We start from the raw sequence: 116415 nt of genomic DNA on the forward strand, positions 1-116415 counted from the left end.
ATATATATATATATATATATATATATATATACTATATATATAGCACGGTCGTCCAGCCTCAGGTTCTGGCATGCTAAAGCAGGCCACACCGCTTGCCTCTCTAGAAGGCACAGAAAAGCTTGGCCTAGTGGGGTTCCCCCCAGTAGACTCCATCATTGCTGCCCTGATTAAGGCCCCACTGGTGGGTAGGTTGTCTGGAGACCTGGCATGCCTGAACCCTCAATACAAGGTGACGGAAATGCATCTCAAGCTGGCGTAGGGAACTCGCCTGTCAAACACGGCGAGCGTGCTCTTGGCCTATATGGACAATGCACCGCTCCCTGAGACGTGCCTATATCCCCAGGACATACCTTTGGGCCGGCCATGGAGGAGATCTTTCAGAGATCCCACCGGGAAGGTAAGGCATCCCGGCAGGTGGCCGCGTTGCTGCCTCTCCGCGCTTCCGTGTGGGGCAGGTCGAAACGCTGGCAAGCTCCTCAGACATGAACTTCTCACCAGGACAGTCCCAGTTGCCACGGCTCTGCTGGGTGACCTAAGGCATCGCATACAGGGCACACCAGCAGCAAACAACTGGGCCCACAGAAGGCAGGATGTGGCCAGCCTACACACCAGCGTCCCAGGAGGCGTTTCCAGGGCTAGCGCCCTAAACAGCCACCCCAAACTGCCCCGCCGCAGCCACAGCCACCCGAGCAGGGCCCCTGGAGGCTGGCAGCCTCAGACCCCCTTTTTGGCACAACAACAGCAGTACTGGCATGCTTGCACCTCAGAGGGGTACTACTCAAGATATTTTCTGGTACCTATCCTAGACCTGAGGATCCTCAACGGGTTCTTGAGAGGAGGTTCCAGATGCTGACTCACCGTCACATTCTCCAGTCCGTCCGGCCGGGCGACTGATTCACCACCGTGAACTTACAGGACGCATACTTTCATGATCCCATTCATCCAAAGCACAGGAAATATCTCCACTTCACTTTTCAAGGTAGCGTTTACGAGTTTGCTGTGCTGCCATTCGGCCTCTCCCTAGCTCCTCCTACGTTTTCAAAGTGCGTGGACGCTATCCTGCCCCCCCTGTGGCTTCAGGGGATCACAGTAATAAATCTCGACAACTGGTTGATTTGTTCCCAGTCGCGAGAGGGAGCAGTGGCCCACACAGAGGTTGTGAGAGAGCATCTGGCGAGGCTGGGCCTCACCATCAACGATGCAAAGAGTCGGCTTACACCGATACAGGTCACGACGTAACTGGGGCCCCGGCTGAACTCCAGCACGATGCACGTATACCTGTCAGATGACAGATATACAGCTGTACAGCTATACAGGGTTGTCTCTCCCTGTTTCTACAGGGATCGCAGGTCACCCTCCTAGTGCCAGAAACTATTGGGTCTGATGGCTGCAGCCATATCTATCGGCCATTCAGCTGGGTCTGCTTCGCATGCGCCTGCTACAAACGTGGTTCAATGTGTTGCACCTTAACACCAAACGCAACAGACATCATCTCACATGTGCTCGGCAGCCCTACGCTGGTTGAGGACGACCTCTCATCTGCACGAAAGTGTGTGAATGGGAGTAGTGTTAAACCGCAAAATATCAGACCAGAAGAAACACATAGTACTGCGAGATGGAATGATAAATGGATGCGCTGCTGTGCGGTTTATTATTATAAAATAAAACAGTACAAAAAAACAGGACACGGCACTGGCAGCCAAAACAAACAGACAAACAAAAAACGAACTACACAGACAAACACGGTGAGCTGATACTTTAACTTTAACTATTCTTATTATCGTCATGTCCCTTACAGGTCAGTGCGTTACTGGAACAGAGTCTCGCCCCCTTCCAGGGAACTCTGTTCTTGATGTTGATCTCGCCATCAAGCTCCTCTCTCCCATGTTCCTCACCCTTGCTGTGTTCTACCGTCCATCTAAGAACAACTATACTTTGATTGCCGAGTTTTCAGAATTCCTCTCCCTTGTCTGTACTTCTACTGACAAAACCCTTTCCTACGTGACTTCAACATTCATGTTGACCTGCCTTCCTCCCCCCTAGTGACCAACTTCAACACTCTTCTGGACTGTCATGGACTTTCTCAATCTGTCAATGTCAAAGCTCACACCTGAGGACACACCCTGGACCTGCTCATCACCAGGGGTCTTTATATCTTCAATCTCTCTGCCACCTGTAAAGTTCAGGATTACTTTCAAAACTCTCCTGCTCACCTACAATGCCCTTCATCACACAGGTCCAGAGTACCTCCTCAACCTGCTGACCCGCTATGTCCCTGCCCGCAAGCTGAGGTCCTCCTACTCTGGCCTGCTTGTTATCCCTAAACAAAAGTGCACCACCCTTGGAGAACGCTTGTTTAGCTTCATAGCTCCGACTCTTTGGAACTCTCTCCCAACTTTGGCGCATGATGCTCCCACTGTTGCTCGCTTTAAATCAACTCTCAAGATTCACCTGTTTTCTCTAGCTTTCCATGCTCTTTAAGCCTGATATCTGCTATTAGCTGCTGTGTTGTTGTTACTATTTCATGTATTATGCTATTATCATTTATTATGCACTTTAAGCTGTATTTAATGTATTATGCTCTTTTTTTTTTTTTTTTTTTACTATTTATTGTATATCACGTATTATGCATTTCTCTGTATTTAAAGTATTATGGAATTTTCTTGTAAAGCGCTTTGTGATGGTGGTCCACTATGAAAGGTGCTATATAAAATAAGATTGATTGCAGCTTTTTTTTTTTTTTTTTTTTTTTATTTACAGTAAGCCCAATATCAGCCTATGGCAGAGCAAAGCTCTGCCCTTTTTAAATTGGCAGGGATGGGGTTAATTTCCCCTGCCTGCCTGGGTTTATTATGTTCAGGTGGCTGGGGTTGATTAGTTCATTAGGTTAATTAACGATCAATCAGCGCCCAGCCACCTGACATAAAAGGAGGCCTCTGCTTCTCATTTGGGAGGAGGGAGCTGAGGAAGTAGGTTGGTGGTTTTTGGTGTGTGATTTTTTAATTTTGATAAATCCAGTGAAGGCATTGCCCAGCCTGGAAATTGTTATTTTTGTTAGTTTTGCTTTTTTGTCTTTCTTTTTGTGACTAAATTGCTTTGTTTTGGCCCTTTTGCCCTTTTATTTTTGTGTATTTATAATAAAATTATTTTTTTGAACTACAGACTGTCTCTGGGCCTCTATCCACTCGCCAGCCTGCCACACAGCCCTATAGTCATTATATGCTATTTATGCAGATTTGCACCTACAGCAGTACAAAAACCTTGCATTGGACCTAACTTCACTGCAGATGTGTTGTACACATGCCCCACTCTCATATATCAAAGTATGAAGTTGTTTGCTGTTGCTTCTTAAAATTAAATAAACACAAAATAATAATTTGCTCAAAAAAGCGAACTTCCCTATATATGCACTGCTGTGCAAAAAATCTACAAAAGATTTTTTCCTATAATTATTTGTTTGAGACATTTCTAGAAATTATAAATTTCCATTGGAGTATGTAAAGTTTTGAGTACAACTGTATACACATGTATATATACACTGCTATGCATTTTTTTTCTTTTTTTTTTTTGGTTATACTACCATAGAATCAATCTGCTTTAATACTACCATAGAATCAGCCTGCACCATCTACAGATCCTCATGTCACATGCTCATTTAAAATAAAATAAAAATGTTGTATTTTTTAATATTTTTTTTTTTATTGGATGTTTCTTGCGCCCCCCTGTTGAGAACCACTGGGTAAATGTGATGGATTAGTTAATACAGTGCTTCAAATTAGCTGCTCATATATAGTTTACTTTGAGTTGTTGTGATCACAAGTTTTTGAAGATTCTGATCAATGTGCATTAAAGATTGCTAAATGACAAGCTTGGTTCTTCTCACTAGTTGAGGCTTTGAGTAAATTGTTGATGCTCCTAACATCGATATATTGTAACTCCTGAACTCCTGAACTTTTGCACAGCAGTGTATATATAGGGAAGTTCGCGCTTTTGAGCAAATTATTACTGTTTTTATTTATTTTCAAGAAGCAATTACAAATAACTTCATACTGTGATATATTGAAGAGGGACATGTGTACAACACATCTGCAGTGAAATTAGGGCGGTCCAGTAGAAGGCTTTTTTATTACTGTATGCACAAATCTGCATAAGTGGCATATGATGATTATAGGTCTGATATTTGGCTTACTATAAGTAAAAAGAAGCTATAATAAATGTAAGTCATATTTCTAAATATGAGAGGTGCATGTGTACAACACATCTGCAGTGAAATTAGGGAGGTCCAATGGAAGTTTTTTTTTTTTTTTTTAATACTGTAGGTGGCAATCTCCATAAATAGCATTTAATAGCTAGAGGAATTTTCACCTGCGGCATTTTCAACAGCTGTGATATGATAATGTACCCTCCGTCATTAATAGTTGCCGGTGATGAACTGCTTGCGATGAACTGCTGGCGATAAATTGTTGGTGATAAATGATCATAGACCCCTGTACAACACATCTGCAGTGAAATATACACACACATACACATTTTTGGTCAAATACATTTTAATAGTAAGCAGCAAAAATGTCTGTTTTCAATAATTTAAACATAGAATCGTCCTTTGACTGTTACAATACGCTATTAGTGAGATTTCTTTCATACTAATAAGTATTACATTTTTGATTATTTTTGAAAATGTATGAAAGTGTATTTCATCGCTTGTTTTATTCCAGTGCAGTTCTAAATCTCTGGGTAAAAAATTTCACTGCTTGAACAGGGAAGCTATCTGTACAAGTTAAGCTTCTGATTGTGAGATAAGTGTCTGACAGCTTGACTGGCATTTCAAAACTGGCTGATAGATTGGCAGCAGTAATAAAAGGGGATAGTATTTTGCTTTCATTTGGCAAATTTGTCAACACCAGCCTGTAGCGTAAGCAGGGCCATATTATGGGATGGGCATACGGGTCCCATGGCCCCCAGAATACTAGGGGCCTCATAATTATGACCTTACATATTTCATCTTTCATTTGTTTTATTTACAGAGCCTTAGAAAGTATTTGTATTATGTGTATATCACTATAAGAGCAGCAAATACTGTTCACAATTTTACATTTTTACTTAAAAACACCTGACACGCCCTTTCTTAGAAATGGTTTGAGTATTTTTGACACGCGACCTGCCTGTTTTTAGTGGAATGCCAATGAGCCTGAATCACAGTATGATTATGTAAATTAATGTACTATCACTGTATGCTTGTGCACGCTAGCGTTAAAGATGTATTTTAATTGCCGCTGATGTGCTAATAAGTAAACAACTAAAAAAAAAAGCAGCTTTAGTCCGAAAAATTCCAAAGCTTAGTTTAAAAAAAAAAAAAAAAAAAAAAAAAAAAAAAAAACATACAAGCCCCTAGAAGACAGCTGTGAAGTGGCTGAAACAACGACGAGAAGCAAGACGGCCCTTCTGGCGCTGGTAATGTTAAGAAATTGCAGGCAGAAGAAAATGCGATACAAATACAACAGCCTCTTACTACATTCAAAGCTGCTAATCAAAATGTACATTTATCTACCACTGACCAAGTTTCTACAGATCCTGCACTGTGGAGAGAATTTCATAAACATAACAGGCTGTTTTGGTTGCTAAAGGTTGGGCTGTGTGTAAAAACGCTGATGTAGAAAACTTCCTGACTTCTGAGCGGGTGATTGCAGGGAAGAGAAGTTTTTTTTAATGATCTTTGAAAGAACGGGGAAGTTGTTGCACAAGATTTGTTTATTTTACTCTCCATCTACTGGCAATGTGTACTGCTTTGCATGTAAGCTTTTCTCCAGTAGATCACAGATTTTTTTTCGCAGGGGGTGGGGCTCAGGATATTCTGGCCTAAGGCCAGTGAGTTCTTAATCCTGCCCTGAGTGTAAGTCTAATGTTTTGTCAGGTTAGCTCACAATAACGATCCACAGCATACTGCATGCAGGTATGTTTTGACTCTTTTCATGCACGAAAATAACCTTTAATTTGCCGAACTAATACACATTTGCAAAATGTTAAAAAAGAAATCCCTTCATTTTCATGTTAGCATTGCCTAATCATTTCTTTCTGTATAAATGCATATTTAAGCAATGCAACACTTTGAAGCAGTAATAACAACACATTTCAACCAAAATGTATCTAATTCTCTAGTGTATCACCTTAAATAAAATGTTCTGCTGATCCACTGTGAAGAGTTGATAGAGCAGTTATGCATTCTGGAGTCAGGAGAAATAAGTTAGCATTTGCCTTTTTGAGCCTTTCGCGCGTCTGCTTAATTAGTAGATACACCTAAAATATTCTATCTGATCACCTTGAATAATGGTTCCAGTTAGCATTTAATTTTTGAGCCTTTGCGCAATATTATATATCTATTATATATATCTATATATTATATATAATAATTGATATATATATATATTATATATCTATATACATAACGTGTGCATACGGCACATACTTTTGGTATCGCTTCCCCCCATTAAAGAACTGCAGCTTCCAGGGCACCCCTCTGTCGTTTATAATGTTAAAGTGTGAAAAAACTTGCAAGTATCAGGTTAGAGAAATAGGACAGCAAATGAATATGTAGCATCAAATGACAAAACATGATTAGGGTACTATATGTTTAAAATTTTTATACAAAACAAGAATGGGGAGAACAAGAACAAGAACAACAAGAAAAGCATCATCATCAACAACAATAACAACAATACTACAACTACGACTACTATTATTATTATTATTATTTATATTATTATTATTATTATTATTATAATAATAATAATAATAATAATAATAATAATAAATAATAATAATAATAATGCTAGGTTTTGCTTTGAAACGTGATGATTTTCCTATAACTAAACAAACAAAACGTTTTCTAAAATGTACAGAATTTAAAGGCATGTTTGTTGATGCCCAGATATGTTGCATATACAGTCTTAATACAATGCTTGAGAAATTAATGTAAACAAAAAGAAATATACGAGCTATTAACCATTATATGACGTACAATGTAAAGTGAATATGTACGCTTATTTTCCATGTTCATAACTAAAGATTGCTAAATCGCAAATTAATAACACTTGGCTTAAATTACTCCTTAGCATGACATCTTTCATGAGGTGAAATAACAGTTATTTGCAAGTGTAGGAGCTGTGTACCATTATATGATGTAACCTACTGTACAATGTAAAGTGAATATGAATGCATATTTTTTCATGTTCACAACTAGAGATTGCTTACTCGCAAATCAATGAGACATGGCTTAAATTACTCCTTAGCATAACATCTTTCAATGGGTGAAATATTAGTGTTTTGAACGAATATGGAATATCCACCCGAATATCCAATATCAACCTAACTTCACCGAGGTTAAAAAAAAAACATTTATGTACAATGTATTGTAGTCAAATAAACATGTTTTTGATAAACATAAATATAATACATTGTTTACGTGTGTAATTATTTTCCTTTTTTACAGCAGTATTCATTGTATTGGGAACTTGTAAGTAAATGGAGTTTGATGAATTTGAAATGCTTTATATGGTAAAAATAAACATTACAGAGCTGTCCAATATAATATTTTAAAAAATATAAGAAAATAGAGTGATGCAACAAGTTTTCCAAGCATATGCAACCATTATTATTTGCACATCAGTGGTAGTGGGTGGAATATGTGTTGCACTCAATTTCTCAGACATTCTCACAATAACAAAAGGGATAATTAAGATTCTCTGTAACAGTGGTCTCTCTGTAAGTCTCACCCTTGCTGTCTCTTTGCAAACTCACAGACAACCCTCTCTAGTACAGCTGTTACACCCATCTCTAAGGTAACTGCACCATTTTTGGAACAAGTACAGGAAGTACAGAAAAACTCTGTCTTTGAAGCTATGGCAAAAAACATTTGCTTCTCTAACTGTGATGCTATCAAAGTCTCCTAAATCGCTGATTGTTTGAAAACACTCGAGCAGATGTTCACGCTGTTTAAACACTGTTCTTACTGCTCGACTACGAAAATTCCACAAGGAGCAGTTGGAAGCCTTTCTTTACGACTTCATCCAAAACAGCAGTTTTCTTTGGAGAGCGAGTGAAAAATGTTGAAAAACCAGAGCTGGTCTGAAAAAAATTTGAGCCTCTGAAACTTGACTTGCTGCTTGACCCATTATTAGATTTAGTTGATGGGCTAGCAATGGACATAATGTGCATTTGTCCCTGTAACAGGGGAGACCTGTGCTGACTCTCTGGGCGAATTCGTAGTGCTGCAGGAAGAGGGCAGCAGCCCTGCAATATCCGCCTGTCAGTCACAGCACTGACACAGAGGTGGGAAAGAGGGTATGTGGATTTTCCCCCTCTCTGAGTGGCTGAGGGGCTGGCTTTGGAGGGTTGCTGCACTAATAAAATGACGATCTGGGGTTCCCTCGGGTCAGCCCCCTTGGAGACTAAACTAGCCAGCCAGCCGGCAGAAACTCTGCCGCCGGACCAAGCACGGCCGGATGAAAGAAATCAAACAAAAAAGATCATTAATTAAAAAGTGGAAGGAAAAAAACAAACAACCAAAAGAAAAGACTGTAGAGATTGGGGAATCCCTGGTCAGACCCTGAGTGTGTATAGGTGGAGGAAACACAGCAGTGTAGGATGGAGACCCGGACCGTGCGGTTAGCGATGGTCAGGGTAACGCTGCCGATTGCAGCACCTTTATTTTGCAGTTTTGCTACTGTGTTTTATTTTGCCTTTTTCTTTCGTCTTTGGTTCTCATTATTTTGATCACTTGTATGTGTACGTGAATTGGTAACCCTGTGGTCCTGTTTACTGTTGGCAGTATCCAGGCCACAGACAGCAGTGCCTTTTGTGGGTTAAAATAACTTGTTATGAACAAAAAATAAAACCGGACACCTGTGCGGTGTTTCCAAATACACCTTTCTGTCTCCCGTGTGTCAAGTGAATTACCCACCACCCTTCCACATGTGGTGTTAGAGTGGGATTCACTGGCACTGCCCAAATACAGCAGTGCAGAATCTGGGAGCAGAATGGATCCCCAGCAATTTACCGCTTTTATGGATCTCTTGCGGGAAACCCTTGTTGCAGCAGTTAAAGGGAATGCAAGAGCTGCAGGGCCAGACCCGCGGCTACAGCGGCCAACCAAAATGACGGCAGAGGATTGGCCAGAAGTATACTTGGAGGTATTTGAAGCCCTAGCGACCTCTGCCGGGTGGGCTCAAGAACAGTGGGCTAGCTGCCTCCTACCGCAGCTGAGGGGGGAGGCGCAGGCAGCAGCAAGGACCCTGGCCTACCCCACACTGAAAGCTGCCATCCTCAACCGCGTGGGGGTGACTCCGGAGGGCTACTGTCGCAAATTCCGGGAGGAGAGCTTCACTGCAGAGGAGCATCCCAGGGCTATCACTCACCGCCTGCAGGATTACGCCAGGGGATGGCTAAACCCAGGGGCGACCACCACTGCCAGGCTAGTGGATGTGATCATCCTGGAGAGGTTCCTGGAGTGCTTGGCTCCAGGACCGCACTTGCGGGTGCAGCGACAAGCACTAGCCACCCTGGATTGGGTGATCAGGCTCGCAGAGCAGTATCAGGCAGCAGAGAATGGTGGTGGGAGTATAAAGTGTATTCATGGGGATGTGCGCTCTTATCCCAAGATCAGTATAAATATAGGAATTGGCCAGCAGGTGACATGAGTACAAGTGGGGTTGTGTCCTCGATTGCTAGTACCGCTAGTTCTGGGACGGGACTGTGAGCCGTTTAAAGATTGGTTGGCTGCCCTGACAGCCCCGTCCTCCCCATTGGCTAAGAAAGAGGAATAGGAGAGATTTTCCCCCTTCGTGATCCAGAATGGTTTTATCACAAATTTAAAACCTGTAAAACTAAATGGGAGCGTCGGATCGCTAAGAATGAGGGCTGACAATGGAGGGGGTTTGAGAAGTTTCAGGTGGGGGCGGTTGGTGAACAGTCTGGGGGTGAGGCCGCTGAGCCAGCGCAGGGGTCTGACTCAGCTGCCTCTGCTCGGGACCGACCTGACCCCGAGTTGGAAGCCATGGGAGCTGATTTCTTAGCTCGCTCCCGTGACTTCCAACTCGAGCAAGGGCGCGACGACGTGCTGGGCAGGCTCTTTGACCAAGCAGCTGTGGTTAATGGTTGGGTGGTCGAGCCCAGACGCAATCGCCGGGTACCCTCACTTTGAAATTAATCGAGATCTCTTGTACCGTATTGATAAATTACCACAAACCGGGGAAGTGCGTCACAAATTGCTCATCCTTCAGCCATTTAAAGAGGATTTGTTGCAACTGGCTCACGCTATTCACCTGTCTGGACATCTGGGGAGAGACAAGACCAGAGCTAGGCTTGTGTCATGGTTCTTTTGGCTGGGTCTGGATGGTGACATCAAGCATTTTTGTGAATGTTGTGGGGAGTGTCAGAAGGCTAGCCCTAGAGCCATCCCACGAAACCCATTGGTGCCCTTGCCACTTGTGGAAGCTCCGTTTGAGCGTATTGGAATGGATATAGTTGGACCGCTACAGCGCATTGCTGCAGGATACACTCACTTATTGGTCATCTTGGATTATGCTACGTGTTATCCAGAGGCCATTCCCCTCCGCTCTGCCTCTGGTAAATCTGTTGCCAACGAGCTAGTGAAGGTTTTTCTCTCGGGTAGGGATCCCCAAGGAAATACTGACTGACCAAGGCACGAACTTTATGTCCTGGCTAGTCCGTGGAACATGTAAACTTTTGGCGATTAAGACCATTAGGATTTCGGTTTTTCACCCCCAGACCGATGGTCTTGTGGAGTGTTTTAATAAGACCCTCAAAAACATGTTGTGCAGATTCATTGACAGTGACGTGCGCTACTGTGACCAGTTGATTCCGCCCCTTCCCTTTGCCATCAGAGAGGTACCTCAGGCTTCTACGGGGTTTTCACCATTCAAGCTGCTGTATGGGCAGAGACCCTGGGGTATACTCGATCTGGTCAGAGAAATATGGAAGCAACAGCAGGAGAATTCGACCAATACCGTCTGGACTGGGAAGGTGAACTATGAGATCTGCCAGCCGGAGCGACGGAGAGAAAAGCACATTTACCATGTAAACCTCTTGAAGCCCTGGTTGCAAAAGGAGGCTTTGTTAGTGGCACAAGCAGATGATGCCACAGACCTGGGACCTGAACTTTCTGTGTTGGCGGAAAAGGGGTCAGTACAGATTACAGACAATCTAACACCAACACAGAAATGTCAGGCTCGGGCGCTGGTGGCGGAATTTCCTGATGTGTTTTCTCCCGTCCCAGGGCAGACTCGAGAAGCGCACCATCACACTGAAGTTGAGCCAGAGGCACCAGTTTGCCAGAGGCCATACCCTACACCTGAGCGTAAAAGGCAGGTAATAAAGACAGAAATTGATGAGATGCTCAGGCTGGGTGTAACAGAGGAGTCCCAAAGTGACTGGAACAGTCTGATTGTGTTAGTGAATAAGCTGGATGGATCAACTCGATTTTGCATTGACTTAAGGCGAGTTAATGAGAAATCGAAGTTTGATGCTTATCCTATGCCCCGGGTAGATAAGTTGCTGGAGCATCTGGGCACGGCTCATTTTATGACGACACTGGATTTAACGAAAGGGTACTGGCAGATACCCCTGACCCCAGAATCAGAGATACGACGGCGTTTTAGACTCCCTTCGGGTTGTACCAATTTAGGACCATGTCTTTTGGGTTGCATGGAGCACCAGCCACTTTCCAGCAGATGATGGATCGCATTTTGCAGCCCCATCAGCAGTATGCCACTGCTTACATAGATGACAAGGTTATCCACAGTCAGGATTGGCCGAGTCATCTGTGTAAGTTAGCAGCAGTACTACAATTCTTGCGGGAGGCTGGGCTCACTGCTAACCCAAAGAGTCTGAGTATTTGGGGTATCAAGTAGGGAGTGGCCAGATCAGACCGCTGGTTGCTGAAAGCCTTGACTGACTGACCGGTCCCTACGACCAAAATCCAGATGCGCTCTTCTTGGCACTAGCGGGCTATTATTGGAAGTTCATCCCAAGCTTCACCACGCTCGCTGTTCCCTTGACAGACCTCACCTGGAAGGCTGCCCCAAATATGGTTCAGTGGACAGAGCCGTGCCAGAGAGCCTTTCTCGCTTTGAAGCAAAGGCTGTGTAGCAAGCCAGTGCTATGCAGTCTTGATTTCACTAGGAGGTTTACCCTGCAGTTGGATAAGTCAGTAACAGGTCTTGAGGCAGTGTTGTCTCAGGAGGTGCGGGGAAGCGAGCACCCGGTCCTGTATATCAGCAGGAAGTTCCTTCCTCAAGAGAAAAACTACAGTACCATAGAGAAGGAGTGTCTCGCTGTAAAATGGGCAGTCAAATCACTCCGGTACTACCTCCTGGGGCGACACTTCACCCTGATTACAGATCATGCCCCCTTAGTATGGCTTCACCAGATGAAGGATAACAACGCCAGGATCACGCGGTGGTACCTCGCCCTGCAGCCCTATGCTTTCAGGGTAGCCCACCGAGCAGGGAAACTGCATCAAAACGCAGTTTTTCTCAGGAAGGCATGGGGGTGAAGGATTTTCGAATGGACCGGTGGTGCCATTCTGTGGAGGAGGATATGTAACAGAGGAGACCTGCACTGACTCTCTGGGCGCATTCGTAGTGCTGCGGGAAGAGGCCTGTCAGTCACAGCATTGACACTGAGAGGTGGGAAAGAGGGTGTGTGGATTTTCCCCCTCTGAGTGGCGGGCTTTGGGGGGTTGCTGCACTAATAAAATGACGCTCTGGGGTTCCCTCGAGTCTGCTCCCTTGGAGAAAAAATGAGCCAGCCAGCTGGCGAAAGCTCTGCCACCAGATCGAGCATGGCCAGATGAAAGAAATAAAACAAAACAGATCATTAATTAAAAAGTGGAAGGAAAAAACAACCAACCAAAAGAAAAGAGAAAGAATGTAGAGATTGGGGAATCAATGGGTAGATCCTGAGTGTGTATAGGTGGAGGGAACACAGCAGTGTAGGACGGAGACCCGGACCATGCGGTTAGCGATGGTCAGGGTAACGCTGCCGATTGCAGCACCTTTATTTTGCAGTTTTGCTACTGTGTTTTATTTTGCCTTTTTCTTTCGTCTTTGGTTCTCATTATTATTTTGTTCACTTGCATATGCACTGGACTCGTACCTGAATTGGTAAACCTGTGGTCCTGTTTACTGTTGGCAGTATCCAGGCCACAGACAGCAGTGCCCTCTGTGGGTTAAAATAACTTGTTACAAACAGAAAATAAAACCAGACACCTGTGCGGTGTTTCCAAATACACCTTTCTGTCTCCCATGTGTCAAGTGAATTACCCACCACCCTTCCACAGTCCCTTAGAAGCTTGTGGATCCCACCACTCTCACCAAGCATTACACTAGCTCCATCACAGCTCTGAGCAATTATTTTAGCCTTTTCACTTTCTTCTGTGAATATAGCATCTAGCTGTTACATAATGGCTGTGGAAATAGCTTCAGCATTTCCATGTTTCAACTCAATGAACCAAATAAAACACTCAACAACACGTCCAGTTTTGGGAACAATGTACCTAAAAACTAGTACACTTTGGGAAAACATGGATCGAGAATTGGTTAGCAGTTTGCTACACATGTGGACTGGCAGAGCTATACTGGTGTTCTTTTCTGAAAGGAGACTAATATTGCAGATAGCAGACTGTTTGGTTCAAATTGCATGTACTGCTAACAATTGATAGAGACATTGCATCTACAAGCTTCTTGCCCAACATTGACTGCAAGCTAACAAGATAACAAAAGGCAGATTTATGGACATTTTGTCTCCAGGAGTGTGAAGAATGCACTGAGCTCAGAGGTTGTCACACACTAGACTACACACACACACACACACACAATAAATTAAATGACCTTTGCAATTGGTTAAAGTCAGAGAAAGAGGAGGTGGACCGTCTATACAGAAGGGTATTTAATGTCATGCAAACATTGTAATGAAGAGTATTCTGTTTGTCCTGTACCTGGGACCAGGCTCCCTGCATATTTCAATAAACCTAACAACTGATTGAAGGACTCTGCATTTTCTTGAATCTACTTAATCACCATCATCTATTTTGTTAAGTTACTTCATTGGCGAGCCACCTGTGGACTGTTTCCTGATACTTTTTTTTTCCAAATACCGGGGGGTTGATACTTGACTACGGAGAAACCTTTTTGCCATGCAGAGGACCAGGACAAAGCAGGCAGAAGGAGACTGTTTCTACTTTCAGCTCAGACGGTGTGGAGAATCTTTGAATCAGGACTTCAGATCGAACATATAACCACGTACATTGGTGAGTAGTTACTGGTTTTTTGTTTTATATGCAGTTTTTAGAATGTAGTGAGAATCAAGGGTAAAGTATGAAAGAGGACTTTTGACTACTTGATAATTCATGTACATTGAGGACACAATTAGTTAAGACTGCTTAACTAAAAGTGTATTGACTATTAGGACTTTATGTATGAAAGAGGACCTCTGGAATCCTAAAAAAAGTCAATCGAGTAAATCGTGTAGTGCTTTGACGTGCCAGGGAAGCTATGTACAGAACAGTAATGTACATGTTCATGTAACAGATCAGGAGTGTGTGTCTCGTAAGAAGAAAAAGACAAAGGCAATTCAAGACTGGTAGCCCACAAAAAACAGAACAAAAAAAAAAACTGTAATGCTAAAGATTCTATATCAACTTTGAGGAATGCATGTTGTAAAAATTAAATTAAAAGGTCACATTAAAATGTAATTAAGAAGTTGTTTATTAATGATTGTTTGAGCAATTCTGATTTTGCTCAAGCGTGGAGATAAAGTAACTTCTTAGTAAAACTACGTACTAAGAACCAGCACGAATACTTATTGTCTTGCCCCGATCATAAGAGGGTTTGATAAGGGAAAGAGACCCAGGTTAATGGATGAATTGTTTGACTGCAAAAGAATGGCCAACCTTTGGACTGAAACAGTAACACAAATATACAAAGGAACAATGTAAAAGTTTGTGTTGGATTATATTGATATACACAGAGCTTTTTGTTTTTCTAAGGGTTAACTAGAAAAGAAAGTGCAGAGAGGGAGAGAGAGAGAGATAATGTAGAGATTGCTGCTACATTGACTGCTTGAAAAAACACTTAGGAAGAAAACAAATGTTTCTGGAGATCAATAAATCTGAAACTAATTAAGTAAATCAACCTTGAAATATTTTATTACAAATATTTTCATGAAGCAAAGTTAAGTGTTTGTCTGTTTGTTTGTGAATTTTATGAATCACCTATGAATACATATTTGAAACCACGGATCACATGAGAATGAAATAGGAATGTTGGCGCAAGGGATTTTACAGTGCAGTATAGGACTGTAGGCTTGGTGGATAGTGGTACTGGATAATCAGCAGTACTGATTATGGAAAGTGTTTAGAAACTTATTTTTCAAGAATTAACAGATTTATTTGTAAATTCTTGAAAATGCATGGCGTGATATTAATCAAACTGACACGTTTTTGAAAAGGGTTTTATAACTTGATTTAAAAAACAATAAAAACAGAGAAAGCAATCTGTTTGCTACAGGCACATAAACTAACACAGAGAGACTAAATAACTTACCTAATAGGCTACTGTTTTATCAGCTGCAAGAGGGTGGGTTATTGAATTGAAAATTGTTGGAAAACATGGATTGAGAATTGATTAGGGGTTTGCTACATGTGGACTGGCAGAGCTATACTGGTGTTCTTTTCTGAAAAGAGACTAATATTGCAGATAGCAGACTGTTTGGTTCAAATTGCATGTACTGCTAACCACTGATAGAGACGATGCGTCTACAAACTGCCCAACAATGACTGCAAGCTAACGAGATAATAATGCTGTGGACTAGAAGGGAACAGGCGCTAGACTTCAGAGAAATCAAAAGAGATAATCCCACTGGCATCAAAGGGGGTCGCAAGGAGATAACAAAAGGCAGATGTATGGACCTTTTGTCTCCAGGAGTGTGAAGAATGCACTGAGTTCAGAGGTTGTCACACTAGACCACACACACAGACACACACACATTAACACTCACACAATAAATTAAATTACCTTGACCATTGGTTAATGTCAGAGAAAGGGGAGGTGGACCATCTATACAGAAGGGTATTTAATGTCACGCAAGCATTGTAATTTTGAGTTCTGTATGTCCTGTACCTGGGACCTGGGACCAGACTCCCTGCATATTTCAATAAACCTGGCAACTGATTGAAGAAACGGACTCTGTGCATTTTCTTGAATCTACTTACTCACCATCTATTTTTTAAGTACTTCAAAAATTGAATAAGGAATATTACATATACAAGATATCACTGAGGGATAATGTATACTAAATGGACCAGCAACTAAGTGTAAAATCTTTGGTTGACATTAGGCTGTCTGTGTTAGTATACTATCACCCTACAGGGGTTTCTTTGTCAATTATAAGCACAAATCGAAGTAGTGCACAATTAGCATAGGACTAAGCCCCTACCTAAAGGGTTACAATTTCAAATTGGGGAACAAATGTTGGTTATGAAAAACAAAAAAACAAAAAAATGGGGGATGGCTAGGGTGCCAATTGGGAAAGTTCCATATGAAACTATGGACAAACTTGTGCAAATCAATAAAGATTGTATAAAAGATATTAACTTGAAGTTTTTTTCGATTCTGGGTGATGCGCTCAGAAATAGCTGTTTTGTGATAAGACAAAAATAAAAAGACTTTGCACTTAAACACCAGTAGAGATCTTGTAAATAAATAAGCTTACAAAGGCTTAAACAGATCACTGGATTTAAGAAGCGAGTATTATATTTCTCTGTTACAAACTGCTTTAATAGCCTATACATTCCCAGATGAAATAAAGAAAATTCAAGGAGAGAATAACCCCATTGAAGGTTTAAATGAAATCAGATGTTATCAAAAGAATTAATATTGCACTTGATTTTTCTAGCTTTGGAAAATAAATAATTCTGATGGAGATTCAAGCATTGGGACACAGGTGGAGACAACGGTGAAACAACTGATCGTACAGCAGGGGCTGTGAATGGGACGAGACCATTGAAAACTGCTGTGCTACTGAAGAATATTGTCAGCTATACTGGACATTCATTTTCAAAAGAACGTGACATTTGAATGATTCAGTGTTGTATATGTCTAAAATGAATGAAGGGAAATTCATGTTAACATTATTTGTAATAGGTTAGCAGTAGAAGTGCTGTGCAAAATTATTAAATTTGTGGGGGTATTGTATAGAGAATATCACGAGATATAATTAAGGTTTTTTATGACTGTATAAGAAACACTTACATACTAATGTGTTACTGTGACAGGGTCTTCCTCGAGTCACGCGTGTGGGTAGCCGCTGTTCAAGCATACAGAGAGACTGAGGTGGTGTTGAAACGCCGGCACAGGCGCGCAGGATTTATTAACAAAAACAGAAAACGAAAGTAAAATAAAGGCGGTCATGTGACGTTACCAGCGATGGTAACGCACAGAGGACAAATACAGTAAACCGTACAAAAAGTGCAAAATAAAACACAATACCCCAAACTATAACTCAAAAAGGTGCCGTGAAAACGGCAGGCCTTGCAGCAGCCCCGAGCAATCTCCCGCGGATGTTTTTAAACTGACGGACACTCGGTCGAGACCCGCCCACGTGCTGATTGAGGACCAGCACAGCCAATCACTTGCTGCCCTTCCTCAACCAAGCATAGGAGGCAGCAAGTCTCAATCGAGCGCCCGTCTGTAAACAATAATACAATCAAACTAAGCAAGTCCCAAAACGTCACAAAATAAACCCACTCCCACATATAAACCACACAAACACTAGTTTACCACTGTGCAGGGCAATCGCACTGCCACAGTTACATATAGATAGTTAAGCATTCACACGCTATTTTAGTACTTGTTCAATGTATAGTGATCATTTTTAAGTCATAGTTTTAGTTTGTAATCAATCTTACGTGCATTTTAAGATTGAGATGGTCGAGCTAGAATATTGGATTATAGAATGATGGAATTTGACATATGCAAGTTAAAAATAACAATGATTCACCTAAATTTGTAAGGTCAGAGCAACATACCAATATCCAGAATTGGCTTCAAAGGGAAATAGGTAGTACAATAAAAGATCACAAACAGCGAATAGCCGAACAAATGTATGAAGGTAATGAGAAACGTAGGAAGAGGGGGCTTTTTGATGAAATAGCAGGCTGGTTTGGTGCAGGAAATTCGGTTGCAAATAGCTGGGATATTTATCAAATGTCAAGAGGGCAAACTTGGATAGCAAGTACTGTTGGAGAAGGAATGGAAAGATTGGGGAATGGACAAATGTATGTAAATCAAGGGATTACACTCCAGGGTACAGCTATATATGAGCTAATAGATGAAACAGAGGGAGCCTTGCGCAATTTGACCAAAGCGATAGATTGTAGAATATTTGCGGGTGACCTTTTAAAAACAATGAAGGAAGAAATAATGGACATTAGGCTAGGAGTGGTACCTAGACATGCACAGGAGGAACTCAGGTTGAGGTTGGCAATGTTCCATCCTGATCAGACTGACCTCCTGGGAGCTAGTTTAGTGTGGCCAAAGGAGAACGGCAAGGAACCACCTGGTCATATAGGGTTCTATCTCTCAATACCATACATGGATCCTAATAACAAAGTTCAACGAGGGAACTGGAGTGGTGTGGTGCGTAAAGCATGCTGTTATGAAACAAACAGTCAAGTAGTTTGCCGGTGTCCTGCAATCACCGGAATCAACAGAAATATAAGCACTGAATTAGAGGTACATCCACTAGAGGGGTGGAAAAAAGCAGTGCAGGTTGGGAAATATCAATGGTGTGTGTTGAGTAACCATACCAATTTTAAGTATGGAGATTTAATTTGTCAGGCTTCTCCAGGATTTTGTTTTACTCCAACACATGCAGTTCAGATTGGAGATCTATATATACCTGAAACTGAAGCAGACGAGTTCCAAATTACAGCTTGGTGGGATGACACGTTTCTAGATTCATATTCGGTCATTTTTTCTCAAATGCACAAATTGGTTAAAATAGCCCAACAAAGAGCGGAAGAGAAGCTGCTCAAAGCTAAGGTCAAAGTTGATTTGGCACAATCAAAAGCCACTGTATTGAAACAATATGGATGGGTATGGCAGGCCTTAGGGAACACTTTTTGGGATTATATTGTTTTAACAATACTGTTATTAGTAATAGTATTGATCCTGTGGAATAGCATTCAGTGTTTCTGGTGGAAAAAACAACAGCGACAGTTACAAAGGACCATTGACAGATGGGAAACTGTAAACTTACTGGGAGCCACCATGAATAAGAAATAACACCTGTGTACAGTGATATTAACTGTATTTACTGTATTTTTCTATGTTTATTTTTCATTTTTTTGTATTATTTGTACGTATCTTTGTTTTGTTTTTGCTTATAGCAAACTTACCTATAGAAACAGCGAAAACAAGGTAGATACCTACACATAATGGAGAGACTTAGAATGAGAGGAACATGATTAACTATAATATATTATACAAACACATTACTTGATGTGACTACTCAGAACCAGCGAAGAGGACATCTGAGGGCTCGGGATCACGTGAGCAACTTGGTTGTAGCAGGTCACCCCCCTCCATCTTATATTCTAAAAGTAGGGTATGGTAGAAAAAATGGATTGAGAATTGATTAGCAGTTTGCTACGCATGTGGACTGGCAGAGCTATACTGGTGTTTTTTTCTGAAAGGAGACTAATATTGCAGATAGCAGACTGTTTGGTTCAAATTGCATGTACTGCTAATAATTGATAGAGACGTTGAGTCTACAAGCTTCTTGCCCAACACTGACTGCAAGCTAACAAGATAACAAAAGGCAGATTTATGGACCTTTTGTCTCCAGGAGTGTGAAGAATGCACTGAGTTCAGAGGCTGGCGCACTAGACTACACATACAGACACACACAGACACACAATAAATTAAATGACCTTTGCAATTGGTTAATGTCAGAGAAAGAGGAGGTGGACCATCTATACAGAAGGGTATTTAATGTCAAGCAAACATTGTAATGAAGAGTATTCTGTTTGTCCTGTACCTGGGACCAGACTCCCTGCATATTTCAATAAACCTAACATTTATTAACCGTTTTCTTAAACAGCCAGTAGTGGCAGAAAAGACTGATCTAATATTTAAAAACGTTTAGAATTTTAAAAAAAAAAAAATTAAGAAAAAAGACCTGACTGATCGACAGGATTTAAAAAAATATATAAAATATTATAAAAATACACAAATATTGTATGCTATATTTAATAATTGATTATCCTAAACAGGTAGTGGTGGGTACTCTGTAAATTAACAACAAAACTGCCATTAACGGCAAGAAGCACTGCTTAAGAGAAGCAGCCTCAAAGGAAAACGGGATAAATGGCGCGAAATATAGGCAAATTAAATCTATGAAAACAACAATATATGAGGAATGTGAAATCATATGTGAAAATAAAGATAGATGAAGTAGACAATAATTCGACTTTAGATACTTTTAGAATAATTAGAATACCAATATGGAAACAGCTTAAACGTGTTCTGTCGTTTTGCAAAGTAGCACTCTGCAAGACTGAGAGACAAAGTTTTGTGCAGTTTGTATTTAGCCTTGGTTATACCGACACATGCTTACTGATCCCCTGATCACCGTGTTCGCTACCAGGCTGCGCTCCATCCAGACCTTTTTAAACCAATCATAACCAGTCCTGGCTGACGGCTGGTTGCTACTGTGCATTGGCACGCCGGGTTTAGGTGCTCGCTTTTCTGAGCGAACAGAGCCCGTCTTCAGTCTATTAAACAGACGGGATGAGCTGCATTGTTCATGTGCCAGTGTCACGTGAGTGAGGGAAATGAAACGCACGTCACCCAGACGATGGGAAGCACAATTCATTTACAAAAATGCTGGGGGTTCGGCGAACATGCGAACGCTGTTAACCAACCAACACTGCTGCAACCAGATTATCTGATTCTGACTACATACTGTGTTGTAAATTTAACAAACAATAAGCATAAAATACACATTTGTGCATTTTACTGAATTTACTGTTATTTTTATGTAATAAGTACACTTTCCCTAATAAATGTGCTGTGTTTTGTTTTAGTATGTAATTGTTGCAATCAACCTGTTGTAAATAACATCTTGTTATTCCTTTGCAGAAACTTCAATCTGGACTGTTGGGCAGTTTTGTGCACTGGGGGGAACGCCATGCCAGACAAACGCTCCGGCTGGACCTGCAGCTGCCAAACTCCTCTGTCCACTGGTTCAACATTGAGACGTGAAAATAAGTCCCGCAAGTCCACCGTGGTAAACCAGTCGCCCAGCCAGAAAGACTAGAGTATGTGATGAGTCAGCATTTGGAACCGCCTCTGTTTAAAAAATCAGTTGAGGAACCGCAGATTCAAGATGGGGCGAACGCCGCCGTCCTCTTCGGTACCAGAAAGTAACTCGAGTAGAACCCCTCCCCGTGAGAGGTTGAATGTACGAGACGAATGGCGCACTTGCCCAATAAGGCTGCCACTGTGTGGAGCACTAAGGCCTGAATCTGGTCCGTCACAAACGTAGCTGTGACGCCACGAAAAGGAGGAGGTCCCAAGCAAAACTGAAGCGCTTAAGTGTCCTGTGCAGTCGCGAGCACCCAAGTGTCTGAGGTGCAAGCGTGCCAGTAGTGCAGCTGTTGTGCCGTGAACTGGGTTCGAGGCCGCAAGCCTGGAGGCCCTGCTGGGGCTGCTGAGGCTGAGGCGGGGATGACTGAGGCGGCTGCCTAGGGCGATTGCCAGCGGCTCGACCTACCCCGTGTCGGAGTGGGGGGAGGGAGCAACGTGGCCACCTGCCGAGACGCCTCGCGTTCGCAGTGAGACCGCTACAGGATCTCCTCCGCTGCTGGACCAAAGGTGTGGCCTGGTGATATAGGCGCGTCTAAAAGTGCAGCCTTGTCTACATCAGGCACCCGCCACAGCCACAGCCACAGCCGACTACGCGCAACCACCAGGCTAGCCAGGTTCCAGCCCAGGGTCTGCCCCTGCAGGCTGGAGATCTGTAGCAACGTGTTAGACAGCAGGCGCAACTCAGTGCCCCCCGGCTCTGGGAGCGGGGTGTCACATAGAATGACGTCCATGTATGCCACCAGCATACCAATGTGTTTGTAAGGCGGCTACTCTGAGCCCCTGCTACACAAGCCCTATGGATATGTGTCTCCGTTATCTTGCATTGCGGGTTCAGGCACATAGGGTCCTTGGGAAGACCTCACACCGGTGGAGCCTTCACCAAGGCCGCAATGGTGGAGTCTACAGGGGAAAACCTCGCCAGGCCCAGCTTCTCCACACCTTCCAGTGAGGCCAGTTGAGCATGCCTCAACTGACTAGGCGCTGTGGCTGGGTGATCCCAAGAGGAGCGGACCGCCTCCATAAAGTCAGGAAAGGCGGGGAAGGGCTGTGGCCGAGGAGCCACGTCATGCAGCCGAAAAACAGAGAAACGTGGCTCTGCCGCTGTTGCCCAGGGGACCCGCAGGTATGTTGCGGCGTGCCTCATGAGCGCGGACAATGACCCTTACAGTGGTGGCACACTAGTGCCCGAGGACACCTCAGAACTAGGGACCGCTTTGGTCGGGAACTTGGGGTTTGCCTCGACATCCATTTCCGCCGGGAAGATGGACTCCCCCCACAAGGCGGTGACAGAAAGCGCATTCTCGTCGGAGAACAGCGCCTGTTCTTCCTGCTCGCCCTGTTATCCCACTGGGAGGCCAGGGGGCGGTACAGCGACCCTCAGTGGTACTGGAGGGTGCGTGCGGCACCTCAAGCGGGCCTGCTGCCTCTCCAGAAGCTCCATAATGCGAGCAATCTGGGCCTTCATGTCCATAATGTCCGGCGCCTGCCGATGTTTCTTCACCCATTTCGCCTTAGGCGACAGGGAGTGGCTGTGGGTGGATACGGACGCCTGTGCACAAGGAACCCCCCCCCCCCCCCCCACCCAGGGGAGCCCTGTGACAGCGTCAAGGGCGTGGCTGGGAAGGACCTGCTACGGGGGAAGCAGAACGCCCTCTGCAACTCTCTCCAGGTGACTGGCAAGCACCAGGGGCTGAAAAGCCAAGCAGATGCTGCAGGAGACCCGTCCTTGTAAGGCTGAATTGGTGTGCTCAGCACCGAGCACACAGGGTATGCCTGTCTTCCTGCAGGATGTTATTCCCACAGACCTCGCAAGCATGGAACCCAGCCCTGCCCATCATTGCTGGGTCATACAGCATGCTTAGGGCGACGTGTAGTACTCATAGCGGAAGTGCGTAACACAGGGGGCCATGCGCCATACGCACGGGTGTAGAACACTGCGCATACAATGTATTGGTTACACCACGTAGCATGTGCACCAGTTAATCCTCTGCGCATTCAAGCAAGCTGGGTTGTGCAATCTAATACAGAGCGAGGACACGCAGCAACAATCCAAACACCGAGGCCCCGACCGCAGCACAGGCGGCGGCTGGTGGGCTGACTTGACAATGGGGACAAGGCAAGCCTAACCCCGGTAGAGTAACAGCGCTCTCCCAAGCAAAAAAGGTGAAAAAACACACTTACTCCTTTAAAATCAACACTGCATAGGCAGTCAACTCACAGACGACAGACAGTAAAGACAAAGCAGCCTGCAATGCAAGTGAGCAGGCTGCTGAAAGGAGACAGTTTCAGGAGACTCAGGAGACTACTGATTCCGTGAAAGCAGCAAGTCACCTTTCAGCACAAAGTACAAGGGAACTAGCAGCAGCCTCAGCACAGCGGTTTTTAAGTAATAAAAGAGGGCTCAACAGATGGTCTTACCTTACCAACTTGAGAAGCGAAAAGAGATCAGAGCCCCTTGGTAGGCGGGGCCAAGGAGGTCACCGGGGGAAGGGGGCCTATCGGCATCTTTGATAGTAATAGCTCAGTGACACCCATAAACAATGTTTTGGTGGCCATCTTCGAATTGAAAGGGAACACCATCTTCCACTAAAAACGTGTATGTTTTCTACATATATTAACAGGTTTATATATCCCACGTAGACTTGATTAAAACGTCAAAAACAGTAGTCCCTACAAGAAGAAAAGTGTTTGTACCCACTTTCCCACTGAATTTATTGAAAAGGTTCAAAATCATCAAGCAACTTACCGTGAAAATAATATAACTGTAAAGTGAGCCTACAGAAACATTTGCTTACACCACAGTATGTCCACGAATGACATTTTATAAAGGAAATACACAATTGGCAAGTATGATTGTAACTATGCATAGAAATAATTTTCCAACATAAATTTTACAAACATTACCACAAGTTTAGAATTGTATTTATATTATTTTTTGACAACTGAGGTGACACTTTTTTTGGCCAAATCGTAATGTGTCCAATAATTAATGAGGAAGAGTTGCTGTTTATATTTTTTCAACTGTTGTTATTTTAAATGCCTTAGACCCAATTCCCACTTGTGGTTTAGGTCGGGTGAAATTTAGACCAGCTTTTTTATGCAGCCTAAAGTAGGCAATGCTGCCTCAGGGCTGGCCTATTTGTATATGTGAACCCAACACAGGCTCTGGGCCAGCCTTAACGCGTCAATGCGGTGACGTACCTCAAACTAGGTCGAGCGTAGTAGATCAAATAATATCGGTTTTAAGAGGTAGCAGCTGGGGACGATGCAGAAATTAACCCTTAGCAATCTATTTAATAATTAATCTATTGTTAATTTTCACAAAAGCTGTTTTAATTTTTTTTTTTTTTCCCCCAGAGTAAACAAGGTTTAAAAGGTATTGAATCTCAAAAGGTCAGTCCTGCACCTCCAGCCAAGCCCCATCACCTGTTTGCTGTACTTTTCACATACCTCTTATAGACATAGATACTGATAAATCCTCTCCTGATCACTCGTTTTATAACCAAACTCCTCAATAATGCTATCCAAGTCATTATTTTATTACTATAACATCAAAAAGCTCTGCAAATGTCCACGATATTCTTTGAGCGCTGTATGCAGAAGCAGCTATCTCCTTCATGTCCGTGTTATCTCTGTGGTGCAAGGGACCATCAGATACGCCCTTTTGAGTGGAGTTCAGACAAAAAACTGCAGGTTTTTCCGAGAACTCTTGGAAATACTGAGCAGCAGGCCAGAGATACACCCACCACGGATCTTGGATTTTATGGGACCTACGGCGATCTCCAGCCCGGAAAATAGCAATGGGGAATGCACTGAATACACCAACACTTTTGACGATGATGGGTCAGTATTGAATGGTAAGTATTTCTTGATCGTACAGCTTTCATTAAAATGATAAAACTCTCTCTCTCTCTCTCTCTCTCTCTCTCTCTCTCTCTCTCTCTCTCTCTCTCTCTCTCTCTCTCTCTCTCTCTCTCTCAGACTTTTCCACATTTTATTGTGTTACAACATTGGATCAAAATAGATTTAAATTAGGAGTTTTTGCCACTGATCAACATAAAAAAGTCCATAATGTCAAAGTGAAAAATAAAATCTACAAATTGTTCTAAATTAATTACAAATATATTATAAATATATTATAATAATCAATTGCATAAGTATTCACCCCCTTTGCTATGACACACCTAAATAAGCTCTGGTGCAACCAATTGTCTTTAGAAGTCACATAATTAGTTGGAGTCCACCTGTGCGCAATTAAGGTGTTTCACATGATTTCAGGTTAAATACACCTGTCTCTGGGAGGTCCCACTGTTGGTTAGTACATTTCCTAACAAAAACTACATCATGAAGAAGGACTATTCAAAGCAAATTCGGAATAAGGTTCTTCAAAAGCACCAGTCAGGGGTAGGATATAAGAACATTTCCAAGGCATGGAATATCCCCTGGAGCACAGTAAAGTCTATTATTAAGAAATGGAGAGAATATGGCACAACTGTGAATCTGTCTAGAATAGGCCGTCCTCAAAAATCTAATATCCAGATGAGAAGGGCACTAGTCAGGGAGGCCACCAAGAGGCCTATGGCAACTCTACAGGCACTCAAGTGTGGACCCAGTCACAAAACTGGCCTTTATGGGACAGTGACAAAAAGAAAGCCATTGTTGAAAAAAACTCAGATCAAATCTCGGCTAGAGTTTGCCAGAAGGCATGTGGGAGACTCTGAGACCAAGTGGAAGAAGAGTCTATGGTCTAATGGGACCAAAATAGAGCTTTTTGGCGCAAGCCTAACACCGCACATCATCCTGAGAATACCATCCCTAACGTGAAGCATGGAGGTGGCAGCATCATGCTATGGGGATGCTTCTCTGCGTCAGAGCCTGGAAAGCTTGTGAAGATAGAGGGCAAAATGGAAGCAGCAAAGTAAAGAGAAATCCTGGAGGAAAACTTTCTGAAGTCACTAAGAGACCTGGGACTTGGGAGAAGATTCATCTTCCAGCAGGAAAAGGACCCAAAACATACAGCGAACGCCACACTAGAGTGGCTTAAAAACAAAAAGGTCAATGCCCTGGAGTGGTGCAGTCAAAGTCCGGACCTCAATCCAATTGAGAATATGTGGAGTTGAAAATTGCCATTCACCAAAGGTCCCCATCCAACTTAACGGAGCTTGAGCAATTTTGCAAAGAAGAATGGGCAAAAATTGCAGTGTCCAGATGTGCAAAGCTGGTAGAGACTTATCCAAATAGACTCATGGCTGTAATTGCTGCACATGTGCCTCTACCAAATATTGACTCAAGGGAGTGAATACTTATGCAATAATTTTCTGGTTTGTACTTGTAATTACACTGAACAAATATATAAGCGCAACATGCAACAATTTCAAAGATTTTACTGAGTTAGTTCATATAAGGAGATCAGTCAATTTAAATAAATTTATTAGGCCCTAATCTATGGATTTCACATGACTGGGAATACAGATATGCATCTGTTGGTCACAGATACCTTAAAAAAAAAAAAAAAAAAAAAAAAAAGGTTGGGGCATGGATCAGAAAACCAGTCAGTATCTGGAGTGACCACCATTTGCCTCATGCATCGCAATACATCTCCTTTGCATAGAGCTGATCAGGCTGTTGATTGTGGCCTGTGGAATGTTGTCCCACTCCTCTTCAATGGCTCTGCGGATACTGGCGGGAACTGGAACACGCTGTCGTACACGTCGATCCAAAGCATCCCAAACATGCTCAATGGGTGACATGTCTGGTGAGTATGTAGGCCATGGAAGAACTGGGACATTTTCAGCTTCCAGGAATTGTGTACAGATCCTTGCAACATGGGGCCGTGCATTATCATGCTGAAACATGACTTGATGGCGGCGGATGAATGACACGACAATGGGCCTCAGGATCTCGTCACGGTATCTCTGTGCATTCAAACTGAGATCGATAAAATGCTATTGCGTCGTTGTCCATAGCTTATGCCTGCCCATACCACAACCCCACCGCCACCATGGGGCACTCTGTTCACAAAGTTGACATCAGCAAACCGCTCGCCCACACCACGCCATACACGCTGTCTGCCATCTGCCCAGTACAGTTGAAACCGGGATTCATCCATGAAGAGCACACTTCTCCAGGGTGCCAGTGGCCATCGAAGGTGAGCATTTGCCCACTGAAGTCGTTTACAGTCAGGTCAAGATCCTGGTGAGGATGACAAGCACGAAGATGAGCTTCCCTGAGACGGTTTCTGACAGTTTGTGCAAACCCAGTTTCATCACCTGTCCGAGTGGCTGGTCTCAGACGATCCCGCAGGTGAAGCCGGATGTGGAGGTCCTGGGCTGGCGTGGTTACACGTGGTCTGCGGTTATGAGGCTGGTTGGACGTACTTCCAAATTCTCTAAAACGACGTTGGAGGCGGCTTATGGTAGAGAAATGAACATTCAATTCTCTGGCAATATTCCTGCAGTCAGCATGCCATTGCACACTCCCTCAAAACTTAAGACATCTGTGGCATTGTGTTGTGTGACAAAACTGCACATTTTAGAGTGGCTTTTTATTGTCCCAGCACAAGCCACTGTAATTAGTCTGTTTTGCAGCCAGGCTTTAACCACTGACAGGCACACTATTTAAACCTATTTTTCTGGGCTGAAATCTATCTGGCATCATGGAGGCGTTACTTGCATTAAAGTTTCATATAGCCCAATACAAATTACCTGTAAATAACAGGTTATAATAAGTGTCAATAACTTGAATTAATGTAATAATTTCTTAGATTCTGTTTTATAGTTCAATACATTGGAAAAAATAATAAAGTGGTTAAATAAGACAGCAGACCAAACAAGGTATTATCATTTAAAACAACCTCCACTAGAATTTTTAACTCTTCTGCATGCAGTTTTAGTTTGCGTTGCCTCTGCCTGTGCCCTGCTGAGTGCTGTGTCTGTTGATCACTCATCTTCGGTCAATGTAAGCCACCTCCACCTTCCACAATCAGCCACTGATCAAAAGATACAACTGGACTGCTGGAGCTTTTTATATCACGGTGGTCACGGCTAAGTCTTGGACATTATCGTGCAACTTAAATTACAGCTCATAATAAATGTAGTGTACACTCTACGGTATGCAAATTAGCCAAATAAATGTGCATATAAATCAATGCGTTCTCTGTTAGTAAATAGGACACTAAATTTAGATTCATGGTGCATGTTAGGCTCGCTATTTAATGTGCACGCTACAGCTACCCCTGCCCCATAGCAAACGACGCCCCTGAAAATACGCAATACAACTAGCTAAACCAATTAATCCATAATCTGTTCATGATAGTAATTCTTCAAACATGTTTGATATTATTTAAAGACAATAAAACAGTTAAATAAAAGTAATTCCCAGTATTGTTTTATTGTATTTGTCATTGTTTGTAATCATTAGTAATTATTAGTTCACATACTTTCAAATAACTATTTTATTACTGTTCTTTTGTATGCAAAAAGATAATATAATATTATTATGCATTTTAATAAATATTGAATGTAAGCAATCAGGAAAACTTTAGGCATTTGTCAAATATTCTGAAATGCAATATTTGATTAAAACACCAACATCCAAGGCATGTTGTTACCTATAGCTACAGGTGGTTTACCTTTATAAGACTACAACAAGTATATAGGTTATGTACTATATATACATATTATATATATATATATATATATATATATATATATATATATATATATATATATATATATATATATATAATAGAATATTATTCTATATAGGTTGTCGGCTCAGCAAGTTGTTTTAAAAATAAAGAATAACAGCCGAGTTACTGACCTATTCTGTTCATGTAGTCCTGCAATTCTAATGCACTCCTTGAAATTCTCTTTGAGTAGTGTAAGAGTAAACTCAAGCAAACATCACAATAGGTATTGTGGTTTTATATATCATTGTTATTATTAATGTGGGAGTGAACAATCCTGTGGCCAACCAGCCCCTCCCACCAACTAGGTAACACACATAATCTTCTAAATTGAACACGTAAACAGGTTTGTACAGTATTTGTTAAAATGTATAACCTAAACTAAAAATAAATAAGTAAATAAAACTAAAACTGAAACTTGTTGCAAAGGTGAAAAATATTATTTTCTTAAGAGTTTTGGTGTGACAAAAAATAATTTTGGATTCTTGAAAGTTGGTGTTTATTTTTTAACAGTCAATTCAATAAACAGTACCAACTCTTCAATTTATTTTATTTTTTAGCATTTACCAGTAAGCTGAAGTGTAATAATTATTTTGCATTAAGCATTGTTTAAAAAAAAACACTTGCATCCTTTGTTTTCTGTGGCATATATAACTTGCTATTCCAGTTAGAAATGTTTAAAAATCTTAAGAACTCTTAAGGGTCCTTTTAATGTAAAATGCTTAAGCCTGTTTTTTCTTAAGCAAAGTTAAATACTAACCAACTGGTTTCTTAAGGATGTGGAAGTGTTTTGTATTTAACTGCGACTGCAATGTATGGAAATATGGACCAATTCACCATTTCAGCAACATGGAAGATTTCTATAGTAAAGTTATCTTCATTATAAAAAAAAATAATTAGTGTCATTAGTGTCAGAGGCAATGTGATCAGGTACTGTAATGCCATGTTGTAACTTGCATCTTAGCTGAACTCAGACTATAACCAAGGTTGAGTACTAGGAATACTGAAATATTATTGCTTAATAGTGAGGAAAATGTAACAACTATTCCAATACATGGAATAAACCAGCTTGGGATGTGAAAAGCTGGAACTATTGCTTAATTGGTAGAGTCCTGGCTTCAGCGTTACAGTCGTTAACCTGAAATACAGTGTCAGTTTAATTGGTTTTGGAAAGTTGGTTCTCTCTTTAGAATGAGGATATTCCATGGTCTTATTCAGTCTCCTAGAATCATGACCAAGCCCTAATTTTAAATGTTGCCAACTGTTAGTCAATGTTGCCTGTAACAATCATTAATGATGCAGTCTTTAAAAATAAATAAATAAAAATACGTTAAATTCTAGGTGATTCTAAACTTTTGGCCATAGCCATCGTTGTACAGTTTGCCGAGGCATAAAGCTAGTTTTGAAGTGTTAATGTCTCTTTTCTGAATAAAAATAAATTTTGCTAATGATATCATGTGTTTTTACACAGGGGAATTAGGACAGCAGCTGTGTGAGCAGGGTTTCTTATTTTAATTGAGTGTGTTTGTGTGTTTAATACTGTTAATACAGCTACACTGACTGGACAAAAAAGAATGACCTGATCCCAGTGTCTTGATTATATAGAAACATTTGTGTTCTGTCCATTGATGTATTTTTATTAAGTATTTTTATTTTTAAATAAGTATTTTATAAGAAATGTAGAAATGTCTGGGTCCTGCCTCTTAGGGTGTAGCTGATTAATATGTTCCTGCCCAACCCCTTAAATATTCTACATCTGTTTAACTCTGCTGGTATTATTATCTCCTGTCATCTCGATCTGAGTAGGAGCTTTGTATTTTTTAATTTGAAGCACACCCTGAGCACATTTTGAAATTGCAAAAATACTTGTCACCAGCATATTTAATTGACATTATCACAGTCTACATTTGATATTTTCAAGTCATCCAAATATCACTGTTAACTCTGCTGCACTGATTGATCTTACCAAGGCTCTGTATTTTCTGTTCTCGCAAAATGTCTTTATGGATCACTTGCTTTTAGAGTAATGATAACTTTCAATTAGTTTTATATGCCTGAATCTGCTTGAAAAACCTTTATTTGCACTACCTTTATAATGAACAACAATCAGGTTTTCAAAAACGCACTTGTCATACAGAACTAGAATAAAAAATGTGGTGAGTACTGCAGCAGCTTTAGCCATTGCCGATACATCAATGTCTTGTTCACCTCAGGTTATAATTCAGCCTAATAAAAGGAAGCTACAGCTAATGCTTCCAAATACCCATGCGTCCGATCCATACTCCGTACTCACCCAGTTCTCGGTTCATTTGGAAATCTAACTTCCAACTGCTCTGCCACTCATAGAAATACCTACTGTTATTACAAATAGCAAAGTAAAAATAACAATTCTCACTGTAATCCACGATGATTCCGTATGCAAAACACGTTTCACTATAGCTCTTGTTAAATAAATAAGCACTGGTATCAATCATTAAAGTTTCTGTTGTGTGTGTAAATTAAATCTGGTTTTACAACATTTATAAGTGCATCATGAGATTTGTGGTTGGTGATAAGGCTTTTTGTGATTAAGAGATAATTTGTTTCTAATTAAATGGTTTATTTTTACAGAGCAATTTGCATGGATGGAATGTCAATTCAACTGTTACCGAAACCACTTCATGTCATTTTGTATCAAATGACAAGACAGTAATTCCATTATAAGTGCAGAGCTATTTTTAGCTCTCTCCACAGTTCTTGTTTCAAAAGTTTATTTCTTAATGAATACAAACTGTAAGAGGATCAGAAACAAAGATTAGTTAGGTATTATCAGTCCTGCAAAAATCATTAATCCGAGCAGCAGTCCCAACTTGATTAGATGAGCAAGAGTCTAATGCACCAAAATCAGTGTTAAAAAAAGTTTAAAATGACACAAACCAACCTGCTGAATACCATTTGTGAGATTCATGTGAACATTAGTCACCTATATGAACAGTACCTACGCTTGACCTAACCTTGGCAAAATGTTTCAACATTGGGCCATAGAAGGATTCCCCAGAAGCAATCACACTGATGTGATTGACAACAGACAAGACTGACAACATTGCAGAGTGCAAAAGGTATCTGCTTCAACATTGTAAAAGCTGGGAGGGTCACAACAGAGGAGCACCCTTTACTTTCGTTATCGCCCTCACCTACGGCTCGGGAAACATAACTCCAGTCGCGGTCATCTACCACACCGCATCGACGGGCTCTATCGTTTAAATAAATTATAATTACACACACACACACACACACACACACACACACCAGTGTACAAAACATTAGGAACACCTGCCTAATATTGAGTGGCATGGACTCTACAAGGTGTCGAAAGCGTTCCACAGAGATGCTAGCCCATGTTGACTCCAATGCTTCCCACAGCTGTGTCAAGTTGGCTGGTGGTGGATCTCTACTCCGAATAGCTCATTCCATCTCATCCCACATATGCTCAATTGGATAGAGATCTGGTCACTAGGCAGGCCACTACAGTAAGCTGAATTCACTGTCATGTTCATGGAACCATTCCTGGACAATCCTATTCTTGAGGCATAGGGCATTATCCTGCTGAAAAAAATCCATTAGCAGATGGATACACTGCTGCCATGAAGGGATGCACCTGTTCAGATATCCTGTGGTATGCAAACATTGCTCCACTTTTACCAAGATGCCCAATGAGTGCCATGAAAACACACCCCACATCATCACACCACCACCTCCAGCCTGCAATGTTGAAACGTGGCATGATGGATGCATGTACTCATGTGGTTTTCTCCATACCCTGGTCCTCCCATCAGCGTGAGACAGCAGGAACCAGGATTCATCAGACCAGACAATGTTTTTCCAATCCTCCAGTGTCCAGTGTTTTTGTTCCTTAGCCCACTGGAACCACAGTTTCTTGTGTTTTGCTGAAAGAAGTGGAACTCTGTTAGGTCGTCGACTGCCATGTCCCATTCGTGTCAAGGTACGACGAACTGTGCATTCTTTTATGGGTCTTTCAGCACCAATGTTGTACTGGACTGTCAGCTGACTAATTGTACCCCGTCTGTTGCTCTGCATAATTCGTGTCAGCCTCCTTTGGCCTCTTTGATCAGTGAGCTGTTTTCGGCCACTGGCCTGCCGTTGGCTGGATGTCCATTGGGTGGTGGACCATCCTTGATACAAACGGGAAACTTTTGAGCGTGAAAAATTCAGCAGCGTTGCAGTTCTTGACACACTCAAACCAGCGTGCCTGGCACCTCCTACCATACCACTTTCAAAAGGCAATTAAATCTTTTCTCTTGCTCATTTACCCTCTGAATGGCACACATACACAATCCATGTCTCAATTGTGTCAAGGCTTAAAACTACTTCTTTAACCTGTCTCCCCTTCATCTACACTGATTGAAGTGGATTTAACAGGTTACATCAATAAGGGATCAAAGCTTTCACCTTGATTCACCTCGTCAGTCTATTTCATGGAAAGAGCAGGTGTTCCTAATGTTTTGTACGCTCAGTGTGTGTGTGTGTGTGTGTGTGTGTGTGTGTGTGTGTATATATATATATATATATATATATATACACATATATAAATGTAACTTTCATTCAGGCAATACAGCAGGGGATCAGGTTGTGCTGTGTGTACTACCCTGGCCTTGATTTAGAAACACTACCGTCAGATCTGGCTGCAATTGTACTTGGTCAGTTCTGAGACAGCAACAACTTGTTAGATGTTGTTGCTGTTTTGGACGAATGAGCTGGCTCATGGCATCCAGTTCACCAACTATAATTACTAACGTGCGGAGCAGACACGTGTTGTCTTTAGACATAGCTGGGATCAAAAAAAGATGGGAATTAATTCAATTAGACATTTAAGCAGCAAAGGTATTCTTAAACAGTTGCATTAATACTTTAACAAGCGCATAACACAATTAATGATAAGTGATTTTATAAAGAACTGTAAAACCACAAGAAATATACAACATCACAGACCATACACAGCAAAAAACTATATTAAAAAAAGCCGCCCACATTACCATTAAGGTGAACTACACTACTGCTAACCATAAAATTGTCCATCAGCCACTACTTTCTGCCATCTTGGAATCCACAGTAACAACTGACCTGCTCCCTTGCAGTATTTGTAGTTAAGAATAAACACTCTCATTAACATTTACTTGTGAAATGCGGGTTTCCATGCGAAACCGGGCATGGATTTTCCCGTGTCTTTCGTCATTTACACAAGTAAATGAGATTTACCCTATCTCTCTCTTAGGCTGTTTTTTTTCGGCCACAAACCTGATATACCGGAGTAATTCTACCAAACATGCACGCACATCACCCATTTCAGATGTAAACTGACCTGCATGGAAAACCCATAAATGATGGCCACCTGACTATTCAAACAAATGGACACACAAATCCACATTTATACAAATGTATCTTCACCAATCTTTAGACATATTTTCTGCTAAGACTTCCAGAGAATCTTGAGACAACACTATGTAACACAATTTTTGTTCCTGGGTAGTAAGTGTTATTTCCTAATTGCTTATGCCTCAAAAGTATAGAAAATGGCTATTATTCCCCACAAACTTTGCTTTTGTGACCAGGACAGTGATATTTCAAAATATCACTATTTCCAATGGGCAATCGGGCAAATGTGTCTTTTCGTTCACATAAAGTCAGTAAAAAGCAACATATGAATCCAAATTAACATGTATTTATACTAAAGTAATACAAAGATGACTACAAAAGATTTAGAAGTGAGTAGTTTTTCGAGATTTACAATTATACTCAGAGTGGAGCCGAAGGAACACTCGGCTAAATCTACCTTCCCCATTACTCCCCCCTCCCGGGAAAAATAATCCGAATTTTGGTGGTCTTTCCCCGCACGGTGTACCATATGGTACATGAAGGGCTGCAATGCCAGATACCACCGAGTTATCCGGGCATTGCTGTTCTTCATTGTGCTTAACCACGTGAGTGGGGCGTGGTCTGTGACCAGATCAAATGAGTGTCCCAGCAGGAAGTATCATAAAGAGTGAGTAGCCCATTTAATGGCCAAACACTCTTTTTCGACTACGGAGTAGTTGCGTTCCCGAGGTAACATTTTTTTACTCAGGTAGAATATCGGGTGCTCTACTCCAGCTACTTTTTGGGACAAGACTGCACCCCAACCTACATCCGATGCGTCAGTGTGGAGGATGAATCTCTTGGTGAAATCCGGTGTGATAAGAGTGGGGGTCTGGCAAAGTGTACGCTTAATAGTCTCAAACGCCCCCTGACACTCAGCTGACCATTTAATTAAATTTGGAGCACTCTTTTTGGTGAGGTCGACTAACAGGTTAACCACTGTGGCGTACTCGGGGATGAAGTGGCAGTAATAAACGGCTAAGTCCAGTAGTGACCTCACCTGAGTCTTGGTTTTGGGGATCACTGCATCAACCAAAGCCTGTATTTTGGTGACTACAGGTCTCACCCTTCCATTCCCCATTAAAAATCCCAAATATTGAGTCTCTGTTCTGGCAAACGCACATTTCCTCAAGTTAGCTGTCAGCCGGGCTGCCCTTAGAGACTGAAGAACGGCTGCAACCCTAGCCAAACGCTCTCGCCAGGTGGAGCTGTAAATCACCACGTCATCAATATACGCTGCTGCATATTCATGATGTGGGCGTAAAACCTGGTCCATCAGTCTCTGAAAGGCAGCAGGCGCACCATGTAGCCCAAACGGCATGGTTTTAAAGTGGAACAGCCCTTCTGGTGTTGAAAATGCGGTTTTCTCTCTGGAGCTGCGGGTTAAAGGGATTTGCCGGTATCCCTTCGTCAGGTCCAGAGTGGAAATAAACCTCGCTTTTCCCAGTCTGTCTAAAAGTTCGTCGACACGAGGCATGGGATATGCATCGAACTTAGCAATAGCGTTCACCTTTCTGAAATCCACGCAGAAGCGGTTGGTGCCGTCTTTCCTACCCACTATGACGATCGGACTGCACCACTCGCTCCTGGAAGGTTCAATCACCCCAAGCTCGAGCATATCCCATACCTCTTTACGAACGCCACTTCGTCGACTTTCCGGGATCCGGTACGGTCTCTCTCGCACGGTGACACCTGGTGGAGAGATAATGTCATATTCAACTAAATTTGTTCTGCCAGGCACGTCAGAATAAATACCGCTGAACTCCTCAATAAGCTTACGCAGCTCTCTTTGCTTATCCGGAACCAATTGTTCCCCCATAGAAATCGCTCTTGTGCTCTGGGTCTCTGGACAGGGACCTAAATCATCCTCCATATTGCCTGTGGCTATAAATAAGACCTCCCTTGCCTGCCAGGGCTTTAACAAATTGACATGATAAATTTCACGTTCACTTCGGCGATTGAGCTGTCTAATTTCATAATTTACTTTCCCTATAGCCCGAATCACCTCATATGGCCCCTGCCATTTAGCACACAGTTTCAATTCAGATGAGGGAAGTAGCAGCATTACCTTGTCCCCTGGTCGAAAGGTTCGAATCCGTGCATTTTTGTTGTAATGCTGCTGTTGTCGGTCATGAGCTGATCTGAGGTTGTCTTGGGTCAAGCGACCGACCAAATCCAGGCGATCTCGTAGTAGGAGCACATACTTCACTACATTTTTAGACGAGCCTTTGTGCCCCTCCCACCCCTCTCTCAGCAGGTCAAGAATGCCGCGAGGCTGCCGGCCGTACAGATGCTCAAAGGGGGAGAACCCCGTTGAACTCTGTGGCACTTCTCTCACCGCAAAAAGGAGGTAGGGAAGAAGCAATGCCCAATGTTTCTGCTCCTGTGTTACGAATCGCCTCAGCATCGACTTTAAGGTCTGATTAAAGCGTTCAATCAAACCGTACGATTGTAGATGATAAACAGTCGTCCTGATGGGACATATTTTTAATATTCTGTACACCTGCTGTAACATCTTGGACAGAAAATTGGTCCCGTGATCGGTCAAAATCTCCTTGGGGATCCCTACTCTAGCCATAATCTGCGCTAACTTGGTGGCTATTGCAGCTGCACTAGTGGACCTCAACGGACTGCCTCCGGGTATCGCGTTGCATAATCCACCACTACTAATATATGTGTGTACCCGGAGTCAGAAGGTAGCAAAGGGCCCATTATGTCCATTGCAATGCGCTCGAAAGGAGTGGAAATAATCGGCAGTGGGACCAAAGGGGCGGTACGCACTCGACCCTGCACTACTCGCTGGCAGTCTGGGCATGTGGCTACGCATTTCGACACATCAGTATGAAGACCGAGCCAATAGAATCGAGCCAATATTCGTTCCCTCGTCTTCTCGGCTCCGAGGTGCCCCGCAAAAGGGATATCATGCGCCAGCCTCAAGACCTTGGTCCGACAAGACGGGGGAACCAACAATTGTGTTACAGGCTACCCTGTGCCCGCGGCTAGGTTTACTCTATACAGCAATTGCCCCTTTATACTGAAATGTGGATATACTAGCGCCCCAGAGCCATCAACATCCTTACCTTCAATGGACCGGACCTGCCCCCTCAAGACTCTCTCCCACAAGACCCCAGCCTTGTTTCAAAGATGCTCCCTCCCATTTCGTGGTCTGTCTCTCCTTATCTGTTTTTCTAGGATGGAAAAGAGGGGAAAACATTTCAGGGTCAAAAGGAAACACATCACCAATCCGTTCCTTTTTTTTTGCCTGCCATGTTTACGTGTGTGGCTGAGACTGACATTATTTGCATTAATTCTTTGAATTTTGGCTAGTCTCGGCCCAGAATAACTGGGTGTGTCAACCTTTCCGCCACCCCGACTACAAGGTGACGTTTTATTGGTCCTACCGATAAGTACACTTTTAATGTAGGGTATGCCGCCGTGTCTCCATGGATACAGGAGATTGCCACCTGACCTTGTGGCCGCCACGACACACCGCCCAGGAGAGCTGTCCTAATCAAGGTTTGCTCACACCCTGTGTCCACTAATGCGTGGGTTTTCACGTTCCCAAAAACAACATTAATCAGACAAGGTCCCTCCCGACCATTTTCCCCACGCTTACCCGCTTCAGGTGCCCAATTGCACGCGGCCACGTCACACTCCATGGCAGGGGCATGACCTGGCCAGATGTCCCGGCTGGTTGCACCTGAAACAGATAGGAGGGACAGAGGGGGCATAGGTCAGAAATCTGTCCCGCTACTGGTATGGCAATGGGGCAGGGGCAGCACCTCTACCCCACCTGGGGGCCAACCTTGGTCTCCATAGAGGGGAGGCAAGGGGGTGTAGTCGGTGGCGTGATGGTCACTCATGGCTTGGTAGGTTGCCTGAGCCTCCCCGATCAGGCAGGGTCCCAACTGGCTAGCCCAGAACTCCCGCGGCCAAGCCGCCGCAGTAGCCAGCCACTCGAACACCACCAAATACGCCTCTGGGTCATCCTCCGCTGTCATCTTCATTGCCCGTGCCTTTGGGTGCGACATCAACTGTGTTGTTGTAGGGGGTCGTCGCTGAGGCAACGGCCAGCCCTATCCGTTCAATAAGCGCCGTGTAGCGCTCCTCCCTTCTCTCCTCTGCATCGCGTCTGCTCTCCAGCGCCTGCAGCAGCTCCGCCAGTGCGTTGCTGTCCATAAATCCCACTGCTCACACCACGTGTGGCAAAGTGGCTAGGGGAGGGTAACAGGTGTAGCGGTGATGCGATTCAGGAGTGACAGACAGAGAACAGTTTCCAGTGCGAAGGTGCTTTTATTTATAATCCAGGTCTGGTGACCGTAAAATAATAAATCCCCAGCTATACACAACAATGTGTAAAGCACGAGGATAACAAAAACAGGCCACAGTCCAGAACAAAAAATGCACACGGTCACCAGACCTGGGTGAGTGCAGACGTGATTGTTATTTTTAGTTTGCAGATTGTAATAACATTCTCCCTGCAATCCAAGATGATTCAGTATGCAAAACACATTTTCACTACAGCTCTTATTAGATAAATAAGCACTGGTATCAATCTTTAAAGGTTTTGTTGTGTGTGTAAATTAAATCTGGTTTTACAACATTTATAAGTACATCATGAGACTAGTGGTTGGTGGTAAGGCTTTTTGTGATTAAGAGTTTCTAATTAAATGGCTTCTTTTTACAGAGCAATTTGCATGGATGGCAATACAGTATAATCGTAAATCTCGAAAAACTACTCACTTCTAAATCTTTTGTAGTCATTTTTGTATTACTTTAGTATAAATACATGTTCATTTGGATTCACATGTTGTTTTTTTCTGACTTTATGTGAACAAAAAGACACACATTTGCCTGTTTTCCCATTGGAAATAGTGATATTTTGAAATATCACTGTCCTGGTCACAAAAGCAAAGTTTGTGGGGAATAATAGCCATTTTCTATACTTTTGAGGCATAAGCAATTAGGAAATAACACTTACTACCCAGGAACAAAAAAAAAGAAATAAATAATTGTTACACGGTGTTATCAGTCCTGCAAAAATCATTAATCCGAGCAGGAGAGTCCCAACTCCTAGGTCTTTTTCATAGATTCCTTCTCCAATTTCAATATCTCCCATATGATATTTATAATGTACATTTTTATTTCCTGCATCCAGTACCTTACACTTTTCTCTATTAAATGTCATTTGCCATGTGTCTGCCCAGTTCTGAATCTTGTCTAGATCATTTTGAATGACCTTTGCTGCTGCAACAGTGTTTGCCACTCCTCCTACTTTTGTGTCGTCTGCAAATTTAACAAGTTTGCTTACTATACCAGAATCTAAATCATTAATGTAGATTAGGAATAGCAGAGGACCTAATACTGATCCCTGTGGTACACCGCTGGTTATTCTGAGGTTTTTCCTCTAATCAGTACTTTCTGTTTTCTACATGTTAACCACTCCCTAATCCATGTACATGTGTTTCCTTGAATCCCAACTGCGTTCAGTTTGAGTATTAATCTTTTGTGCAGGACTTTGTCAAAAGCTTTCTGGAAATCTAAATAAACCATGTCATATGCTTTGCAATTATCCATTATCGATGTTGCATCCTCAAAAAAATCAAGCAAGTTAGTTAGGCACGATCTCCCTTTCCTAAAACCATGTTGACTGTCTCCCAGGACCCTGTTACCATATAGGTAATTTTCCATTTTAGATCTTATTATAGTTTCCATAAGTTTGCATATAATAGAAGTCAGGCTTACTGGTCTGTAGTTACCTGGTTCAGTTTTGTTTCCCTTTTTGTGGATCGGTATTACGTTTGCAATTTTCCAGTCTGTCGGTACCACCCCTGTGTCAAGAGACTGCTGCATGATCTTGGTTAGCGGTTTGTAAATTACTTCTTTCATTTCTTTGAGTACTACTGGGAGGATCTCATCCGGCCCAGGGGATTTGTTTACTTTAAGAGCTCCTAGTCCCTTTAACACTTCTGCCTCAGTTATGCTAAAGTTATTTAAAACTGGACAGGAACTGGATGACATGTGGGGCATGTTGTCAGTATCTTCCTTTGTAAAAACTTGTGAAAAGTAATCATTTAATATATTTGCTATTTTTTTTTCTTCATCTATGATTTTGCCATTTGTATCTCTTAAACATTTAATCTCCTCTTTGAATGTTCTCTTGCTGTTGTAATATTGGAAAAACATTTTGGAATTGGTTTTAGCTCCCTTAGCAATGTTTATTTCTATTTCTCTCTTGGCCTTTCTAACTTCCTTTTTGACTTGCGTTTGCAGTTCTGTGTACTCTTTCTGCGTACTTTCTTTTTGGTCCTTTTTTAATGCTCTGTAAAGTGCCTTTTTTCGCTGAATATTTTTTTTAATTGATCTATTAAACCATTTTGGCAATTTAGTTTTACATTTAGATTTGTCTACTTTAGGGATATAATTGTTTTGTGCCTCTAGTACTACATTTTTGAAGAACAACCATCCTTCTTCTGTGGGTGTTTTCTCTATTTTACTCCAATCTACTTCTGTTAGTCTCTGTTTCATACCTTCATAGTTTGCTTTTCTAAAATTGTAAACCTTAGCTTTAGTCATTTCTTTTGGGGATTTAAAAAACACTTCAAATGAGACCATGTTGTGGTCTGAGTTTGCCAGTGGTTCTCTGACCTCTGTTTTAGTTATTCTATCTTCGTTATTTGAAAAGACTAAATCAAGGCATGCCTCCCCTCTAGTGGGTGCCTTCACAAATTGTGTTAGGAAGCAGTCATTTGTCATTTCCACCATTTCTATTTCATCCTTCGCGCTACCCACTGGGTTTTCCCATTTTATTTGGGGGAAGTTGAAATCCCCCATTAGTATGGCTTCTCCTTTGCTACACACATTTCTAATGTCATTGTATAACAGATTATTGTGCTCACCGTCTGAATCTGGCGGTCTATAGCATGCTCCTATTATTATGCCTTTTGAATTTTTGTCCGTTATTCTGACCCATATTGATTCGGTTTTATTTTCTTTGTCCAGGTTTAACACCTGGGCTTCAAGACTGTTTCTTATGTATAGCGCTACCCCTCCTCCTCTTCTGTCCTGCCTGTCTTTCCTATACAGTGTATACCCACAAATATTATATTCGTCCCCATCACTCTCAGACAACCAAGTTTCTGTAACACCTATCACATCATAGTTACTTATTAGTGCAGTAGCTTCAAGTTCTAGAATTTTGTTTCTGATACTTCTAGCATTTAGATAAATACATTTAATGGTTGTCTTACCTGAGTTGTTGTTCTTGTTTTGATGCGGTCTCCCTTCTGTTTTTTTGTTGATTTCTCCCCCCTTCCTTTCTAGTTTAAATGCTTCCGAACCTGCTCGAGGATCTTTTCTCCGAGTAGACTAGTTCCCTTGTTATTTAAATGCAGTCCATCCCGTCTATACAGATAGTCCTCGTTGTAGAATGTGGTCCAATGATCAAGATAGGTGAAGCCTTCCCGTGTGCACCACGTCTTCAGCCATGCGTTTTGATTAATTATTTCCAGCTGTCCATATGGTCCTTTGCAAGGTGCGGGTAGTATACCAGAAAATACCACAGTTTTGGTTTTCTCTTTTAATTTCCTTCCTAGCTCTCTGAATTTGTTTTGCAGGGATTTTGGTCTGTCTCTTCCAATGTTGTTTGTACCAATGTGGACGACTACTACCGGGTCGTCTCCTGTTCGTTCTAGGAGCCTGTCCACGTTCTCAGTGATGTGCTTGACCGAGGCTCCCGGAAGGCAGCACACTGTTGTAGTAAGGGGGTCCAAACTGCGAATTGAACTTGCTGTGTTTCTCAATATGGAGTCCCCAACAATCATGACCTCCCTTCTTTTTGCTGTCTGGTCACCACTGTCAATAGGGTCCTGGATGTTGTTCCTTTCATTCTCTTGTTGTTGGTTCTGCTCATCAAAATTCTGAAGTGACTCAAATCTGTTGGTTGTTTTGATTTCTGGTGGTTGTGTTTGACGAAGTTTCTTTTTTTCCCTGCTTCTGCCTACCTGAACCCAGCTGTTCTGACCTTCTATCTCCCTGGTGGCTTTCAGTCTGTTAGGGGTGATGCAGACTTCCATGAATTGTGGGTGTGCCAGTTCCTCAAGATCCTGTTGCTGTCTCACTTCTTCCAGCTCCATTTCTAGCATACTTACTAGTTTATGCAAGTCCTGGATCGCGCGGCACTTTACGCACACTTGGTTTAGCTCCGCTGGGTTTTCTCGGATTTCCCACATCAAGCAGGTGTCACAGATTACTGGCTTGAAGACCATGTTGAGGTTTTTTTTTTTTTTAAGTTTAGTTTCTTCTGCAGCCGTCAACCTGCTTTCAAACTGCTTCGAAACTGCTCTGTACTTTTCCACGCCTGTACTTCTCCCACTCGCTGTCACTGGGAAGATTGCCTCGTTTAACTGCGTTGTTGTGCTGTGCTGTTGGCTCCTCCCCTCGCCCATGTCTCAAAACGGCGCTGAATTTGAATCAGCTGCTCCGAGTTTCAGCTTGTTTGTTATCAGAAAAACACACGCGGCTGTTTGACTTTGAGCTGCTGCTGTGTTTCCCCAATGTCCTCTGTTTTCTGATTAAAGCAATTCAAGATGCAATTTCTCTTTTCTGCTTCGAAACTGCTCTGTACTTTTCCACGCCTGTACTTCTCCCACTCGCTGTCGCTTCCACTGAGTTTTTGTTGACTCAGAAATGTCTTCATCTAGACAATGTGGGGAAGCTATAAAAAAGACTAACAAGATGCTCGGATACATTGTGAAAAGTGTTGAATTTAAATCAAGGGAAGTAATGTGAAAACTGTACAATTCACTAGTAAGACCTCATCTTGAATATTGTGTGCAGTTCTGGTCACCTCGCTATAAAAAAGATATTGCTGCTCAAAGAAGAGCGACCAGAATTATTCCGGGCTTAAAAGGCATGTCATATGCAGACAGGCTAAAAGAATTGAATCTGTTCAGTCTTGAACAAAGAAGACTACGTGGCGACCTAATTCAAGCATTCAAAATTCTAAAAGGTATTGACAGTGTCGACCCAAGGGACTTTTTCAGCCTGAAAAAAGAAACAAGGACCAGGGGTCACAAATGGAGTTTAGAAAAAGGGGCATTCAGAACAGAAAATAGGAGACACTTTTTTACACAGAGAATTGTGAGGGTCTGGAATCAACTCCCCAGTAATGTTGTTGAAGCTGACACCCTGGGATCCTTCAAGAAGCTGCTTGATGAGATTTTGGGATCAATAAGCTACTAACAACCAAACGAGCAAGATGGGCCGAATGGCCTCCTCTCGTTTGTAAACTTTCTTATGTTCTTAACTTGATCAGATGAGCAAGAGTCTAATGCACCAAAATCAGTGTTAAAAAAAAGTTTAAAATGAGCAACATTCAGACACAAACCAACCAGCTGAATACCATTTAAATTAGCCGTAGCTCAGTATCCCACCTGCAGGGCTTTCTGCATCGTCAATGTGAGACTAAAGGTTACAGTGTGAGACTCGTGAATATTAGTCACCTATATGAATGCTAGTCCCTACACTTGACCTAATCTTGGCAAATTGTTTCAACGTTGGGCCAACAAAGGACTCCCCAGAAGCAATAACACTGATGTGATTGGCAGCAGACAAGACTGACAAAATTGCAGAGCACAAAAGGTATCTGCTTGAACATTGTAATAGCCAGGAGGGTCACAACAGAGGATCGCCCTTGACTTCCGTTAGCACCCCCACCTACAACTCAGGACGCATAACTCCAGTCGCGGTCATCTACAACACCGCATCGACGGGCTCTACCGCTTAAATTATATATATAATTTCACTTTCATTCAGGCAATTCAGCAGGGGATCACGTGGTGCTGCGTGTACTACCCTGGCTTTGATTTAGAAACCCTACCGTCCGGACGGCTGAACGCTGCTGAGGAAGCTCTCAACACCACACTTGGGCACTTGAAAGGGAGGTGACAGATATTGATGAAATGGAGCATTAGTTTGTTCCCAAAATTGCCACTGCCTGCTGTATCCTGCATAAACTCTTGTCAACAGCAAAGTGAGGTGTTCAGGAATCAGTTAGACAGGCAGGGAGGGTTACCAGTGTTGCCAAGTCCCACGAGAAAAAACAAGCCTTTCAAAACAAACGAATCCATGTTAGATTATGGGTGTTTATGCAATTTCCAACCAGTAACTCTTAAAAACAAGCACAATTCTGTGTATTATAAGCAGACTTGGCAACTCTGAAGGTTACCTCCGCTACCATTTCACAGTTGGTCGGGAGCGATCTGACGAGTCTTGTGCTTTCAGAGCTTCTCTCCTTTCTTTTAAGTTGTGTTTGACTTACTGCTGTGTCAAATATAAATTATACAAACAAATAAAACACAGTCAATATGTTCATTTGCAATTTTATTTGGTCAGTTCTGAGAGCAACAACTTGTTGGATGTTGTTGCACTGTTTTGGGCTAATGAGCTGGCTCATGACACCCAGTTCACCAACTGTATTTGCTAACTGGAGGGCAGACACACATTGTCTTTCTTGGACATAGCTGGGATCAAAAAAAAGATAACAATTAATTCAGTTAGACATTTAAGCAGCAAGGGTATTCTCAAACAGCTGCACTAATATTATAACGCAGTTAATGGTAAGTGGTTTTATAAAGAACTGTAAACCCACAAGAGATATACAACATCACAGACCAGACACAGCAAAAAATAATAATAAAAAAAAGTGGCCCGCATTATCATTAAGGTGAACTACACCATTGCTAACCATAAAATTGCCCAGCAGCCATTACTTTCTGCCGTCTTGGAATCCACAGTAACAACTGACCTGCTCCCTTGCTCCCTTGCAATCGAGTCTTGGTACAGCTGCATAAAAGCAGCATGTTTTCTACCTTTCTACCTCACTCGGGGGGTGTTCGGAAGTGGAAAACGGGAGAATGAGAGGAGACAGAAATTTAAAAGTAAAAGAATATATAGGAATAGTTAAGGCGATTACCCAACCTGACCTATATAGGTTTTGTTTTGTGTTTGTGAGTGTTTTTGTTTCATCTTTTTATTTCGCTCAGTGTACAAATGTTTGTCTTGTTTCAATATTTATTTTGTTATCTTAAAGTAAAACATGCCGCAAGCATCTTTTTGTACTGTACCTGTAGTGTCGAACCACATACGTTATCCTGTCACACGTGTTGTCCTCACGGGATCCACCACAGCTTCCGACTCAGACCAGAGGGAAACCTGCAGGTGAATTTTTTGTTGTTGTTTGTTTGTGGAAATGGGATGGGAGGAAGAAAGCCAGCCGTGGCGTAATCGCCAGGAGGAGCTGAAGGAAGGACGGGCTCCATGATGTATCTCCTCCTTGGATTATGGGCACCTCCAGGATGTGTGCCCATATGAAAATACTTCTTTTTTTGAAGGCCTTCGATCAGGGAGAGGTGGAGGATGTGGAGGACTGTCTTTGCCTGAAGGCCCCGAGACCAGCACCCAAGTGGGAGGAGACCGTACGTCCTACGCCTGAGTGGGAGGACACTGAGTCAGTGCATCCACAGCCCAAGAGGGTGAGCTGGTGCATCTACAGCCTGAGAAGTGGAATCCACAGCCCTTGGTCCCAAGCTACCAGCAGAGGGAGAATGCCTGCTGGTTCCACCTCCACCAGTAGAGAGAGAATGCCTGCTGGTTTCACCTCCACCAGCAGAGGGTGAATGCCTACTGGGTTCCCATCCACCAGCAGAGGGTGAATGCCTGCTGGTATCACTTCCCCCACCGTCACCACCCGGAGGAGAGAAGCAGGAGTTTCACCTACTTCTGCAAGTGCGGAAGAGCCTCACCAGTCCCCTGCAAGTGAGGGAGAGCCGCACCAGTTTACTGCGAGTGAGGGAGAGCCACACCAGTTCCCTGCGAGTGAAGGAGAGCCACACCAGTCCCCACCTTTGTCGCCAGGAGACTACACGCTGCTCCCACCTTCGTCGCCAGGAGACTACATGCTGTTCCCACCTCCACCTTTTCCACCACTAGGAGCAGAGCAGCAGAAGCTGCCTCCGTCTCTGACACCACCAGAAGCAGAGCAGTAGGAGCTGCTTCTGCCTCCGCCACCGACAGGAGCAGAGCAGCAGGGGCTGCCTCTGCCTCCGCCACCTCCACCAGCAGAGGGAGACTGCCTGCAGCTTCCCCCTCTACCACTAGAGGAAGGACCAGGATGTGATGCTGGCGCTCCTCAGCAGCCCCTGCATAGGCTGCCGAGGGAAGAAAGAACAGCCCGGCCACAGTGGCCGCGAAGAAGGCCAAAACCCGCACCCCAGCTTGTCCTGACTCCCCTCACATCATTGCTCAGGGATGCCTTCATGTCATCACCTGGGGCTGCCTGCTGCTCCGCATCGCCTAGGGCTGCCTGTGGCTCCACATCGCTTAGGGATGCAGTTTCTTTTATGTCTTCCAGGGCTGCGAAGGGTTCTGCTTCACCTGGGGTCACCGGCTCTGCTTCACCTGGGGAGCTGCCGGCTACGAAGAATGGGGGAGAAGTCAGGAGACCAACTTCTCCCTGCAGCATTTTCGCAGCCAAAAATATTGTGGCCGGAGACCTGGAAGAGGGAGCTGCCAGCCACGAAGAAGGGGTGGGAAAAGGACCTCCCACCATGGCTGCAAGGGTCAGGGTCGCCTGAGCCCCACTAAGGGGAGATGCCGGATACGAAGGGGGTAGAGGTCAGGAGACCACCTTCCCCCACAGAAGTTCTTGTGGCTGGAGTCCCACAGAAGGGTGCTGCTGGCTGAGAAGAAGGTCAGCATTCCCTTTAAGACAGGGCTTCTCAAGCTTGGGGACCCCCTGTGGCTGCTGGTTTTCATTCCAACCGGGCTCTCAATTACTTAATTAGACCCTTAATTTAACTGATAATTTGCTTAAGCAGACCTTTTTACTTGTTTTCAGCTCTTGAACAGTTGCATATTTCAAGTTAGCTATAACATTTTTGGTATGTTTTAGAAATCGAACTTGCAGGCAATAGTGTTAGTGGATACAGTAAAGTAATTCCTGCGTGCATTACTGTGTCACACCTGAAAACTCACAGGAAAACTCAATCATTCATACTTTTTATCTATGGTACCCACGTATGCTCTTATACAGTGTATTATACAGTACATTAATTTTAATGGGACAGAAAATCTCTGATACAGATATAAATAATTGTGTTTTGTATTTTTTGAAAAATAATTAGCCTGCTATAGTTTCTTACTTAGAACATATGGACAAGGAAAAAGATTAACTTACCCACCACTACTTCCATGTGTACTTTGCATTTGATTTTGCAGCTTTCAGGAGTTCTTTTTTTCAGTACAATAACATAAAAGTTAAACCTGATGCAAATTCCTGACTTGACGAGGTTTGAAGACATCCGATTTCTTTTGTCGCTCCAAAGATTTTGCATAACACTGAACACTCGTTCCACAAACTCATTGCTGACTAGAATTGCAAAAGCACATTCTATAATTTTCAAGAGGTTTAGTGCAACACATTTGTCAAAAAACTAATGCCATTTCTGGTCCACTGAGAGTTCGTTATCAGGATCCAGTTTTGGTAGCGCTTCTTTCAAGATGCAATATTCGTTGAAGAGTTGCTCACCATCTATATGTACGTCAGAAATGCTTGGAATCTCATAGATCTTCAAAGGTGAGTGTAGCTTCAGGCTTGAAACCGAGAATGGCAATTTTCTGTAGGTATGAATCTAGTCCGAAATTAAAGAAGGATCGCTTTTCAAAGTACTCTGCGCTTCTTTGGTAGACATCTAGGCCTCTTGTTTGCTTGATGGAAGATACTTCAGCGCTTGGTTAACTTTAAAGCCAAAAAATGTTTCTGAAATGCGAGACTTCGGTTGCGCAGCACTTGGTTTAGCACGCCAAAGATCTTGGTGGACTGTGTATTGTCACTCTCCAGTTTCAGGATTGCTGGTTGAAATGCATCTTCATGAGATTTCACGAAATCCCAGATCAGTGCTGGACAGCTTTCTTCCCCCTGTTGAATGAAGAACAACTTAACTGCAGGCCAATTCTTTAGAAGCCTATCTACAGCTGTGTACAACGATAACCATCTAGTAGGAACGTGGCGCAAAATCTTATGATATCCCATATCCAGGAATTCAAAGCACGATTTCAGCTCAGTGACATGCTTTCCACTGCAGAAAAATTCGTTGTAAACTTTGATGACAAACGATTCCATATCATGTGCCAACTTTTTACAGCCATGTTCTGCGGCACTGTCCAGCAGATGATAACTGCAACCAGCAGCAAGGAGATTGCCATTTTCATTTTTCATGTTGGTATATACAGAATGATGAACACCGTAGTTTACAGCTGCATCATCTGCACCGTATGAAACTACATTCTTGCAATTCAGTCCACACCTCGCGTATGCGAGCGGCAATAGCATCTGACGTTTCATTTGAGTCTTCACAAAAGTCGATCACACCTTTAACCCCCTTATCCTTGGTGAAGTAAGTCATAACAACAGGGAAATACTTGAAATGTCCCTTGTTTGAGGCATCAAGAGAGATTGAAAAAGGTTTTCCATTGCATATCTCCTTTACAACTGATTCTATTCAATGGCGTAGCCACGGGTGGGCCAGGGTGAGCCACCTAAATCTGCGTCTATGTGAATGCCAAGTTTAAGTACATTTATTAAAAGAATAATAATAATAAACGTCAATTGTGTGCCCCGAATGCAGGTTTTTAAGTTTAGGTCAAATAGTTTTTTTTTTGTTTTGTTTTAAATCGCAGGCTTTAGCCAATCAATGTAGTAATTGTCATGCAATATCTGGGTCAGATCTAGGGGTGTTGCAAAATGACGATAAAAAAGTAATAGTTATAAAAATTCTGACAATTATTGTATCGTCAATATTTTTCAGTATCGCGGTAATTAATTATTTATTTACATTTATGATTTGTCAACCTCAAGTCATAATTTTTAATGCTAAATTAAAATTTTAAGAATTTATTTTAGTAGAAAGGCTCGAGTGAACACGATTAAGACAGCTGGCCGAATGCTGACAAATAGCTTAAAATTGTCTGAAGATATATGTACGATTTTCTGGAGTGTCATGACCATATAACTGCAAGCCCTGACGCTTTATCCTGTGTATGGAGCGGAGACAGGATACTTACTAGGCAATGGTAAGTAACTGCCTGACTTTCACTGTATTTAGTAATTGCTTCAAATGTATACTGTTTTCTCACTGGTTTGGCGACGCTGCCTGTTCGACTTTTTAAAGTACATTCACTACGAATATATGTAAGTACATTTATTTCTGTTTACTTAAAACATTTTAAATGGTTTACATGGGAGATATAGTGGTTGGGAGTGTTCCATCTACAGGCAGTTTTCTATCTTAAAAACATTTGGGGAACTAAAAAATGAGTGTTTGGAATGTGTACTGTAGGTGGGCATTGGCAAAAAAATAAGTTGGTTTGAGCTTTTTGAAATTTACCGTGAAAAAATAGGCAATTAATTTTCCTTACAGTATTTTACACTGTAAATTAATACTTTTATTAGCGCCCTGCATTCGTGACCATTGCAACGCGGTCAAACAAATAACGACTTCATGATTGTTATTCGAGTCATACTACGTACAATGACCTAGCGAATCAGTGATACGTATGATGTTACAATTTCTTAATAATTTGAAGGTATCTGTTTTTATTCTGTGTAGTAAAGCAATACAACAACTTGTGTTTTGTCTTTAAGGTTTGCCGTTAACTTTTCTCCCGTGTATAAGATTTATGGAAACTGCTTCATTAGCGTGTCAACATAATTTTAAAAGGTTTACAAAAATTGAAAAATGTTGTTGAACGTGTCACTCAAGGCTGTTTTAAAAAATTCTATTTTTGTTGCTTGTAATGTTTTTTGCAGCCAACGCAGTATCTTTGTTTAGCTGTACCTGAGAAAATGCAGTGAAAACAAAAGCAGAAGTATTTAGCTGGAAAACAGGTATTCTCAGCAAAGCTAAGATTTTAGTTTTGGTTTGAAGGCAGCAGGTGCTTAGCTTGATTTTTAATTTTTGCTTGTCAGACGCCCTCATGCAGGGCGAGTTACAAAGGTAACAAGGTATTACAATATTACAGTATAGCTGAGAGATTACAATACAGCTAAGAAAAAAAGCAATACAGCTTTTTGTTTGGAGATTTTTTTTTTTTTGTTTCTGTTTGTGCTTTTTTGTCAAATTAAACGGTTTTTGCAGTTATTATGTTATTGTTTTGGTAGGTTGTAATGAATATGTGCTTTGTATTTGTAGTGTATACGTGCAAGAACTGTTATAAACTGCAGAAAATGTTCGCCTTGCTTCACTCAGCACCATACATTCTCAGTCTTGGCTACTTTGCTCTGCTCAAACCCCAGGAGATATTTGATGTATTCAGAGTTTTAATTGATTTAAATTATTTAAATCATGTTTGTAATGCAAACTATTTCCTGTGACGTCCGACCTTTGGTACTTGCCCGTCCACCAGAAGTTGAGGCCCACCTAAATTTCCATTCCTAGCTACGCATACGGCCTCAAGACGTTTTGTACAATTAGAAAACGATTGAGTGCGAACAGCCAATCAACTTCCAGATCTAGCGGGATTCTATTTTGCATAGATGCCCGCTGGAAAGTTGAAGTGCTTAACTGTGAATTATATTTTAACATCAATCTGCGAACAAATACCGGCGTTTTCCCTTAACATTCTAATCTACAACTAATCCGATAACATAAAAACTACTTAAACATACTTTCTGACGCTGGTCTTGAGACAAGGGAAATCACTTATGTGACAAGCCACCGTAACGGACGCTCAATTCACAGCTACTGGACAGCAAATGTACAGGGCAGACACGATTGGTCCACAATTCTGTCATCGGCTTGATCCAAACAACACCCCACTTCAAAAAGAGCCAATCAAACTCCCAACCCTGTTTCACTTCTTTCATTACCAGCCAATCCACTCCCTGCTTGCGTGAAAGACGCCCCGCCTCCAACAAGTTTCGAGTCAGTTATACTACAACGGACTGTTCAACAATTGTAAATATATGTTTTTAAGTTTTTTTTAAAGAGCAAATAAAGAAATAAATCGTTTTCTAATAGCGATTGAGCCCTCTCGATGCGGGATCTACCGTATTGTTGACGACCTTGACTTTCGTTAGCGCCCTTGCACATGACTCCAGTCGCGGTTATCTACCACACGGTAGAGCACGCATCGACGGGCTCTATCGCTTAATTTATTAACTTTTTGTTCTTCCACAGTGCAGCTTCTTTGCGATTTTAAAGCAGATCTTAGAGCAGAGTCTGTTCACACAATCCTAAAAAAAAATAAAAATAAGAACACTAAATAAAGGCCTTGGATTAAATTATCTAAATGTCTGCACTAACAGTATGTAGCTGCGCTTTGACGCAGAATGCACTGTGCATTCTGTTCTACACTCCACTATACTAAACTATTGTGCGTGCACCATACTGAATTACTTTGAAATTGCCTCTACTTACGTTATAGTACCTCTAAGATAAATTAGTCTTACCTCAGACAAATAAATAGCTGTTATGATGTGTAACGCCTTGGTAAACCAAAGCAATTTGAGAAGCGATGACGCTGTCCTCTTTCGCTGTGCTTTTCTTCACGAAAAAAAATGACAATGTGTCGATGGATTTCTGAGCCTGAAAAGCCCGTTTATGGCGGTCAGACGTTTGGTGAGTTTTTACAGCCGACATGCCATCGTGTTTAACTGTAATTGAAGTGTGGCATCGATGTGGCCTTTTGAAATCCATGCTTTAAAGTCAAGCCACGTCCCGGAAAGAGCACAACCTTTTAACTTTCTTCGTTGAAGGTGATTTTTTGTTTGCCGCCGCCATTGATTCGCGGTGGCTCGCACCGAGTCCCGCGAGCAGATACCAATTTAGTTCTATTGGATTATTTTACATCAGGTGGATAAGTACGTTTTTCAAAACGCGACACTACGAAGTGCAGCGCTTAGCTACGCGACATTTGAAGTTAAATTATGGACAGCGCATATTTTCACATACTCAAGATAAAATAACACAACAGTACAATGTACAGATCAGTACTAAACAATATATTTTTTATGATATTGGAAATCCTTTAAGCAGAAAGGCTGTTGATGTTGCTTATGCATGCATTTCACCTAAAAAAAAAAAAAAAAACGGTCTGTTCGGGTCAATCCCGGACGGGTGGCCACTACAGGCAAACAGTGTGCTCTCTGCACGTCTCCTTCCAGGTAAGCCTGAAACAGTTAGCAGATGTCAGTGCCTGTATGTCTGTTGAGGCGAAATAGCTGCATACATTGTGTGCCAGACAGGCTAGTAAAAGACAGATGACTTCTAAATATTTGAGGACGTCTCCGCTCTTTGTCTGACCATATAATAATAATAATACATTATTATTATTATTATTATTATTATTATTATTATTATTATTATTATTATTATTATTATTATTATTCTTATTTAGAAAATCACAGTACAAAGTATCACATTATAAAATATTACATTAATCCAGTGCACACTCCTTTTTTTTTTTTCTTTTTTCCCCTCTCTTTCTCTTTACCTGCTTTCTGGTAGTTTCACTTACAGTCGACCACGTAATTTGCTCTCAGTTTAGACCTGGTTTTCACATGTCTACTGAAACGCAAACGCTAACGCGGTTGATGGTTTGCTAAATTACTACATTTATATTTAAATGAGGACACTTCCCAAGTTCAGCACAAGTCGAGCGATGAGGCTAACTTGCAGTACATTGTCCATTTTAGGACATCCTCGGACCTCACCCCTCCTCGACTGGTTGGTGCTACACACCAGTGATAGAGTGTTTGTTGTTGTTGGAAGCAAAGAGAGAAACAAGTAAACAAAATTGTTCTACCCTGAGATTTATTTTTAGTTCCACCCTGAGATTTATTTTTGGTTTTGTTTTTTGCGATTTAAATCATATACCACAGCGACTTGTTACATTGTTAGGTAACATTGTTAAATAGTTTTTGATCATTTATTATTTTAATGAATACAGATCGAGTTTGGACCTGAAATCGACTGAAGGATCATTATTATTTTTGTTTATAATATTTTTTCACATTTTTTAAATTATTGTTATTATAGGTTGCTTGTGTTTTGCAATGTTGAAATAATTAGTAATCACATATTACGTTTCAGGATTATGTGATATGAAGTAGTGAAATATTTCCGTAATTTAAGCAAAATCGAATATACTTTACCTTTTATGAGTTCAATGCAAATTTAATTACATAATTACAACCACATCTAATGTTTTTTTTTTTTTTTTTTGTATTTTATGATATTAATTTATAGGTAGCTAGCTACTATCAGTTTAGTAATTCATTGCTTCGGACCTTCAATTATCTTTAGGCTACTTATTAATACATTATTTTCACGAATATTTACATTAACTCATAAGCAACTTTTAAAAATTAAAATAAAGCAATAGGCCTACATAAAACTGAAAGTATGCATGTTACTTAGAAAAAATGAGTTATTGGTGTATGTTTTCATTTAAAGGATATGGTTGTGGTTTTCCATCGTCTGATTTTCAACATTGTAAAACACAAGCACATATATTAAAAGCAATTGAAAAAATGTGAAAACACATATTACATAGTTACTTTAACATAGTTTCAAATTAACACATAACACATATTAATATAGTCCTGTTTAATGTATGTATTAATTTTTTTATTATTTTGTAATAATCGTAGTACTCATCGGTTTCTCTAGCAAGTAAAACTGCTGTTACATTTCTGTTCAACTATTCTGTTCAACTATTCCAGTATAACCACATTGTTTGTTATGCTATGACAGGTGTCAAAGACAGATTGCTATTCATTTATTAAACACTTATTTATAGCATAAAGTTGTTTTCACACATTTTTCGCTTCATGATTTGATTTATTTCCTGAATTAAACCATTCAGAGAACAATTGCCTAATAAATAATTGTCATGTCTTTTTAAAAGCAAAGATTGAATTCCATTGATATTTTATTGTATTGAAATGTTTTCTCTATTTGTTTAATGGTGCATTCATACCAAACACAAGTGTCACTGTTTTACTGCAAATAAATGTAATATTAAAAAAAAAAAAATGTAGGTGGTAACAAGTATCCCTTTAAATGTATAGCCTTTTGCATTTTAAAAATGAAAAAAGTAATCCTTATTCAAACATCAGCATCTATAACCCCCTAACACAGCCTGAGGCAAATTGTGAGGTGACACAAGAAGTCATGTCAGAAATATAATATTGATATTTTATTAAGGTTATGCCAACATCATAAAACAAATATGTCAGTAGCCACATCAGAAGTCATCACATGTAAAAATTTATAGGCAATAGGGCAGACACCTTCACTCCCAAATGATCTCAATAACTTCAACTAATGTATTCAGCTTGTATTCCCTTGGTATTTAATTATATTGAAATCTGTGGTATATTTCTCTGTTTCTTACATAATGCATTAATATCCAACAGAGGGTGTTATTGTTCGGAGTGCAAATGACTGATTCGGTTGAAGTCAGAAGCACTACATTAGTTGATCTTTTGTTTATAAAATCCAGGACCTGAAAAAAAAAGTAATCACCAAAATACTTGTCATATAAAAGCTAAAGGGCGTTGTTTATTGTATCTTAATTAATGACAGGATGCATTGCGTGTGAGGAGACAAATACCAACTTGGCAAGAACAACAATTGTATACACATGAAAGGCTGCTATTCCTTTGTAATGCACCCACCCTGTAGTCACCACTTAAATATGAGACAATCCATAACTCGTTATCCATAACTATGAAACACTCATAGTGCTATATTTAGAAACACGAAAAGAAAATGTAATTAAATTTTAATATTTTTTGTAATAATTTTTTTTTTCTTTGTCCCTTGCGTTATTTGTTCTTAAGTTCTGTGATAAGCACTTCTTAACACAAATTTGCAGCAGGGTTACAGGGAATTTGGAAGTGTATTTCTATCTTAGTAAGATGATTATTCATCAATTTGTCCCATGAATTTAATTCATTTTGAGCCGTGGAACGATATTCGTACCACTCTGGCACTGGTTAACCCCCGCCAAGGATTCCACGCTTGGAATACTCATTTCCAAAATCTAGAAAAATTTCGTATGATGACATCACAAATCTAGAAAAAGTACATTCCATTCTGGGTGCCAAAAGCACGGCTTGAGAGAAATGAAGACTTCATTAGCACAAGCAGAAACATACAAAGTAATACCAGCCCTGTTGTAGTTTTGTATTTATTATCTATAGTGTTTTTTTTTTTTGTTTTTTTTTTCTAATACTAGATTAACAAAAATGTATTTCAAACTTTCCACAGCTAAAAACAAACAAATAAAAATAAAAATAAAAAAAATCTACCACCTGTGTAGGGGATACAGATGGTTTGAGCTAGTTTGACCAGACTTTGATACAAACAACTTACATATGCCCTATATCAATCCCCATAGTGATCCTGTTTTAAGAGCCGACATACATACTGCAAGAGGGCTTGAAATGTAAGGTGTCCGATGTTACAACTGATCTCATGGCCAGGGTCAGTTGTAACGGGGGTTGGGGTCAGATGTAACATTCTGTGAAGAATAATTAAATAAACAACAACACATTTGATTTAACTAAATAATTGAATGTTATATTGAATAAGATACATTTTCACATGAAGCAAATATGTTTGTTTTTATTTAACTAAAAAACGTAATATCTTTATTGAAAAATACAAATGTTCATGTAACGCAATTTTTTTTGTCCTGCTTTTAAAACTGTTTAACATTCCCAAAATTATTGGCCTTATCAAGATAGAATATGTCACTCTGAGTCACAATTGTGGTATATTTACATTTTGTTTCCTTCAGTGCAACATTCATGTGCCTAAATATAGTTCATCTAATGGTGTATGGATTCAACTTTAACACGTGTTACAACTGGCCCCAACCCAGGGAGTCATTACTAAACCTCATGTTCCAGCAAGAAACAACAAAACTAAGAGCAATCAATTGCGTCAATTATAAGTACAGAGATCAAGGATGAGAATGCTAAAAGCCTGGATCCATGAAATGGATAACCACAGGCAGACAGAGACCTGAAGTGAGCACGTGTCGAGTGAGTGATTGCACGTTAGCTTGCTTCTGATTGGAGAAATTCAAGGTATTACAACTGTCCCGTGTTACAACTGTTCCCAGTCTCCCCTACCGTTTTTTGTTTGTCCTACTATTGTTTCTTTGCTTGTTTTCCCCTCTGTCTGGCTAATCCATTAGCGGAAACTATATCCCGTTTCTAAAAATGCTTGCATCCACTCATTCAAAAACAAGAACATCTTTTCGTAAAGGGATACATCTAAAAGCAAACATAAAGACAGATAAACACTTTTTTAATATACTTTATTAACAAATATTCAGTTAAATACAATGTACATAAAAAGTCCATAATATTCTGCATTGTTTTTATTTTACTTTAATTCCTTGTGAAAAGGAATGTTTTTGCAGTAGATGCCAAAAGGTGTGTATGTTTTGACAGCGGCAGAGAAAGTGTCTTTGTTCTTTTTTCACCTGTAAAAAAAAATAAATAAAAAAATAAACAGTGAGAATTGTTGTGGGCTTATGTTAATCCTCATGTAACAAAAACTACTTGATAGCTGAGAAACTGTTCACAACTGCCTAAAAGAAGGTAAGAAGGCTATCCTGTAATAATGCACGTATCCTGGAATTTAAATGCATTAAAATAGTTTTTTTTTTTTTCATTTATCTACACATCCTACCCCACAACTTCCAAGTTAAAAAAAATATTCAAAAAATGTGTAGAAAATTAATTAAAAATAAACACTGAAATAGCTTGGTTGGATAAGTGCCCTCCCCTCCTTGTAATAGCAATCCTAAATTAGATCAGCTTTAACCAATCGCCTTCAAAATCACACACCAAGTTAAGTAGCCTCCACTTGTGTTAAATTATAGTGATTCACATGATTTAAGGATAAATTCAGCAGTTCCTGTAGGTTCTCTCTGCTGGGTAGTGCATTTCAAAGCAAAGACTCGACCATGAGCACCAAGGCGCTTTCAAAGAACAAAGGCACAGATCAGGGAATGGGTGTAAAAAAATATCAAAGGCCTTGAATATCCCTTGGAGCATGGTCAAGACGATTATTAAGAAGTGGAAGGTGTATGGCACCACCAAGACCCTATCTAGATCAGGCTGTCCCTCCAAACTGGATGACTGAGGAAGGATCAGAGAGGCTACCAAGAGGCCAATGGCAACATTGCAAGAGCTACAAGCTTTTATGTGTAGTAGGAGGAAAATATCCTGTTGTATGAAATGACTGATGACTCCGATCGGTAGCAGCTCAAGAAGTTTAAGTGAAGTGAAGAGAAGCAGTTACATGCAGTAGCAGTAACACGAGCACACTCTCTCTTAGCTTAAGACGAGGTGACCCAATACATATACATGTTCAGTAGAGCAACATTGAACAGATGAATACGTCAACAATATCATGGAACAGTCTTGAAGTCCTATCTATAAGGAGTTGCTTTTTGCTCAAAGCTCAAGAAAACAGTTTTATACTCTTACACAAATATAGCAACCTTGAACACATTCTTTAATCTTTTGCAAATGGAGCTGTATCAAAAGCAAAACAAAGCCAACCTGCACTAGAACATTTTGTGCGAGAAGCATAACAGTAGCAAAAACAAAACAGTAGCAAAACAAAACAGCATATGAGAAACAAAGCAGTCTATGAAAGGCAAAACTGTCATCTTGCACTAGACCGTCCTGCCTTGGAAACATCAGACGATCCTCCTTAACCCTGCAAGTGCTGACCGGGGTATTGGCTGCCTCTTCAGTCCCTCCTTTGGACCTTCGAATAGCCCAAAACAGAAAAGGTCCATGGCATGAGGCAGAGGTTACCAGCACTTGCCCCTATGCGTATGTATCAGTAAGAAATATATGTAGCATTTGGCACGCAGCCATGTTAGTAAATTCTGAAATAACACTATTAGCATATGAACAGTTTGCATAAGTAACCTTGAACATTATCCACAGGGGTTGCATCACCCAGTGCTGGCACTTCATCTATGTATCTTTTATTTAACCATAACAGGTTTGCACAAATTCCACACTTTGTAATCGTCCATTGTTCTTGCACTCTTTGTACAAGTCAAATACAAGTCAGTTGCTGGTATTTTAGCATCCTTTGTTCTTAGTCTCTTCATTGCACATGTGCAGTGAGCCAGAAAAGCAAATTGTCTTCTCTACCTCCAGACAGAGGTGACCAGTATTTGCCTTGAGGTATCCTCTTCTTGAAAGTTACACCGTGTAACAATTTATTTATTTATTTTTTGTTCCTGGGTAGTAAGTGTTATTTCCTAATTGCTTATGCCTCAAAAGTATAGAAAATGGCTATTATTCCCCACAAACTTTGCTTTTATTTCAAAATATCACTATTTCCAATGGGAAAACGGGCAAATGTGTGTATTTTCGTTCACATAAAGTCAGAAAAAAACAACATATGAATCCAAATTAACATGTATTTATACTAAAGTAATACAAAAATGACTACAAAAGATTTAGAAGTGAGTAGTTTTTCGAGATTTACGATTATACTGTAATTTCTTATACTTCACGTGCAAGTAAAAAGTAATATTTGAGCACGGGGAATTGCACTTTATTAATTCACGTGCAGTTGTATCGAGACTCCAATTGAATTATTGCTTAGCAATCGAGTCTTGGTACAGCTGCATAAAAGCAACATGTTTTCACCCACTCGAGGCTGGGTGTTCAGTGAGTGGAGAACGGGATAGGAGACAGGTAAAAATAATAAGAATAATAGTAATCATTAAATAGAAGCTCACCGTGTTTGTTTGTTAGTCCATTGCTTTGTTTAGTCCGTTTTGTTTGTCTATTTATTTTGGCGAATGTGCCATGTCCTGTTTTTGTATTGTTGCAATTGTTTATTTTCTGTTTGTTTATTTATTAATAAATAAACACCAAACTCCACCTCTCTTTTTGTTTATTATTATTTCCTGGCTCTGGTCTGACACCACCCACTCCGGCCGTCTTTGTGGCAGGATCGTAGCATGTTCAGTTATTTTCACAAGTTCCAATTTCAAAGGTCGTCTTTCTTTTGTTTTTGTCAGAGGAGCAGCTCCAACAACCTCTGCTTTGTTAGCTCTGTATAGTTTGGTCCAATTTGTCATGCAACAACTTCTGCGCTTCTGCAAGAGAAGAACTACATAGCAACAAGTCACTGACATATTGCAACACAGTTCCATGTTGGTTGTTGCCCAGGGACCACGTTGCCTTTGCCACACATTGTTGGAATATCACTGGTGAGTTGTGATACCCTTGTGTACACCTTTCACGGTGAACGCGAACTTCCATTGGTCTTCCCATCTAATAGGTAGACTCCAAAAACCATTACTGATATCAGTCACTGAAAACCAGCTTGCATCAGCAGGTACTTCAGTGAGGATTGTATGTGGGTTAGCTACAATTTGTGCCATTTAAGCCAATACTTGATTCAATCTTTGGTAGTCAATAGTCAGTCCCCATTTCCCTTTCCCTTTGGGCACCGGCCAAATGGGACTGTTCGTGGTTGAGTTACATTCAACTACTATACCCTGCTGTAACAGGTCTGTAATAATACCCTTTACTGCTTCAGTTGCTTCAGGTTTAATTGGGTACTGCTTCTGTGGAGGATGAGCATCTCCTTCAATTGTGATAAGCACGCCCACTACCTTACCACAGTCATTACTGTGCTGAGCCCACACTTCCGGGTACTGCTCAGTCAAGTCCTGGAGTGTGAGAGGGAAAGATAAGACATACATTACCTCTCACCCTAAAATGTTTTGCTCATGTGTTTTGCATGATACATTTCTATTGTTGCAGTGATGTTTCCAATTTTTATTTCTGTCCTCTGTGTTTTGAAGGCAATTTGTGTGCCTCCATCAACACCTTCAATCATTACATATTGTTTGTTAAAGGGACATCCAAATCGGTGATTATCACACCCACCCCTATATCAACTAACATTTTACATGGGTATCCTCCTACCTCCATGTCAACAAACATTCTTTCATCCCCATCATCTTTACCTCCCCCCTTTGCTGCGATCTGTGCCTAGCAGCCATTGCAACATTCTTAAGTATTCACTATAATCTCCTTGCGGTTCTTCTGCCATTTCAGACTTTCCTGTAGCCACTGCCACTTTCCCAGCAAGTTAAATTTAAGTATCAATATGGCCACAATCAGAGCATTGCTTAAAATTTTATTCATTCTAAAACTGAGTTGTGTTGTGACCTTGCAGCTGAGATCTGTGCCTTCAGTATCTACTATTAACACTTCTCTGCTTCTGGACAACTGCCCAGGCACCTTATCTGCATATTTGCCTGTTCTCTGGCAACACGCCCAGAATCTTATCTTTCACTGCATCTTTGATCTGAACTTCTAACTTACAGTCTCATTGCATCGCCGTTGCGATCCATATTTTATTTTAATTTACTCCCTTATAACAACTCCTGAACTGAAGCTGGCTTCCATTCTCAAACCTTGACAGATCCTGTCCCTTTTCACAGTCTGAGCTGCACTCTGCTATTTCGTGAACACAGTTTACATGTTCCCACTCATACTTATTACATAGTGTTAAACACCTGCCTTTTCTAAAATGTTGCTTTATCTTTTTGCTTAAGCAAAACTAATCTAAACCAAGCAATATTAATAAAATTATTATTCTAAACTGACTTTTTACCAATATAATTTTCCAATGACACAGAGAAAACAGAGCATTACTCTACTTTATGGGTTTTATTGATGGTTTGTTTTACTTTGCACCTTAAATTTACACGTTGTTTGGTGCACTCATGGACTTTAAGTAGGGTTTTATGCCAATACCCTCATCCGCCCCACTTCGTGACGGTTTGTGTAACAGGTTTTTCCTATTAACAGGTTATCCTAACTCACAAATAGGTCAACATTCAATAGCCAACAGCCAAACATATATTATATACATATGTAACACCCAGATCAGAGACTCCATATTACACTCAACTATTGTTACCTTAAATATGACTATAGTCTTACGTGTATGGTATAATCTTCACAACCATGCAGCTTGCTAGCACAGCCGGCCACAAACACAATACAACATAAACACAATACATCTATCCTTTATAAAGACACACACAGGTGTCTCAATCACGAAAATATTTTTAATATTCTCGTCTGGATCCCTTAGTTTGTTTCAGGTTTAGTCCCTGACTTTGCAAAAATTTGCAATAATCTACCTGCAGTTCACGACTGCATCATCAATAATCAAATGTCATTCACGATTTATTAATGTCTCAGTTACCACATTAATCTAGTTATCATCACCTCTCCTGCTAGAAGCTCCGTAAAACATTAATTGTGACCAACATAAACAAAACATCTTGTATATGTGCAAATAAAACCAGTTAATACTAGTAACTTCAGTGCTTTATTAAACCAAGTGCTTTCCATTCAAAGAAAATACTATCTCCCTATTCAACAGGAACTAAACAATCATTAATATGCAGACTCTTGAAAATAAAACATTAATTTTGCATTTTTAGAAACTAGATATTATACCTGCCATCTATTCTGTGTCGATTACTTTCCTGCTCAATCGAGTCTTTATTCTCAACGACAAAAACTTACAATTTACCTTTGCAAAATCATATTACGTTTGTAACTCCTCAACAGTCTGTCACATCGTACTCATGTTCAGTTCCCAGCACACTTAATTGCACTTACACTTACCCTCTTCACATCCCCTTTTTCTTCTTAATTCTCCGGTTCCCAGCCATACCTCTCCATGCCATCACCACATCGTACGCATTCCTGGGATTAACTCCCAGTTCAATCAACTTTTGCAGGTGTGGTCCGAGGCCACTTATTAACACTTGCACAAACCCTTGATCCTGTTCATTGGGTCCTCTGACCTGGAACAATCTCTATACACTTCCCACTTCCTTACTTCATAATCCTGCCCTAACTCACCTTCTTTGCCTTAGTCATAGAACATTGTATAAACTTCAGTTGCCTTTTCAATAGAGCATTTTCTTGTTGATACAGCTTCACTTTCTCCAATGCAATAGTCAGTGCTCCTTGCACCTGGGGCAAAACACTACATGCAATTACATTTCCATTATCAGAGCGATGTTTATCCTGTTTCAACCATCATTCTGGGGTCCATTTAGGAACCCAGTCATCTTCCAACATCGTTTTTTTTGCCATTTCACATGCTTTGTTAAGACATGCTCAATAACTTCAGCCATTTCGCTGGTCATGTCCTAGTGCTCCTGGGCACTAGCGACTACAACCCCATCTACTACACATACAACCTGGTTTGGATCAAAACCAGTCCAGCAAGCCTCTGTCTGGTTGGATCAAATCCAGTCCAGTGAACTTCTGCCTGGTCGGGTCAAACCCCAACCAGTGACTAGAAACCTGGCTGGGTCAAAACCAGTCAAACGAATCTCTGCCTGGTTGGATCAAAACCAGTCCAGTGACTAACAGCCTGCCCAGATCATAACCAATCCAGACTACAACACAGTACTGTACACACAACACTTCAAGACTATAATATACACTGCGGTGAATCCCATCCTCGTTGCCATGTTCTGTAGTAGGGGAAAAATATCCTGTTGTATGAAATGGCTGATGACTCAGATTGGTAGCAGCTCAAGAAGTTTATTACAATGCGTGCAAGTGAAGAGAAGCAGTTACATGAACACACCGCAACAGTAACACAAACACACTGTCTCTTAGTTTAAGACGAGGTGACCCAATACATATACATGTTCAACAGAGCAACACTGAGTTGCTTTTTGCTCAAAGCTCAAAAAAACAGTTTTACACTCTCACACAAATATAGCAAACTTGAACACATTCTTTCCTTAATCTTTTGCAAACGCAGCTGTATCAAAAGCAAAACAAAGTCACTCTGCACTAGAACATTTTGTGTGAAAAGCAAAACAACAGCAAAAACAAAACAGTAGCAAAACAAAACAGTATATGAGAAGCAAAGCAGTCTATGAAAGGCAAAACAGTCATCTTGCACTAGACATGTGACTACCAGTATCGACCTGGGTATTAGCTGCCTCTTCACATGTGACAACAATATCCCAAGCACTCCACAAATCTGGCCTGTATGATAGGGTGGCAAGAAAGAAGCCATTACTTGAAAGCCCACCTTGAATCCGTTTGAAGTATGCAAAAATTATGTAGCCATGTGGCAAAAAGTTTTGTGGTCGGACAAAACTAAAAATGGAACATTTTGGCCTAAATGTAAAGCATTATGTTTCATGCAAACCCAACACAGCGCAACACCCAAAGAATACCATCCCTCTTGTGAAGCATGGTGGTGGCAGCATCATGTTATGGGGATGTTTCTCATCGGCATGGACTGGGGCACTTGGCAGGATAGAAGGGAAAATGATGATAGGAAAAAAGGATAGGAGCAAAGTACAGAGAAGTCCTTGAGGAAAACCTGCTGCCCTCTGCAAGAAAGCTGAAACTGGGATGGAAATTCACCTTTCAGCATGACAATGACCCAAAGCACAAAGCCAAAGCTACACTGGAGTGGCTAAGGAACAAAAAGATAAATGTCCCTTTGAGTGGCCCAGTCAGAGCCCCGACTTAAATCCAATCGAAAATTTGTGGCATGACTTGAAAATTGCTGTCCATCAACACTTTTGACAGAGCTTGAACAGGTTTGTAAAGAAAAATGGTCACATATTGTCAAATCTAGGTGTGCAACATTGGTATAGACCTATCCCAATAGACTCACAGCTGTAATTGCTGCCAAAGGTGCTTCAACCAAGTATTAACTCAGGGGGGTGGAGACTAATCCAATTATGATCTTTCAGTTTTGTATTTTTATATATATATATATATATATATATATATATATATATATATATATATATATATATATATATATATATATATATATATATATATATATATATATATCAATAAAAACTTTTTTCCCCTTAACAGTGTGGAGTATGGTGTGTAGATAAGTAGAAAAAAATCCTCATTTAAATGCATGAAACTCTGAGGCACTGACACAACAAAATGTGAAAAAAGTTCAAGGAGGTGTAGACTTTCTATAGGCACTGTATATATATATATATATATATATATATATATATATATATATATATATATATATAAACACACACAGTACACGCCCTTCATTATAATGTACCTTCGACTATAACAAACCTGGCCCCTGGACCCCAAATAAAAATAAAATACAAAAATAATATTAACACACCCTGTCAACAGCTCGGTCTGTATTCATGGGATGCTACATCTACAGTGAAGTGTCACAGATGAAAGTGTCATTGTATATGAAAGTAAGCCAAACTGGAAAGGTGATGAATTATGTTACTCAGAAGGAAATATACTGGGCTCAGGTAATATAATCAAACAGAAGGTTGATTTTAAATATATAAAACAACATCTCCTTTTATACATGTTTAAACTTGTATTGTATTGCATTATGTTGTAGCAGGGATCCTGTGAACTTTGTTTCACCTGATTTTTTGGAGAAAGGAGGGGTTAGGAAAAAAAAAAGCGATGAAATCATGTTTCAATATTTTTGGAAAGAAGTTATCTACAATTGGTTTTAAAATGAGTTGACCAGATCCTTCTAGAATGTATAATTAACTCAAAGATAAGAAATGTCAAGGCCGAGTGATGATTAGATTTACTTGTTACTTCTGATATATTCAATGGAGAGAAAATCCTATAAAAACCCAGAGGAATACCCCATTCGATATCGCTCAACTTGCTAACTACCAGTTGTGTGATACATGCTCTGAAGGCCTCTGAAAAACTGATTGCTGTTTGGTCAAAGTCAAGTCTCTACCTTTTGAAGACAGTTGTTATTTTTCAATATATCCTACACTACACTTCCATATAATATCTCGTTTATATTGATGCATTGCTATAAGGTATAGAATTTATGTTTTAGTCTTAAGAGAGTGACATATACACTGAGTGTACAAAACATTAGGAACACCTGTTCTTTTCATGAAATAGACTGACGAAGTGAAAGCTACAATCCCTTATTGATGTAACCAGTTAAATCCATTTCAATCAGTGTAAATGAAGGGGAGACAGGTTAAAGAAGGATTTTTAAGACACAATTGAGACATGGATTGTGTATGTGTGCTATTCAGAGGGTAAATGGGCAAGACAAAAGATTTAAGTGCCTTTGAACGAGGTATGGTTGTAGGTGCCAGGCACGCCGGTTTGAGTGTGTCAAGAACTGCAATGCTGCTGGGTTTTCACGCTCAGCAGTTTACCGTGTGTATCAAGGATGGTCCACCACCCAAAGGACATCCAGCCAACGACAGGCCAGTAGTTGAAAACGGCTCATTGATGAAAGAGGCCAAAGGAGGTTGACACGAATTGTGCAGAGCATCAGACGAGCTACAGTTAGTCAACTGATGGTCCAGTACAACATTGGTGCTGAAAGACCCATAAAATAATATACAACTTGTCATACCTTTGCATGAATGGGTTATTGTCAGCCGACGACCTAACATAGTTCCACTTCTTTCAGCAAAACAAAAGAAACTGTGGTTGCAGTGGGCTAAGAAACGAAACACTGGACATTGGAGGATTGGAAAAACATTGCCTGGTCTGATGAATCCTGGTTCCTGCTGTTTCATGCAGATGGGAGGACTAGGGTATGGAGAAAACCACATGAGTACATGCATCCATCATGCCACGTGTCAACATTGCAGGCTGGTGGTGGTGGTGTGATGGTGTGGGGTGTGTTTTCATGGCACACATTGGGCCCCTTGATAAAAGTGGAGCAACGTTTGAATGCCACAGGATATCTGAACATCATTGCCAATCAGGTGCATCCCTTCATGGCAGCTGTGTATCCATCTGCTAATGGATTTTTTTCAGCAGGATAATGCCCCATGCCACAAGGATAGGATTGTCCAGGAATGGTTCCACAAACATGACAGTGAATTCAGGTTACTGCAGTGGCCTGCCCAGTCACCAGATCTCAATCCAGTTGAGCATCTGTGGGATGAGATGGAACGAGCTCATCCCACAGAGCTCATTACACCGATGAAAGAAATTGCCCTAACAAGTCACAATTACCTTACCATTGGCCTCCACCTGTGAACCATTAAAGTTGCTGTCACATTTTCTGGATAAAAATCCCACTGTTGAAGGATCATTGGTAAGGCTGTGAATCTGAAGGAAAATGGAGACCAAACAGCATTCTACAGAAGTTAGAGATAAAGTAATACAAATGCATAGATTAGGGAAAGGGTACAAAATAATATCCAAGTGTTTGGATATCCCAGTGAGCACAGTTGGATCAATAATCAGGAATTGTAAGCTGCATCACACCACCCAGGCACTGCCAAGAAAAGGCCGTCCCTCAAAACTCAATGCTCAAACAAGAAGGAGACTTGTGAGAGAAGCCACAGAGAGGCCAACAATCACTTTGAAGGAGCTACAGAGTTCAGTGGCTGGGAGTGGAGTAATGGTGCACCAGTCAACCATATCAAGAGCTCTGCATAACAATGGCCAGAAAGAGTACACCCAACTGCAAACGCAAGTCAAACAGGAAGTTAGAAAGGCCAAGAGAGAAATACAAATGAACATTGCTAAGGGGGCTAAAACCAATTCCAAAATGTTTACATTTTGTAAATATTAAAATATTGTAAAATATTACAACAGCAAGAGAACATTAAAAGAGGAGATTAAATGTCTAAGAGATACAAATGACAAAATCGTAGATGAAGAAAAAAAAATAGCAAATATATTAAATGATTACTTTTCACAAGTTTTTACAAAGGAGGATATGGACAACATGCCCCACATGTCATCCAGTTCCTATCCAGTTTTAGATAACTTTAGCATAACCGAGGCAGAAGTGTTAAAGGGACTAGGAGCTCTTAAAATAAACAAATCCCCTGGGCCAGATGAGATCCTCCCATTAAAGTACTCAAAGAAATGAAAGAAGTTATTTACAAACCGCTAACCAAGACCATGCAGCAGTCTCTTGACACAGGGGTGGTACCGACAGACTGGAAAATTGCAAACTTAATACTGATCCACAAAAAGGGAAACAAAACTGAACCAGGTAACTACAGACCAGTAAGCCTGACTTCTAATATATGCAAACTTATGGAAACTATAATAAGATCCAAAATGGAAAATTACCTATATGGTAACAGGGTCCTGGGAGACAGTCAACATGGTTTTAGGAAAGGGAGATCGTGTCTATCTAACTTGCTTGATTTTTTTTGAGGATGCAACATCAATAATGGATAATTGCAAAGCATATGACATGGTTTATTTAGATTTCCAGAAAGCTTTTGACAAAGTCTCGCATGTCATATGCAGACAGGCTAAAATAATTTAATCTGTTCAGTCTTGAACAAAGAAGACTATGCGGCGACCTAATTCAAGCATTCAAAATTCTAAAAGGTTTTGACAATGTCGACCCAAGGGACTTTTTCGACCTGAAAAAAGAAACAAGGACCAGGGGTCACAAATGGGGATTAGACAAAGGGGTATTCAGAACAGAAAATAGGAGGCACTTTTTTACACAGAGAATCGTTAGGGTCTGGAATCAACTCCCCAGTAATGTTGTTGAAGCTGACACCCTGGGATCCTTCAAGGAGCTGCTTGATGAAATTCTGGGATGAATAAGCTACTAACAACCAAAAGAGCAAGATGGCCAAATGGCCTCCTCTCGTTTGTAAACTTTCTTATGTTCTTATGTATGGGAGGGTGACAAGAAAGAAGCCATTACTCAAAAAGTACCATCTGAAAGCACGTCTGGAGTTTGTCAGAAAGCATGAGAGTGACCCAGCTGCGATGTGGGAAAAGGTTTTGTGGTCAGATGAGACCAAGATAGAGCTTTTTGGCCAAAACTCAAAGCGCTATGTGTGGCACAAACCTAACACTGCCCATGCCTCAAGACACACCATCCCTACAGTGAAGTATGGTGGTGGCAGCATCATGTTGTGGGGATGCTTCTCATCAGCAGAGACTGGGCATCTTGTTACAATTGAAGGAAGAATGGATGGAGAAAAATACAGGAAAATACTGCAAGAGAATCTGCTTCAGTCCGCTAAAAAACTGAACCTTGGGAGGAAATTCACCTTTCAGCAGGACAATGATCCCAAGCACAAGGTCAAAGCAACACTGGAGTTGCTCAAGAACGAAAAGGTGAATGTCCTACAGTGGCCCAGTCAAAATCCTGATCTCAATCCCATTGAGAATCTGTGGCACTATTTGAAAATTCCGGTCCACAAGCGTCATCCAACCAACCTGAACAACCTGGAGCAAATCTACCAAGAAGAATGGGCCAAAATCTTTCCGACACTGTGCAAAGCTGGTACATACTTACTCCAAAAGACTTAAAGCTATTATTGCAGTGAAAGGTGGCTTTACCAAATATTAATGTGTGGGGGTTGAATACTTTTGCAAGCAAGATATTTCAGTTTTTTATTTTTCTTAAAATTATTTCCCAAAATAAAACCAATGTCACCTTACAGTAATTGATTTTGAGTTTAAGTGTTTTAAAATAAAATATCGAACAGAACAAGATTTCAATGTACCATTTGTAATTCAGTAATATGAGAGAATTGTTTAGGGGTCTGAATACTTTTGCAAGGCACTATATATATATATATATATATATATATATATATATATATATATATATATATATATATATATACACACACACACATAATGTTCTAGAATTTAGCGGTTGATGTTTTTAGCCTTTTGCATTTTATAGCCTAAGCGCTAAATATAGAATAACCATATTCGAAATTCATATTACTGTATTGAAGTACTAATGCTGAAACCTGAAAGCACTGGATCACCAAGACTGCTTTTTACTTGGGATTTGTGGTGGTCTGCGCAACCAACCAATCCAATTTTTAAAGCATTTAATACTTGAAAGAACTAAGTATTTTGACAGTTTAATTTGACTCAGACACACAAAAAGTACTAATAATTTTTCAGTAGACCTATGAAACGTTCGGGTCACGTGCTTGTTAGGTGGCTCAGGCTTTGTAAAATGACAGAAGGATTTGGTCCGACTCATTTTTACTCTCTCCTCAAATTCCTGAGTTTAACGTGTGCTCTAGATATATATATATGTATACGATATCTATATTATATATATATATATATATCTATATATATAATATTCTGATATATTCAAAGAGTATATGCAAATTCTGACAGAAGTCAACTGCATTTTAATTCTTTAATGAACAGAATAAATCAAAGACGGAATACTGCATGCATGAGACAAGCACGTACTTGTAATTCTACTTGTATTCACAATCTCATTAACTTACTTCAATAGTTTATCGTTCATTGTCCTTTCGCTATAACAACATGGGCGGTCAAGTCAAACGGGTTAGTCTAAACCATTAGTGTCTTAACCATTCAATGTGGAGACAAGGGCCATTGTCCTTGTCCATGACGGAACCAGGCAGCCCTTGCTGATGGGTGCATCCTGTAAGCATGTTGTCTATATCTTTTAAATAGCCACAGTGGCTAAAGGGGGGAAGTCACGAAGGCCCCACTTATAGTCATTGGCAGCACATCTGATGACTCCACATCTGAAGCGATTGAGCTTCACCCACAGATAGAGTGGAAGGTCACAACCAGGCTGCTAGACTGTTGGATCTGTCACGAAATAAGCATTGGGTATGTTTGAAGCTTGTTCTTGCCACCTAGTATACCATCTGGAGGTGACATTGAGGTTCTTAGAGGAATTGTCCAAAGTAGGTGTGTTGAGCTAAGATGGTGGCTTGGTGGAATAAACACATCTTTAAACATAGGTAGATGTGGCAAAAGAAACGACCCCTAAAGCCTAGGTCCTCAACTGTTGGTAAAATGAAGTCATTAGCACTGGGAGTACTTATAATGACTGTGGGAACCTGTTTTGAAAATTGAGGCAGACGTTTAAGGTCTTAGACCATCAGCACCTGTCTCTACCTGTGCTGTGTGTTCACTCAACCAGTGCCCAATTTTACAAATCATTCTCCACACTGATACCTGAATGAGCCTGCTTGCCGAGGGAGGGTAGTCACTGGAACAGAGAAAGTGACGAAGCAGCTAAGAGCAGATTCCTTGCAAGTAACTGAAGAAAGTCACAATTTGCATCCTTATCTCAATGTTATTAACCATTGATAGGAATGTCATTAGGAAATATCATCCCACTCATATGTTCCAGTTATTTATTGTATGCGTTTTATATAAACACTGAAACTTTGCACTTACAGCAGGGTCTCTTTTCACTGTCACAGCCTAGGATTGTTACCATTGCTTTGAGGTTGCTAAGCAGCCAAAAATTACAGACTGCACACAGATCAAGCTGGGAGCCCACAATTCCCTAACCTTCCTGGCCTGCTCATTTCTCTTTCAGATCTCAAACCCAAGGTCTACCACATACAATCTATTCCTTAGTTAACATGAAGGAGGTGTTTCTCTTCCATGTTGAAACATATTGGAAGACATGTATAATTTTACAATACAATATGTTTCTTTTGTTTTTCATGTGACAGTCTTCCACATGTGGCTGGTAGTGGTAAGTGCATTCAAAACATTAGGTTACTTACCATAACCCTAATTCACTGAAAGAGAAGACAACCACCACTACATTAGGTATGAGATATTCTTGCCCTTGGGGTAGGTATTTTGCTGAGCTCTCTATACCAGAGCTGCTGAAAGGCCCCTTCCCGGGATGACGATCTTCCTTTTTTTCCATCGAACCCGTGAGGCTGACCGAAGCGACCTCGTGGTGGTGGTCGTCTTCTCTTTCAGGGAACCAGGGTTAGGGTAAGTAACCTAATGTTCCCTTTCAATTCGAAGATGACCACCACTACATTAGGTATGGGATAATGAATACCAAAACCGTCGCGAGGGAGAAGGAACGGCAGCAAATGAAGGATGCACAACACTATCTAACCCAGTGGTTAGCGTTGAGAACTTACACCCTCAAGGACCCATGTGCCTACAGAAGAGAAGGCAGGGTCTACCACATTAATAAGGTAGAACCTGGAGAAAGTATGCAGCATAGCCCAGACAGCCGCAATACAAATGTCAGACATTGAGGCACCTTTGAAAATGGCCCAAAATGTAGCCAACCCTCTAGTGGAGTGTGTGGCTACCAGATGGGGACAAGCCAGCGCCATTACATGCAGTCGAAACTGTGTCCACAATCCATTGTGACAGACGCTGCTTAAAAAGGGGCTGTCCTAAGGTCTGTGTCCCGTGACAGACAAAGAGCTGGTCAGATTGATGCAGAGCTCTTGTCCTATGCACGTAGCATCTCAATGCCCACACTTGGCAGAGGAAATTCAATCTCTCATCCTCTGTTGAAGCAGATGGAGGGGGATTAAAAGACTCCAGTTCCACAGACTGGCTAATGTTGAAGGCTGTAATCACCTTGGGGAGGAAAGTGGGGTTGGTGCACAGACAGTGCCTGCAACTTACTGATCCGCTTAGAGGTGATAGCCAAAAGGAAGGCTGTCTTCATAGACAGGTACTTCAGCTCTGTGGGGTATAAGGGCTCAAACAGGGCCTTCGTGAGAGCCTCTAGTACAATATTAAGGTTCCATTCAGGGAGAACAGTCCTCCTAGGAGGGCGTGATTGCCATGCTCCTTTAATGAAATGAGTAGCCAAAAAATGTGCAACTGGAGACATAAAATCTATGGGAGCATGGCTGATCTTCCAGCATCGAGCAGTTCTTGCAGACACTGCAAAATGACTGGCATAGGGCAAGTGATGGAATCATGCTTCCCAGCAAGGCACCAAGCTTGAAAATACTTCCACTTATAAGTATACAAAGACCTAGTGTTGTCCGCCCTAGCACTCTGCAACGTACCCACAACCAACAATGGTCTGATAGCAGTCCCTTTCAGGGGCCAGATCCATAGCTGGAACCTGCCCGGTTCCAGGTGCCAAAGAGAGCCTTTCGTCTGACTGAGGAGGTCAGAACAAAGTGGAATCTCCCAGGGCTGGCTGGACTTTCTTGAGAAAAGCATGGAGCAGCAGTATAGGAGGTAAAATGCTTTGGGCCATTCGTACGCTAGGGCGTCTACACCGAGTGCACCGCTTAAGCGGTGGAGGGAGTACAACAGGGTGCAATGTGTAATCTCTGCCAAAGCAAAGAGATCGACCTGCACCTTCCCGAACCATTCCCAAATGTGCTCCACCGTCTGAGGGTGGAGTTGCCACTCCGACGGATACAGGCCACCCCTGGAGAGGAGGTCCACTGCCCAGTTCACCACTCCAGGAATGTGCATCACCCGTAGGGCAGCAGATTTCTCTGCACCCATATCAACAGCTTGAAAGCTATGCGATGCAACCCTGGGGAACGTAGGCCTCCCTGGTGGTTGATATACGCCAATAACTGTTGTGCTGTCCGTCTGGATCAACACATTTGTACCGCTCAGCACTGGGAGGAAGTGGTGGAGAGCAAGGAATACTGCTTGGAACTACAGCATGTTTATGTGCCGGGATGTCCAGCAGTCCGACCAGGATCCACATACTCCTCTGCCTTCCCAGACCACTCCCTAATCCAGGAAGCATCTGTTGTCATCAGTTGGCGGTTCAGTACTACTCTCATTTGCACACCTTTGCGCCGGTGAGAGGGAACCCTCCACCAGCATAGGGCTGCTGAGCATGTGTAAGACACAGTAGCCGACGGTGTCCGTCGCATTTGGCATTGAGGTGAAACCTATTGAGCCATGCTTGCAGTGGATGCATGCAAGGCAGACCTAGCTGAATGGCCGAGATATCTGCAGCCATCAGACCCAGTAGATTTTGGCACAATCTTCAGAAAAGGGAGAGGCACCCCTAGATAACTGCAACTCTGTCGCCCAACAGGTATGCATGCATCGTAGTGGAGTCCAGCCGGAGTCCCAGATACGTGGTGCTCTGCACTGGTGTAAGCTGACTCTGCATCGTTTATGGTAAGGCCCAGCCTGACCAGATGCTCCGTCACAACCGTCGTGTGGGCCAATGCTCCCTCACGCGACTGGGAACAGATCAACAAGTCATCGAGATGCAGCCGCAGGGGAGCCAGGATAGCGTCCACACACTTTGAAAACGTATGCGGAGCTAGGAAGAGGCCGAATGGCAGCACAGCATACTCGTACATGCTTCCTTGAAAGATAAAATGCAGATACTTTCTGTGCTCTGGACGAATGGGAACATTAAAGTATGCGTCCTGTAAGTCCACAGTGGTGAACCAGTCACCCAGCCGGACGAACTGACGAATGTGACGATGTGTCAAAATTCGGAACCTCCTTTCTTTTAAGAACCTGTTTCGGAGCCTCAGGTCTAAGATGAGGCAAAAGCCACTGTCTTTCTTGGGTACCAGAAAGTATCTTGAGTAGCACCCCTCTTCCCATGAACTCTTCTTGCTTGCACAGCAAGGCAGCCACTTCTTTCTGAAGTACTGAGGCTTGTAGACGGTCTGTCATGAAAGTGTTTGTGACACCTCAAAATGGTTTTGGTTAGGTCCCAAACGAAACTGAAGTGCATAGCCATTTTACAAGGTGATGAGCACCCAGGAGTCTGAGGTGCAAGCATGCCACTACTGCAGATGTTGTGCCGAAAAGGGTTTCTGAGGCTGCCAGCCTTCAGGGGCCTTGCTTGGGCTGCTAAGGCTGGGGCTGGGCTGTTTGAGGTGAGTGTTTAGGGTGTTGGCCCTGAAAACACCTCCTGTGAAGCTGGTTTGTGGACTGACCATGACCTGTGTTCTCTCTTCCTGCTGGTTGGGCTTGGTTACTTGTTGACGTGCCCTGTAGGCATGCCTTAGGTCATCCAAAAGAGTTGTGGGGACTGGAACTGTTCTGGTGAATTTGAGGCTGGGGAGCTCGCCAGCGCAGGACCTACCCCATGCAGAAGCACGGGGAGGGAGCAATGAGGCCACCTGATGGGACGCCTCATCTTCCTGGTGGGAAATTTGCAGTATCTCCTTCACAGCTGGCCCAAAAGTATGACATGGGGATATGGGTGCGTCAAGCAACGCGGCCTTATCCGCATTAGAGACTCTGGCTTGTGTCAGACACAGCTGTCTATGAGCCACAGTCAAGCAAGCTAGGCTCCAGCCAAGGACTTGCCCTTGGAGACTGGAGATCTGTAGCAGTATGCTGGACAGGAGACGCAGCTCCGTGGCCACAGGCTCAGGGAGTGGGGTCTCATGCAGTTCAAGTACGCGGTCAGCACACTTGCTGTATTAGTCAAGAGAGTTGCCTGCACTTCTGCTGTGTAGGCTCGCTTTAAATGCATCTCCGTCACCCTGCATTGAGGGTTCGGGCACGCCGGGTCTCTAACAAGACCACCCACCGGTGGGGCCTTAACTAGGGCCGTGATAGTGGAGTCTACTGAGGGGAACACCGCCAGGCCGAGCTTATCCACGCTTTCCAAGAAGGCGAGCGATGCAGCTTTTTTTATGTACGCTAGGCCCCGAAGCCCGGCGGTCCCAGGAGGAGCATACTTCCGCCTTGAAATCTGGGAAGGCCAAGAACTTTTGAGGGCGAGGAGCAGCACCTGTGTCCAGAAAATGGACCTGCATGGTTCTGCCGCTGGCGTCCAGGGGACCTGCAGAAAAGCTGCAGCACATCTCATGAGTGCCGAGACCGAGTTGGACAGTGGGGTGGTTCTGGCTTCTGAGGCACTCTCACAGCCAGGCTCTTCCTCAGCAAGGGCCTCACCCACTTGCATCTCAGAGGAGAAAGAATCTCCATTTCCCAAGACTGCTGGCGTTGCAGGGTGTACAGGGATGGGACCTCGACATGGGCCTGGCTTTGTGAATTAGCACTGAGGCACTGATTGCAATGCATTTAACACTGGTAAGTGTTAACATAGTGTGTACACCCACTGGCATTGCAGCAAGGGTATTAACACTACACACCATGCGCCGAGTACCATGGACACCTTGTGCACCACGTACTGTGTAGCACCTAATGAGCACTAGTGTAGTACCAGTTTACTCGTGCACCAGGCACTATGTACACCGCATACACAGTGTATTCTGAGCCCCGTGCACACCGAGTATACTGTTTTACACTGGATACCATGTAGCACCTTGAGCTATATGCTAGGTTTAGCAGTACTTAGCCAATGAGCGCAATGTGCACCAAGTGCACTACTTGCACAGTGCATCCCAAGCGCTTTGCCCACCAGGTACCGTGCACTGCGTGTACTGCATGCACTGCGTACTCTGTGTACCATGCAGCACTGTGCATTAGCTCACTGGAGTGGTAGAGGTATCAGCACGTGTGCACACATGGTCTGTGCATACCGAGCACAACGCACACCGAGTAGTGAGGGCAGTAAGTGCGCTGTGTACCATGCAGTGCTTTTGTGCACTACCACTGAGGCACTGGGCACCATGTGCCACTTATACTAAGCCCCGAGACAGGTCTACTCTCAGGAAGAATAGACAATCATTCATGGATGATTGCACAGGCAGTCACTCACATACAACAGACAGATATAAAGAGCGGCCTATCACGCAAGCAGTGAGGCTTCTGAAAAACAGAAAGGCAAAAAAGAACTCAGTCTTTTTAAGTCGTTGATTCCAGGAAAGTGGCAAGCTGGCTTTCAGCATGAATGTAAGGGAAATACGACCGACACTAATCAACTCAAGAAGCTGTTTTCTATCATTTTTTTTTTCTTCTCAATACAGAGGTCTTACCGTACCATCTTGAGAGGGAAAAAGAGGAGGATCTTCCTGTGAGTGACAGTTTTATTCCCTCGGTTGGTGGGACTGAGTGTGTCATCACAGGAAGGGGCCTTTCAGCAGCTCTGGTACAGAGAGCTCAGCAATACCTAACTGAAGGGCAGGAATATCCCATACCTAATGTAGTGATGGTCGTCTTCAAATTGAAAGAGAACTAAATTCTTGAGAACTGTGCTGTTTAAGTTAGATGTTTTTATGTATTCCCTGGTGTCATTGTGTTGAAAAGTAAGGGTTTAACCCCAGGGGCCTGGCTAAATATCTCTCAATATGTCACATGTTATGCGCTGATGGAAAATGTGCTCATACGGTTGAATTATGTGGCTGAAGTATACAGGTTTATGATAGATCGACAGATAGAGGGATATAAATCGATAGATAGATCGATAGATAGATAGATAGATAGATAGATAGATAGATAGATGCATCCTTACAATGTATTACTGTATAAATCTTCAGAAGTGCAATATGATATTATAAAAACGCTGTTGTTAGTTTTGTTCGGGTAAATACTTGCCCTTGGTTATGTGGACTATAAGCAATACATTCTACAGGGTTTCTATCAGTTGTGATTAAACATTCCTGTGGTTTAATATTCCTTGTTTTTATGTACATTTAGACAATGTTGCCATTCAAACTGGAATGCCAGAATGGCAGCTTGATTGAATCGTGTCATTTCTCAATTTTCAGTCACCCATGACATGTCGGATACCCAGAGACAAACAGAATGAGTACAATTCTCCGCTCTCTGAGAAACATTTAGATGATTCAGGAGGCAAAGATGCTGGTGAAACTGGAAGGTCAGAAAGACACATACTCTGACATGTTGAGAAGTGGTCTTGACACAGGTGCAGGTGGTCTGATAGATAATTTCATTCTACTGCCAGCAGCATCACTTGTGTTTTCATTTCTTGACTCAAGGGACTTGTTTACTTCCAGTTTATTTTGTTTGCAGTCATTTTTTAAAATGTTGTATGCAGGCTAGAGCAACCAATATCTATTGATTTTAGTATGCCTCATTTAAGTCATTTGACTTATTGTGATGAGAACTATTGCAGCTGTGTCCATCTGTGATTTCTGCAGGACCCACCATCATCAAACACTCCAAAGACCACAGTGAAGGGTGCTTAATGTGCAACCATGTATTCATGTCCTCACTTGTATGAGGGAATGCTGTTAAAATGTCATTGATCAACCCACCAACGCCCCTAAAGGAACTATATGTAGGCGGTAAAAATGGTCACATATCCCTTTAGAACAATTTAAATCAGTAAGTGCCAGTCTGAGCTATGTTTGTTTCAGATGTAGAAACAATGTCGGTTGAGTCTTGGAACAAATCAGGGGTATTTTCCACATATTGCTTCAATTATCTAAACTGTTGTTTTGGTCCAAGCTGAGAGAGAGAGAGAGAGAGAGAGAGAGAGAGCGAGAGAGAGAGAGAGAGAGAGAGAGAGAGAGAGAGAGAGAGAGAGAGAGAGAGAGAGAGAGAGGACCATTACAGTCGGGAGAGAGACAAGACAAGACAAAGACAGAGAGAAAGAGCAAAGTGAGTTTAACTTTCATTCATATTCTTTCGTTAATGTCAATGTCATTTTAAAAACAAAATTAGTACATATGTTTTGGGCCATATTCGTAGAAAAGGTTATTTTTTTTTTTTTTTTTTAAATCTAAGCCTATTTTAAAGATGGAGTTCATAAACTATATAGATATAATTTGTTAAACAGGGCTTTCTCAGGTATTGATCTTTAGCTATTTTACTCATATACTAACATGTCGTGAACAGCATTCATACATAGCTAAACTTTATCCATCATTCTGGTTTAACCAGCAAAAGGGAGTGGAGTTTTGCTGAAAGCTCTTTTAGCATAATTAGCGACATGTGTAACTTTTAGCCACATCTAAAGGTAAACTGTGACAGTGTGGTCATGAGACAATGAGAAAGAGATGTGAAAGAGAAGCCGGGGACACAAGTCAAAGAGACACTTTGAGAAACATATTTTGATGCATTTGATCTGTGTAATACTTCAGCAATGCCTAAGAGCTTTTCATTTTTGCTAACTGAGATCACAAGCAATCCAGCTGTTTTAGGAACACCGCCCTTTTGGGAAAACTTGTGTGAGGTAATGCTGTTAATCTTCATACAATGCTGTCTGTTTAACAGAAAGAACCAAGCCTAAAAAAGAGGTCAGTGCTAAGATGAAACTTAGCGGCAGGGTGTCTGAGATTGTGGTCAGATCTCAGTAAGATTGACCATGGAGCACAGTCAGGTCGGGTGACTCTCTTCTTCTTTGATTGTGACCTGCTTGATTTTTCAGAAATATGAACAATAGAATGGTTAGTAAAGCAATGCTGGGTCAGACATGATTGGTACCTCTTGGATTAACTGCCTTCACCATTAGATGAAGCCAAAAAAGCAGGGGGAGGCTGGGGAGGAGGAAGCAAACTCTTATGCACAGTGTAGACGTAATGGATTGGATCGAAAGATAAATAAGATTCTAGCTATTTGATCAAAGTTACCTAATGAGTGATCAAAAAGAAGGATGAGGACCAGAGAAAATAATATATGTAGGCTAAACATTATATAATATATACTGCTACGGTCAAGAAAATATTGGTTGAGGTTGGTGAAGACATTTTTAAACAGTGTTTATACAAGCTTGTGATACATACAGGTGGTCTTTGACTTTTGCGTAATGTTCAGTTGCCGATTCTGTAATATACTGCAGATGGAGTTGCTGGCAGCTCCAGTTTGATATTGGAACAAGAAGAGATTGAGATGTACTCAATGGTTTCATGGTGTAGATGCAATTGTAGCTTTTGTAGCTACAGGTGACTAGGTCTGGTTAGTACTAGATTTTGATCTAGTCACATCTCAGAAAGCATATATTAGACAACTGTTTTTATTGATTCAATTCGCTATTTTGTGTTTCAGATTCAAAACTACATCTTCCAATCTCTTTGGATGATGGGTCGTCTACCAATCGCGATGCTTCTCTGTGGACTGCAAGGTCATTATTACTTTAGTAGTTTAAGAAAATCAGACAGGCTCAATTCCTTTAAGTAATCTAGGCTAGGAAGACAGGAATAAGATATTCAGTGTAATATAATTAGGTGTGATTTTACAAAAATGAATACAGAATTATATTCTGGGTTCAGTGGGGATCAAATGGTTAATTTACATGATTGACTGTGTCATTTGCCTTGTACAAACTGCGTCCTTTAGTGTGCAGAGATCTGACAGCTTCTCTCTTAATAGTATTTGACATTATAGGCTTTAATTCCCTCAGAGAGATTATCCCTGATACATTTGTATAGGTCAATTATCACATACACAGACAATAATAGGTTTAAAGATTTATTAAAAATGAAGCTAATAAGCCAAAATAGATAGAGACCAATAGATTTGAATTCAGATCAAGAAGTTTAATCTAAAATGAAAATAAAGTGAGAATCTCTGGCCGTAATCCAGATTCCCAAGAATGCTTGAGTTGCAGTTTCAGTGTACCAGAATGAGAGTGTCTCGAATGGGGGGGATGGTTGGGGCGAAGGGATCCAATAACGCAGTGAACACCTACAGCCCTAGACCACCTGAGTGACCCTTATAAAAGATTTCAATAGTGAAAGCATAGCTAAATATAATAAAGCATAGGTGAGCACTGTAAAGCACAGATAGTTACAGTAAAGCAAATTAAAAATATAAAACATGGTAAACCAACACTTACAAAAGTGTCCCATAGTAATAGCTTTGCTAACTGTAATAAAGCATAGTGAAAGCATGGTAAAGCATAGGTAAGCATTGTGAAGAACAAAAAGGTAAGCATATTAATAAACAGGGTAAACCAGAGTAAACTGTGGAAAATACTATTTACCATGGGAAAAGCATGTTAAAACATGGCAAAAATGCTGTGGTAAACTTGCATAAGGGGGTGCTCAGTGCAGAAAGAGAACTGAAAAGTGTGACAATCCAACAATCTCCAAAAGAAGTGGGTTAGAAGCCAGATGCTTAATCACACAGAGCCAACCCATGACAAACTCTAAATATTTAGGCAGAAATATAGCAAACTAGCTAGGACTGAATGCTAGGATTTTATTTTATGAATCATTACAACCCTACCTGATAATCCTGCGTATAACACATGTCTTCTGTTTCTTCAGTTTTTATACTAGGAGCTGTCTACAGTCAAGATATTGATATAGGTAACTCCGTTTTTATTTAAAACAATGGACATTCATGTTAACCCAAACAATAATCATTATGAGAAAAATATATATATATATATATATATATATATATATATATATATATATATATATATATATATATATATATATATAAATGGACACACACACACACACACACACACACACACACACACATATATATATATATATATATATATATATATATATATATATATATATATATATACAGTGCCTTGCATATTATCGAATTACAAATGGTACATTGAAATTTTGTTCTGTTTGATATTTTATTCTTAAACACTTAAACTTAAAATCAATTATTGTAAAGTGACATTGGTTTTATGTTGGGAGATATTTTTAAGAAAAATAAAAAACTGAAATATCTTGCTTGCATAAGTATTCAACCCCTGTGCTGTGGAAGCTCCCAGTTTGCACCGATGAAAGAAATTGCCCTAACAAGGACACAATTACCTTACCATTGGCCTCCACCTGTGAACCATTAAAGTTGCTGTCACATTTTCTGGATAAAAACCCCACTGTTGAAGGATCATTGGTAAGGCTGTGAATCTGAAGGAAAATGAAGACCAAAGAGCATTCTACAGAAGTTAGAGATAAAGTAATACAAATGCATAGATTAGGGAAAGGGTACAAAATAATATCCAAGTGTTTGGATATCCCAGTGAGCACAGTTGGATCAATAATCAGGAAGTGGAAGCTGCATCACACCACCCAGGCACTGCCAAGAAAAGGCCGTCCCTCAAAACTCAGCGCTCAAACAAGGAGACTTGTGAGAGAAGCCACAGAGAGGCCAACAATCACTTTGAAGGAGCTACAGAGTTCAGTGGCTGGGAGTGGAGTAATGGTGCACAGTCAACCATATCAAGAGCTCTGCATAACACTGGCATGTATGGGAGGGTGGCAAGAAAGAAGCCGTTACTCAAAAAGTACCATCTGAAAGCACGTCTGGAGTTTGCCAGAAAGCATGAGAGTGACCCAACTGCGATGTGGGAAAAGGTTTTGTGGTCAGATGAGACCAAGATAGAGCTTTTTGGCCAAAACTCAAAGCGCTATGTGTGGCGCAAACCTAACACTGCCCATGCCTCAAGACACACCATCCCTACAGTGAAGTATGGTGGTGGCAGCATCATGCTGTGGGGATGCTTCTCATCAGCAGGGACTGGGCATCTTGTTACAATTGAAGGAAAGAATGGATGGAGCAAAATACAGGAAAATACTGCAAGAGAATCTGCTTCAGTCCGCTAAAAAACTGAAGCTTGGGAGGAAATTCACCTTTCAGCAGGACAATTATCCCAAGAACAAGGCCAAAGCAACATTTGAGTGGCTCAAGAACAAAAAGGTGAATGTCCTACAGTGGCCCAGTCAAAGTCCTGATCTCAATCCCATTGAGAATCTGTGGCACTATTTGAAAATTGCGGTCCACAAGCGTCATCCAACCAACCTGAACAACCTGGAGCAAATCTGCCAAGAAGAATGGGCCAAAATCACTCTGACACTGTGTGCAAAGCTGGTACATACTTACCCCAAAAGACTTAAAGCTGTTATTGCAGCGAAAGGTGGCTCTACCAAATATTAGTGTATGGGGGCTGAATACTTATGCAAGCAAGATATTTCAGTTTTCTATTTTTCTTAAAAAATATTTCCCAGCATAAAACAAATGTCACCTTACAATAATTGATTTTGAGTTTAAGTGTTTTAAAATAAACTATTGAACAGAACGAAATTTCAATGTACCATTTGTAATTCAGTAATATGAGAAAATTGGTCAGGGGTCTGAATTCTTTTGCAAGGCACTGTGTGTATATATATATATATATATATATATATATATATATATAATATATTATATAGTATATATATAATAATATATATAATATTTTAATCTGGTGTGAGTATGTCAAATGAAGTTAAATAATTAATCAACAAATGTATATCTAACCTTTCTTTAGATCTAAACGCAGGACCATATCCAACAGACACCACCGATGATTCGCTGACACCAGGTACAGCTTTGTTTTTGTTGCAGTGTTGGTATGGAAGCAGCACAACCAGTTTAGTGTGACAGTGCAGTTCAGTACAGGACAGCATGATCCAGGACAGGAATCCAGGTTATTGAAGAAACCTTAATACCACAATACTAAAGCCCCTTTCACACTGGCATGCTCTACTAGGGTCATTACCTACCTGGATCAGGACCTGATATCATGCGGGTCGGCTATGTGATTTCACATTGTTTTGATCTGGGTGACACATGCAAGGACACAATACGCCTATCAATGCTCCAGGATCAGTTTGTTACTGACGCTGCCATCCAAGCTTCTCTGGATTGAATCATCAGCTCAGATGTTGACAAGAGCAAATGTTTCTTCATTCCTGCTGCAATCTGGCTCATGATGTGTCTTAATCAACAAAAATATGGCTAAACAGAATTAACAGAAATGTTCCTTGTGAAAGTGTGGCTGTTTGTTATTTTGTCCACTTACAAACAGCCGTCATGCATTTTGTCTCTCCAGAACCCGGGTCGGGACCCAGGTAGGAGTACCAGTGTGAAAGTGGCTTTAGAATGTCAAGTTCTCTCAGGTTTAAAGAGTTAGTAAAGAATAATTTATTTGGTTTTGATCTCATCTAACTTGATTGTAAATTACCTCCAACCCTTATCCTAAGCATCCTGCCACTTTCCCTTTCTTTATCTCTGCCTCAGATTGTCGAGAGGAACAGTATCCCTGCACCAGGATGTACTCCATCCATCACCCCATGAAACAGTGCCTCCATTCACTCTGCTTCTACAGGTAAGCTTCCCTGCAGAAACCTCTAGTGACTGCTGCGAGCTGGGGATCAGTAAAACCTGGAACTGAAACCAGTATTTGTTGGCGTCCAAATCAGCAGACCAGTAAATGAATATTAATATTTCAATTGTTTTACTTTTCTTTTCAGTATAAGACACAACATCAGGGAAGCCCTTGGTTTGTATAAACCACTTATTCCAGGGAAACCCTCAAAAATAGGTTGATGCAATTAAGAGGATTTCCAGCCTGGGTGATATGTCATTCTTCCACGAAGCGCTGAGTTAAATGACCTTGGTATATTCTTTAACCAGGATAACCAGCTCTTCAAGTCTCTTGAACTAGCTTGACTAATTGAAACCCACCCGTCTACCAACTCTGTCCAGAATGATTTAGTGCTGCTCATTGTTATAAATTTCCAAGCTATTTCTGTAGAAGTTAGAGTGATACCTGGGTTTGGTCGATTTTAAATAGCATTTACTTCATTTTTTAATTTTTTCTTGACTATTTTATGCTGTTTGCAATCATTCTTGCTCCCATTTTTAGTTTTTTTTTTCTCTAAATCTGCTAAGTTTGGAGAATCCTATGTGCCGGGACTGAACAGCCTTTCTCATTCCATTCCATTCAAATCATGTGATGATCTGACTTTTCAACCTTGCTAACCCCACCAACTCTGCTTGACAATGAGGGTTGATGGGACTGAAAGAGGTAGGTAAAAAGGTCACGTTGTCACATCATTTGAATGCAATGAGAACAAGCTACAAGCCAGGTAAAGAAAGTAATAAAAATGATAACAACACTGAAGTAATGGAAGCAAGACCCATTGCAAGCACAACAAAATAGAAAGCAGGATATTAAAACACAACTGCAATGATGTTTGAAGCTACTTACTCTTCAAGGTTCTCCATAATTCAAGAATATACCTGCTCTATGTGGCACATACTTATGTGTAAATACAAATGCCTTTCTCTGTGTCTCAGCCTGCGACGTGTGTACGTGGTGAACAAAGAGATCTGCATTCGGATTGTCTGTCTGCAGGAGGAGATTATGAAAGGTGAGAGACATGGCAGGGATCCTTTCTTAGGAAGAACCATGCACCCCATCATTATACTTTTTTATTATTGCAGTAAGGGGTTTCTTTATTTTCAGAACAGCCTTAGATAACATGCAAAGGATTACCCAGTCTCAGATTTGAAATATAATACTGCGTTTCCATCTGCCACTGGAATTAATCTAAAAGCAAATTGAAATTAGACTTGTTCATTGCCATTTGTAGCAAATTGAGATCAAATTGATTTAAATAAAGACTGTGTCAGCCCTAGTTAGGATTGCGGGCTGGCAGAACTCAAGCTCTCCAACATTCAGAGTTACTAATGAGCGTCCAATGTGAGACATGAGAACAGGTATTTAATTTGTAAATAAAATGAAAAAATGTATTACTGGTGTCAGTCCGGTTGCTGATTGAATTTTAGATTGTAACTACATATTGAACTGGAAGGCACTGCCATTGTGTTTTACAGACTGGTTTCATAGTGCAGATGGAAGTGTAGCTTAATTCTAGTGTATATTCTGTGATTGTATTATCTGTCACAGCTGAATTGTGTCGTGAGAAGTCTGGCTGGCCACGCAGAATTCAAAGGTCAACCAAGACCTGTCGTCATCATGAGCTGCTGAACTGGAAACGCTCATGAAGATCAACAGCTTAAAAGACAGATAAAGTGGACGAGACCAAGCAAACGTTTTCCTAAAAGAGTCTATACTCTGAGCTCTCCAGCATTTAAAACTCTCAGCACCTTATTGAACACTGAAACATTACTCTTGTAATTAATTTAGTATCTATCTTTAGCAATTTTGGACACCAGTTTATATATTATCTATATATTTTATCACAATAAAACAATCACTTGGACAGCAGCCATTTGGACATTTAAAAACAAACATATGTTTGTGTATCTGGTCGACGTACTTGTCTCATATAGTCAGAATCTAGTGACGACAACATTTTCTGAGCACCACCAGGACTATACGCTCCGTTCAGAGCGCTCTCGCCACTACTAACACCTGAATACATTAATAGACTCCTCAGAAAATCACATTTTACTTAATTTTTCATTTGTGCTTCTACATCTATAGCCAAAAGTTTTGCAGCACCCATATATCTTGAAATACTAAAAGATGACAAACTTTTCAACTAGACGTTTTCTTTTCAATATCTTTAAAATAAGGCGTCCAGTCTAAACATTTGTCATTGAATTTTAGTTTCTTTTAGTATTCTATATTCAGCACTATTGAATGTTTAATAGTTATAGATGATACTTTTACATATCTTAAGACTGAGTGCTATAGTTGTGGAAGATAAGCACTTAAAGTTACCATTCTCAGCTTTCTATAATGCTGAAGTAGAATTATCTTTAAAAAGAAATGTATTCTTTTGTATAAATAATAAAATGCCTTCTGTTTAAACATGTTTCATTTTGTCATGGCTTTCTATCTACATGTTGAAACGGTGTGGGTCATAGGTATAATAATAATAATAATAATAATAATAATAATAATAATAATAATAATAATAATGAATGCATCTAGAGCCATCCTTATGAGTGAAATAACCACAGCCCTCATGAATGCTCATGGACTATTCTGTGAGCACTGTTGGTAACCAGGAGCTGTTTCTGCTTCAGACCCTTGGAACACCAATATCCTGCTGATCACTTACACTGCTGCATTATCAAGTGCATGTACTGGGCAGGTGCGTTTCTCAGAATATGATGGATGAGCAGGAAAACCTAACGTGAAATGAAGATTTAAATTTGTGATATTTGAAATCAGCTCCACCCATTCTGTGCAGATGAATAACACTTAAAATGAACAGGTTACTTTCTTATTTTGTAAAATAACAGATTCATTTTATTGATTGATGATGCTATTACAGCATGCACGAATGCATTTCAATTAAATGTTATCATGATAATAATAAAGTAGATATGTATGGCTCTATGCAGATGCTAAGATGTATTTGTTGTTAGTGTAATAGCTGCAGACACTTGAATACATGATTCTAGCTTGCTTTTATTGACCTATAAAGCTTAAATCCTAAACTTACCTTAATGATCAGTAAGTTAATATAAAATATCAACTATAAACTGAGTGGTTAGTATTTAATATTAATAATTTTAATGACTTTTGGAATGAATCTTTGAATCCTCCAGTCCTACGTATTGATTAAATTGATATTGTTTCACAGATCTTTGCGTTGTCATCTGTGCATGGTGCATCATACCAGGTGTTTAGAGCACCAAGCTTACACAGGTGTACACAGCCCTCACTGTTAGATTGTCCTTACTCTCATAGTTATCTGGTTCTGTTTTATTATGCCACCTTATGCCCCAGTATCTGTAAGTGAATAGAATGGATGTGCAGCAACAATACCTTCAGCAAACTGCATAAAAGAACGTGAAACATTTTACCTAATCAAGTTACGAAAGCCAAGAATACACGTTTCAGATAATGTTTTTTTTGTTGTTGTTTTTTTTTTAATTAATTTGTTCATTTTCTTTTAACTAGGGAAAGCCCATTGAGACTGGCAAGTACTAAAAGTGGCAATTTCTTTAAGGATGTAGTTACTGTTGCTTAAAGATGATCACTTGAGGAGCCTCATTTCATCTGTGTAGAGTTTCAAAATGGTATCAATAACAATATGGGATATAGGGATGAAAATAAGACTTCTATTGCATAGCTGCTTTCCCCATTTCCAGGTTTTACTACAGGCTTGATTAGCCACAGTGTACAGTGTAAGTAATTATTAGGGCATCAAAATGGGTAGTGGGAGGAGAACGCTTGGCTTCTGGAATGTGACTGCCACCAAATGGAGCATACATGGATGACATGACAATCATGACTACAACAGTAGCCTTCACTAATCAGTGATTGGGCAAACTAATCAATATCATTGAATGGGCACGAATGCAATTCAAGCCCACTAAGTCAAGAAGCATCTCTATAGTGTAAGGTAAAGTAGTGGATATGAAGTTCTACATTAATGGTGAGGCAATATCAATAGTGTCTGAGAAGCCTGTGAAAAGTCTTGGAAGATGGTATGATGGGGACTTAAAGGACAGTTTGTGTGGGAGAAGTGAGACAACAAGCAGTGCAAGGGTTGAAGCACAAAGACAACAGTGCTTTACTGAGCAAACTTAAACTCTGGTGCTTTCAGTTTGGTCTACTGCCAAGACTTCTGTGGCTACTCACTGTGTATGTGGTTTCCATGGCAACACCAGAGAAGCTGGAAGCGTTAATCAGTTCATACGTCAGGAAATGATTAGGAGTTCCATGCTGCCTCAGCAGAGTGGGACTGTACTGTAAAGGGATACTGCAGCTGCTAGACTCAGCTCTAACCAAGGAGTTTAAGTGTGCCAATTGGAAATGACATATGTAGAGTCACACAACGAATGTGTGAGGGAGGCAGCACCTGCGTTGAAAACTGGAAGAAATTGGGCAGCAAAGGAAGCTGTGGAAGATGCAAAGGCTGCCCTTCGTATCAGTGGGCAAGTACAGTATGAAAGAGGAGGCCTTGGTCTCAGTTTAGATCCTCCTACTTGGCACAAAGCAGCCCGAGCTCAACGGAGGAAGCAAGGTAGTCAATGAGGTTCAAAAGCAGAAGGAGAAGATGAGGTGCATAGAGGCAGTTTCCCAGGCCAAGCAGGTTGGATGGACGAGATGGGAAACAACGCAAGATCGGCTGGCAAGATCTATAGACAATGGAATAGAGCAGGATCAGTTTCCTCATCAGGTCATCATATGATGTTCTTCCATCACCACAAAGCCTTAATCTTTGGGTAGGAGAGGATCCATGGTGTCCTTTATGTTCATCGCCAGCTACATTAAGACACATTTTGACAGGATGTAAGGTGGGACTTAGCCAAGGACAGTTTACTTGGCGTCATGACCAGGTGCTGCGATGTTTGGCCATATGTCACAAAGACGGCCTGCAGTGGGTGACATCAGACCAGAAACAGGAACCAACACAAAATAAACAGAGAGGTGGAGTTTGGTGAAGCTGAGCGATTGTTACTGCTCAGCATTTAATAATTAAACAAGCAGAAAATAAAAGGTTGCAAGACAAACAAAACACAGGACACGGCACTTTAGCCAAAATAAAGAGATGAAACAAAACGGACTAACACTTAAACAATCAGTGGACTAACAGACAAACAAACACGGTGAATCAAAACAATTATTTACTTTCATTTTTACTTTCTCCTCTCCACACTCGTTCTCCACTCACCGAACAGACAACCCTGAGTGAGTAAAAACATGCTACTTTTATGCAGCTGTACCAAGACTCAATTGCTAATCAGTCATTCAATTGGAGTCTCGGTACAAATATATGTGAATTAATAAAACTGCAATTCCCTGTGCTCATATATTATTACATTTTACCTGCATGTGAAGTGTTGTACAATCCTCATGCCTAAATACAAATATACATTTTAAACACTCGTGTTACACAGACACATTTAAATCCCATGTACCAATGACTATACACCAACATTAACACACAACATACAACATAAAATTCACACAGGGGTGGGGCACTTTGCCACACCTTAGCATTGGAAGACAAGCGCAGCATGAACAACAGGTTGCCACTAATTCCAGCAATATAGGACACACAAAGAACAACATTCCTTCATCCAGGGGAATAACCCTTTTTTCTCTTAATTACCGAAAAACAAAGCTTTGTAGAAGTTATTGTTATACCTGCTTTATCACACTGTCTATAATCACAAGGTGAGCCCCAAATGACACAGTCAGTTTGTGTAATCAGATGAAAAGAAATACCAGCTTTCTTTGAACTGCTGCCAATTCTCTAGGCAGGGTTTGCAAAGTCGTTCTGTGAAATGAGACACAGAAACAGTTCTAAAAGCAGGGGCATACTTACAAAGCATTAATAGTCCTGTTTTAAATTTAAACTCTTTGAAAGAAGAAAACAACTTGTTCATTGTACAACATTTCACAACTTAAAAATGCTTGAAAGCTCAGATGTCTAGTTCTACTTTTGTAAAATGTACAGGTTTTATCAAAATATATATATTATAACTTCTTATGTGTCACAGTGTTTTATACTGTGTTATTTTTCCCCTTCAACTCATCATTGAACTAAGAACAATTTCCAGACATTCTGTAATCCGAGACAAAAAGAATAACATTGCGGCTGTAAAGTGATGCAGTGGGTTAAAATCCAGCTCAGTAGCTTTGCCCTCTGCACTGCTTTCACACTCTCACATATTTAATACAGCAGAGTGCTCTCAGACTAGACGTACTACTGTGTGTCTTCATATCTCAGGAAAATCAGAACGTTGAAATAACTCCCCACCCCAAAAGGTAGTTTCGTTATTGAATTAAAATACATGCAGCTAACACAATTACAGTAAATCATATCTAATATGCATTATATCATTTTAGTGGTCTGACATTTTCCTATATAAAAGGTGCACACATTATTGTACATTTGTGTTTCTTTAATGGAGGCTTGATAGTCCAGTGGTTAAAGAAAAGGGCGTCATATGAGAAAGCCCTTGGTTGTAATATCCACTCAGCCACTGCCTGTGTCTGACCCTGAGCAAGTCACTTAACCTCCTTGTGCTCCATCCTTCAGAGCAGATGCTAAACCGAGGTCCTATCGGAAGTGACTCTACCTGTATAGTTCACACCCTGGTCTCTACCTGTGTAGATTATACTCTGGTCTCTGTAAATTGCTTTGGATAAAAGCTTCTGCTAAATAATTAATTAATAATGGGTTTCCAAGCTACTAATAAGATATAATGAACTGATCGCTCCTTACTGAATGTTTTTAATGCTGCATCCCAGCATGTTACACCAGGGAACACAGAAACACTGAACTAATCGGAAAAGCAATGATTCAAATATGTAGTTTAATTGAAAGTTGACCACCTTTGAGTTTTTATATTTATGAATGAAACATCCACAAGAGATTTGGCTGTTTACATTTCACATGAAATAGCTGCATTGCTACTGTTTTCAAAACAGGGGAATAACGTATTTCAAAATACAGAATAGAACAAGTACATTCATACATTTCTGCTATGTCGACAGTACTGTGATGCATTGGGTTGTAATGTTGCACAGCAGATGACTAGCCTTACCAATTGATCTTCTGTCGCAATGCAGTGGTCCTATAGAAAAGTGGCACTGGTACTGTAGCAGTAAGGGCATTTGCAATTGTGTGAGGCTTTCATAGAGTGGTACCACATTGTTAATGAACTCTCCAGATAGGTGGAAAGATGGGACCACTTTACTATTTGTATGTACAATGTTACCACATGCAGCTATCACAGATGGTTCTGGCACATCCCTTTTGTGCTATAAGTCATTAGATACTTTTGCATTCTTTCATGGACCCAGATTCAGTTAAAATGTGTTTGCCCACTGACGATGGAAATGACAATACAGAGATGGGAGCCCAGCTGACAAGATTTAAGTTTATGCAGGTTATTGTGATACACATTGAATATGTGTCAAACTGCAACAAATTATTGTAATGACTGTAATGTGTTTTAGAAAATGTTTTTTTAGCAGATCTGCACAGGCCTGTTGTGGTGTTCGCAGAACCAGCCCGAGCTGAGCCCGGTGCAGAGTTCGAATCCTGTTAGGAACGTGCTGACTTAATAGACATGAATTGGATGATTTAAATTACCCTGTATTGATTGAAATAATATGATATACTCTTGGACAATAATCATAGTAATACTTTATGTACTGTTTCAAATAGACCTTTATATTTGGTAGAAAATATTAAGTAACTTAATAGTACAATTGGATGTTTAATTAAGTTGATTGGCCAGCTCTTGCAGACCCTTATCAGAAGTTTCATCACTCTATAATTTATGAGTTTAGGTTCCATGACCAGCTCTTGACCCTTATAGCTAACTTATATATATATATATATATATATATATATATATATATATATATATATATATATGTGTGTGTGTGTGTTGTGTGTGTGTGTGTGTGTGTGTGTGTGTGTGTGTATGTATATATATATATATAGTGTACAAAACACTAGGAACACTTGTTCTTTCCATGAAATAGACTGACGAGGTGAATCCAGATGAAAGCTTTGATCCCTTATTGATGTAACCTGTTAAATCCACTTCAATCAGTGTAGATGAAGGGGAGACAGGTTAAAGAAGGATTTGTAAGCCTTGACACAACTGAGACATGGATTGTGTATGTGTGCTATTCAGAGGGTAAATGGGCAAGACAAAAGATTTAAGTGCCTTTGAACGAGGTATGGTTGTAGGTGCCAGGCACGCCGGTTTGAGTGTGTCAAGAACTGCAACGCTGCTGGGTTTTTTTATGCTCATCAGTTTCCCGTGTGTATCAAGGATGGTCCACCACCCAAAGAACATCCAGCCAACGACAGGCCAGCGGTCGAAAACGGCTCATTGATGAAAGATGCCAAAGGAAGCTGACACGAATTGTGCAGAGCATCAGGCAGGCTACAGTTAGTCAACTGACAGTCCAGTACAACCATTGGTGCCGAGAGACCCATAAAAGAACGCATAACTCATCGTACTTTGACACGAATGGGGTATGGCAGCCGACAACTTAACAGAGTTCCACTTCTTTCAGCAAAACAGAAGAAACTGCGGTTGCAGTGGGCTAAGGAACAAAAACACTGGACACTGGAGATTTGGAAAAACATTGCCTGGTCTGATGAATCCCGTTTCCTGCTGTTTCACACTGATGGGAGGACTAGGTTATGGAGAAAATCACATGAGTACATGCATCCATCATGTCATGTGTCAACATTGCAGGCTGGTGGTGGTGGTGTGATGGTGTGGGGTGTGTTTTCATGGCACACATTGGGCCCCTTGATAAAAGTGGAGCAATGTTTGCATACCTGAGCATCATTGCCAATCAGGTGCATCCCTTCATGGGAGCAGTGTATCCATCTGCTAATGGATTTTTTCAGCAGATTAATGCCTCATGCCACAAGGCTAGGATTGTCCAGGAATGGTTCCACGGCCATGATAGTGAATTCAGCTTACTGCAGTGGCCTGCTCAGACACTAGTACAGTGTTTAATTTAGAATGCGGTCCCCCCCTCCGACCCTGTGTTATTTTGTAATTGTTTCTTGTTTTATATTTGTTTACAGATGTCGACTGTGTGTTTTGTTTATTGTTTTATATTTGTTCCGTTATTTAAAAAGATGGCGTGCATGTGTGTACATTCTGGCAGAGACGAGGTTTGGCAAACTCGTCTCTGCCAGCAATTCAAAAACTTGTGCAGAAGGAATAGTGGGAAATTTGAATAGCTATTCCATGCCATGTAAACAGGGTACTCTGAATGAATCCGTCCGTGTTCAGTATTCCGAAAACGTGATACCAAATACCCACTTAGTATTAGGATAATATCGGAATACTTGTCTTTCTAGACACCTCATTCAGAAAACCAGTTTTTTTCTAGACAAACGAGTTGTCGTTTTATAATCTATAATATGTAAGATGACGGCTTGTGTGCCCAAAAAAGCCTTTGCAAAAACTGTGCACAAATATATTAGTACTTGTATGACCCCAAACTGGTTGCCGACTATGCAATATCTTCTAATTTCTTTTTATTTTTAAGTTTTTTAGTAGATCAACAGTCAGTACCAGGATATATATATATATATATACAGTGCCTTGCAAAAGTATTCAGATCCCTGACCAATTCTCTCATATTACTGAACTACAAATGGTACATTGAAATTTCGTTCTGTTCGTTATTTTATTTTAAAACACTTAAACTCAAAATCAATTATTGTAAGGTGACATTGGTTTTATGTTGGGTAATATTTTTAAGAAAAATAAAAAACTGAAATATTTTGCTTGTATAAGTATTCAACCCCCACACATTAATATTTGGTAAAGCCAACTTTCGCTGCAATAGCAGCTTTAAGTCTTTTGGGGTAAGTATGTAGCAGCTTTGCACACAGTGTCGGAGTGATTTTGGCCCATTCTTCTTGGCAGATTTGCTCCAGGTTGTTCAGGTTGGTTGGACGACACTTGTGGACTGCAATTTTCAAATAGTGCCACATATTCTCAATAGAACTGAGATCAGGACTTTGGGCATCTGTAGGACATTCACCTTTTTGTTCTTGAGCCACTCCAATGGGCTTTGTGCTTGGGATAATTGTCCTGCTGAAGGTGAATTTCCTCCCAAGCTTCAGTTTTTTAGCGGACTGAAGTATTATCCTGTATTTTGCTCCATCCATTCTTCCTTCAACTGTAACAAGATGCCCAGTACCTGCTGATGAGAAGCATCCCCATAGCATGATGCTGCCACCACCATACTTCACTGTAGGGATGGTGTGTCTTGAGGCATGGGCAGTGTTAGGTTTGTGCCACACATAGCGCTTTGAGTTTTGGCCAAAAATCTATCTTGGTCTCATCTGACCACAAAACCTTTTCCCACATCGCAGCTGGGTCACTCTCATGCTTTCTGACAAACTCCAGACGTGCTTTCAGATGGTACTTTTTGAGTAATGGCTTCTTTCTTACCACCCTCCCATACATAAGAACATAAGAAAGTTTACAAACGAGAGGAGGCCGTTCGGCCATCTTGCTCTTTTGGTTGTTAGTAGCTTATTCATCCCAGAATCTCATCAAGCAGCTTCTTGAAGGATCCCAGGGTGTCAGCTTCAACAACATTACTGGGGAGTTGATTCCAGACCCTAACGATTCTCTGTGTAAAAAAGTGCCTCCTATTTTCTGTTCTGAATACCCCTTTGTCTAATCTCCATTTGTAACCCCTGGTCCTTGTTTCTTTATTCAGGTCGAAAAAGTCCCTTGGGTCGACATTGTCAATACCTTTTAGAATTTTGAATGCTTGAGTTAGGTCGCCGCATAGTCTTCTTTGTTCAAACTGAACAGATTAAATTATTTTAGCCTGTCTGCATATGACATGCGAGACTTTGTCAAAAGCTTTCTGGAAATCTAAATAAACCATGCCATATGCTTTGCAATTATCCATTATTGATGTTGCATCCTCAAAAAAAAATCAAGCAAGTTAGTTAGACATGATCTCCCTTTCCTAAAACCATGTTGACTGTCTCCCAGGACCCTGTTACCATATAGGTAATTTTCCATTTTGGATCTTATTATAGTTTCCATAAGTTTGCATATATTAGAAGTCAGGCTTACTGGTCTGTAGTTACCTGGTTCAGTTTTGTTTCCCTTTTTGTGGATCGGTATTAAGTTTGCAATTTTCCAGTCTGTCGGTACCACCCGTGTCAAAAGACTGCTGCATGGTCTTGGTTAGCGGTTTGTAAATAACTTCTTTCATTTCTTTGAGTACTTAATGGGAGGATCTCATCTGGCCCAGGGGATTTGTTCATTTTAAGAACTCCTAGTCCCTTTAACACTTCTGCCTTGGTTATGCTAAAGTTATTTAAAACTGGATAGGAACTGGATGACATGTGGGGCATATTGTCCATATCCTCTTTTGTAAAAACTTGTGAAAAGTAATCATTTAATATATTTGCTATTTTTTTTTCTTCATCTACGATTTTGCCATTTGTATCTCTTAGACATTTAACCTCCTCTTTGAATGTTCTCTTGCTGTTGTAATATTTTACAATATTTTAATATTTACAAAATGTAAAAATTTTGGAATTGGTTTTAGCCCCCTTAGCAATGATCATTTGTATTTCTCTCTTGGCCTTTCTAACTTCCTGTTTGACTTGCGTTTGCAGTTCGGTGTACTCTTTCTGGCCATTGTTATGCAGAGCTCTTGATATGGTTGACTGGTGCACCATTACTCCACTCCCAGCCACTGAACTCTGTAGCTCCTTCAAAGTGATTGTTGGCCTCTCTGTGGCTTCTCTCACAAGTCTCCTCCTTGTTTGAGCACTGAGTTTTGAGGGACGGCCTTTTCTTGCCAGTGCCTGGGTGGTGTGATGCAGCTTCCACTTCCTGATTATTGATCCAACTGTGCTCACTGGGATATCCAAACACTTGGATATTATTTTGTACCCTTTCCCTAATCTATGCATTTGTATTACTTTATCTCTAACTTCTGTAGAATGCTGTTTGGTCTCCATTTTCCTTCAGATTCACAGCCTTACCAATGATCCTTCAACAGTGGGGTTTTTATCCAGAAAATGTGACTGCAACTTTAATGGTTCACAGGTGGAGGCCAATGGTAAGGTAATTGTGCCTCGTTAGGGCAATTTCTTTCATCGGTGCAAACTTGGAGCTTCCACAGCACAGGGGTTGAATACTTATGCAAGCAAGATAGTTCAGTTTTTTATTTTTCTTAAAAATATTTCCCAACATAAAACCAATGTCACCTTACAATAATTGATTCTGAGTTTCAGTGTTTAAAAATAAAATATCAAACAGAACGAAATTTCAATGTACCATTTGTAATTTGGTAATATGAGAGAATTGGTCAGGGGTCTGAATACTTTTGCAAGCCACTGTGTGTGTGTATATATATATATATATATATATATATATATATATATATATATATATATATATATATATATATTTATTTATTATCCTTTATTTAACTAGGTAGTAACACTGAGATTAAAACCTCTTTTACGAGTGAGACCTAACCAAGCAGGTAGCAGCAAGTCAATCGGACAACAAGAACAATACACAATAAAATACAATTAAGACACAGGAAAATCACATTTAAAACAATACATCACATTTAAAACAAAATACACAAAAGTAGTCAACTATTTAAAACAATTACAGATGTGCTGAGATCTGAGGTTATGGTTACAATGGGAAACTATAAGGTATTCATTTAAATAAGTATATTCATATAATTTACATTGAATAGCCTTATTTACAGAATATATCAGTGCTTCAACCTGCGTAAAGCCAAAGCCTACCAAATCGTATAACATACAATGATGAGTATTAAGCCTTGTATTTGTAATGTACCTCTGTGCTGCATGATATAGCGAGTCCAGTTAAGTTGATGGTGATGCAAACCTATACAGTGCATCACCATAGTCAATTTGTGGCAAAAACATACAATAAGCCTCTTTTTCTGTTTTCATAATAACATATATAACATGCTCATGTCATAGTGACATTTATAGCGTATTCCCATGCAATCCCATGCAATTTCCACAGCACAGGGGTTGAATACTTATGCAAGCAAGATATTTCAGTTCATTTTTCTTAAAAATATTTCCCAACATAAAACCAATGTTACCTTACAATAACTGATTTTGAGTTTAAGTGTTTTAAAATAAAATATCAAACAGAACAAAATTTCAATGTACCACTTGTAAATTGGTCAGGGGTCTGAACACTTTTGCAAGGCACTGTATATACACACGTAGATAGATAGTTCTACAATTTAGCAGTGGACGTTTTTAGCTTTTTGCATTTTATAGACTAAGCGCCAAGTATATAATAACATATGTGTATTACTGTATTGAAGTACTAATGCTGTTAAACCTGTAAAGCACTGGATCACCAAGACTGCTTTTTACTTGGGATTTATGGTGGTCTGCGCAACCAACCAATCCAATTTTTAAAGCATTTAATAAACTGAAAGAGTACTAACACTGCTCTGATTCGTAAAACTTCAAATTAAATGAGCCTATGTGTTTTTCTTGATTGTTAAAAAGTCAATGGATACTTTGCAAGCCCAGTGCACGAACAATCCACTTACAGGAGTCAGAAACATGTTTATGTCCTCCTTGAACGTTCCCCCTGAGTTTAAGAGTGTGCTCAGAGCATATATATCAGAAAGTACATGCAAATTCTGATAGTTACCTATTTGAGGAGTCCATTGCCAAATCATCTATACTGTACACACTGCAGGTAAACCAGTTTTGATCTGTAAAGGGGTTGGGAGTTTAATCAGACTGAAGTGCAATAGGTTCAGAAGCATTGGCTCAATTACAAAATGATCAATTTCTCATACATGTACATAAGCAGAAAGGACATTTATATTTTATTAAAAAAAAAAAAAAAAAAAGAACCATCACTTATGCTGTTATTTGTAACTCGTTTCCAAAGTTTCCTTTTATTCCCATTGATACACATTGACCCACAATATTTACATCTTGTCTTTGCATTGATAAGACATCATAATTGTACACATCTAAGACCACAAACACTCTACGCTTCACATTTTTTATAGATATATATTTATATATACATTTAATATTTACTTAAGTCTTCAATTATTTAATTAATAATAGTAAGGATGTAGAAATAGGCAGCACTAAGAAATGTCTAACTAGTGACATGAAGGGGAGGGAGGCAAACTGTTGGTGCAATAAGATGGCGTAATGATGGATGAACATAACCCACATCCCCAGTCAAGGTGATCTCTACTGACTTCACAGCTCGCCTCTCCTTTTAAAAGATCTGTTCATCTTCATAGCTTGATATTCTGATTGTTCAAGTTGTTATTTATAGCTGCAGGAGGTGATCCTGCTTACCAAGAGTGATGAACACTTTAGTGTGATCACATGGCACCAAGTTCACAGAGACAGCAACAAATCCAGCAATGCATTCTAGTTCTCTTTTAAGAAAGGAGTCTGATAAAAGGTACCTGAATACATTGGGATAAAAACTAAATATGAACTGGACTACGTGCAACCATATCGTCAACCAATAAATATGATAAAGAGCTCAGATATATAAATCTCGTGACCTTTCTCCTTTCTGTCAGCATACACAGCACCTTGAGACTGACAGCACTTCATTCCCATGTGAGCTGTCATACACAGAGCCACAACAAATGGGATGGGTGCTGACAAAAAGGAAAGACAATGTTCCAGTATTTTATACCAATTTAAATAAAATACATTAAAATGATTGAATAATTACATGAATAAATGAATACACAGATAAATAAAAGGTAGGTGCAGGTACAAAATCTGGCATACATGCTTAAAAAGCGCCATCTGGTAGCTTAGTGTAATATGAATAGCAGTCAAAAGACCTTTCCCACTGAGTAATATTCAATTTTTTCTGCTTCTGCGTACACTTTGGTATTGGAAGCCAACTGTAACCAGCACTACAGTACATCAAAACATAATTATGGAACAATTAGCTGTTCAAATCAGATTTCACTGAAATTTTACAAGATTTTCAGGCACCTGTGTTGACCTCTAATAACTAACTAAACAAACAAATAAATAAATAAATAAATATAGACATTCCTGTCTGCATAACTGGATTACACCATATTGAAGACATACTGTGGCTGCTGTACCTGCCTGTACAGAATTAGAACACAGAAACCTGCACTGCTGACAATGGAGCTTGCCTACAGAATCAGTTTGTGCAGATTTAGCAGTTAGCTGACTGCTCAAATTCCTGGCACCAGTGATTTCAAAACTAGAGTAGTTCTGAAACCCAGAACTGAGTGCTGGAATAGTATATTTTAAGTATAAGTATTTTTTAGGTATTCAGGATATGGCTAAAACCTAAAGGACAGCTTGCAAGTCCATTTTTCGCTGTTGATAAAGTAGGGAAACGTTTTTTTGGAGGAAAACATAATAACATGTTTTTTAAATGGGGGTATCCACGACACAATGGTGAGTTTATCTGCAACATGTTTCATCAGAAAAAAACACTTAATGGCTGAGAGACTAGCAAACAAATTCAGCCGATTTCAGATGCACTGAAGAGCAGGGAGCCAAAATGTCCTCTTAGTCTGGGCTTTTGTAAGGTTATTTTAAGTGATTGTATTTCCTGCTCCCATACTCAGTCCGTAGGCAAACCGGGTCTTGCAACACATTTGCTCTTAAGAAACTACAACCAAGTTATAAGGGAAGTGCCTCAGTATGCTATTACTAGTCTTGTTATTTATATAAATCTGCATTTCGCAGGATCTTCTGCCGCCATTATTATTATTATTATTATTAATTATTATTATTATTATTATTATTATTATTATTATTATTATTATTTAATAGCAGTGGCTCATTGCAAGGAATGGAACCAATCACACAAAAAATTGCTCTTCCTGGAAATTAAGCTGGCAAGATAAACAATGAACTTACTGGGTCAATAACAGTCAATGATATACAATGGAACAATATTATTAGGCTGGAGCGTATTCAGAAAATGAATGTCATGGAATAAAGATGAAGTTATCAATAAATGTACTTTTGTTGTGTTCTTTTTTGGGTCTCTCATTTCAGCCACAGTTGTATATAATTATGGGATTTTCCATGGATATAAAGGACTAAATAAACTGTACAGCTTGACAAAGTACAAGCTTGAGAACAACTTCTAAGAGTGCACTTCAGTGGTAAAGATATATCCTATTTTAAAGCCTGTTGCATAGCCAGGTTTCAGGGACAATGCTACTAACATTCAAATGACTACTTTTGCATAGCCAAGTGTTAAGCATAATGCTGCAGAATAAGTATCAAGCGATTAAGTGAAGTCAGCTATTGGCGTGAATTCAGAAACCACGTGATTTACCCTTGTAAGTGGGCGGCATGTAGAATGTCTGAAGTGGACTTGTTTTAGGAGGCCACAAGCCAACATTCCGTTACCTAGAATGATTTCTGTAACTTTAAAAGACACTACACACAGCACTAAATAGCAACATAATAATAAACATTTTTGATGAGTCTCTGTCACAACATGAACTGTGTACTTTGTCTCTTTCGTTTCCGGCTGGGATCAATATAGCAACATTAACCCTTTCAGTCCTACCTTAGTGTTTAGTTTTTCAAGTACAAACGGGACTTTAACATCCCACTCACTAAAATATATGTCCTCTCAATAAAGGAGTTGCTTTTCAATTATATAACTTAACTTTGTATTCTTCAGCTCAACAAAAACAATTCAGGACTGAAAGGGTTTCAAATCTCACTATTTACTTATTTATTTAACTTTCCCTAACCTTTTTACAATGTTTGCAATCATGTTGAGTGGTTCTGGGAATCACATATTGAGTTTGTACCGTATCTTTTTCTACACCTGTCTGCGAGTTTCCACATTCTATTCAAATCATGTGATACTTTTCAATTTGGCTGGTCCCACCTACGTTGGGCCAGTAAAGCTGAAAGATCACACTGTCACATGGGTTGATTGGAATGACGAAAGCAGTTTACATGACTTTGGACAGTCATGACTGTCCAAACAAGCTCAAAGCAATTTCAAAAGCCAGGTAAAGGCAGATCTAGAGAAAAATATAAACTCCTCAAATACTGGAACACAGAACCCATTGCAAATATCACAAAACAACATGAGGAAGATGGAACTGGCACTGGAAGCGGCTTCTTTTTATAAATTGGTTCCTCTGGAAAGCAGCTAATGCCACACACCAGTTAGATCAATGTTGCTAAAATAGTTTATATAATACAAAGTCATGAACAAAGATTTCTCATCAAATTAGTACACCTATACTAATGTGAAAACTAAGAGTTCAGAGATACTACCAGTGTTTGGGGCGCATAGGGGTCTGACTATGCTAAACTGGGGTCAGGTAAGGGTAATTAATGGGGGGGGGGGGGGGGGGGGGTTGAGGTTATGTAAGGTGACATGGGGAAACTGGTTAGTTCCCAGTTTGATACTGGGATTCAGTTTGATCACTGGTGGCTCGGACTGGGAGTGGTGTTCCCTTTTAGAACTGGACCCAGTTTGTCGATTGCTTGTTCTGAGCGGGAACGGAACTGCAAAGAAACAAAATGTGATGCATTATGCGGTGTGCAAGCCTCTGCAGAAACATGTTCTACCCTTCATTCATCCTTTCCAAAAAGCTTTAACTTGCAAGTTTGAAGTCTGCTTTAAAAAAAGAAGTATCTTCAAATAGCCTTTTCAATTGCATATTTGCAAACATTCCGAGCTGTTCTTACGACAATTGCTGAAATGTTGTCTTTCATTTCTTGAGTCTGCGTTAAGATGCTTTGAACAAGTTCAGGAGCAGATCTTCAGTTCTAGGTGCCTGCCATAGATGTGTGAAGTAGGCAAGGTCATCCAAGGTGTTCTTAAATTAGTAATCAGCAGCACTGTCTAGAGCAAAACAACAACGTACTGCCAAAGAAGGAAGATCCTGAACTCAAAACATTAAAAAAATTAAAAAAACACATTGTTTCGCATATGCAATAGGAATCACTCTGAATGAATGCAAACATCCTAAAAAATGAAAGGAAAATAAAAGTAAATTAAATTTGGAGCTACCTATTCTTTAATGGATGTCTAGACAGTCTGTAATACATGGTTCAGTAGTTTACATAAAGGCACCTCACCTGGCTGGAGCTGAGAAATCTCCCCATGTATCCAAGCTTTGTGCTGGAACCGAGGGAACTGAATCAGGGGCGTCCAAATCTAACAGAGAACCTGAGACGACGGGAAGAGGTCAGCTGGGAACATTGACTTAAAGGCATTAACTAGGCTTTCATTTCAATATTCCAGGGACGGAAATAAGAGTTATTGCACAGCAGTTTCATCTATTCCAAGTTTTACTAGGAGCTTGACTGAGTCTTTTCTAGTAAAACCTGGAATGGATCACATCGCTATGTGCATATTGCTATATTTCCATCCCTGCTTTATATTACCGTAAGCAACTTTATCACTGGGGGGGGCGGGCCCTTTATTCCTTGCTTTTTTCTCAAGCTATATATATATAATTTTTTCACTTCCTGCGCTTTACATGTTACGTTGAAGCAAGACCGGTGGAAGCAACAGCAGTTTAATCTATGGATCTGTTTACAAGCATTTAGCGCTAAAAAGATCAATTGTATTTTAAAACCTTGCTTGTCTTTTAGGTAGCTTTGTACGCAAGCATTGCCCAGTTCAGGGCCTCAGTCCCGGCAAAGCCAAGCAAAGAGATTCAACTTTGGGTTACTGTAACTACAGGCTTTAGAATTGTGTATGTTTGTTTGCTGGCACTGTCTATAGTTTGCTAAGTCTCACACACTGAATTAATGAACTTTTTTTTTTTATATTCTTTGTATAGGATGTCCTGGGTAACTAATCAACGAGGACACTGCTCCCAAATATACTTCATGCCCCAGTTATTTGAAGCTTTAGTCATTCCAGCGCAAGTGGGCCAAGTAAGCTTCAAATGTCAAGAGTCATATTCATGCTGTTTTAATCCAATGCTGAGGGGGCTGAGTAATCACCTCACCAGAATTGGATCCAGCTGGAATATACAATGTTGGTGTCTACCACATGTTGGGCTTTCAGCGCTGTCTAGTCAGCCTAGCAGATGCTTTTCCTCAAATCAAACAGAGTCAATAATGTAAGGTGAATAGCATCTGTAATCTAATGATTTCAGAAAATGAACTAAAACTGATATGTGGAACCATGTATTGAAAATGAGAAATCTGCCACCATAGTTTAACCAAATATTTGGAAACTGTGACACATTTCAGCAGGAAAATAAAAAGTGCAAAGGCACATTTTCTGAAAAATAATTTAAATATTTAAAAGGTATAAAACTAACAAGAAACAGCATAGTTGCAACTAGGAGAGGAGGTGTTCTGAACAATTCCTTGTAGTTTTACAGTGTTAAAATAAGGCCATTCATAACCTTAACAAAAAACACAAAGCAAAAGTTGCCTTTCCCGCCTTACCTGTGTCTTCTGCTGCCACTCGGGGAGCAGAGTTTAGCGCAACTGGCTCTGGAATGTGATTGGGTGATTCAGTGGAAGAGGGCAGGGCTATCTTTCCACCAGGGGGAGGTGGGAGGAGCCCAAAACCTACTGCCCCCTGGAGGCGGGGCTTACCATCTCTCCTCTTTGTTTGCTGGAGAGAAATATATATATAAAAATATTGTTTGTTTTAACCCATTTTTTGCTGGTCATGTTTTAAGCTTGAGCATTCCCACCTTCATTTACTGTATGCTATGCTTCTTTAACAAAAAGAATGAGAAGCGGAATACGATTTTCCCTACTTTTGTCTGCCTATTGCTCTCTAGGTTTTGTCGTCGGTAATCAAAACGACGCGTCCCAAAACATCTGGAACCTGCACATTCAAATCAAAGCAAAAAGTCATGTAAACCAACACAAAAACTCTAAATCAAAACACATTGTGATTCTCCAGTATTTTGGGAATATTGTTTTGATTTTATGTGATAAGACTTGTAATCTATGACTAATATAAAAATGCTATTATTCCAAGTGATTGTATAGATCTGTTCAGAAACAGCACTCCAAAATTTGTAATAGCTATGGCCACACACTGCAGTTTGTTTCCTGTCACGCCCTAATGCATTAATATGGACAGCGGCGAAAAGGTTCATAGGAGCCATGATCACACTGTCTGACAACTAGTTACGCGCTTATAATAAGCAAGCACTAGTTTTCTTTTGTAATGGCATCAGCAGTTTACCCCGATATTGAGGGTGATGGTTTGTCCCTCCTTGAAACCCAGATCAAGCTTCGGTCCTGTATCCTTGTTCTGAGATTCCTTCGAGATCTCATTCTCCTGTTTCACCCATCTGTATTTAGAAAGGGAGTAAAAAGAAACTTAGGTTAAAGAAACCTCCGATTGCATGCAGTGCGCGACGGGCTCCCGAAAACAACGGCAGTTTAGTGCTGAGACTACAGATGCGTTTTAGTGACACAAAATAAATTCGGTTTCGGTTTGGTTCAGTTTTATCTTTTGTCAGTATCATTTGGTTTGGAGTTTTATGCATGTCTTGGTGTGGAAATGAACTAGGAAGTGAAGTAGTAACAGAATTCCAAGGCAAGACCAGCAAACTTGCTTTATTTATCAAATCTGCAGAAATTTAAAAAACTTGTGACATGTCCAGTACCGCCCCATGTGAAATCAATCAATTACAATGATGGCACTCACTTGAAGTGATCCTGTAGTGATACGTTGAAATCAAAAGCATCCCCACGGTCATTGAACCCGATCCCAATAAAAGCACTGCGTCCTGTAGAACAAACAAGAACCATCGATAGCTAACCCCCATACATCAATTCCTGATCACAGAATAAATGTTTCATTCCGCACCATCATTAATGGAGACCAACGAAGGCACCACTGTTTGAGAAACTAAGATTTTAGATTTCGATCTTAATTACTTGAAAAATTTCTGTTGCTCCAATTTTGAGTTATTGTTTTTCTCTATATCACGTTTTACCCGCTCCTGAACTTAAATATATACAGAGACACACAAACAAATCAGGTGACTACACGACAACCAGCCACTTTTCTATTCGACAAGCCCCCCCTTTTCCCTGTGAACTTACCGTTTCCATCTTGGATACGGATAACAAAGTATCGACTGGAGTCGCTGACAGTCTCCACTGTGATCCCGGGGAACTCAATGACTGGGGCCTGAGCAAACAGCTCTCCTACAAAGACAGATTACAAAGACTGACACCCTGTCTTTCTTACTAGGCTTTAAAATCCCTTTTGTTTTTAGCATTAGCAACAATAGGTTTTCCACCAACTCTTTCAACACTGCAGTCCTGTACAGAAGTCAGGGAGACATAACCCTACTGAATACAGACCAGTAAACTAATTAGCCTACCCCTCTGTGTGAAATATTAAATGAATGATTGGATTATCATTACTTCCAACACCTTGTGGTGTCTATGCCATTTCAAGGCTGTGATCAGGGCAAATGGTGGCCCAGCTGGATATTAGGTACAGATCTGTGTAAGACATTGAAACTATTAAAATATTATACTAGAGCGATCAAGCTGAAGTAGCAGCATGAACTCACAAAGAGATACTTAGACAACAGAAAACAAAATGGGAACGTGAGTTTCTTCTACATCAGCATTTATGATTGGCTGGGCTGAATTCAGAGTGGCAGAATGGTTTGCCTCCGAAAGGTTTGTCTGGTTTGTCAGGGGAAGGCACTGCATGAAGAGAAGTACATACCCGAGGCTTTATCCTCCAGTTTAATATAAGCCACTTTTCCTCTCGCTGTGATTCGCAGCCGTCCCGTCCAATCAGGCTGCTCCAGCTTCCAGTCTGACGCCCTAAAACATGACATGTGAGACGTGGTCAATCGGAGGGAGCAATTCTGAAAACCCACAGTAGAAATTGTATGTAAACGTGACTACTGGTTAACTTCCATCTTCTCACAAATCTGTGCAGTTAGTTAACCACATGCGAAATATTGCTATGCGGACTATGAGGCTATTCAAACCAGCTATGAAAAGACTGCAAAGAAAGAAGCTGAGGGCGCATAGATCAGGAAGTTATTAAAATCTTACCTCCAGTCAAATAGTCCAATATCCTGTACATACTGCACATTTCTTGTAGAAATCTTTGTAAATGCATATTTTAATTGAACTGAAGTGCTGTAAAACTTTCCCAAACAGGAGATATTGATGTTTCTGGGAGCAAAAACAAAGCATCTGAGGGGTAATAAATAGTTTATGGGGAATGAACGCTCTTATTGTTAAAGGAACATTCCACACCAACTCAACCAGAAAAGGGACATTTCATTGCCTGTCCGTCTCAGATTTTCCTAGAAAAATTCACCTGGGACTTTTCTGACATGCTGAGTTCAGAAATGATAGGCAATATTATCATTATTTTTTTTTAATGTCCCCTTCGGCTTGTGACCTTGCAAAGGTCAACTTAAGGTAAAAAAGGGACCTTGACCAGAAAAATCACCCTGTGTGCAATGTAGATGCTACCATCATGTGTAGCACCTCGTTCTACTCGTAATGAACAGGGCTTTCAGAAAAAAAAAAAAAATTCTTGGAGCACCCTACTCACTTCTGGCAAATTGCCAGATGAGGGGTAAGTGACGAGTTTAATTCAAACTTCAGCCCAACCCTTTACCCTGTAGGGGATGTGGGTCCTAAAATGTAAGACCTTTAGCTACCATTCTTCCAAATTCTGTCTTTTGGTTTCAAGTCCCACCACTGGTCATTAAACCCCCTTGAAATTAGAATTTTTGCTATTTGTACCAAGTTTAGGCCGTAATAACTTGTGTTGTGGGACTCCAAAAAATCACCCAAAGATATGTTTGGATAGATGTCGATGAGATCTACAACCATCAAGCAAAATATTATGGTATCCAGGGATCTTGGATTTTTGAATTTGCATTTGTCATGCATTTGCTTATTTATGGCCACTTTGGTGAGGCTAAAGTGCCACATAGTTCTATCCAAACTGGAAAAAGTAACAGTATGTGCTTCCACTGGCACTAGGTTGGAGCTGAGGGGTTATGAACTTTCATGGGACTTGGGACTTCTTTGTTACAATGATACAATGACGAATAAAATGTGTCAGTTACCCCTAATCTTGCAATTTGCCAGAAGTGAGAAGGGTGCTCCTAGTATTTTTTTTTTCTGAAAAGCCCTGTTCAATAAGTCATCTAAATTGCACCCAGGGTGATTTTTCTGGTCAGGGTCCCTTTCTCCCTTTAGGTTAACCTTTGCAAGGTCACAGGTTGAAGGAGAATGAAAAAAAAAAAAAAAATTAGCAGCTATCATTTCTGAACTCAGCGTGTCTGAAAACCCCCAGGTGAATGTCACTCCAGGCTTAACGTTACATAATTAACCACTTCAGGATGTGGACTGAGGTCGAAATGGTTAAATTAAACCATTTAGAACAGGGTTGGAACAAAGACTATGAGTTTAAGGGCTAACTTCTGCCGCCACCACCACTGCTCCAAATAAACCGAACCACACAATACATTCATGAAACATTCTCACCATGTGGGGCAGTTCACATAGCTCTCCTTATTAATGCACACTCTCCTACCCAAGAATCTTTTCACAAGTAGTTAATGTATCATCGACCCACACACACAGGGGGCCGGGGGGGGGGGGGGGGGGGGGTGGGGGGGGGGGGGTGGCACAAGATGGTTTCAGGGAAAGTCCCTGACAAGCGAATACAAAAATGTTGTCTCCCAAATGACCTTGACAAAGCAATATTCACCAGCATTCATATTTTATATGAATGCTGCAGTCTGGTGCTTGGAGTTACTTTAATTATTCATGTCAGCTTGTGCCCACACTAAAATCCAAAGGGGGTGATTGCAAGGAGAACAAAATAGGTAATTATGCACTTTATCATTACAACAATTTTGTTTAATTAAATAAAACACATAAATCCAGTATGTGTTCTTGATCTATTTTATTCCACCTAAATAAATAACACAAACCATAGCTCTCTATGCAGGGTTATGTTGCATTTGCAGTCTGTGTGTGGTAATTATGGAGCATTCTTTCTAAATGACACTAATTATAATGAAAGCATACTGGTAGAAATGTACAACCTCTCTCACTAAAGGCATCAGAATCTAAATGTCTGGTGGGGGTCCCCAGTCAGGATGCCTATTGGCACATAGGGCCTTGACCCAAGAAGGTTTGGGCACCCCTGATTTATTAGGGGTACACATTTACTGCAATTAAAAATGGTGTATTAAATACAAGCTGCTGATCACCTACAAGGCCTAGGTTACCATGACTGACCTAACCTAAACTCCAGCTAACATGGCAAATTGTAACCTGTGCTCTCAGGAACCACTAGGTCTACACACCTGTAATTTACTACAGGTTCATAATCCATTACTTGTTCTATTATCAAATTGGAATTAACCCAATGGGCCCTATCTGTAAGATTTTTAAAAACAGTATAATCAAAATGTGCCTTTCAGCATACAATATACCAATTCCAGCTCACAAGAAAAACATGCTACATGCTACTAAAACAGCACTAACAATAATAACAGGCTACACTAGAAGCCTTGCTACATTGCACCAGGCTTTCAGTGCAATAAACACAACATAATACATTAAACTACTCATTATAAATAACAAATACTGAATTGGCGTGGGGATTCCCATACAAATTATTTATTTGCTCTTGAGCAGACAAATGGAGACTGTAAGTCAATACTTGTATAACCATTACATAATATTAATACACACAACATGAAGGAGGTCACTTCAGGAGGTGATGACCAGTGGTTGGCTGAGTGCTTAAAAAAATTGCACAGAGCCCACTACATTCAGATCATTTACTGGAGTGTCACCAGAGTGACTGGCAGACGATATTCTGAAAAGCGGTCTCGTTGCACAGCACAGAAAGTTGGCAAATTACGACAAGCATGCAGCTCAAAGATGCTTTGCATCCAGTAATATCAATCCTACGCAACACGAACACACTTGCATCCTAACCGCAGCGCTGTAATGTTTAGTTTAACTTATGTTACTAATGATATAAGCCTACATTCTAGCAACAAAATAAAACAGTGTACAGATATAGGGCTACGTCTGTTTTCTATAATCCAATGAAAAAATACCACCGGTTGTGACATTATTAATGTAATGCAAATAATGTAGTTCACACACGCAATGTCGTGATGTCATTTTTTTAAAAAAAAATAAACAGATGTAGCTTGAGCAAATGCATTCTCAAACATTACTGCACTGCAAACACGACAAGCGCTGGCGATTTACATTAACATAATTCAATCGTTTAATTTAATATGTTAGAAATCACCTACTGATTAACATTATTCAGATAACTACCCAAATGCACATGTACCCTCGGCGGTTATCGTGTAATTAATAATACATAACAGATCTATTTGTATATTTCGATCTTGTACCTGTAGCCTCGATTGGATGCCCTGGGAGGAATCTTATACACGTTGATGTCTTGTTTTACACAGAGGACCGACTCGTACTCTCCTTCACTCGCCATTTTCCCCCTGCTTTAGATGCAGACACCCCCCACCACAACACAAGCTGAATTTCCTGCCAGTACATCCGGCTTCACAGTTTACAATTCCTGTGCTTCCAGCTGACCTGCGCTGTGCGCCGCCATGTTCGCAGGATCAGTACGGAATCAACGGCCACAGCTGTTGCTACAAAAGAATAGTAGCTCTGGCCTTAGACAATTCTGAATCTAGACCAAGCTTAAAATATACATATTATATAGAATTAATAATATTAAAAAACTGGGGGTTGATACATTCTTCATATGGGTCCTTGCTAGTGGAGGGGAACAAATAATGATAATATTGATTTTATTTTAATATTCCATTGGGTATAAAATAAGTTGGTAGTATGATTGCAGGGGGGAATGTATAACCAGTGGCATGGAGAATTAAGCATGTTTAAGATGTTTGTTTTTCATTTTGTAAAATTAACATGTCATTTTTTTTTTCTTTCAAAGGGTTTAAATTCTTGATAAGGCTATTGGTGTATTGTAAATTAAGCAGTTTGCTGGATCCTAGTGGAGACTGCTGTACTGACTTGTGATTACACAAATACATTATTGAGAAATACGTTTTAGTACTGCTGCAACATGAGGGGGGCATTTCCCTGTTGTTGAAAGAGTGAGGGGGATATGTCCCCCATGTCCCCAGCATAAATTAGGGTGACCAGGAGTCCCAGTTTGTCCAGGACTGCCCAGGTGTCCCTCCAGATAGCACCCCTTATGTTAATTAAGTAAGCACTCCTCAATCATATTAAAATATGGTTACAAAATTAAATTAGGTTACTAAATTAAATTAGTATTAAAGATACAAATAATAAAACATGGTTATAACTTATAGATAATGAAAGTGAAAGTGGGAAGGTTTGCAGCAGTCAGGCCGTTTTTTTTTTTTTTTTTTCTAGTTTAATGTGTAAACAGTAATACTGATGAGAGCACTATATTCATATCCGTGTGTCCCGTTTATAGACATTGGAAATCTGGTCACTGAATCCCTGAAAATATCACTCCAACTGGAACTTTTAGTTGTGACTTTTTAGATGTTCAGTCTCTCTCTCTCTCTCTCTCTCTCTCTCTCTCTCTCTCTCTCTCTCTCTCTCTCTCTCTCTGTTTTTCTGCTGGGAACGACGTAGTTTGGCACTAAGTTTCTTTTTGAGCAACGAAACCCTTGCTGATAGGAAATTTATCTTTAGCAATCATTTCATTAATTAGGTTCCTTATAGCTTCAATCTTTCTGGAGAACATTTTGGTGTCACAAGTTGTTGTGATGAAGCGATACTTCTGCTGCTTCTACTCTCAGTCTTGCAGTCAATGGAACCCAGGGCTCGCGGCAGGGCCTCTCTGCAGGTAGGTGAGTACATCGTAAGTGATTTAACATGGCCCCTGTGCTGTTCCTGTAGCTCAGTCTTTCATTGCAAAGTGCATTTTATTGTTTTACCATATACTTTGGTAAAATGTTCCCAAACAAAATTATTTTCCATTTTGTTTTCAAGTCAGACTGGAACCATTTAAAATCTCCAGGCAACTGAAAGGTACACAAAGAAGCACAAAAAGAAGTACTTTATTTAGCGAATGCGCAAAGAGAAGCTTCAATTAATACATTTTTTATAGAGCAAGTAGCTTCAATTGCATATTCTTTATTTTTTATTTTTATTTCCAGTCCTTCTACCATTTTATTTAATGACTCAAATACTATGCTTCTTTTTTGTAATTTCTGTGTTAAAATGCTTTTACAAGGTTCAGTTTGTCTGCCTTAGACATATGTAACATATATGTAATGTACGCTAGGTTCTCCAGTGTCTTTATATTCAGTACTAGCACATTCTAGTACACAGTGTATTGCCAGAAACACAAACGGAGACTTGATGGAAAGTGGCAGATTGCTAGATGGAGTCTTATTTCCAAAATGTTTTATACCTGCATCATTCTTAGTAACTAAAGTACTTATTTATTTATTGTATTTATATAGTGCTTCTTATACAAAAGTATTGCAATGCATACATAGCAGGAAAAAAAAAGAACAAACCACAATATATTTGTATAGCATGGCACACATACAACTACCACAATGAGGCTTTAAATAACAGAATACACATAATACAAAAGCAGCAATTAAAAACCCACTAAGAAAGCCATTTTATAAAAGTCAGTTTTTAGTCTTGACTTAAAAACTGTAATGGTCCCAGTTTCCCTGACAAAGGCAGAGCAGTCCATAATTACCCCTTTGCGGTCGGATTTTCCTTTCCGGTCCAATGTCAGACCCTATCCGATATCATCAAATAGACATCAAGCACAGGTCCCTAGTCTCCGAAAAAGCAGAGAAAAGCTTTCAATGGTCGTGTGGGCGATAGAAACTGAGAGAAGCCGAAAAAAAGGAGCCGGATCTGAACAATACACATAGGGCCCAAATTTCGATCTTCGCACAATCCCCTCGCTAAATTTGTGCCTCGCAAAAAAATAGTGCTTTGGCACAAAATGAGAGATATTCCAAAACGTCACAAAGCAGTTGGAAGCCGTTGCACATTGGAATATATCAGTTTTTTGAGCAATTCGCAAATATTTTTGTGCCTCGCAAAACCGTCAGCACATTCACTACCAATATAGAAACTGCAGACAACAGCCAAGCGAGAATGCAGAATGATGGACAGTCACCATTAGTAATGGCATTACCCCGACAAGCTGCTATCATTGGTGTCGCCACAGTATGTACCAATATGACAGCAGACGAGACCACACAATATATCCTGCACACATACATAAGGACCATTCAAATACACAATTGGCTCCATAGCTAGGCGCCGAGTTTTCAAATTAATGAACGGATAACGCCACTGTTTTATTGAATACGGACAGTATTGTATCACGAGGAAATACTATATAGGTTTCTTTAAATGCCAGCAGATCCAACATAGCTGTATGTTTTTGAAGTAAAATTTAAAAAAGGCTTTGGATACTGTCTTTTTTTCTGAATGATTTTTTTTTTTTTCATATAAGTTGTGCTGTGACAAAGTCTACTGTGGTAGCAAACTCTCTGATTTGTAAATGTAAAGAGGTCATTCACCTGCAAAGTAAACATCAATCAAGCATTTTTATATACACAATACACAGAAATGCGTTATGTTATTCATTCTACTCACCCATTTGAACATCATGATTAAGCCCAGTTTGTAAGGATTTGAGTGTCGCCGGAATGGATTTTTTTCATTATGCCATTTTTTTTTGTAAGAATCATAATTAATTCTACATAAGCTCCTAAAATGTTAATTGTAGCCTACTATGATTTCTCAATAAACGAACAGTCTCTGTACAATTAACAACGTCGACATTCAGCAGACTGGACAGCTGCATAAAAACGGCCAGAAATTAGTTGTCCCGCCTCAGCTAACTTATGATTGGACTGCTGCAGAGAAAATACAGGTATTTGATTGGTTGATCGTATCACCGCTCTGACTTTAGGAAAGCATCAGCATGCCTTTCACAGCAAGAGTGTCCTGTTGGTGTTTGGCTCTCCATACTGCAGCTGCCCAACCCTCACCCGTAATGCACAGCAACCTATGGAATAGCCAAATAAAGCAATGGGCCACAAGTATGACGTATTTATACAATTAATTTACAGATGTGTGGCAACACACAACAAAGATAACAGGCAGGACCCCCCTCCCCTCTTCATCCTTCGCTCATCTTCATTTCCATACTTTGATGGTACATGTTGGATGCCGATATCCCTGTGGTGCAGTGAAGAACTGTATATGTAAACACACTACACCTGTCCATCATATCAATACAGTGATAAAACACATAACTGATCCACCCATCCAGTGTGTGTGGATGGTAGGTTGGGGTTCTGAACTATTGTACGTTTGTACTATTGTACCCAACTCTATAGTGGACTGTTACTCTGAAACTATTTGAACTAGCGGTGTGCAGTTATTGGAACTAGCACGTCGCAATTATCGTGCAGATATTGGTGTATTCAGACGAATTAGGGCTTTCGCCAAATTCAAATTTGATTGCTCTATGTGCATATTGAATGTCCAACTAGAATATATTTGCATTACGTTTTTAATTACTGATGTATTACCATATGCTAATAGGACCGTATTAAAGGAACAGAAGGAAGGCAGTATGCAGGACAGAGGTGAGTGCATGTTTCCACACTCGTCTGCTGAGCATGGAAATACGATATAAACGTCACTATGATATGCACATGTTATATATGTTATTATGGAAACAAAAAAGAAGCTTATTGCTTGTATTTTTTTGACGCAAATTGACTATTGTGACGCAGTATATAGGTTTGCATCACCATCAGCTTTAGGTAAACTGGACTCGCTATATCATGCAGCATTGAGGTACATTACAAATACAAGATTTAATACTCATTATTGTATATTATACGATTTGGTAGGCTGGACTTTGGCTTTACTCAGGTTGAAGCACTGGTATATTCTGGTATATAAGGCTATTCAATGTAAATTACCCTCTTATTTAAATAAATACCTTATAGCTTCCCATAGTAACCATAGCCTCAGATCTCATTCTTTTTTGCAATATAAAATCCCAAATGTGCATACTGAGGCTGGCAAAGGATCCATTGCTTATTATGCCCCATGGTCTTGGAATGAGTTCCAGTCCAAACTAAAGTTGCAGACCGAGATTTCTATATTGCAATTTAAGAGTAAACTGCATAATTTTGTGACTGAGAGTTGTAATTGTTTTAAATACAGTAGTTGACTAATTTTGTGTATTTTGTTTTAAATTTGATATATTGTTTTAAATGTGATTTCCCTGTGTCTTAATTGTATTTTCCTGTATATGTGTTCTTGTTGTCTGATTGACTTGCTGGTATTGACTGTTGATCTACTAAAAAACTAAAAAAAAAAAAAAAAATATATATATATATATATATATATATATATATATATATATATATATATATATATATATATACTATATATATATATATATATATAAAAGAAGATATTGCACAGTTGGCAACCAGTTTGGGGTCATACAAGCATTAATATATTTGTGCACAGTTTTTGCAAAGGCTTTGTTGGGCACACAAGCCGTCGTCTTATATATTATAGATTATAAAACGACGATTTATCTGTCTAGAAAAAAAAATGGTTTTCTGAGTAAGGCGTCTAGAAGGGCAAGTATTCCGATAGTATCCTAATACTAAGTGGGTATTCGATATCATGTTTTCGGAATACTGGTATCCAGAATACGGACGGATTCATTCGAAATACGCAGACAGACACTACCAATTTCTCAGACAAGGCATGACTGCGCAGGTTTGTTCTGGCCATGTCATCATGCAGCATGTGACATAGATGAGCTCCTAATATGTGTGCCGAGGGCGGTACACTCTTTCAGTATATCTTCACCTATGTCGGAGTTGCTGTTGCTGGCTAGCTGCATGCTACCCACGTTTCCCATTGTTGCCTGTTTGTAGTCAGTGCTGGAATGGTAGTGCGAGTGGAATTAACGCAGTCCTTTCACAATCCTTATTCTGCGCGTCACAAACCTGGTTTTGTGCTTGGCGCATACCTTCGAATATACCAGGATCACGCATATTGTCGACCACTCCCCCCATATTGCGGGATGCATACATTTTATTTGTGCACAGCGCAGAATGGGTTGTGACACACAAAATAATGTTTCGAATATGGCAACTTGGCACAATTTCGGCACAACGGCCATTTGCGACATGCATACCCCTCTGCACAGTGCTCAAACCTTTCGAATATCGGGCTCATTGTCACTTCACAACAAGATAGCTGCTTCCGCATCCAGCGTTGAAGAATATCATAGACATTTGCCAAGCTTTTTGAGATGTTATAGTAATAAAATAATGACTTGAATAGCATTATTGAAGAGTTGGTGATAAAACCAGTGATCAGGAGAGGATTTATCAGTATGCATGAGTATGACAAGATAAATACAGGGAACAAGGAGTGGGGCGGGGCTGGAGATGCAGTACTGAGTGTCCGGTTGATATGCAGTGCCTTTTAAACCTGTTTTACTATGAAAAAAATTACTATTAAACAGCGCATGTAAAATAACCAGCTTGTGTGAAAATAAATTGGACCCGATGCGTCTGACAGGTGCTGAATAAATGGACCGCAAAGGGTTGGAGCTCGACAAGAAAAAGCCCAACCTCCCGTGTTGCATTTATTGACCCTAGGAATAATGAGCAGCCCCACATCATGTGATTTCATCCTGCAGTCTGGAAGATATGGGGTCTGTAACTCCTGTAAATAACTAGGTGCTAATCCAAATGACAGTTTCAAATGATAGACCAGGATCAAAGATGACCCCCCCAAAGTTTTCATTTCTAGTTTAAGTTTTGATGAGAGACTGCAAGGGTCAAGCTCATGTAATCCTACCTTTATGTTTGATGCAAGATTTTTAAGCTGCTTGATTTGCATACGTCTTTGTGTAAATCTTTGTATTCATTTTGGGGGATATTAGTGCTCTAGGCTGATACCAGGCTACTTTGACTTCCACCTTCAATTATGCAGCCCACCACAGTGTATATTTCCCATCCCACTTTCATATACCCAGTACGTCACCAAAGAAAAGTTTGTTGCACATAATTCTTCTGCAATCTGAGGCAATGTTATTGTATGTAGTAAAAATCATTTGTTTGTCACAATATTCGGACCTCTGAATCTGACAGCTTTAGTTTTTTTTGTTGAAAAACAGTGTTTCTGAATTCCTTGGAGTGTCCTGAGTTCAAAGATACCAAATGCATGCACTTTTATACACATTCCAGGCATTTACATGCCCTAGACTGACACAAGGCTACTTTGACTTTTCTACTTCGAATTATGCTGCAGGGGTTTGAAAACGTCTTGAAGAAGTTCAACAGTCTTTATTCAATTGTTTCAACAGAGTAGTTTTATTCAAAAAAATAGTCTCCATAGCATTACAGTACAGTGAACACAAAGCACTGAGAATCACAAAGGACCTTCCCAAAGCAGTTTATTTCCATAAAGGCAAAAAAATCAAACATCCATTAACATATAGCTTATTCCATACAGTTAACATCCCAGACTTACCCAATAATAGCTAACTAATTGCCATACTAGTGTCTAAACAGAAAACATTCTTCACCCTAAAATGGGTTCTAACAACTTTCCTTTTATGAGGCCTTTAAACATATTGGAATGTGTTTTATAACTTTATGGAGAGGCACTTGGACACATTCGAAGGTGCTTTTAGAACTTTAATGCCGTCATATAAACTCCCCCACTCGCAGGATGCTGCAGAATGGTACACGGACTAATTTAAACTGTGTAAGGAAATTTACCAAATATACATACCAATTTTGCCTACAATACAGTCCATGGTCAATAGCACCCACCCCAAGTTCATGTTCCCAGTACACCACCAAAGAATAAGACACC

At 40.5% G+C, this 116415-nt stretch overlaps 3 protein-coding genes across 3 annotated transcripts in view; 1 reads left to right on the top strand and 2 right to left on the bottom strand.

The window, feature by feature from the left end:
- The window catches only part of LOC121325304, a 9304-nt gene extending 7286 nt beyond the window's left edge, over window positions 1–2018 (bottom strand). Inside the window, exons 1-3 of the mRNA XM_041267739.1 lie at window positions 2002–2018; window positions 1218–1278; window positions 351–532 (exon numbers count right to left, since the gene is read on the bottom strand). Of these exons, the coding sequence (XP_041123673.1) occupies window positions 351–532; window positions 1218–1278; window positions 2002–2018 (260 nt within the window). The remainder of the gene's footprint in view (window positions 1–350; window positions 533–1217; window positions 1279–2001) is intronic.
- Window positions 2019–77844: 75826 nt separating this feature from the next.
- Window positions 77845–85764, top strand: mfap5 (microfibril associated protein 5). Its single transcript, XM_041267651.1, has 7 exons — window positions 77845–77878; window positions 79265–79340; window positions 80488–80529; window positions 82503–82556; window positions 83255–83342; window positions 84317–84390; window positions 84930–85764. The coding sequence occupies exons 2-7, from the start codon at window positions 79295–79297 to the stop codon at window positions 85025–85027; spliced, it is 402 nt and encodes a 133-aa protein (XP_041123585.1). The 5' UTR covers window positions 77845–77878; window positions 79265–79294; the 3' UTR covers window positions 85028–85764.
- Window positions 85765–97045: 11281 nt separating this feature from the next.
- Window positions 97046–109027, bottom strand: LOC121325859 (adaptin ear-binding coat-associated protein 1-like). The gene is made up of 8 exons (XM_041268948.1): window positions 108891–109027; window positions 105194–105294; window positions 104554–104658; window positions 104153–104234; window positions 103685–103793; window positions 102928–103099; window positions 101599–101689; window positions 97046–101022 (listed from the first exon to the last, which is right to left on the bottom strand). The coding sequence occupies exons 1-8, from the start codon at window positions 108983–108985 to the stop codon at window positions 100974–100976; spliced, it is 804 nt and encodes a 267-aa protein (XP_041124882.1). The 5' UTR covers window positions 108986–109027; the 3' UTR covers window positions 97046–100973.
- Between the last annotated feature and the right edge of the window lie 7388 nt (window positions 109028–116415).

Source organism: Polyodon spathula, chromosome 13 (genome assembly GCF_017654505.1).
Source record: "Polyodon spathula isolate WHYD16114869_AA chromosome 13, ASM1765450v1, whole genome shotgun sequence".
Classification (NCBI taxonomy): domain Eukaryota; kingdom Metazoa; phylum Chordata; class Actinopteri; order Acipenseriformes; family Polyodontidae; genus Polyodon; species Polyodon spathula.

Excerpts from the sequence above, each read along its gene's own strand:
- mfap5 (XM_041267651.1), top strand. The coding sequence starts at position 79,295 with ATGATGGGTCGTCTACCAATCGCGATGCTTCTCTGTGGACTGCAAG. Across the intron at positions 79,341-80,487 it reads GCTTCTCTGTGGACTGCAAG|TTTTTATACTAGGAGCTGTC; the intron begins GTCATTATTACT and ends CTGTTTCTTCAG. Across the intron at positions 80,530-82,502 it reads CAGTCAAGATATTGATATAG|ATCTAAACGCAGGACCATAT; the intron begins GTAACTCCGTTT and ends ACCTTTCTTTAG.
- LOC121325859 (XM_041268948.1), bottom strand. The coding sequence starts at position 108,985 with ATGGCGAGTGAAGGAGAGTACGAGTCGGTCCTCTGTGTAAAACAAGAC. Across the intron at positions 105,295-108,890 it reads GCATCCAATCGAGGCTACAG|GGCGTCAGACTGGAAGCTGG; the intron begins GTACAAGATCGA and ends GTCATGTTTTAG. Across the intron at positions 101,023-101,598 it reads GATTTCTCAGCTCCAGCCAG|TTCCGTTCCCGCTCAGAACA; the intron begins GTGAGGTGCCTT and ends GTTTCTTTGCAG.